General features: G+C 38.2%; 1 protein-coding gene across 2 annotated transcripts; it reads left to right on the forward strand.

Moving 5' to 3' along the window:
- The first annotated feature begins 1,737 nt into the window (after positions 1 to 1,737).
- LOC148860719 (structural maintenance of chromosomes protein 2-1-like) lies at positions 1,738 to 62,186 on the forward strand. 2 transcript variants are annotated; one of them, XM_088941096.1, is made up of 21 exons: positions 1,738 to 2,269; positions 3,718 to 4,398; positions 4,624 to 4,767; positions 4,885 to 5,175; positions 8,120 to 8,305; positions 8,422 to 8,586; positions 8,667 to 8,726; positions 23,704 to 23,766; positions 27,002 to 27,093; positions 35,406 to 35,502; positions 41,107 to 41,223; positions 42,661 to 42,879; positions 58,289 to 58,429; positions 58,498 to 58,665; positions 58,767 to 58,951; positions 59,091 to 59,184; positions 59,389 to 59,477; positions 59,628 to 59,853; positions 60,385 to 60,459; positions 61,235 to 61,388; positions 61,900 to 62,186. In XM_088941096.1, the coding sequence occupies exons 1-20, from the start codon at positions 1,952 to 1,954 to the stop codon at positions 61,352 to 61,354; spliced, it is 3,531 nt and encodes a 1,176-aa protein (XP_088797222.1). In that variant the 5' UTR covers positions 1,738 to 1,951; the 3' UTR covers positions 61,355 to 61,388; positions 61,900 to 62,186. The 2 variants fall into 2 exon arrangements, with proteins under 2 accessions (XP_088797222.1, XP_088797223.1); XM_088941097.1 differs by lacking the exon at positions 60,385 to 60,459 and having other exon boundaries at positions 1,742 to 2,269.
- Positions 62,187 to 123,213: the final 61,027 nt, after the last annotated feature.

Here is a 123,213-nt window from a genome sequence, read left to right on the forward strand (position 1 = left end):
GCAACCCCCTGGTTTCTGGGTTCAAGGTAATGAACAAAAAGTGTGCAGGTTAAAAAAATCATTATATGGCTTGAAACAATCACCAAGAACCTAGTTCAGTAGATTCCATATAGCAATTCAGCAAAGAAGATACAAGCAATGTCAACCTGATCACACACTGTTTGTGAAAACAAGGGAATGAAGGATTGTAGCATTGATAGTATATGTTGATGATATAATTATCGCTGGTGATTTGAATTATGAAATTCAAAAGTTGAAGGGTTTCCTTGCTACCCAGTTTGAAATGAAGGACCTAGGTCCTTTATGGTATTTCCTTGGGATTGAAGTGGCCTGCTCACAAAAGGGAATTTTCATTTCTCAAAGAAAATATGTCCTAGATCTACTCCAGGATACAAGAAAATTGGGAGTGAAGTTTGTTGATTCCCCTATTGATCTTGACCACAAATTAGGAGATCAAGGTGAACCTTGAAGCAATAGAAAGAGTTCTCAAATATCTTAAGAAGTTCTCATGTGCAGGCTTGTTGTTTCAAAAGTATGGACATTTGAAAGTTGAAGTGTATACCAATGCTGATTGGGCAAGATCCTTGAATGACCGGAAGTCAACAAGTGGCTATTGCACCTTTATAAGAAGGAACCTAGTTACCTAGAGAAGCAAAAAGTAGAATGTGGTAGTTATGTCTAGTGCTGGAGTTGAATATCAAGCAATGTCTCATGGAGTGGCATAAATTATGTGGCTAAAGAATTTGTTAAGTGAGTTGGGCTTTTCAGTTGATGGACCTATGACTCTTTACTGTGATAACAAAGCAGCCATAAACATCGTTGCTAATCCTATGCCGCATGATAGAATTAAGCATATTTAAGTTGACAAACATTTCATCAGAGAAAATGTTATTACAAGGGAAGTATGTACTCCTTATATCAGTTCTGAAAACCAACTTCCAGACATCTTCACAAAGGGGTTACATCACTTGCAACATTATGATTTATGTGACAAGTTGGGTATGATTGATATTTCTGTCCCAACTCGAGGGAGAGTATTGATATGCTTATAATTAAAATTGTGTCGCCCTAGTATAAGTAATAAAAATTTGGCGCTACTCTCTCTCTCTTCCTTCTTCTCATCTAGATAACAAATACAATCAAAAGGCTAGATCTGCCCTTTAGACTTTACTCAATTATAATGAGCTTACAAAATGAAATTATAATTAAAATTAAAATTTTCAAGAAACTTTTGGGGTTTAATAATGAGTTTATTAAAAAGGCTAAAATGAGTATTTAAAAAAAAAAACTAATGCATTAGATCAACGTTTTCTAACTTGGACAATGATGGAAGGGATGTAATATAGGACTTTTCAAAACTACAAGAGAAGTTTTTGTTGAAATCAAACTTTAGGAGATTGAGGAAAAGTTTTTATATTTTACCCTTTTTTTTTGTCGAATTAGATTATATCCGGTAACCTGTCGAATCGGGTCCAGATCTGTATATTATAATCCTAACGGATTCGAGTTGAATTCGAATATGGGATAATTGTCCAATCTAATTTGAATGTACCCCATTCAAATTCGATTGGATCCGTTTGTGTGACTAGTATTCACTGCTGTGGTCGTGTTACTAATTAGGCTGTATTTGGTTTGAAACCTTGAATTAAGAGGTGGGGAAAGGACCTTTCCGTAAATTTTCCAAAATTCTGGTTGCGCGCGTTTTCCCGCCTTTTTTTTATTTTCTATCTCCTGTTTTGGCATTTCAATCCTCTCTTCACTTCTTCCCTTCAAAGTTGATCACATCTCTCAGTGATTGATTCCGACGAACAGCCCTTCCCTTTTCAATCCTCTATTCACTTCCTCCCATCAAACTCTGGGGCTTTCGACCTCCGAAACCCGCCCACTTACCTCCTCAGTTTACACTATTCTTTCTCCTTTTCTTCTTCTCCTAGGGTTTCAGATTGAAGCCATGTACATCAAGGAGATCTGCCTGGAGGGCTTCAAGTCCTACGCAACGCGAACAGTAGTTTCCGGATTCGACCCCTACTTCAATGCCATAACGGGGTTGAATGGCTCAGGGAAATCGAACATTCTCGACTCTATCTGTTTCGTGCTGGGTATCACGAATCTGCAGCAAGTCCGAGCTTCGAATCTACAGGAGCTGGTTTACAAGCAGGGACAAGCTGGGATTACCAAGGCGACGGTTTCGATTGTGTTTGATAACTCGGATCGGAGTAGGAGTCCTCTTGGATACGAAGATTGTCGGGAAATCACAGTGACGCGACAGGTAATGTTGGGTGCTTTCTTGTCGTGTGCTCAAGGATTGTTTATTTGTGAGGGCTTGAGGACTTGGTTTCCTTTATTGATACTTGTACATGCTACATGGTAGAATCCTAAAGCTGTGTTTGGTTTGATAAAAAAATAAGAGATAAACAGGAACTTGAGGGGAAGTTCTTAAGGAAACCAAAAGCAACATAAATGTTGTTAGCTTTGGGAGATTTTGTTGTATTTTTGTGGCTTAACTAGTAATCTGAATATTTTGTTTCCTTTAGATTTCTGTTGTCATTAGGAGAATTTGGAAAAGGTTTGGTATGCTAGAATACGATATTCTACATGATAAATGACCAAATGATGTATATATAATGAGCTTCAATTATATTCTTTCACAATTCATGGTCTCATTTTTTTGATCATCATATGACTTATTCGTTTTTTCTTTGGTTATCATTTTCAACCATTTATTGTGTCCATTCCGTGGGAATACATAACACTTTGGTATGATAACCAAATTATTCTACATTATAAATCCTAAATGTTGTAAGTTCTGTGAATTTTATTTGTAATTCTATTTTATAACCTGACAGATTTGGTGCTGTATCTATCCTATGCTTATTTTGACAATCTGGATTCTTTTTAATACAGACGAAAGACAGATTTCCTTGTGCTAGAAGCCCAAGTCCATAAGTAAATTCTATGGTTTTCATGGTATTTTTATAATTCAACTAGTGATGTGTCTCCTTTCTGTCCATATTGTAGGATTCTGCTCTTTACTATGCCAATTTGTGATGATGTTGACTGATATGGAAACCATAAAATTCTAAATTCTAAACCTTAAATATTGTACATTTTGCGAAGTTAGGAATTGTGAATTTTTTGCAGCATATATTTCTGATCCAGTGGGTAATGTGATTTTCTTATTCTTGTGTGGTCTTTGTATACCCTTTTTACTCATTGATGATAATTGTTCTCTGATTGTGCAAGCATAATTCCAAATGTTAATACTATAAAACTTAAATTTTGTAAATACTGAAGTGCTCTTTTATAGTTGGAGAGGTAAAGCAGCTTCCTTGTCCCCAGTCAAAAAACAGTTTCCTTGTCAGTAACCTGATTATGCTTTTTTTTGGTCAATAGTAACCTGATTATGCTCAGCCATGATAATCCAGAAAGTTTTTTTGTATGTAAACAATTAAATACTACATGCTAAAACCCTAAATGATGTTTTATTTTTTTTTTAAATTATAGACTGCATATTTTTATAATCTAAGAGGTGAAGTACTTGTTTTTAGTTGCTTGCCTAATTTTACATTGTACTTTGTTCTATCATGACAACTAGGAAAAGTCTCAGCATATGAACCATAAAATTCTGAATGTTGAAACCCTTAACCTTGTAGTTTTCTGAACTTAGGGATGCTACTCTTTGAAAATGTTGTTGAGAAATGTTTGTTGACTGTGTAGATTGTTGTGGGTGGAAGGAACAAATATCTCATTAATGGACACCTCGCTCAGCCATCTCGAGTCCAAAATCTTTTTCATTCTGTGCAGCTCAATGTTAATAATCCACACTTTCTCATAATGCAAGGGCGTATAACCAAGGTTTTGAACATGAAACCCCCTGAAATCTTATCCATGCTTGAAGAAGCTGCTGGGACAAGAATGTATGAGACGAAGAAGGAGGCTGCATTGAAGACACTTGAGAAGAAGCAGAGCAAGGTTGATGAGATAGACAAACTTCTTGACCATGAAATACTGCCTGCTTTGGAAAAGCTGAGGAAAGAAAGGATGCAGTACATGCAGTGGGCTAACGGTAATGCAGAATTAGATCGTCTTAGAAGATTTTGTATTGCTTTTGAGTTTGTTGAAGCAGAGAAAATAAGAGACTATGCTGTCACGGAAGTTGAGCAGACCAAAGGAAAAATTGCCCAGATTGAGGATAATGTAAAAAACATGCAGTTGGAGATGCAGGAAATGGAGACCAAAATATCAAACTTGGTTGCTGAAAAAGAAGCAACAATGGGTGGGGAGGTAAAAATTTTGTCAGATAAGGTGGATGCCCTTTCTTGTGATCTTGTGCGAGAAACATCCGTACTAAAAAATCAGGAAGAATTACTCAAGGCAGAAAGGAAGAACACTGAGAAGGTAACTGCAGTTTGGGAGCAGGGACCATATAGGGTTTCTTTCCATTAGCTTCAAATTCTTAACATTATGTTAGATAACAAAAATCTGGGGTGTATTTCTTTCTCCACTGATTCTTTTCTTCTCATTTTCTGGTACTTTTTTTCTATTAACTGTGGGAATCCCATATGCCCATTCCTTAGATTTTGCAGATTTCTAGACATTGATGCTGTGCTAATATTTTTCCAGATTGTAAAAAGCATTGCTGATATTAAGAAGTCCATAGAAGAGAAGGACTCTTGTGTCAAAAAGGCTCAAGATGGGGCCGCTGATCTCAGAAAGAAAGTCGAGAATCTATCTAAAAGTTTGGAAGAATTTGAAAAAGAATATCAGGTAAGATTGCTATTCTTTTTGTTGTTGTCTATTGGTTGCCTGAGGGATTTGTTCATCCTTACATTCACATGTATTTCAATTGCAATTTTACAAAGACAGTGTTATAACTGTTGATAGGGTGTACTAGCTGGTAAGAGCAGTGGAAATGAAGAGAAGTGCCTTGAAGATCAATTAGGTGATGCTAAAGCTGCTGTTGGGTCTGCTGAAACAGAATTGAAACAGTTGAAAACCAAAATAAGCCACTGTGTGAAAGAACTGAAAGAGAAAAAGCAGCAGTTGATGTCAAAACGTGAAGAAGCTGTTGCTGTAGAGAATGAACTTAACATCAGAAAAAAAGATGTGGAACATGTTAAGATGGCTCTAGAATCTGTTTGTTATGAAGAGGCTCAGATGGAAGATCTACAAAAGGTTTGGTTGTTTGTTTCCTTGCATGTCATGCATGCCTTTTGTCTCTTAAACAATGTTTTGAAAATTGTATTCGTTCGATTATTTCTATTTTTTAGAAACTTGTCAAAAAAATTAAGTATAGATATATTGAAAGGCTAAATATATATAGAAAAGTGATTTTACCCTATTTTTTAATCTATATCTACCATATTTGTACTTAAAACAAGAAAATTTGCCACTTATACAATAGAAGCCTATGATGATATAATCAAGTTTGACTTGAAAATCAAACAAATCTACATACAATGGCCCTTTAACTTACATATGATACACAGTAAACTCAATTTCTAGTATAGAACAATGTAAATAAATCATTTTCTAGTAAGGGCTTTAAAAAAGTCTCCCACGACAAAACTAAACATACACAAAAACAAAAAACAAAGTAGAGAACTGTTATGGGTCCAGGCATAGGATCTCGTCACGGGTCAGTCCACGGGGAGAACCTCTAGTTTCCCTTTGCCCCTCCCTTTGCGTGCTGGCCCTATCGTGGCGACCTAAGGGGTGATTTATCCAAGAGATCACCCTAACTCTCCTTTACTCTTTTTTTTGACTGAAATTTTGGATGCCTTTATTCAATAATAGTGGTTCCTTAAATAGGAGATTACAAGAGTCTTGCTCTTAGGGAGACTCCTTGCTGAATGGGGAGACCTCCAACTCTATCTTGATAAGATAAGACTGATAAGATAAGATAATTCTCTCTTAATCCTAATCTAATAAGATAAATAAGATAAGTCTCTCTTAATCCTAATCTAATAAGATAAGTCTCTCTTAATCCTAATCTAATAAGATAAGATAATATAATTTACTAACTTAATAAGATAAGAATAACAATATAGTCTAATATAATCTGTTGAATGGATAAGACTGTTGTTGTCGAATTGGATAGGATGAGAACATCAGATCATTGCTGCTGTTGTTCCCAATACGCGTCCACATCATTACTCCCCTCTTGGACTACTAGCTTGTCCTTAAGCTCAAATTCAGGATGGGAGTCGGGAAACATCGTCAAAGGATTCTTGGATAGGTGGAATGACTTTGCCCTCCTGGATCGGGTTCCAATGAAGATGGTTCATCCTCGTCTTCCTCTTGTTTCACCAGGAGGCAGAAAAGTCTTTTACACTTGTGCCCTGTTGAGTAGAGTTCATTGCAATTAAAACATTGTCCCCTCGCCCTACGCTCCACCATCCCAGCCCTGGACAAGTGCTTAATAGGGGGTGCAACGACGCTGCTCCCCATACTAGATGCTGATTTGGAATTGTTGCTCGTCTGTGGCTTTTGTTCTTGGCTGGCTACTGAATATGGAGCCATTCCGAGTGGTTCCGAGGATGCCCATGCTGATGGAGGTTGCCCCATACTGAAGGTTTCATGGCTGAGTTGTAGTTTGCGTTTGAAGGCGTGAGCTATATTCATGGCTGTAACTAGGTTGGGGGGATTCTGCATTTCCACGTCCACCTGCAGGGGTTTTGCTAACCCAGCGGTGAACGTGTCTACCTGTTGGTCCGGTCGCACTAAAGATGCCCTTGCGAGGAGGGTCTGGAACTGGTGCTGGTATTCTGCCACCGTGCTGGTTTGTTTAAGGTTAATCAGCTCGCCTAAGGGGTTGCTTGTTAGTGGGGGCCCAAATCTAAGAAGGCAGTATGACTTGAACTGGGTCCAATTGAGCCCAGGTTCTTCCTATTCTAATCGATAGAACTAGAGTTGCGCTACCTTTGTTAAGTGAAAGGTGGCTAGGCTTACCTTATCCCAGTCGTATGTCCGTTGATTTCGAAAAAATTGCTCGCACCGGTACAGCCAACCCAAGGGATCTCCGTTGCTGTTGTACGACGGGAATTCTAACCTGTTGTACTTGGGGATGACTGCGGCCCCTGGTTGTCGAACCGTTGTTCGCTAGAAGACTCCGACAGATCTGGTTGGCGGCCGCTAGTGGTTGTCACCCCTTCTGTGTTCCTCTCTTTGCTAGAAAGGAATAACTCCATCAGACGCCGTAGCTCCTTGACTTCGTCCTTGATTTCCCGTACTTCCGAGCTGGTCTCCATGAGACGGTGCTCGAGTCCGTGGACCCTGGACAACAGTTGCTCCAGATCACCCATGACGCCTTGCTCTGATACCAAAATGTTATGGGCCCGGGCGTAGGATCTCGTCACGGGTCGGTCCACAGGGAGAACCTCTAGTTTCCCCTTGCCCCTTCCTTTGCGTGTTGACCCTATCGTGGCGACCTAAGGGGTGATTTGTCCAAGAGATCACCCTAACTCTCCTTTACTCTTCTCTTTGACTGAAATTTTGGATGCCTTTATTCAATAATAGTGACTCCTTAAATAGGAGATTACAAGAGTCCTGCTCTTAGGGAGACTCCTTGCTGAATAGGGAGACCTCCAACTCTATCTTGATAAGATAAGACTGATAAGATAAGATAAGTCTCTCTTAATCCTAATCTAATAAGATAAGACAATCTCTCTTAATCCTAATCAAATAAGATAAGTCTCTCTTAATCCTAATCTAATAAGATAAGATAATATAATTTACTAACTTAATAAGATAAGAATAACAAGATAGTCTAATCTAATCTGCTGAATGGATAAGACTGTTGCTGCCGAATTGGATAGGATGAGAACATCGGATCATTGCTGCTGCTGTTCCCAATACACGTCCACATCAAGAACTGATTCTTAATTGAATTTATTTGAATCACAGTGAATTGTAAAAATCGTAAAAATGTAAGATTTATGAATCAAAACGTAGGATTCAAACAAAAATCATAAGATTTTTGCAGAAAAGGATTCAGACATAAGATTCGAATTGAAACCCTTGGGATTCATGATTCAAATTGTGAATCGTATTGTAAATCATAAGATTTTGACAACTTTGCTCTTAAACTTAATGTATATATATTTTAAATCTATGTCAGGATCGTGTATCTGAGTTGGAGCTGGTGCAGAAATTGAAGGATGAGGTTCGGGTACTTTCAGGACAATTGGCAAATGTCCAGTTCACTTACCGTGATCCTGTGAAGAATTTTGACAGGTCAAAAGTGAAGGGTGTGGTTGCAAAGCTCATTAGAGTGAAGGATAGCTCCACAATGACTGCATTGGAGGTTAGCTGGCACTTTGCATGATACCATAGAGCCTGCATGCATATTTATGAGTTCTAATATTCTCATACTAAACTTGAAGTAATAAGATTTCAATATAAAAATAATGGATCGTGCAGGTTGCTGCTGGAGGCAAGCTATATAATGTTGTTGTAGACACTGAAAATACGGGAAAGCAGCTACTCCAAAATGGTGACCTTCGAAGAAGAGTTACAATTATACCTCTGAACAAAATACAATCTCATACTGTTCCCCCTAGGGTTCAAAATGCTGCTGTTAGATTGGTTTGTTTCTGTATTTGGTTTCCACCCTTTATATTCTTTCACTATATCTATTGGTTCATAAATAATGTGCTTGTCTTCAGGTTGGTGATGGAAATGCCCAACTGGCACTTTCTTTGGTTGGATATGATGAGGAAGTAAAGGTTAAGTCCTATTGATCAAGAATTCCCTGTCATTTTTGCATTGTGCATATACCTCGCCTTTTAATTAAGTTATTGTCATGTGTAAGTCCCCTGCTCATATTTATTTGGTTTCTTGTTGTGCCTGATGAATGACCAAAGCCATGTCCTACTCTCCTTTTGTAACAGATGAATTTTATTGGTTGTGAGTGAAAAAAAATAATATATTTACTTCCTGTGCTAAGCACCTCCGTAAATAGGCTAGCCACTGCTACCATATCCCATCCCTCTCTAATTACAATTAGAATTTTTTACATCTGTCCCCAAAATAATTGTTCTCTGTTTACCTATTCTATCAGCCAAGTTGTTTGCTAATCTATTAACCCAAAAGAAGAGACCATTTCACTAGTCAAATGTATTGTCTCCCAGATTACATTATGAAACATTATGTTTAATCTGTTGATTTCCCTCTTCTAACCTGTATTTGTACCTTATTAAACATTATGTATAATTGCTAAGATACCCATAGGAGGGGCAAACAGAAATAAGAAAAGAAGTACAATATTTGGATTAAGATAAATGCTATTATGTAACAGGTCCTATGCTAATATGGGATACCTATCATCTGTAAGTTCTATTCTCTTCATAGCTCTGCTTTTTTTTAATAAGTCTGAGGCTGCATATGGTAAGAGTGTAAATGTAAAATGTACAGTTCATGAAAATGAAAACTTGGTTTGGTTTTGCATTGATAAATTTTGTATTCTTACCAAACATATTTGATTGTGATGGGTACAAACATGAATTCCAATACTAGAACCTATCTTTTTTCTATTGACCAACTTTGAGTGCAAAAGTTTGCTACCACTTTTACATTTTGAATGCAAATATGCCAGAAAAAAGAAGTTTACTATCATTTTCAATACAAAAAGTGTATTCTTATCAAGTGCCTGCAAACCTGAACTAGAGTGCAAATTCACTTCGGTTCAGTGTTTGCACTCTTACCAAACACAGCCTTAGTTTATTTATTCTTTTAATTTTTTTTTTCAGTTTAGAATTATGGCCTTCTTTATTTGTTAATAAATTTTGGATGCAATTTTTATTTAAATATTTATTTTATAGCATTGTGTTTGCAAAAATTGCATTACTGACAGTAGTAGATTTAAAATGCTGTTGTCTTTTATATATGATGATTTGCCATGTGTTGAGAGAAAATGAATATTTTTTTTTGATAATTGAAAATGAGAAAATGAATGTTACTGATAAAGTGCATTTTCAGTTTTTCAATTTATATGCATGCTGATCGGTAGACAAAACTAGTAAATTGACCTAGAATTTAGTTTTTCGGTAAAATTCTATTCGCCAAGCAATGCCTAGATAACTGGGTGCTCAAATGTCACTAAGAATTTCCCATATGCCTTGACAACTATTAATTACACATGTTGACAAAAATGAATTCCATTTGTGTTTTTGTTTTCCATTGGTGGTTATTTCTCTTGCTCTTTATTAGTGGATATGAGTTACAGGTTAGAAGAGTAGGGGTATTTTTGGAAAAAGTATCCTAATTAGTTGAGTAAGATTGGGGCTTTTATCAAAAAGAGTCATTCAGGAATATTTGGGAGATTACCAAATATGAAGAGGCCGGGCAAAGGAAGATTGAGTTGAAGGTTGCAGTGGTCAACAAAGGAAAATGTAACAAGACCCAGTCCAATAACAAAGAATTTGAAGATAGAGAAGGTGAGTACAGTGGTGGCAAATCAGGCACGACAAGAGAAGCATCTTAGCTGTAAGATAGAAATGATTCAGACATAGATAATAGAGTTATTTTAGGCCATTCCTCTCCTTAGAATAGTAAGAGTGCTATAGATGAGGCTGTTGAAGGCTGCACAAAGGAGGTGGACGTGAGAGAAGTGGCAGAGCAGAGATCTGTAGTAGAGGCTTTTGCAGAGGTGGTGGTGACAAGGGGGTAGGGATGGCAAGGGGCGGGTTTTGTAAATTCTAGACCCTACCCGCCTCCCTAAACTTCCCAACCTATACCCACCCCAAAACCCATAGCGAGTTGGATTTTGAGAATACAAACCCTCTCCGCACCTGAAAATGCAAAACCCTCCTTGCATTCAAGGGTAGGGGCGGGTTGGGTTTAGAACCCGCATCCACTTTCCTATTATTTCTTGTCATATGTAAGGAATAAATAGTAAAATAACATGAATAAACAACAAAATTTCCAATTATTTGGTTAAGGCATGTAAAAAACACATAAACTATCAGTTATCCTTTACATAAAATTCAAAATATTATTAAATTCAAGAACTAATACATAGAGTTTATATGCTTTCCAACAATATGTGGGTTGGGTAGGGTCGGGTTTAGCTGAATACCATACTCTACCTGTACCCGTATGGGTTGTAGAATCCCAAAACTTGTCCCCACCCCAACAAAAAAAAAAAACCACCCTGTTAGGGAGGGTAGGGGTGGGTACCCACCAGGTAGGCTAGAAATTGCCATCCCTACAAGAACAAGGGGGTGCTCATAAGAGAGGTATGTTCTCTCTAAAATCTGGTAAACAGGTTGAGGTCATTATACATTAAATAAATAAAATTTGAACTTTATGGATGGTTGCGACAAAGAAGGGTACCTACGATCCGTTATTCTCTTGCTTTGACTTGAGCTCTTCTCTTCTTCCTTTTTTTTTCTATTTTCCTCTTATTCTAATCTTTCTTTTCTTGATTTCTGTGCATAAATCTTTAAATAATCATCAAAATGTTTTCTGATTTGAATTACTTCTTGGTATCATAGTAGTTTCTTTCTTTTCTTCTTCCCTATAGAATCATAATCTACTTGGATCAGAATGGTGTATAGAGTTTCATGTTGTTCATCACCATTGATTGATGCCACTTGGCTTGTAGAGGTATTTGGAGAGGGCTTATTTATGTTTGAAGGCTCAGAAGTTATTCCTGAAGTCTTTGCTCGAAACCAAAATCAATTGGAGAGAGCTTGGATTGGTTCAAGTTGAGCACCCCAGAATCAGTTTGGAGTGGTACTTGCCTCTTCTTTGACTCATTTTGAACGCATTTAGAGAATGAAGTTATTCCTGAAGTCTTTGCTCGAAACCAAAATCAATTGGAGAGAACTTGGATTGGTTCAAGTTGAGCACCCCAGAATCAGTTTGGAGTGATACTTGCCTCTTCTTTAACTCATTTTGAACGCATTTAGAGGTTGGCAGTTGTTGGGCGGCCTTTTGTGAAGACAAGAGGAAGTGGCTGCATCTTCTATTTTTCTCTTAAGTTCTAGGGTCAATAAAACTCTAGTTTTTGGTGTATACTCGATTATGGATCAATTTATTTTTTAGTGTACTGTATTTTTGTTTAGAGTGTTTTTTATTGATTCTGTAAATCAAAAGGAGTCTATTGTAGTTGATTTTAAGCAATGCTTGCTGTTCAGGGTTGTTCCAATGGGGTTTAGAGACAATGTTTTGGACATGTTGACTATTGTTAGATTGGATGGAACAAACTATTTGGAGTGGGGTTAGACGGGGTTGGCAATTTTTTAACCCAACCTACTAACCCATCCATTAATTGACAGATTGAAGGCATATCTGCGACGTGGGTTGGACATGTCAATGCTCCTCTATGCCTTCAATCTGTCAATGCCCAAAAAGTATCATCTAGGGGTTGGGTGTGGATGCCAAACAAGCCATATCTGCGACGTGGATTGAACAAACCTTTCATAATCATCACGAGGAACACTCACCATCTCCTTGCCTGGACCATCTGGAGAGGTAGAAAGCATCTGGTCAGCTGACCGGCTCTTCTGTCTAAAGTTGGAACTGGTGTCACTAGTCATGGCATGGTTGGCCCATGTCGAGGGTGGACCATGTAAGTCATAGCAGTAGTTAATAGTATGTCCATCCAAACCACAATGAGTACACCTCCGGGGACCTGAGCCACGTCTTCTACCACGAGCTCCCTTTGAATCTCTGCCTCCAGTACGACCACCACCACGGATATGTGTAGATCCACCACTACCACTCCGGCCATACATTGGACCACTTTTGCCACCACGGCCAGGCTGGGCTCCTCGAGCCCCACTTCTGCCACCTTGTCCTCTCGACACTGCAAATGCTGATTTATCTGAGATATTAGAGTTTTCCATAGATCCAATGGAAGTCCTCTGAAGACGAGCAAACACCTCCTCTAAAGATGGAAGGGCAGATCCTCCTAGTATCTGGGCTCGTATTGGTTCATACTCAGACTTCAGCCCTACTAGAAATCGAGTCACATCAAACTGCTCTCTCTGTTGCTGTTGAACCTTGACATCAGAAGTGAGAGGGTGATAGACATTTAGCTCACTACGGATATTTCTCATATTGGCATAGTACTCCTCAAGGCTCTGATTTCCTTGTTGCAGATTGAAGTATTCTTGATACAGTTGATGTACCCTGGTTGTATTATCCTGGCCAGAATACAATTTCTTAGCATGATCCCACACCTCTTTGGCTGTGTCAAGAAACATGAAGTTCACACTGATTCTGGGTTTCATACTGTTCCACAACCATGTGATAATCTATGCATCTTCTTGTTCCCAGTCTTCATACTCCTGAGAACTCGTGGGGGGTTTCTCCTCTCTTATGTGCTTTACCTTCTTCTTCGTCTTCAGAAAAACCTCTATAGACTTGGCCCAAGGGACATAATTCTCTCCATTCAGTTTAATGGAGGTCATTTGGACATTCAGGTAGTCAGTAGATATCATTATACTAGGTCTACTATCACTGTTTTTTGCCATTGCTGAATTCCCTTATCACTGAATCTTGAACACTACACACTGCATACTGCACTCAGACACTTCACCGAAATCTGCACATTGATTTCAGCAATGACAAAGGCTGAAAGCTGTACTTGTAACACCACAAACCCTACTCTACTGCTACCGGAAGTTTCACCATTAAGTAAACACTACTTCTCGTTGAATCACACACAAACCAGTATAAACCCTAGCATACTGCAATCTGAAAACCCATCATACCATCTGTACCACACCTCTCATGTGTTCCGTAAAAGAAAATACACAGAAAAAACTCCTTACCTCATCGCCTGAAAGCCAACCACACGAAGGAATGAAACACCACTGCACCATACACACCAGCCCTACATTAATTAGGGGAGGGCTTAGAAACCACAACAACCAATCACCAATGACACCGCCGGAGGCATAGAAACCTCCAAGGGAAGAGGGCGATCATTCCTTTGCAGCTCTTTTCCCAGTCTCCAACCAACGGTTGAGAAATCCAAGAAAAATCCTAGTTCAAATGCGCAGAAAACAGAATTCTAGCAGGTCTGATTTGTTTGATGTTGTTCTAATACCATGTTAAAGTTTGGCCTGCCCTAGAAGTCTGTTTTGCTTGTTAGCTATAAAGTAAACAACAAGAAGGAAGAGAGGAAAGAAGAAGGAAGAAAGAGGAAGGAGAAGAGAAAAGGTCTAGTTTGAAAATAGGAAAAAGTCAACCCTAGTTTCGGCCAAACCTATTATTATATTATTAATGTGACTGGAAAAGACATAAGAGCCCTTATTTAAGTAAGAGGCACTCGAACTAACATAATACTACACATCAGCACTCTCAACAGGTACGAAGACCGAAATACTCCTTCATTAGCACAAACTTTTGAAGGTCATAATTTTTTGCTTGAATGTTCAATTGGGGTGATATTGTTTTGGGTTTTGGGTGCCTTTTCGAGGCCTATGCATTCTAAGGTGCCTTGCCCCACTATTTTTGCCAAAAAAACCTTTTTTGGCTTCAAATTGCAATTTTTGAATTTTTTTACAAACAAAAATTTAAAAATTGAATTAAAAGTTATAAAGTAAATAAAAAAATAATGCATATATTACATGTAGAATGGGCCCTACACCTTTTAGATTTGAAAACATGTGGTTGACTCACCTAGATTTTGTTTTGGGGTTTAAGATTGGTGGAATGAGGAGTTAAGAGGTTTTAGGTGGAAGGGAGTCAGATTTCATAAGAAATTGAAAAGACTTAGAGCCAAAATAAAAGAGTGGAATAGAGTGCATTTTGGGCATTTAGAGGAACAAAAGTTTGCCCTTCTTTCCCATATTGATGTGTTGGACTAGAAGGAATCTCGAAGGTTGCTTAATGGTCAAGATAAAGAGCTAAGGTGGAAACTAAAGGAGTTGGAAGAGGTTCTCTATAGAGAGGAAACCTCTTGGAGATAGAAGTTAAGATATAATTGGACAAAGGAAGGGGATGGGAACAGAAAATTCTTTCATGTAGTGGCTAATTGGAGGATAAGGAAAAAAAAAGGCTAAATTAGCGGTCAATGGGTGGGTAATCTCTTTGTAGAATGTGATAGCTAGGATTTTTATAGATCATTTCTAGTCAATCTTCAGTAGACCTTTGAATGATAGGTTGAGGGTGCAAGGAGTGGACTGGCCATGTTTGCCTTAGGGTAAGTTAAGTTGGATAGAAAGGAATTTTGAGGAAGTGGAAATTAAACATGTAGCCTTCTTAGCTCTAGAGAGTAGAGTCAATGCTACTTTTTTTGCCTTGATTCTTAGAAAGTCAAGAGCTAGTTAACCTAAAGATTTTAGACCAATAAGATTGGTGACTAATATTTGCAAAATCTTGGCTAAGGTTTTCTCTTTCAGATTAGAGCATTTCTTCCCTCTCTCATTAGAAAACTCAAGGTGCCTTTGTGTAGAGTAGACAAATAATTGACCAGATCTTAATAGCCAATGTGTGTGAGGGGGTTTAGCCATTGAAGTTTTGTTTGTAAATTGGACATTGAAAAGGTCATTAGGTAGGATTGGGGTACTAGTGACCCACTCCAGTTTGCTGATGATATTATGATTTTTTGTGAAAGGAGTGACCCAAGGGAATTGGAAAATCTGAAAGAGTTGATAGTTTGCTTTGAAAAAACTTGAACATAAATTTTAAAAAGGGTTGTGTGGCGAGTGTTAGTTTGGATCACCAAGTTGTTGATTCCATTGTAGAGTGTTTAGGTTGTTTCACTTCTTCCTAGCCTTTGACTTACTTAGGTCTACCCTTAGGTGCTAACCCAAATGAGAGCTGGTTTTGGGATCCTTTGGTATAAAGATTTGGAAAAAAGCTAGCATTATGGGAGAAAAAATATTTCTCCTTGGGGGGGTAGGGTCACTTTGATAAAAAGCACTTTAGCTAACCTACCAGTTTACTTCCTTTCAGTCTTTAGGATTCCTTCTAGGGAGGCTAAGAAGTTAGAAAAGTTGATGAAGGATTTTCTTTGGGAACTAGGGGAGGAGAAAAGAACTATTTAGTTAGGTGGGAGTTAGTGTGCTGAAGTAAGGAGGAAGGTGGTTTGGGACTAGGGAATTTAATCCAAAGGAACTTAGCCTTATTGGGGAAGTGACTGTGGGGGTGGCTGTTGGAGAGAGAGGCTTTGGCATTAGGTAGTGGCGAGCATTCATGGTCTATTGGAAAATGGATGGGATATATGTTTCTTGTTAAGTTACTTTGGTAACTTCTTGGAAAGCAATTCACAGAATCCTTCCTCAATTCTTCAATTTTGTTAGGTATGATGTTTGTTTTGGTGTGTTGAGTTGGGCCTAGTTGTTTTTTATTCTTATTTTAAGCTATTTAGTTAGGAAGTTGTTGGGTACTAGGCCCATTAGTTTATGTTTCTAAGTTGTGACTGTTCAACCACATTAGTAGCCGCCCTACTAAGGGCATCCTTGTAATATCTCATCTTTTAAGTTAAGTATAAATATAATGAGGGGTTGGCAGCTAGGGTTAATTTTTCAAGAATCTTGGTTGACTTCCCATTCTTTTCTCCCTCTCTTTTCTTCTCTACTATTGAAATCTTTATCTTCCTCCCCTTTCCTTTCACAAGAAATTCAACTAAATCTACACTTAGTGATTTCTACTTGGTATCAGAGTAGGTCGAAGGTTCCTTGAGTTGTTTCCTCATGCAGCCCTAGATCGGCCGACTGCATGGTGATTTAAGAGGCTGATCGAAGTTCTCAGGTAAGCCCAGTTTTTGGATTTTTTGGTGGATCTGTGTGTCTTGTAGCTGGTCTAGGGTTTCTCATTAAAATCAGGAAAAAAATGGAGAAAGGGGAAGAGTTATGTTTCTATTGGACTCTTTAATTTTGAACTAGGAAGTAGCGCCCTAATTTTTTAAGGTTCCCTGGAGTTTTCTGTAGAGGGCAGTTCAAGTCTTGCCTGATTTGGAGGCTTCTAGAGAGAGCGGCTGCCTCTTCTCTCTCTTCTCTCGTCCCACAGAAAAGGAATCTTTTGTGGGAAGACTGTCTAGGACACCAGAAAGGTGTTGGTTCCAAAAGTGTTTCGTTTGATCTTGTTACATATTTCATTTATTTTCTTTACTTTTTTTGAGATATATAGTGATGACTTGGTTCTACAACCCCATCCCATATTTCCTTAGTTGTATTTGCCCATAAAAAATTTTATTTATATGGGGCAACATGGAATTACACAAGGCAGAATGTTGAGAAATGTTACTAGGGCTTATTAGTTGAGAAATCAGATTATTTCTACAAGGTAGGGAGATAGATCTGTTGCAGCCTATTTTTCAACCCTTAAAACCCTGTGGTAGGAGATTGACCATTTAGAGACATTTGCTTGGGAAACCACTAAGGATGCAACTACCTATCAGAAACATCTAGAGAAGTACATGGTGTTTGAATTTCTTGCTGGCCTTAATCCTGAGTATGATATTGCAAGACATCTTCTTTCCAAGGACAGTGTTACCCTCTCCCAGGCATATGCCTTTGTGTCGGGGGAGGAGAGCAAGAGAGATGCGATGATGAAAAATCCTATTTTTGATCAGTCTGTCATGGTGAGTATTGTGAAACCTAAACAAAGTGGAGATTGGGGTGGCAGTGAAATCAAGAAGGAAGATAAAAGAGATTTGATCTGTGACTATTGTAAGAAGCCTAAACATACAAGAGATACTTGTTGGACGCTTCACCCACATCTTGTGCCGACTAGACTGAAAAATAAGAAGGGAAATGCACACATGGCAGTTATTGGTGACATTCCGGCCCCTCCTACTACAACTGCTGTAGTAAGGGCCGAACTTGAGAGGTATGGACAACTTTTGAACCAACGGGATATAGCCAGTTCTAGTTCAGCAGCAAGCGGACAACAAGGTACAGGTGGCACTGGTGGAGTCCACTCTACTGCCTTTGCTTACATAGGTAGTTCACACATCACTGCAAATTATGTTTCTACTTCAGGTACGGAGGGACCTCCTTGGGTTATAGATTCTGGAGCCTCAGAGCACATGACCCATAGCTCTACTATTTTTTCTTCTTACCCGCTCTGTTCTGGTAGAGATAGGGTCTCCATAGTTGATGGATCCCATGTTCCTATTGCTAGGAAGGGATCTGTCAAGATTAGTGATTCTATTTCTCTACCATCAGTCCTTCATGTTCCTAAATTGAGCACTAATTTGTTATCTGTTAGTAGTTTGATTAAGAACCTGAATTGCTCAGTAATTTTTTCTCCTGGTCATTGTATTTTGCAGGATCTGGATTCAAAGATGACGATTGGGAGTGGTTGTGAAGTGAATGAGATCTATTTCTTGGATATTCTTCCTCCTCATCAGAGTCATCATGTCAGTAGGGATAGTGAGTCAGTGTCTGTGGGTCAATTTATGCTTTGACATAACCTTTTGGGCCATTTACGTTTTTTTTTTCTTTGAGTTTTTTGTTTCCAAAACTTTTTGAGTTAGTTAGTTTGTCAAGCCTGGAGTGTGAAGGTTGTCAAGTTGGAAAACATTGTAGACATTTGTTTAAACCTAATAATAAAATGTGTTCTTCTTTTGATGTTATTCATTCGGATGTGTGGGGACCTTACCATGTTCCTTCTATGGGAGGCTATCGATATTTTCTCTTATGTGTGGATGATTTCTCACGATACTCTTGGATTTATTTGATGAGATCCTGTGATGAAGTACCATCCTTGGTGAGACAATTTCATCAGATGGTGCTAACACAGTTTGGAACAAGAATAAAGGTGTTCAGGTCAGACAATGCCAGAGAATATTTTGAAAACACTTTGCCTCATATCGGTTAGAATATGGTGTTGTTCATCAGAGCAGTTGTCCCTATAGTCCACAACAGAATGGTGTCGCAGAAAGGAAGAATAGACACATTGTTAAGATTGCAAGAAGCATGATGAGCACATCTACAGTTCCAGTTCGGTTTTGGGGTGATGCGGTTCTCACAACAGTATATTTGATTAACAGGGTGCCCTCTCGTATACCTGGATTCAACAACCCATTCAGTCTCTTTTTTCTTGAGGGGGAGATGTTTCATATTCCTCTCAGGGTCTTTGGATGTGTCTACTTTGCACATATCCTTGGTCCTCACCGCTCGAAGCTTGATCCCAAGGCAAAGAAGTGTGTCTTCCTTGGATATGCAGAAAATTAGAAAGGGTACTGTTGCTATGATTCAATCTCTGGAAGCCGGTACGTTATCATGGATGTTACTTTTTTTGAACCCACATACTTTTAAAAGAATCCTTCTCAGGGGGAGTGTTTTGGGGAAGTGAGTCAATAGTCTATTCCTCTCCTAGTTCCAATGCTTGTGACTACTCCTGTGCTTGACCATCCTGTGTCACCTACCTTACCACCTCCTTTGCGTCTTGCTTCTCAGCATTACTTACGACAGAGACTTCACAAGGAGGTTGATTCTACTGTAGCAGAACTCACATCACTTCCTGTTGATTCCTTGGAGACTCTAGATTTGGCTGACATGGATTCAAGTAATCCTCTTGGTCCCGCTACTGTTTCAGTTCCCATTGGTTCTACTAACCCTATTACAGATAACCTTGATCTTCCTATTGCTCTCAGAAAAGGGAGGAGAAAGTGTATTGCTCATTGTATTTCACAGTACTTATCCTACAATGGACTTTTTCCTCCTACCGTGTTTTTCTTTCCTTCCTTGACTCAGTGTCTATACCTAAGGATGTTAGCGAGGCTCTCTCCAAACCTGAGTGGAAGACAACTATGCAGGAAGAGATGGTAGCTTTGATTAAGAATCAGACATTGAACATTGTGGATCTACTAGAAGGCAAGGAGACAGTTGGATCCAAATGGGTTTACACAGTAAAATATAAGGCAGATGGAAGTATAGAAAGGTACAAGGCAAGACTTGTTGCAAAAGGGTACACACAGACCTATGGTATTGATTACTTAGAGACCTTTGCACCAGTTGCAAAGATGACCTTTGTTCGGATACTTCTTTCTCTTGCTACTTCATACTCTTGGCCCTTGTTTCAACTTGATGTGAATAATGCTTTCCTAAATGGGGATCTACAAGAGGAAGTGTATATGAATCTTCCTGTAGGCTTTTACAGTGATACTGAAAAGGGAAAGGTATGCAGGCTTAAGAAGTCATTTTATGGCTTGAAACAATCTCTTAGAGCATGGTTTGACAGATTCAAAAAGGCCTTGATTGCTTTTGGATACACTTAGACTTAATCTGATCATACCTTGTTTGTAAAGCGAAGGGGATTTTTGGTGTCAGTCCTAAATGTTTATGTGGATGATATTGTTGTCCCGGGGAATGACCTAAGTGAGATTGATTGTCTGAAAAGGAATCTACATAAAGAATTTGAAATTAAGAAACTTGGAGAACTGAGATACTTCTTAGGCATTGAAGTTGCAAGATCAAAACATAGAATTTTTATCTTTCAAAGGAAGTATGTTTTGGATCTTCTTCAAGAGACAGTGAAGCTAACGAAGGTAATCAATACTCCTATTGATCAAAACCATAGAATCAATGCATCAGAAGGTGAACCAGTAAAGGACATTGAGATGTATCATAGACTTGTGGGTCAGATGCTATACTTGTGTATGACAAGACCAGACATTTCCTTTGTAGTAAGTGTGGTAAGTCAATACATGCATGCTCCATGAGTCCAGCATTGGGAGGCAGTGGACAAAATTCTTGCTTATCTGAAGGGACACCCGGGTAGAGGCATATTGTTTACTAATTATGGACAGTTGAAACTAGAGGCTTATACAGATGTAGATTGGACAGGATGCCTTGATGACAGGAGATCTACTTTAGGAGTTTGTACCCTTGTTGGGGGTAACCTTGTCTCGTGGAAGAGTAAGAAACAAACAGTGGTGGCAAGATCAAGTGCTGAAGCTGAATACAGGGCCATGGCACATGGAGTTTCAGAACTTCTTTGGATCCGTTCCTTGTTAGAAGAAATTGGTGTACAGGCAGAAGAACCTATGATGTTGTACTGTGATAACCAGGCAACAATTAACATTGCCCATAACCCAGTCCAACATGACTGAACTAAGCACATTGAAGGTGATAGACATTTTATCAGAGAAAGAGTAACTTTTGGAGAAGTTTGTCTTCCATACATTGCTTCTGATCTGCAGCTTGCGGATGTTCTCACAAAAGGTGTTGCAAAGAACAAGCTGGAGCATGATCTAAGCAAGTTGGAAATGTGTGACATTTACTCCCAACTTGAGGGGGAGTGTTGAGTTGGGCCTAGTTGTTTTTTATTCTTATTTTAAGCTATTTAGTTAGAAAGTTGTTGGCTTTAGGCCCATTAGTTTTTGTTTCTTAGTTGTGACTGTTCAGCCACATTAGTAGCCACCTTACTAAGGGCATCTTTGTAATATCTCATCTTTTAAGTTAAGTATAAATACAATGAGGGGTTGGTGGCTAGGGTTAATTTTTCAAGAATCTTGGTTGACTTCCCACTCTTTTCTCCCTCTCTCTTCTTCTCTACTACTGAAATCTTTATCTTCCTCCCCTTTCCTTTCACAAGAAATTCAACTAAATCTACAATCAGTGATTTCTACTTGGTGATTTAGTATTCTTTTGGGAGGACACTTGGGTGGGTGACCAACCTCTTAAGTATCTTTTTTGCTCTCTTTATTCCATTTTTCTCCATAAAATGGGTTGTTTCTACTTTTCTCTTGTCTCCTATTCTCCCTTTGTCCTTGAATTTGGATTCTGGTTTTAGAAGAGGCTTGAGGGATGAGGAGGTTACTATTGTTTTTGATCTTTTATCTTCTCTAGGTAATATTTGTTTAGGTCCTTCAAAACTAGATAGAAGGACTTGGTCACCAGCTTCAAAGGGCTCCTTTTCTTTTGTCTCCTTTTCTGTATCCCTCTATTCTCTTTCTACTCTTGGGTCTTTCCTTGCCAATGAAGTTTGGGTGAGGCTGATCCCCCCCAAAGTTGCTATTTTTTGTTGGGGAGTTTTTCTCGGGAAGATTAACACCTCGGGAAACCTGCAAAAGAGGGACCCTTACTTGTGTTTCTCCCCTAATGAGTGTTTTCTTTGCAAAGCAAATGGTGAGAATTGCTACCACTTATTGATTTCTAGCCTAGTTTCTGTAGCTAATTGGAATTGGATTTTTGCGTTCTTTGGGTGTAGGGGGTACTATAGATGTGCCACAAAGAAAACTATTTAAGTAGTATAAGGTGGCTTATGTGTTAGTTGTTTTAGAGTAAATAAATTGAATCATGTTATGTCACTATTGTTTGCGCCATTTAATTTTTTCTTTTATGAGTGTGTTAACTATTATTTTTAGAATTATTTAAGAGTGCCACTTTGTCCAGTTTACTTTGTGTAAGGTGTTAATTATCAAAGCATTTTAGAAACTCATTGGGTCTATACCATCAAGTATCATATTGATGGATCCATTGAGAGGTTTAAGGCTTGGTCAGTTGCAAAGGGGTATGCAAAGATGTATGGGGTGGACTACTTTGAGAGGTTTGCTCCTTTGCTAACATGACCTTTGTGGGGGTTTGTTATCTTTGGTAGAGAATATTGAATCGCCCTTATATTAGTTTGATGTAAAGAATGCCTTCTTAAATGGGGATTTACATGAGGCATACATATCCCTTCCTCCTCGGATGTATGGTAATTAGATGTAGTGAAAGGTGTGTAAATTGAAAAAATCACTTTATGGCCTTAAGCAATCACCTAAAATGTATCTTGAGTGATTTTCACAGCCCTTGTTAGTTTTGGTGATACCCATAGTCCCACACACAATTATATCACACCCTCTTTGTCAAGAGGAGAGCTACTTCTATCACTTTCTTGATTGTTTATGTGGATGATGTAGTAGCGATTGGTGATGATGTGCAATATGTTGACAATTTCAAGAGATTTCTTTCATGGGAGAATCAAAGTACTTTTTTGGGAATTGAGGTTGCTAGATTCAATGATGGTGTCTTCGTTTCCTAGCACAAGTATGTCCCTAATTTGCTTATTGAGATAGGTAGACTTGGCGTTAAGCCAACTAATACACCCTTTGATTTTAATCATAATCTGTTTGCTTTTGATGGAGAATTGTTGCATGATAGGGGAGTGTTTTAGAGGCTACTTGAGAAGCTGTTGTACCTTTGTTTGCTCCCCAACGTATCCGAGTGTATCCATATGTTTCCACCATATCCTTGTCTATGAAAAGCATATTGCAATGGTTATCCATATCCAGGATTTATTGATATGAGACACAATACTGATGTTTTTGAACTCTGGTGAAAATGCTTATCTGTTTTTGTTGCACAAATTCCTATACCTATCTAGCCTGCTACTTGGTTAAAGTCTTAGTTACCTTCAACTTTTGCTTCTCTTGATTAATGAGGTGAATTAATTGTTTTTAAGAATATGTGGATGCTATGCTTAATGCTTTGATATTTAGGTCCAAAATTGCTGCTACATCCCTGTACGGTTTGACACGTATGTCAATCTATCTTTATTTTTCAATTCATGAATTTACATGGTATTATTTGATAGGTTAGTCTTCTGTCATTATACTATTATTATTATATGCAAGATTTTTGGGTTCAACTATCTTGATACTTCTGCAGTGGAATGCATCTTTGTGGTTTTCATTAAGACATTTTTTTTTTAATTCTTGCTTTTGTTGTTGAAAATCAAAGAACTTTAAATCATTGGTGGACATTTTATCTGCAAATGTTAAATTTCTCTAATAGTTTATAAATATTGCAGAATGCGATGGCATATGTATTTGGTTCAACTTTTGTTTGCAGAAGTACTGATGCTGCAAAGGAGGTAATCTTTGTTTTGGGTTTCGATCCTTTTGGACTTGTACTACTACAGTTGTTAAAATTCCTCAGCAGTTGCTCTAAATCAATTGTAGTTGAGTGATAGTGTTTATTAGATGTGTGCTAGTTGTGGGTCATTGTTACCTTGGTACTCAAGTTTGCTAATATACCAAATGATCAGACGGATTAAGAATTAAAATTATAAGATCATTTTTTTAGGGATTAAGAAATTGAAGATGCTAACTTGACTTGTTTGGGCCACGGTTTTAAATGTCCCCAAGTTCCCTAATATTTCCTTGACATATTTCCATTTTGATTGGTAGTGACACAAAATTCTATTGGAATCGGCATATTCCCTAATGAACACTACTAGCACTATTTGAAGTACATGCGGTAGCTTCAACAACATATTTCCATCTCTATTTCCATGGGTAGTAACATGAAATTTTACTAGAATCGACATATTCCTCATGAACACTACCAACACTATGTGGGATACAAGAAAAAGTATTTTTTTTGATAAACAATCAAAAAGTATTATTGATAAAAAAACAATAAAAAGTATTATAACATAAGTTGATGACAGTATTGTAGATATGTGGAGTAACAATGTTATTGGATGCCTAGTTTACATGTTTACAACTTCGAGTTAGTTCAATATTTATTTTAAACATGAAAGATGAAGTTAAATAATCAGTTTTGTTTGTGTCATTGATTATTTGATTGATTTATTACAATCATTTACATTTTCTATGAGTTCAAATTTTGCTTTAACTCATTCTATCATGAAGCTTTAAATCTTAAGATTTATAGGACAACTTTAGAATGTATTCTTTTGTCTATATACTTAGTTTCAAAGATTTTTTTTAATGAGTCTGAGCAAGATAGTAATTTAAAAAGGTATGCCTAGGGGTGAGCATTATTTGGTTAAAATTGAAAAACTGAACTGAACATTTTGGTTTTGTTTTTTTTTTCGGTTTCAGGTTATTTTAGTTGATTGGGCCGGTTTTTTGGTTTATAAAATTTCAGTTTCGTTTTCAGATTTGGGAATTTTGTTAACCGAAAAACAAAATTAACCAAACTTTATATTCTATATGTATTATATATATATTTTAACATGTAATACAATATATATATATATATTAAAAGGTGTGGGAGGTGTATGCTTGGAGGTGCTCCCAAAATCCCCTGAGGCGTATGCTAGAGGCGTTGACACCACTGAGGCATATGCCTCTTGCGCTTTTTCCATGAGGCGTGCTAGAGGTGTACTCCTCATGCGCCTCATGCACACCTGATATAAAAAGACAGAAAGAAAAAGAAAAAAAAGGAAAGGAAAGGAAAAGAAAGGGAAGGGAGAGAAAAAGAAAGAGAAAAAAAAAGAGAAAAGGAAAGGGAAGGGAAGAAAAGATAAGGGAAAAGAAAGTGGTTTGTCCGCTTTGACAAGACCCCCCCTTTGAACTAATGTTATGCATCTTTATTCTTCTTAATATAAGACTTTTATTAAAAATAAAGAAAAAATGAGATCCCCCCTTCCTCTGAACTACGTCTCACGTCGCACCTCTGCGTTTTAAAACATTGAATATATATATATATATATATATATATATATATGTAGTGTTGAAATTTGGTTTTAATCGAAATAACTGAAAATTGGACTAAAAATTTTGGTTTCACTTATTTTGGTTTTCCATTTGAAATTTCAGTTCATTCGGTTCAGTTTTTAACTGAACAAACAATTTGCTCACCCCTTGGTGTGCCTATTTTTTTATCATTTTATAAAATATCATTCTATATTTTTGCATATTTTACCATGTTTCCACCATGTCTATAATTTTTACAATATTTTCATACAAAAATTTTGACACATTTCCTATATTTGGAGGACCAGCATTCCATTGATGTTGGCATTTTGAACCTTTGTTTGGGATTGCCTCAAGGTGCTTGATTGGGTGTCTATGGGCCAAGCCCTTGGTCCAAGCACTATACTTAAAAGCACCAAAAAGTGCATAAAAATAAAAAAGGAGCAAGTCTGGGTAGTGGTGCAAGGTGCACCTTTTGAAAATGTTGTGCCTTGGTCCTCGTTAAGGTGCATACCTTAAAATTTGCCTTGCTTGGTTCCTAGTTAAGTCTTTTATTCACAACATGATCTTATGAAGGTGGTGGTTTATATAGATGCAAATTGGGTTGATTCATTGGTTGACAGGAGATTGAATTTAGGATGTTGTGCTTGTGTTGGTAGTAATTTGGTATCTTGGAAAAAGTAAAAAGCAATCCATTATTGCTCAATCAAGTGTAGAGGAAGAGTACAAAGCTATAGCCAAATGGAGTGTTAGAAGCCTTGTATTTGAGATCATTTCTTGAAGAATTGGGAATGCATGCAGAAGTGATTATTGTTGCATGGTGTAACCAATTGATAATCAATATTGTTCACAAGCTTGTACAACATGATAGGACAAAACATGAGGTTGATCGACACCTCAGATCGGTGGGTTATGATGGGATAAGTATGCATTTTTTTTCAAGACTGACCAGCTATGATGTGTTCATCAAAGGAGTTCTGAAGTCTTTATGACATTATACTCTTGGTATGTTGGGCATGAGAAACTTCTATGCTCAGTTTGGGGGAGTATTGACTAGGCCTGTAAACAGTATTCAGAAATTCGAATTCTAATTCAAGATTTGACTTAAACGAATTGAATTCGGATTGCATAAATTGTCGAATTTTAATCTGATTTTTGTATCAACTATTTAATTGGATTGAATTCGAATCTATGCCGATTCAATTCGATAAAATTTCAAATTCAATAATATATTGTATTATATATATTGTTCTACAACAGGTGATAGCCATTATACAGATTCATGTATAACTAAAGTTGAGGTTGATGCAGATTCATGTATAACTAAAGTCGAGGTTGATGCCTCTTGCTTTTAGTTTTTCCATATTCCTCTTTTCTATTATTTTTTTTTCTTTTCTCTTCTTTTCTATTCTTTATGATCATGTTTCTATACTAAATATATTAGATGATTAAACTAGTTACTTTTATTATTAATTAAAAATTTGCAAGTTTAATATTTAGTGAAATGGTTTTATGCAAGTTCAGCTTAAATACATGTAATTAAATGCAACAACTCGGAATCTACAATTTCAACATTGTCTATGTGCAGTTTATTTATATACGTTTGTATTAACAGTTTTCTTTTGTTCTAACTTACATTATCTAATTTGTATGTTTGGTTAGGTTGCCTTTAATAGGGAAGTCCACGTTCCAAGTGTAACTCTTGAAGGTGATATATTTCAGCCCAGTGGTCTTCTCACTGGGGGTAGTCGCAAGTAAGTCACTACTCTGTAATGCACTTCACATACAAATAACTTTTTCTATTGGTGTTTCCCATTGTAGTGTACATTTGGAAAATATTTACCTTTTTTCTTTGTGTGGTTTATTTAATGTTCTACAGAATTTATTTGATAAGTTTGTCTAACATAACTGTTAAAGTTTTATTTTCATTCTTGTCATCTTGTTTAAGTGACTGTTTTGTCAGTGGTTGTAAAAGTGGTGTTCGGAGACAAGGAAAAAGATGAAGACACTGTATTCAATCCGTAGAAAAGTAGTAGAGAAGAACACTATGAATAAATTGCTCTTGATAATAAATGGGGTTGTTGGCCCCTCTCCATTTTATTTATATTAAGGCAAATACTTTGAAAAACTCTTGATAATAATTAATAATACAGTAATTCCCATGTCAAATATAATCTACTTTCTCAATTATGGCATATTTGGCAATGCAATCAATTAGTTTGTCAACTAACCCTTCAGTAAACATATCAGCCAACTAATTCTTAGACTTCGAAAGGGTAAAACAACTTCTCCAGCCATTGTCTCTTTCCCAAATGAAGTGTTTTTCCACTACAATATGATTAGTATGATTATGCTGCATTGTGTTATTGGAAATGTTTATTGTTTCTTGGTTATCATAATACAACTTCATAGGGCTGCCTAAACTTGATTTTAGATTTACTGTAGTGATGGTTTGAAGACAATCCGAAAAGTCTTTTATACATTTTTATATTTTTTTGTATGAAAATAGAAGGAAATTTTAAAAATGAAAATTTGAGAGATCTGATTCATGCGCAAGATTGGGGAAGAGTTCTCACATGAATCTTATAGCCCCTTGGTTGCAATACATTTTGGTGTTTGTTGAAGGTGATCTTACAATATTTAAAGATGTTTAGAGTATTTTTTTTTAATTTTTTATTTCCTTGTTTTGCTATCAGATGGGTTTTTTGGGCTTTGTGATGCCTTGATAGAATGGTGATAGTTGTTGGACATTTGTTCTTTGGGTCTAAACTTTTATACCCTTGGGATCTATTGAAGAGAAGGTATTAGGTGCCCTCTTCTCTTCTAAATAATAGGTGCTTAGCTTCAATGTTGATATGCCCACTTCTAGTACATTTGATTCCATGATTAGAAGTTTTGGAGGTATGGCAGGGGTTGTTGATGATTCTAGCCTATCCATTACAATTGTCAGTCTTGATGGTAATGTTTTCTTTTTTTTTTTTTTTTGTGGTCACACTGTGATTCAGTATTTGAGTCAAAGGAAAATTGTGGTATTTCATGGGGGAAGATTCTTTTTGAAAGGTAAATAAGAAATTCATTAAAAAGAAAAAGAGAGTATGAAAGTAAGGCGTTAAATTATCACCCGAGGGAAAGAGAAATATACAAACACACAACTTTGACATATCGACAAAAGACTACAAAACTGTAACAAAAACACAGACCGTACAATACTAGATCTCCCATTGACACTACATTCCTCCACCTGTATTGAGAGCAAGCAGAACCTTGCAAAGCCAAGTTCTTAATCTTCCCCCTCAAACACTCTAGTTTCTTCAAAAACTACTCATAATTCTTTGAATTGTGAAAAAGTATGACCATGTATGTCTCCGAACCTTCTATACATATGTTGCTTGAAAAACACATTGCTTCCATTCTTGGGTTGTAAATATTAAGTCAAAATATGGGCACCAAGTCTTCAATAAAATGTTAAACTGGTGCATTTTGTTTCTACATGTCTATATATCCAATGGACTGAAATCTATAGGGTCATATTAGAAAAAGCCTCCTGCAGATCCAACAAATCCACAGAACGTCTTCTCAATAGACCAGTAGAAGACACCTTTGAATGAACTTCATTCTTTTAGATATAAAGGCCATAAACCATATGATCCTCACCAATCGTTCTATCTGGTGTTTTAAAACTGCAAGGTGCAAAAAAGGCATAGGGGTCAATTTGCGCCTGAGGCTCAAGGTGAGACATGCACTTTTTTGAAGCAGGAAGCAAAAAAAAAATGCAAAATAATTGAAAAAAAATTTAAACACAATATTAATAAAAAAGTAAACTTAAGTTTGAAAATTAATGTTTTAAAAAGCCTATCATCTAAAATTAAAATACATAAGCATAACATGTAAAGTGTATTCAAATGAGAATTTAAAAGTAAAATCAAACATATAAAACATTTTCAAGCATGCAAAACCCACAATCTCTTTTTTTCCTCAATTGCATTAGTTCAAGTAGCTAATGTGATGTAAAACATGTTATAACATGTTATGTACTAGCTTAGGGGTATTTCTGGTATTTCCTCCTTTATTTTGTTAGAAGTTGTTGCCCTAAACTTAGGAGCTGCCTGCCTTCATCTTCTGAATCAAACTTCTTCTTCTTCTTCTTCTTCTTTCTTCCTTCTCTCTTCCTTCTTCTATTCTTTTTATCTTTGCTGGACTACATGGTATCAGAGCACTGATCTGGGCGTAACCTTCTCAAATTTTGTTCTCCATCTGAAACTTTGTTCTTTGATTGGAAGAGGAAGAGAAGACTCCATTGGACTGTCCTAACCTTTCAGTCTTCGTTTTTTTTCTTTTCTCTCTTGGTCGTTGTACCAAGAAGAGGTTTGTGGTGGCAGCTGAATACAGTAAGCGGTAAAACATTGGAAAAAATGGCTACTGAGGATTCAACAGCCTCTGGTATATTACTTCCCATCAAGGAAACCTTAATGGGGGAGTGGACAACATGAATTTCTCTATGTCTATTACCCCCTTTGATGGCTTAAATTATCTGGAATGGTTCAAAGGCATCAAACTTTATATCACAACTAGGGGAAAAGCTAGTTACATAAGTGGAAAGATTAAAGAACCAAAGTCTTGTACAATTGAACATGATAGATGGGATCAAGAAAACATCGTGGTTATGTCATGGCTGTTAGGTTCCATGCTGCTTCATGTAAAGAAAAACTTCATATGGGCTGATACAACTTGTGGGATTTGGGAACAAGCTAGGGCAGCCTACTCTAAACAAAGACATTTTGCCAAGATTTACCAGCTTCAAGCAGAATCATCTACTTGAAGCAAGGAGACCATTGCCTATCTACATACTATTGAGCCCTTACCTCTGTATGGAAGGAGTTGGGCTATTATCGGACTATTGAGTGAAAGAATGATGAGGATGCAAAAGCATACAAAAAGCTTGTCTCCCAACAACGAGTGTTTGCTTTCTTGTTGGGGCTGACTCCTGTTAATGGACCTCTTCGGGTACAAATTTTAGGAAGTAGGGAACTTCCTTCTGTTTAGGAGGTATATGTCTTAGTTCAGTCTGAAGAGAGTAGAAAAAAATCTAATGAATTTTTGTGAGGGCGAGTAACCTGTTACCTTGGCTGCAAGAGGGGCAACATTGGAATGAAAAAGGGAGAATCAAGGAAAAATGATGACAAGGACAAGTTGTGGTGCACTCACTGCCAAAAGCCTAGACACACTTGAGATATTTGTTGGGAGTTAGTGGGGAAGTCCAAATGGGCAACCAAGAATCAAGACACTTCAAAGAAGCCTTCTCAAAAGAAATTTACTTCTGCAAATCTGGTTGCACAAGATTGCCAATCAAATAATCTGACTACTAGAATTTCCCAAGAGTATCCTAGTGGTTTTGATCCCAAGGAAGACATCATCAACTCTTTCAGAGATCATTTGGAACTGTATGGTAGGACTCTTGGATAGATGGATAGGTCGGTTCCTACCCCTTCTACTTCATTTGCTTCTACATCAGGTAAAGGTGCTTCTGCATTTCATGTGTGTACCTTTTCTCCCAAGTCACCTTGGATCATTGACTTAGGGGCATCAAACCATATGATTGGTAAGTCAAATTTATTTCAGGCCTATACTCTTTTCTCTAGGAGGGATAAAGTGAGACTTGTTGATGGGTCTCTATCCACTATTGCTGGTCGAGGATCAATATCCCTTCCTGATGGCCTTGTTTTACCCCATGCCCTTCATGTTCCCAAACTTCCTATTAATTTGTTATTCATAAGTAGTATTACTCAATCCTTAAACTGTTGTGTAACTTTTTTTCCTCGTATTTTTTAGGATTTAGCCTTGGGGAGGATGATTGATAAAGGAGATATGGTTTATGGCCTCTGCATTTTGGAGAATAAAGCTGGTCCTGCGGCATCAACTCCTGTGAGTCTTATGAGTTAGTCTACAAAAAGTCAATTGTGGTTGTGACATAATCGCCTTGGTCATTTGCCCTTTGAGTCTTTAAAAGTTATGTTCCATGTGTTTTTTTGGGTTATCCATCTTACCAGAAGGGCTACAAATGCTTTAATCCTGTCACACATAAGTACTTTGTATTGATGGATGTGTCTTTTTTTGAATTTGAATCCTTCTTCCAAGCCTCTCCTCAGGGGGAGAATAGTGTGGAGGAGGAGAGGCAAGTTCCACAAGCTATTCTGTGTCTTCTTGAGGCGTTGTAAGGGACAATTGAATTCAAAGGTTGTGGAGCAGCTAGAGAATATATATCCACCACCATCTGACTCCTTGAAGGAAAATCCAGGTACTCTTGTTCCCCTTTACATTACTGAACCTATTGCTATTGATGATTCTACCAATGATGTTGATGTCCCAATTGTTGAAAGGAGTTAGATAATGTACTATTAAGCATCCTATTACTCAGTTCTTGCCCTATGAAAACATTGCACCCTCATTTCGTGCTTTTCTGACTGCCATCGATTGCGTTTCCATTCCCAAAATTGTTGCAAAAGCCTTATCTATACTTGAATGGACAGATGCAATGAAGGAAGAAATTTGTGCTCCACACAAAAACAACACCTGAGAGTTGGTGAATCTTCTTGAAGGCAAGGAGATAGTGGGGTTCTAGTGGGTATTTACTGTAAAACACAGAGTAGATGGGTCAGTTGAGAGATATAAGGCCATGTTAGTTGCAAAGGGTATACACAAGCGTATGGGGTCGATTATGCAGAAACATTTGCCTCCGTTGCTAAAATGAACACTATCCGGATTATGCTATCCTTGGCTGTTAACTTTGATTGGGAACTCCACCAATTGACATAAAAAATGCGTTCTTGAATGGGGATTTGGAAGACGAAGTATACATGATATAGCCTCCTGGGTTTGTAGCACAAGGGTGTGAAGGGAAAGTTTGCAAATTAAAAAAATCTTTATATGGTTTGAAACAGTAGAAATCTGCTGAATTCAAAAAATATGAAAAAGAAAAGTAGTTTTTTGAAGGAAGAAGGAAGAGAGAAGGAGAAGAAGAGAAGAAGAGATCTTGAAAAGAAAAGAGAGAAATAAGCTGGCCGCCCCCTTCACTTATTATTTATAATAAAAGTATAAGAGCAGTACAAAGACAACTTTGCCCTTATAGGGTGGCAAAACATAAAACAACATATATAAGACAAAAAAAAAAAAATTTGGACTCACATAACTGTTGTCGTCCCCACCTCCTATCTAACAACTAACATAAAAAATCTACTCATAAAACAACTCAAAATTGATTAATCTTCAACAGAAACAATCCCCAAGGTTTGGTACAGCAGATTTCACTTGGTTCTTCAACAAATTGTCAAAAGAAGTGCCAAACTAACCATACTCTGCTTGTCAAAAGAAACCAAAAGAATGTTGTAGTATTGATTGTCTATGTTGATGACATTGTCATTACAGGGAATTGGGACTCTGAGATTCAGAAAGGTAAAGTATCCCTTGCTGTGCAGTTTGAGGTGAAAGATCTGGGACAACTATGTTTTTTCCTTGGTATTGAGGTTGCTTGCTCTAAAAAGGGCATCTTCATTTCTCAAAGGAAATATGTCCTAGATCTCTTGCAAAACACAGGAAAATTAGGAGCAAAGCCTATAGATTCCCCTATTGATGAAAACCATCGGTTTGGTGATTGTACTGGAGAACTAGTTACAAATGTCAAGAAGTTTCAAAGGTTGGTAGGAAGATTTCTCTACCTATCAATGACTCGACCAAATATAGCTTATGCTGTTGGTGTCCTTAGTCAGTTTATGCATGCATCAACATCCTCCCATTTAGAGGTAGTCGAGAGAGTACTCAGATATTTAAAGAAATATCTAGGAACTAGGTTACTATTCAAGAAATGTAGTCATATGAAGGTGGAAGTCTACATAGATGCAGATTGGGCCCAAGCAGTTGATGATAGAAAATCAACCAGTGATTATTGTACCTTTGTTGGTGGAAATTTGGTCACTTGGAGGAGCGAAAAACAAAGTGTAGTGGCCAGATCTAGTGCGGAGGCCGAGTATAGGGCCATGGTGCATGGAGTTGTTGAAGTGCTATGGGTAAAAGACTTGATTGGAGAGTTGGGCTTCTCTGCTGATGGTCTAATGTCTCTATACTGTGACAACAAGGCAGCCATTAGTATTGCAGTCGACCTAGTTCTTCATGACATGACCAAGCATATTGAAATTGACATGCGTTTCATAAGGGAAAAACTTGAAAAGGGGGAAGTTTGTACTCCTTACTTCAGTTCCAAGGAACAATTAGTTGATGTCCTTACAAAGGGTCTTCACTACTTGCAACATAATGAATTGTGTGACTAGTTGGACACGATTGACATATATGCTCCAACTTGAGGGGGAGTGTTGTAACATGTTATTTACTAGCATAGGGGTATTTTTGGTATTTCCTCCATTATTTTGTTATAAGTTGTTTTCTCTAAGTATAAATACAAACTTTGGAGCTGCCAACCTTCTTCTTCTTCTCTCTTCCTATTCTTTTTATCCTTGTTGAACTACAAAATTTATTACATTCTTGATTCTAGAAGTTGCCTTTATGGCATGCCCCTCGAGGCAAGCCCGGACAAGTCCATGTTAGGGTCTTAAATTCCTAGTTCTCACACAAAAAAAATGATTTTACAATTTTAATTGCTTTTTAAGAATATATTTATTAGGATGAATGAATGAACAACATTAGCAAATAGGGGGTCCGGGGGCGGAGCCCTTGATCTAGCTGCTTGGTTTAAAAAAACCAAAAAGCGTGAAATTTTCAAAAGGGACATGCTTGGAATGAGGCGCAAGGTGCATTAGGCGCACCAGTTGTGCACCTTTTGAAAGGGCTGCACCTATGGCCTAGGCGAGGTGCATACCTTAAAATGCGCTTCACCTCCCAAGTATTTGAAATTTAACCTCTAATAGGTTCATGATTAGGATTAAGGTCAGCAGAGAAAGCAAACACACACTGTTGGCTGAGAAGTTTCTTATTAGCCCTATCATCTTCTTCTAGTCAGTAGATTGATGATCATTTGATTCTCCTCACGTAGATATAAGAATGGAGTAGTATGTAGATAATGTCTTGTCACCTTGCTTTTAAACTATAGATTTGACTTGTAATTGCTATATTCTAATATAATGTCTCTGCTTTGAGTAGGTGACCTTGGTTTGATGCTAAGGCCCCGTTTGGTTCACGGGAATGGGGGTTTGGACCCGGAATCTGAATGGGCTTTTCTGATTCCAACTGTTTGGTTGGGCAGAATCAGAATCCCATTCACATTCCTGCTGGAACGGCATTCCCCCATTTGAGGGAATGGTCATTCCCTGCCTCTCCCTTGGGAATAAAATCCTATTCCTTATTTAAATTTCCATTCCCATTCCTGTCTGAACCAAACGTACTATGGGAATGGACCATTCCAGATTCTGATTCTGATTCCGATTCCAACTGCAAAGTAAATGGACTCTAAGTCTCTTTAGCAGTTTTAGCCCATGTTAAAAGTCAAATCAGATTTACCTTGGTGCAATTGATAAAAAATGAATTCGAGAACTGTTTCTATTGTTGCAGATCTAGTTGCTGATCGTGAATGAGAAACTGTAGAGTAGGGAAGGAGGGGTTGGTTGGCTGTCATTGTTAATTATGTGGGAAGGAGGGAGGGAGTGTGGGTGAGGGAGGTTATCCCTAATATAAGAGAATACAGCTGATTTTGAGGAGGTTATACTACTGCAGATATGATGTTTGATTATGAGGAAAGATTCTGGTCACCAAGAATTAGACAACAAGAAGCGGGAAGATCATCTATACAAGAGAATATGGTTGCAAAGAGAGAGCACTAATTTATCAAAAAAAAAAAAAAAAAGAGAGACCACTACTTTGTTTCAGGGATTTAGATTTAAGATGAGAGAGTTTGTACTGCGGTTTTCCATAATAAGTAAAATTATTGTAAAAAAACATTATGTGTCAAATATAACAAACTTTCTCAACTGTAAAATGTCTTAACAATTGTTTTTAATTTATCATTATAGCACTTTTGAATTGGCGCTTTGCATCTATAATGAACTTGAACTTATGCTTGCAGGGGTAGCGGTGAATTGCTAAGGCAACTTCATGCATTGGTAGAGACTGAATATGAGCTTTCTTTTCATCAAAAGAGGTTATCGGAAATTGAAACCAAGGTGAATCTTTATGGTTCTTATTTTATGGTACTTATTGTGCTTGAGAGGGATATTTTACTGTCCATACATGCATGTGGCAGACACCAATAGATCTTATTTAACATATTCAAATGTTATTGACTAGTAATTCAATCCGTTCCATCAAAGTTCAGTTTGTTGCCTCTGTGCCTGCAGTTTTGGTAGATAGATATCCTTGACTTCTGATATGTTGTTTTTGGTGATGGCTGTCAGAATTCATCCTGAAAATTATTTGTATGTCAACCTTTTCAAATTTATCTTGTCTTAGTAATGGGCTTGCTGACTTGGATTGTCTTGGGTGACTACTCTTTGTCTCTTAGACAAGTATGACACCATTTAGTACGCTCAAATTTTGTTTTGATTAAATTTTACTATATTGGGGTTCTTATGTTTTTGGAACATATATCGGGATTCATAGTTGTCAAGGTGTCGCCTAGGTGACTAGGCACCCTTGGCTGGGTGCCTCGCCCAAATGCCTTGACTTTTAGCAACTAGGCACCTTTCTAGGTGACTAGGCAATTAAGCGCCTGCCTAAGCGACAAAAATGACAAGGCAGGCACCTTTTATAATATCATTTATATTTCTGTATCTTATTAATGTATGTGTTAGTACATTTTATTATATGCTATATATATCAATTATATTTTGTTTTATTGTTTTACTATTGAAATTTAAAAGATTGAAGGGTTTTAAGAAGAGAAAAAGAAAGAAGGAAAAGAAAAGGTAGGGGAAAGTAACAATAGAATAATAAAGTTCTTTTTTTCTATTCTCTCTCTAATTAAATAAAATAGAAACTCAATCCTTGTTTTTTTTCTATTTTACTTTCCATCTTGAATATTTATCATATAAAGTTAATAGCCTTCTTTAGATGCTAATTAATATGAATTTGCTCTATTAAATACTTATTATCATAGTATTAATTTTGAAAATAATGAAATTAATATATGTAAAAGATTTTTATCTTTTAGATGTGATGATTTGCCACATTTTTAGAGGAAATTTAATGTTCATAATAAAGAGAATTGTTATTTTTCAATTAACATATATGCCGAATGATATATAAAACTAGGAAACCAACCAAAAGTCAAATTTTCATATTATAAAATTTTTATCGCCTAGGCGGCTAGTTACCCCAGTGTCACCTAGAATCGCCTAGACGCCTTGAAAACAATGTCGGGATTTGATGTAATATTAGTTATATGCCGCAATGGGCACTGTGTTCTTTTTCCTTCTTTTTTATATTGTATGGTCACCCTAATCTATAAACAATTGCTCTCCCAGCAATGAGTATTTGTTTTTTTTTACCTAGCCTTAACCCCATGTATGAGACCATTTGGGTACTGATTTTGCGCTGCAAGGATCTCCTTTTTGTCCATGAGGTTCATGCATTGGTTCAATCTGAGGAAAGTAGGAGGTCTGGTATGAATCTTTCCAAGGGGAAGACCATGGCTTTAGCTATGATAGGTAACACCAGTTCAACAAGAAAGAGGGAAAATTAGAAAAAAAGGTAGATGATAAAGATAAAATGTGGTGTACTCAATGTAAAAAATCCAAGCACACCCTTGAGACATGTTTGAAATTGCACGGGGAACCGAAGTGGGCACAGGAACTAAGCAAGAAATGAATACAAGAACAAAACAAGAAGCTTCTTCACCTCGGCCAACCATGCATCTCATGAGTTCTCTTCAGGATCCTTTCCCCCTTGGGTTTTGATATCTAGGAAGATATTATCAAATCCATTCGTGGCCATTTGGAGCAATATGGTAGGGCTATTAGACAAATAGATGAAGTGAGGGTATTAATTCCGGTGCCTCCAACCATATGATTGGTAAGTCAACCTTTTTTCAATCCTTCACTTTTCGTTCTACGAAGATAAAGTGAGCTTAGTTGATGGATCCTTCTCTTTCATTGCTGGTCGGGGATTTATACCTTTGCTTTTTGGCATTTCATTATCAAATGTTTTACATGTTCCAAAGTTGTCCATTAACTTGTTGTCTGTTAGCAATACTATACAGATTTTCCTTCACGTAATCATTGTAGGACTTCATTTCCTTCACGTAATAAAAGATCAGATTTTCCTTTTCACACTGTGTATTCTAATGTTTGGGGACCTTTTAATAATGTAACTAAGCATGGTAATAAATACATTTTTTCCTTTATTGATGGCTTTTCTCAGTATACTTGGGTTTACCCTAAGCATTCACAAGAAGAAGTCCCCAAACTCATGAATGGTTTTCAACGGATGGTCTACACCCAATTTCAGATAGAGATTTAAGTTTTTTAATTAGAGAATGCCAAGGAGTACTTTAATGGTGGCCTCACCAATTTCTTTGCTTAGTGTGGCTCTCTTCATTGGAGCTCTTGTGCTAGAATCCCTTTCAATAAAATGGGGCTGTCGAGAGAAAAAATTGCCATCTTCTAGATGTTGCTCATGGATTGTTGTTGTAAATGCATGTTCCAAAAGATTTTGGTTGGATGCTGTTATGATTGCTGCCTATGTTATTAACAGAACATCATCTCAGTTATTGGAATATAGGTCTCCCCATCAGTTTTTCTTTCTTAAGGCCCCAATGTATCACATACCTCTATATGTGTTTGGGTGTCAATGCTTTGTTCATGATCTTTCTCCTACTCATGGCAAGCTTGATCCCAAGGCTATTGTGTGTGTTTTCCCTGGATACCCTCTTTCCTTGAAAGGTTATCGTTGCTTTGATACTATTTCTAAAGAATATTTTCTCTATGAATGTCTTTTTCTTTGTTGATGATTCCTATTTTCCTGTTTCTCCTTATGGGGAGAGTCTAGGTGAGGAGAAATAGAAACAAACACAAGTGTTATTGCCTTCTCCTCCTGAGCCTCCTCCACTTTGTGTCTTTTGGAGACAACGTTACAGAAGCCAAGGCCAATAGAGTTCAATAGCTAGGAGTAATTGGAAACTATGCAACCAATGCCATCGGATTCTCGGAGGTTGGAGTGCTAGCAACACCCAAGTACTATTATTCTAGTTGAAACTCATGAACCCATTGATGTTGACACCTCAAATTATGGTTTGGACCTTTCTATTGCAAAAAGGAATGGGGTTAGATCATATACCATACACCACCCCATGGCCCATTTCTTGTCCAATGAGAGTATTTCACCCTCATTTCGTGCTTCAGTATCTACCATTGACAATGTTCCTCTCCCCAAGAGTGTTGTGGAGGTTTTACTTCTTCCTTAGTCGACAGAGGCTACGGAGGAAGAAATCAATGCCCTATACAAAAATGGCACATGGGAGTTGGGTGTAAATGGGTGTTCTCTGTAAAACATAAGACAAATGGCGGGATTGAGAGATACAAGGCTAGGTAGGTAGCAAAAAGATTTACATAGGTGTATGGGGTTGATTATGTTGAGACTTTTGCTTCAGTGGTAATGAATTCTATTTGTGTTCTCTCTTTAGCAACAAAGCTTGACTGGGAGCTTCATCAACTAGACATTAAAAATGCCCTCTTGAATGGTGATTTGGAGTAGGAAGTATGCATAATTCAACCTCTTGGATTTTGTGCTAAGGGTAGCAAATAGAAAGTTTACAAATTGAAAAAATCCTTATATGGCCTAAAACAGTCACTGAGGGCTTGGTTTAGTAGATCCCACAAGGCAGCACAACAAATGGGGTTTAAGTAGTGCCAATTTGATCATACATTCTTTGTAAAGTAGGAACAAGGGAAAACAACCACCTTGTTTGTTTTTGTGGATGACATTGTTATCATTGGTGACTGGGTCTTAGAGATACAAAGATTAAAGAAGTTCCTGGCTACACAATTTAAAGTGAAGGATCTAGGACCATTGCACTACTTCCTTGGAATTGAAGTTGCTCGCTCCCAACAGGGTATCTTCATTGCTCAAAGGAAGTACACCCTGAATCTCTTGAAAGACATAGGAAAACTTGGAGGCAAACCGGTTGATACTCCTATAGATGTGAATCACAAACTTAGGGATTGTAATGGTGAGTCCTTGAAAGATCCAAAGTAGTGCCAAAAACTTCTAGGTAAACTTCTTTATTTATTTATGAGTAGACTTGTTCATGGGCCGGGCTCGGGTCGGGCTTTGCCTCTTTATTAATAGAAAATGTGTAGGCCTGAGCCTGACCTAACCATCCGACCTAGATCTAGTGCCCAAGCCCAACCCTTATATAAACCTTGAAGCCCAAGCCCGAGCTCGAGCCCAAGCTCGAAGCCCGATCTGTACACAAATTGTCTTATTTTCAACGTACTTTTATAAACTAATATTATATTAATTTAGTAATAATTTAATAAATTAATAAACAAATTTGAATTTCCTAATAGTAAATTAGTATTTATTAATAATTTAAGAAACAAATATATATTATATATAACACAAGTACTTTTTTATTATATGCCTTGGTATTGGGCCGAGCTTGGGCCCTGGCCGGACTTATTTGAGAAAGCTCGAGTTTGGCCCAAAAAATGATCGGGCCTATTATTTAAAGCCCAAGCCCAAGCCTGTAGGCTTGAAATTTTGTCCAAGCCCAAAAAATAACGGGTCGGGCCAGGCCGCGTCGTCGGGCTCAAAGGTCCATGAACAAGTCTATTTATGACTAGGCCTAACATTGTATATGCTGTGGGAGTTCTCAATCAGTTCATGCATGCTCCCATGGCAGCACACCTAGAAGTAGTAGATAGGGTGCTTAGATATTTGAAGAAATTCCCTCGGACAGGTCTTCTTTCAGGAAGCATGGTCACATGAGAGTTGAGGTTTACATTGATGCTGATTGGACCATCTTTGTGGATGATAGGAAGTCCATCAATGTCTATTGTACCTTTGTAGGAGGAAATCTTGTTACTTGTAGAAGTAAGAAATAGAGTTTGGTAGCCAAATCTGTTGCAGACGCAGAATATAGAGCCATGCCACATGGAGTTGCTGAGTTATTGTGGATCAAGAACCTATTGTGATAATAAAGCGGCTATCCAAATTGCAACCAAATCCAGTTGTCCATGATAGAACCAAGAACATTGAAGTTAACAAACATTTTATTAGGGAGAAGCTTGAGAAAGGATTAAACTCATTACAACATTATAATCTGTGTGATATGTTGGGGATGATTGACATCTATGTCCTAACTTGAGTGGGAGTAATGTAAAATTAGTTATGTGCTGCAAGGGGCATTTTGGTCTTTTTCTTTTTTTTTTTTCATATATTGTATGATCACCCTAATCTATAAATACAAAGTCTGGCGCTGCCAATGTAACTTGTTGGCTCTCTCAACTTTTTCTTCCCTTCTTCCTCTTCTCTTGTCCCTCTTCTCTCTTTTCTTCTTCTTCTTCTTTTCTTCTATCTTACTAAAATCAGGATCCATAGTGCACAAGTTTGTGGAATATTCCTTTAGAGCTCTGGATGGAAATGATTCTTTTGTCAAGCAAAAAAATTCTATTGAACAGTATTCTTGACACCATCGTTTTGTTATATTTTATTTTTGCTTTATGTGTGTACTAGGTTTCCACTGCCATAATCTCCTAATTACCTGATTCAATAGTTACTTTTTCTTCCTCTTGAATTGCTATCACAATATTTTTGGCTTTTTTTTGCAGATTGCACAGCTTTCGCCACTGCAGAAAAAGTTCTTGGATCTTAAATCACAATTGGAACTAAAGTTATATGATCTTTCACTATTTCAGAGTAGAGCAGAGCAAAATGAACATCATAAGGTTGTGCTTGTTTTTATGTCTGATGTTTTTTTTTTTTTTTTTTTATTGTTTCAGTTCATTGCTAGCATAATCAGTTTCTTTGACAAGCAATTGAAGTATAATTTCAATCTAAAACATTTTTTGGCAGTATTGCAGTGTTTTGAAAATGCAAGGTGCAAGAAAAGCGCAATGGCCATTTTGTGGCCAAAGCGCAAGGCAAAGTATGTGCCTTTTCCAAAAAATTGAAAAAAATGTAAAAAATTCAAAAACAAATTAAGAAAATGTTAGAAATAGTATTAATTAAAAAATTTAAACTAAATGTTTGAAAAAGCCTAATAACTCAATTTAAAATACATAGAGATACCATACAAAGCATATTCAAAGTGAAAATTCAAAAATAAAATAAAAAATAGCATACGAAATATACTCAAGCATGCCAAACTTCAATTTCTTTATTTGATTTCCAATTTCATTATTTCAAATAGATATTGTGATGTTAAATATTTCATTCCTAATTCTATGAGCCGTCTTTGTACCAAGCCCCTTGAGGCAAAGCCCAAACCAGTGTTTTTAAAGGCATAGGTGGAGTATGCCTCAGGTGCAAGAGGCGTATGCCAGCGGTGTTTACGCATTTTTCATGAGGCATGCTAGAGGCGTAAGCCTCATGTGCCTCATGCACACCTCATGTAAAAAGACAGAAAAAAGAAAAAAAGGAAAGGAAAGTGAAGGGGAAGAAAAAGAAATGAAGAGAAGAAAAAAAGAGAAAAAAGAAAAGAAAAGGGAAGATAAGGGAAAGAAAGTGGACTGGGGGCTAAGCATCTTCATATTTCTTAATATAAAAGTTTTTATTAAAAATAAAGAAAAATGACATTTTTCTTCCTCTTCTTCCTCCTTCCTCCTCATTCCCCTCCTCTTAAGGAGGCTTATGCTTCTTACGTTTTGAACTATGCCTTATGCCTCTAGGTAGTGGAATGCCTCACATCAGCCCTCCGCGTTTTAAAATATTGGCTCACCCCAGTCTGTGTTAAGGTCTTAAATTCTTAACCTCTACAGAAAATGGTTTTATAATTTTAATTGTCTTCCAAAAACATCTTTTATTAGGATAATTGAAAAATCAACATTAGCAATTATGTTGGATAAAAAGAGAACATTTACAATTATGGGGTTCTCAGAGCTTCAAGGGTCTAGAGGTGGAGCCCCTGGCCTGACTACTGGGCATTAAAAATAGAAAAAAAGAGCAAATTTTGAAAAAGCATACACCTGGGCTCAAGTGCAAGGAATACCAGTCTAATGCGCTTTGAAAGTGCTGCGCTGGGGCCTGGGTGAGGTGCATAGCATAAAATGTGCCTTGCCTGAGCACCACCTTTTATATCACTCTAGTATTATCTTTCTATGGTTACCATGACCTGCTTTTGATTTGGATGCTAACCATTTCATCTTTCTTTTACTGTTCCACAGCTAGGTGAATTAGTGAAAAAGATGGAGCTGGAGCTTGAAGAAGCAAAATTAAAAGAAAAAGAGAAACAGCTTCTTTATGATAGCTGTTTATCTACTGTTTCATTGCTTGAAAAATCAATCAGGGAGCATTCTCATAAACGAGATAGCATACTGAAGGATTTAGAGAAAAAGATTAATACAACGAAAGCTCAGATGCAGTCAGCTTCAAGGGACCTCAAGGTACAAGTCTGAAATTACTGTAATTTATTGCTATTTTTTATCACCAAGGCTGTGTTTGTTGCAATGCAAATAAATTTGTATTGATGGAAAACTATGGCAATGCAAATGATTTGAATGTAAATTCTGACCTATTTTTGTTTCAAACTTTAGCTTATTTTGTTTGATTGCAATACAAATGGAGTAAATTAAAAGATAGAGCAAAATAAAGTAGAACCCAAAACAAATTTAATGAGAATTTGCATTCTCATGCATTTGTACTAGTGCAAATAAAATTGCACTGCAACCAAACACAGCCTAGACTGAAAATTTCTTTAATTGCAGAAAAATGTTTATATACGTAGCAGTTACAGGAAGGGCAGCATTGACTTTCCTTGTGGTAAGCTGTATCAAGTCCAAATTCCCCTGGCATACAATACCCCAATATATTCTGTCACCCTCTGTTTTGCCTGTCCATCTGCTAATTTTTTTGCAGACCTTGGTATCCATTTCATGATGACTCCCTGATCTTTGGTCAATTCTTTTGCCTCTCTGATCTCATATCTATGCTTCCATGGACCATCCTCACTGCTTCCCTGCCAGTCTGTTGTGATCTTTGAGTTCCCATCAATAACTAGATTACTGTATCTTATAGTTTAGCCCTTTTCATACCTACCCAAATGATTTGTAGTCACTCTTATACCCGATGGACCCTGGTTACCTCTGCTGCATCCTTCAAAGTTCTATGGTATTTCTTAGATCATTTTCTTTGTCATTGAAGATTTGAACATTCCTTTCTTCCAGTATACACTATAAAATAGCTGCTCTTATGCACTTCCATAAGATTCTCCCTCCTTTTTGGAGAATTGAAGAAGGAAACACTAAACAAATGTTTGATGCCATTAGGAGGTGTCTGCCTGCACCCAAACAACAAGAAAGAGTGCTCCTAAATAGTAGATATGAAGCTGTAAGAGATTAGCAGATGTAAAGAATTTTATTTGTTAGCTTTTCACAGTGGGCAAACATGATGAGATAAGCACCATGAAGGTCTTTTCTGCTTTAAAGTTTGAAATGTGTTCATTTTGTTATGGAAGACCAGTGTTTTAAAAGCTCATGGCGCAAAAAAAAAAAAGCACAAGGTCCTTTTTGGGCCCAAGGTGCAAGGCGAGGTGCACACCTTATTGAAGAGAGGTACAAAATTTTCGAAAGTATCAAAATGCAATCAGAAAACTGAAAAAAAATTAAAATAATATTAATTAGAAATGCATACTTAAGTTTAAAACTAAATGTTTAAAAAAACGTATTACATCGAAATAAAACTCATAAATATAACATATAAAACATATTCAAAGCTAAAATGCAAGAGTTTCCACAAAAAAAAAATAAAGTTTTAAAAAGTTATGCATAGCATATGACACATCTTCAAGCAATTCAAGCACATGAAACTTTCAATCTCTTTATTTCTTTCCTAATTGCATTACTCTAGTTGTACAAGTTGCTTTGCTACGTGTCCCTCGAGGCAAGCCCAAACAAGCCTGTGTCAGTGTCTTAAATTCTTAACCTGTATATAGAAAATGGTTTTTTAATTTGAATTATATTTCCTACCTCTTAAAAACTGTCTTAATATAAAGAAGAATGAATGGACAATATTAGCAACAAATGGGGTTTTACTCCACATGGGTGAGCGAATGATAAGACAATATTAGCAAAAAAATCAGGTCTGATTTGGTATAGGGTAGAACCACTCCGAATTGATAAGACAATATTAGTTGGATGAATACAGAGGACAATGGTTTGTGAAACTTTAACAATGAAAAAAAAAACAGTTCTTATGGCTGGGTAGGGACATTGAGATTCAGTACAGCTGGGTGAAAAGGAGTGCCAACTCATTTGCGGATGGGTTGGCCAAGCAAGGAGTGAATAGGGAGGCTGTTTTTTGGGCTAGTTTTTAATATTTTTCTTTGCATTCCCTGTGTTTTCTGTTTTTGGGGAGCTAAGTTATTTTATCTCCCCCTTTGTATACTTATTCCCTTCTCTTAATTTAATGAAAACGATGTTATTGATGAAAAAAAAAACCCGTCCCTATCCTTGGTCAGATCGCATAGGGTCTGCAATTTTAGACCTAGAACCATAACAACTCTTAATCATATTAATCTGGTCTGGTCTGATACAACTTGATTATGGTTGAGGTAGGTGTTGTGGTGAGCAAATGGGTAGGTTCTACTTGGAATCAAGGTTCAAAAAAATACAATACACCTGATAACTTTTGGTTCCGATACACTTTTTTACAGGTGTTTTGGGACCCCACTCTTTTTAATAAAAAAATACAGGGTTAAATATCCCCAAAAACCAAATTCTAAAAAAAAAAACAAAAAAAAGGTTTTTGTGTGTATCTAAGTACCGATATGCCATTTTTGATGCATAAAGGTGTATCGATATTTTGAACCATGCTTGGAATCAACTGGAACCAAATTTGAACCCAATGTTTTAAAAGCGCAAGGCGAGGCACACACCTTTTTAAAGCAAGGTGCAAATATACAAAAATGATGAAAAATTAAAAAAATGTCAAAAAATAAAAAAATGCCAAAAAATGCTAAAAACATTAAACCTAATATGAATAAAAAATATAAACATAAAATTTAAAATAAATGTTTTAAAAACCTGTTATCTAAAAACAAAATACATAAGCCTAACATGTAAAGCATATTCAAATGAAAATTTAAAAATAAAATCCAACATATGTTAGATATTAGATCTGACCTGATTTCCTTCCTAAAATAAAGGGAAAAATAGAGAGAGAAACAAAGAGAAAGGAGAAGAGGAGAAGAGAAGAGAAGAGAAGAGAGAGGAAGATGAAGAGATGGTTTGGCTGTTCTTAAAAGAGGGAAAAAATTACTCACTCCAGCTGACTCGAATAGTATATCTATAGATTTCTAATCAGGGTAAAATGACCTTTGTGCCTCTCTTTAAGTATGGGACACTATTCAATCTCAAACATAATAAACAAAACAACTTAGAATTAATTGCTCTAAAATGACCCAAATGCCCCTAAATTGTTGACTCTAATACTCCCCTTCAAGCTAGAGAGTATGTATCATATAATCCCAGATTATTACATATATGGTCCACCTTTCCCTGACTCAACCCTTTTGTGAACAAATCAACCCTCTGACTTCCTGTATTCACATGTACTGTATTTATCACTCAACTAGCACTTTTTCTCTTACAAAGTGACAATCAACTTCAATGTGTTTTGTTTTCTCATGGAAGACTTGATTAGATGCAATGTGAACAACAATTTGAATGTTGCAATACAACTTCATAGGATTGTTGAGAGTATATCCATTCTCATGGAGAAGGTTTTTCAACCACACTAACTCATAGGTTGTGTGTGCCATAGCTCTATATTCAGTTTCAACATTGCTTCTTGCTACCATTGTTTGTTTCTTACTTTTCCACATTACTAGATTTTCTTCAAGAAAGGTATAATACCTTGTAGTAGACCTTCTATCAGACAGTGAACAGATTCAATCTGCATCTGTATATCCCTCTACTTCAAGACTTCCTCCTGATTTGTATAATAATCCACGACTGGAGCCCCTTTCAAATACCGTACAATCCCTAGAACTGCATTCCAATGGGGAACCCAAAGCTTTTGCTTAAATTGGCTAATTACACTCACTACAAAGAAAATGTCTGGCCGGACAATAGTCAAACAATTTAACTGACCTACTAACTTCCTATACCTTCCAGGATCATCAAATTCTTCGCTTGCATTAGTGCTTAATTTGGTGTTTGGTTCTATAAGCTTTTCAACTGGTTTAGTACCTACTACCCAACAATCTTGTCTCTTCTGACAAGTCATGCACATATTTCCTCTAACATAAATTTATGCCATGCTTCAACCTTGCGACTTCTTATACTAGTAAGTATTTCAACTTGCCAAAATCTTTTGTCTGAAAGTGATCATACAAAAAAGCTTTCAATTTATCAATACCCAACTTATCACTACCTGTAAAGACAATATCATTGACATATACCACCAGCAAGACCTTTCTAGCTTCAGAATCATAATTGAACACTAAATGATTAACCTAACATTGCTTCATACCAAAATCTTTAATTTCCTCATTGAATATGTAGGTGTTCAAGACTGCTATCAGTCTTGATCACCAAGAAACCTTAGGTTTGATGAGAAGAGAAAGTGAAGAAGTAGAAGAAAGTGTGGTGAGAGAGCAATAGAAGATAGGTTTTGAGGAGAAGAACATAATCTCAATATTCTGCCGCCACCACTTTAATTTAATATTTATATGTTATGCTAGTTACATGAAAGGACATATCCGCCCTTGGTGTTTACATCATAACTGCTAACACATAACAACATAAAACTGAAAATTAAATAACAATTAGGAATAACAAAATAACAAATTGACCACAGCTGTGACTAGATACATTCTACCCTATGGACAGAGTGGGACCACAACTGTGGGGCCCACATCAATGTTCTCTACATTCCCCCTCAAGTTGGGAGTATATATTCATCATTCCCAACTTGGATAGATCTGCTTCTAGCTTCTTTCTTGATACAACTTTAGTGAGGATGTCTGCTAGTTGCATACTAGATGTGATGTAAGGGAGGCATACTTCTTGAGATGAGACCCGCTCTCGTACAAATGGCGGTCAACTTCAATGTGTTTGGTTCTGCCATGCTGTACTGGATTATGTGCTATATTAATGGTGGCTTGATTATCACAATACAACATCAGGGGCTTCTCATACTCAGTACCCAACTCCTCAAGTAGAGATCTTAGCCATACGATTTCAACCACTCCATTGGCCATGGACCTGTATTCTGCTTCAGCACTTGACCGGGAGACAACACTTTGTTTCTTACTTCTCCAGGAGACAAGGTTTCCTCCCACAAGAGCACAATTTCTTGAGGTAGACCTTCTGTCATCAACACTCCCAGTCCAATCAGCATCTGTATAGATCTCCACCTTCATGTGATTGTTGTTCTTGTATAGTATACCCCTACCTGGGCATCTCTTCAAGTAGGCTAAGATTCTTTTTATCGCAAGAAGATGTGTGGTTGTAGGGGAATGCATGTACTGACTAACAACACTAACTACATAAGTAATATCCGACCGAGTGAGGCGGAGATATAGGAGTTTTCCTACCAATAGGGCTGGAACATAACTTTGTCTTCATGAAGCTCCCCACTCTCGACACTAATCCTGTGGTTCTGTTCAATTGGTGTATCTGCAGGCTTGACACCTAACTTTCCAGTTTCTGCCAACAAGTCTAGGACATATTTCCTTTGAGAGATAAATATACCTATTTGGATCTAGCAACCTCAATACCTAAAAAATACCGAAGTACACCAAGGTCTTTCACCTCAAATTCTTGATGAAGAAGCTGTTTAAGGGACTCAATCTCATGGCTATCATTCCTTATGACCACAATGTCATCAACATATACTGCCAGTAGTGTCAAGGACTCCACCCTCTTGATGAATAGGGTATGATCTGATTGGGCCTGTACATAACAAAACTTCACAAGGGCTAGTCTGAATCTATCGAGCCAAGCCCTAGGTGACTGTTTCAAACCATACAAAGCCTTGTTGAGCCGGTAGACCTTCTTACTTATTTCTGCATCATAGAATCCAGGAGGCAAACGCATGTAAACTTCTTCCTGCAGATCTCCATTCAGAAAGACATTTTTCAAGTCCATTTGGTATAAAGGTCAAGTGTGACTCGCTGCAAGGGACAATAGGACTCGAATAGTGGTCATCTTGGCTACCAGTGAAAAGGTCTCCAAGTAATCTATGCCATAAGTCTGTGTAAACCCTCTTGCAACTAACTGAGCTTTATACCTCTGAATAGATCCATTTGCATTATGCTTCACCGTAAATACCCATCTGCATCCAATTAGTTTCTTTCCTTTGGGCAGATCAAATACCTCCCAGGTGTTGTTTTTCAACAGGGCATCCATCTCAACTTGCATTGCATCTTTCCATTCCGAGACGGATAGGACTTCTTGCACTGTTCTTGGAATAGGTACATTGGAAATGGAACTATGGTAGGACCTGTAGGTAGGAGATAGGCGATCATAGGATAAAAAATGGGAAATACAGTGGATTGTAGATGCGGTACAATGTCGTTTCCCTTTACGGACTGCAATTGGAAGGTCAAGATCATCTGTAGGAGGTGAAATGGCAACAATAGGGGAAGTCTTTGTGGGCCCCGGGACTGTAGTACCTGGACCAGGAGCTGCAGATGAGATTGGAGCTGGCCTGGACTGCTGATGATCAGGATCAACCTGCCTGCACCGCCTGTGATAAACCCTCAACTCCTGATCCCTCTGACCACCCTCACCATTGCAGCTCTTCCTCAACTCTTGATTGTAGCTCTCATCACCCAATGGAATAGGTAAAGGAACTGCCCCACTCTCACTGCTCTCCCCCTGAAGACAAGGACTCAAACCCCCACTCTCACTACGCTCCCCTTGAGGGGAAACCTGAGGATAATAGGGTGTCGCCTCAAAGAAAGTGACATCCATGGAGACAAATTTCCTCCTTGAGACAGGATCATAGCAGCAATAACCCTTTTGAGTGTGTGCATAATCAAGGAAGATGCATTTGGAGGCTTTGGGTTTGAACTTGGAGTGATGGGGACCAAGAAGTTGAACAAAGCAAGTACAACCGAATGTCTTAAAGGGAATAGAAAACAAGTCCTCACGTGGGTGTAGAAGGGAAAAAGGAGATCACATATCAAGGTCCCTGGAAGGAACCCGATTAATAAGGTATACAACCGTGAGGATAGCATCACCCCAGAAGCGAATAGGAACATTGGAAGTAAAAATGAGACTTCTAGAAACTTCCAAAATGTGCCTATTCTTCCTTTCGACAACTCCATTCTGTTGAGGTGTATGAGGGCAAGAGCTCTGGTGGATAACCCCATGATGAAGAAGATAAGATGTCAATGATTTAGCAAAGTATTCCTTTGCGTTATCAGATCTGAGAACTTTGATCTTGGCATCAAATTGGGTTAGGATCATTTGATGAAGATTTTGGGTCAGGGAAGGTACCTCATCTTGTGAATGCATGAGATAAACCCAAGAGAAACGGGTATGGTCATCAACAAATAACGAAAAATATCTGTACCCCCCCATGGACGGGATATGATAAGGCCCCCAAACGTCAGTATGCACAATATCAAAAGAATTATCACTCCTTTTATTACTTGATAAATAAGGCTTTCTACAATGCTTAGCAAACTCACAACTTTCACACTGTAACTGAGACAACTCAATAGACTCAAATAAAGCAGGAAACAGACTCTATAACGATCGAAAAGACAAATGACCTAATCGGTTATGCCAAAATATAACTGTACTCACACTCTGAGAAACAAAAGAAATCTTCTCAACTGACTCTCCTTGATAGAACCACTCCCCGAGTAGATAGATCCCATTCGTCTCACGACCAGTCCCAATCACCTTCTTCGTCTCCAAGTCTTAAAAAACATATCGGTCAGGGAAGAAGGTTACTGGGTAGTTCATATGCTTGGTAATACTACTGACTGAAAGAAGGTTAGTATTAAGCTTAGGAACATGTAAGACAGATGACATGGAGATAGTATATGATAACTTGATGTCACCCTTCCCAAAAATAGGAATCAGGGAGCCATCAACAATAGATACCTTATCCCTTCCAGAAGACAAATGGTAAGTAGTAAACAGTGAAGACAAGCTAGTCATGTGATCAGATGCACCTGAGTCGATTACCCAACAAGGTTCAGTAGTACCTGGAGCTGAGGCATGATAGGCTGAAGCTCGAGTACCTGAATGTGCGAAGGCAGATGTAGTAGGGGTTGATGAAGATTGCGGTGGCTGAGTTGAATTTCCAACTTCCTTTTCTAGTTGTATTAGGGCTGCCCGAATTGTAGCTAAGTTCTCTAAAGATGTTCCTTTTGTGCCAGATGAGGATGCTGAATCAGTGTTCACTGCTACATGAGCAGTGCCCTTCTTGTTTCTCAACTTCGTAGGAACCAGGTGAGGGTGCAGTTTCCAACATGTTTCTTTTGTATGTTTGGGCTTCTTACAATGTTCACGTACCACATCCTTCTTGTCTTCCTTCCTCATGTCCTTCTCTGAATCACCCCCTGATTTGGGTGTGACCGCCACAAAGGCTGGTGTGGGGGGGGCTGAGGTTGCATCATAACCTTCCTTCTGGTCTCTTCACTGTGTACACATGAGTATGCCTGAGAGAGAGTCACACTGTCTCTAGTCAAAATCTGTTGCCGGACAATGTCATACTCTAAATTTAAGCCTGCCAGAAACTCAAATACCTGGTTTGTCTCAACCTGCTTTCTATATATCTGTGCATCTCTGGGACTCTCCCACTCAAGAGTCTCTAAGTGATCAATATCACGCCACAAGGACTGCAAGGTAGAGAAATATACTGAAACCGGTTTCTCTCCTTGTTTAAGATTTTTCACTTCACATTTCAATTCATATGCTCTGACAACATTAAGGGGTTGGGAATAAGTTTCTTTCATAACATCCCATATCTCCTTACCTGTCTTTGCCCACAAATAATTCCGGCTATAATGAGGCTGCATAGAATTACACAACCATGTCATAACCAAGTAGTTTTCTTGAATCCACTTGGTATATGTCGGGTCTTCGTTGGGAGGTTCTTTCATATCTCCCAAGAGGTACCCTAATTTACCTCTTTCACCAATAGCCATCATGGCTGATTGGGCCCATTCCAAATAGTTGGTTCCATCAAACTTTACGGTCGTAACCTGACCACCCATCTCAGAAACACTACCATAACTGATGTTCCCAATGTTGTCTTCTGCCTGATTTTTAAACTCCATTTCTGTCAAGTCTCAAAACAGCACTTGAATTACCAATCACAATAAAAAACAGTATGGGCCTGATCTGTATTCAAAGTGTATGTGCACAAAATTGGGATAATTCTGATCTGAAACCAACTAGCCAACACAACAGTAGTTGTCCGTAGAGCTCTAACCCCTTAGGACTCTGAAAACAGCTTAAAAAAATCTGATATGCTTGGGAAAGTTGGGGTTTTATTCAGTCCTTAAAGTGAACAATTCAGTAGCACAATCCAAACAGTACTGTATAGTAGGTTTAATAAGAAACCCTAGAATCTGATCGAACCTACCGGTAAACTTAAGGGCCGCTCTAGGTAGATCACAAGACTCAGTCAAACCTTAGGGCTTGCTGCAAGATCACTTTCAAACCCTAGAGTAGAGAGAAACACAGTTGAGACAGTTCAGCCTAGGGTTTGTTGTAAAGCCCTAGTGAATCGAAGAGAGAAAACCCTAGAATGGTTCGGCCTTCCCCTCTAGATAGGTTGAACCTATCTTCTCTGATAGAACTTCTCTTAGAAAGTAAACAACTTACACGGAAAAATGGTTCGCTGCCTTTTAGGGTTACCCGAACCCTAGTCTTCTCTGATCCTTCCATACCACCAACACTCTGCAACCCTAGCAAGTCTCCAATGGCTGCTAGCACTTCTGGCGATCTCCAAGAATCAGTCTGCGAACTCCTTTTCAGCTTCCAGTCCTAGGAGATTCTCATGTGGTCGGCTGGTATTAGGCTCACATGAGAAACCCTAACTTGGCTCTGATACCATGTAGGTGTTCAAGACTGCTATCAGTCTTGATCACCAAGAAACTTTAGGTTCAATGAGAAGAGAAAATGAAGAAGTAAAAGCAAGAGTGGTGAGAGAGCAGTAGAACACAGGTTTTGAGGAGAAGAACAAAATCTCAATATTCTGCCGCCGCCACTTTAATTTAATATTTTAATGTTATGCTAGTTACATGAAAGGATATATCTACCCTTGGTGTTTACATCATAACTGCTAACACATAACAACATAAAATTGAAAATTAAATAACAACTAGGAATAACAAAATAACAAATTGACCACAGCTGTGACTAGATACATTCTACCCTACGGACAGAGTGGGACCACAGCTGTGGGGCCCACATCAATGTTCTCTACAAAATATACCAAACTAGGCACACCGAGATTGTTTCAGCCCATAAATTGCCTTGTTAAGTCTACACACTTTACTATTCTCCCCTTGAGCAACAAACCCTGATGGTTGCTCCATATACACCTCATTACTAAGATTACCATGTAGAAAGCTATTTTTAGTGTTAAGGTAATATAGAGGCCAGTCAAACATAGCTGCTAAGGATATCAACACACGAACTGAGCCAAACTTGGCAACAAGAGAGAATGTTTTGTATAGTCTACACCATATAACGTAGAGTACCCTTTGGCCACCAACCTAGCCTTTAGGTGCTCAATGCTCCCATCTGGTAGATATTTGACTATATAAATCTACTTACAAACTACGACATGTTTACCAGGCATAAGATTTGTGCGCTCCCATGTGTGATTATGGTCAAGTGCTTAGAGTTCCTCTTCCTTTGCTTTGCACTACTCTGGGGAGGTAATAGCTTCTTGGAGACTTGGACATTCTTGGGAATAGAAATAGTAGACAAAAGGAAAGCAAGTTGACGATAGGAAGCAAAAAGATTTGAAAGAAAAACATTGTTAGAAATATGACGCAAAGTATAGCTACGTTTACCTTTATGTAAGGCAATGGGAAGATCAATGTCAACTAAGAAGGCATCAAAGGGTTAGGAACAACTGTCGGATTTGTTGACGAAGAAGAAACTGGAGGAGTTGGTACCTGTTGATGCGTATATACGTGCCTGATGTGTGGTCGCTAATTAGGAACATGCAATGGAGGAGACGAAGATGTAGGAGCAACATGATGAAGAGGAATGGGGTCAGCAATAGGAGCTAGAAGAGGAACCATAGGGGATGAAGGAGGATTATCACTACTTGTAAGGAATGGAATAGACTCAAAGAAGGTGAGACACACAAAGGAACATTGGGAGGATGGATGATAACACTTATAGCCATTTTGTGTCCAAGAGTAGCCCAGAAAGATACACTTTGTAGAGCATGCATCTAATTTGTCCATCCCTGGGCACAAATTATGCACCTTAGGGATGGCTTTTAAATCATTTCTTGAACCAACCCCCAAACATGTTGCTGCTAATTTTGTGTCCAAGAGTAGCCTAGAAAGATACACTTTGTAGAGCATGCATCTAATTTGTCCATCCCTGGGCACAAATTATGCACCTTAGGGATGGCTTTTAAATCATTTCTTGAACCAACCCCCCAACATGTTACTGGGTAGGGTTTGTTTCCAAATTCTTGGAGTACACCCCACACAGGCGGGCCTAGGGTCTAGGGGTTTAACCTACTTGAGCCGGCCTAGGGGACCAACCTTGGTTGGTGTTGGTGGGACTAGATACTTTAAATGTGTATAATAAGTAATGTATAAGGTAACGTTTACAAAATTTAAGTTATTATGACAAGTTGTGAACTAGATATTAATATATTATTATAATTTGCAAATTAAATTACTCAATTATATCAATAAAGGTAATATTAATATTTGAACTTTCATTATTGAAAATCAAGTTTTAATATAGTTGTCAAGGTGACGCCTAGGTGACAAGGCGCCCTTGGAGGCTTGCGTCGCCTAATCGCCAAGCAATTTTGTATGTTTTGTTATAAAATATTTTTGTACTCAACTTTTTGAGATTATAGTTATAAAATAAACATTATTAAAATAAATTATTCATTTTGTATGTTTATGTACTAATTTCTCTTTATTATTTTCTTATTTTTTGAATTTTTTTTTCTTTCTTCTTTTTCTTTTCTTGATAATGTTGATTTTCTATACTTTATTATGGAGTTCATACTTATGGAAATAGTGGAGAACTATAAAGGAAATATGGTTATGGAACCTTGGAAACTACCCTAGGCAGGTGCCTAGGTGACAAGGCGCCCCCTATTGCCTAACCCCACCCTGGTGCCTTGAAAACTATGGTTTAAACATTTTATAATTGTGATATTTTTTATTTTTTTATAAAGAACTAGTTCCATGGGTAAAACCTTGGAACTGGTCTTGACAATGTAGGTTCTTGTTCCAAAAACCTTTAACTGACCCCTATAAGGTAGGTTACAGGTTCTGCCTTGGAACTGAACTGGACCAACCCATGCTCATCCCTAGTAGGCGTTTAAAAGTTTAATCACAACTGAATAGAGAAACTTGAATTTTGAAGACTCAAATTTTTTCCTTTCTAAATAATTTTATTATTATTTGATTGGGAGCAAGCATTTAAGAGCTTAATTTGATTGAATAGTCGTTCATGAAAACTGATGAAATGCAGATAGCTATTCTTGTTCTTAGATGGCTGGTGTGGCTACCTGACCTAGAGGGGGGACAGAATGGAGTATGGTGTGGAGTCGCCACCTAAATTTTTGGGAATTTAGGGAACCCAGGATTTTTGCAAGAAAAACATTTTGTTTTCTTGGTGACTCGTTATCCAATGGGGATGAGATTCTTAGGGTCCGGGGATGAAGGTACGTTGTGGGAAGGTGTTAGGCACCCCACACACGCTTTAAACTAGCCTCAACTTTACCAATGTTCCAAGGAAGAATTTATTATTTTGGGGCTTAAGAAGAAATGCACAAAAGAAAATTTATGAAGTAGCAGTCTTTACTATCCATTAAGCAAAATAAACTAACATGTAAGAAGAAAATAATATAACTAAATGATTATAAAACCATCTAAACTGCTTAACATGAGAGAGAATTGCTAAAATAATACCAAATCAAAGAATTGAAAGTTTTATGACAATGGAATCACGGATTCAAAATTGCAATACTTGTGAAAGGAAAACATAAAATAACAAGAGAGATTCTAGTTAATGATTTGGTGAAAAAGAAAGTAACAACCTAATGTTTTGTTTGCAATGTAATGACTGTACAATTGCTCTATATGCTGAAAATTACAAAAAGAAAAGTACTCAATGAACAAGCTAGGACAGGCTAACTATGCAATTCAATTGATTTAAACTGATGGGTGTTTTAGGGTGAAACACTAATGATTGCATACTTATTAATTGAAACAATTAAATTTTATACTCAATAAGAAGAAGAAAACAACGAGCCATGAGATAGAGCCTAGTGTGGAATATTTGGGAACCAAATCTATGATGAACTTATAATGATTCAAATGAGTTGGATGCATGCATGCATATGTAGTAAGAAAAACAATTAAAAAAAGCTATTTTACTAACACATGCTGAACTAAATGATACTAAAAATACTTGAATGAGCACTGAACTAATAATTGACTAAGAAGTTTAGAAAACTAGATAATACAAACTGATTCTACTTAACTACTTAACAAGAAAAGAAGATTAAAAACTGATCCTACCTAACTACTTAGCAAGAGAAAAAAATGATAAACAAAATTTGATAAGTGGAAGCAAAAAAAAATGTACGGATGACAAAGAAATTTTAATGTAGAAAATAGAATGGCTAAAATTGACCAAACAAAAAAAGAAAAAGATTTAAACTTTAAAGTGAATAATGCGATATGTCTAGAGTGCCCTTGAAGGAAACTTCCCTCCATTTTGCATGTTGAACTGATTGAATATTGACGAGAGTTGTTGCATTTCCTTCCGTAGATTTAACAAATGGAGGTCTCAACTTTGATCATCAAAAATCCATCATGTAGATAAAGCCATGGAGACTGTCCTTGTGTCTCTTATCAGTTCACTACCGGTGGAAGGGTGTCTAGGGTAGAGGAATGCCTGAATGTACCCCAACTAAGGAAACACCACTGGAGGTTCGATATGTTGCAGCACTATGTGATCTTCAAAATTTAAATGGATTCAAAGGGCGTGTGTATAATTTTTCTCTAAGAGGGTCTGCTAGTAAATGGTTGAGGAATTCGGTTGACTTTGGTCATGGGGAAAGATAGAGAGAGTGGGTAATGGGTGTTGAGCTACTTGGGTCGTGAAGGGGGGTATTTTCTAGGCTAATGGAGGGTAGAGCTCTCTCCCTAAGCTTGAATTGTGTGTCTAGAATGTGAGAAGGGGGTGGTATTTATAGATTTTTCGGGAGGATTCTAAAAGGTAATGAAGGGCTGAGATTGGGAGAAATGGGGGATCAAAGGCTGAGGTTTAAAAGGGTTTTTGGAGGGAGATTAATTGAGAGTGGGCTGTCAAGACAGCTTTGGGAGAGATCCTCTTAATCAATCAAGACAATGAGTGGAAGATATTACTAGTTCACCTAAATTGGACATTCCAAGTTTAGGTGATTGGCTTAATTGATTGGAGTCTCCTAGCTAGGGGTGTAAACATATTGAATTTGAATCGGATAAGGCAATATTCGAATTCAAATTCGATTAAAAAATTCGATATTCGAATTCGATTTGATATCCGATGGATATCGAAAATTAATATTCGAATTTGAATTCGATTAAATATTCGAGTATTCGATTCGATTTGAATTTGACTAATTAATTATTCTAGGTAATTAATAAATGTATAAAATAAATATTTTATTTATATAAAGTATATAAACATATACATTATTTATATAAATTAATCATTATATATATATATTAAATAAACCATTTAAAAATTTTATATATTATATATAAGAATTAAATAATCGGTCAAATTCGGATATTTATTGAATCAAATAAGGTCATATCCGAATTTGATCGGTTAGATATTCGAATTATCCGAATTCGATTCGATTATGTCGAATATCGAATTCGAAATCGGATTTTCGAATACCATTGACACCCTTGCTCCTTGTTGGTCAAATCATGGATTTTAAGATAGTTCTAGAGGTTGGGGGAAAGGTTTGGTCATGGGATGCCCTAGGCTCGAAGTTGTAGTAAAGAGGCTTCCAAACAGAAGGGCCGGATTGAGTCTAGCATCGGGTCTCAAGATAGAGGGGTTAATGGTGTTGGAATTGGACGGTCTTGGTAACGTTGGACTCGGAATTTTGAGTTCCATCCACCTAAAAGGTTGGATTTCATATTTCATGAGGCACAGGGTTCAGGATTAAAGATGATCCCGATCAGATTATTGGAATTGGCCCTATTAATACAAGCCAAAATTACAAATTGTAATTGGACAGATTTATGAGAAAACTGATTTCTCTCTCTATGCATGCTTTCCATATTTTTGTGTCTGAATCAAGTTTACTTTGAACTGTGGCCCTAACATTGGGTGCATTGCCCATTTCATTAGTTCGAGCCTGCTTTTTCTTATTTTCCTGTAAACTTTGAGCCCCAAACTGGGCTATTTATTAAGAGTGCCTGTATTTGGATAATCGTACACCATCAGGCCTATAAATTTGTGGTGAACCTCTGGGCTCATAATATGCTATCTGGGTTAGTCCCATCTGTCCAGGACAGCCTAGTCTGTTACTTTCTTAGCTGGTGGTGTTTGGAAAACCAGTGACTTATTTATGTTGTTGTAACTTGGTCTTGCATGTTAATAGGGTCACGAAAATGAAAGAGAGAGGCTGATTATGGAAAAAGAAGCAGTTATAGAGGAGCATGCATCCTTAGAGAATCAATTGGCTTGCTTTGAGACCCAAATTGACAGTCTTGCAACGGATGTTGATAAACATAAAAACAAGGTATAAATTGTGATTTTTTAGAAATTATTGAAAAGGTTAAAGATTTAATGCTTTCACCTTCCTTGCAGGTTATTTTGATAAAAAATGATCTTGATCATGCTCAATCGGAGCTCAATTTGATTCGTTCAAGGTTGAAAGAATGTGATTCCCAAATTAGGTGCATTGCCAAAGAGCAACAGAAGCTCCAGCATAAACTTACTGAAGCAAATCTAGAGAGGAAGAAGATGGAAAATGAGGTTCTACTGTTGTTTTCTTTCTTGTCTTTTTTATTACTTGATGTATGAAATTATGTATTTTTCAATAATCTCTGAAAGCCTTTTCTTGTTAATACTTTTAGGTGAAACGGATGGAACTGGAACAGAATGATTGTTCTCTGAAGGTGGAAAAGCTTCTTGAGAAGCATAGCTGGATTGCATCCGAGAAACAACTTTTTGGAAGAAGTGGGACTGATTACGATTTCTCTTCACATGACCCTCATAGAGCGAGGGAGGATTTGGAAAAGCTCCAGGCTGAGCAGTTGGGGTATGTAATTTGAATGATTTTGCTAACTTAATTTGTTTCTAGCACTGCAGTTGATTTCATATGGTTCAAGTACAAGACTTATCTCTATGAATGCCGAAACATAATATTCATGACTCCTAATTATGTCTTTCTCCTATAGCCTTGAGAAGAGGGTTAACAAGAAAGTTATGGCAATGTTTGAGAAAGCAGAAGATGAGTATAACGATTTGATATCAAAGAAAAACATCATTGAGGTTGGTTACTGGCTCTTCACTGATAACGACATTTTTGGTACATACTTCAATATAATAGTTTTATTCTTGAGCTATAGTACATTCATCAATGTGGTGTTTTGTGCGAATATGAAGGAGCTATGTGGTGTTTTGTTTTGTCCTGTGATTATATGGCTCTATTATGGATGCTGCATTTTCTAATCTTTATGAATTTCATGTGGATAGAATGACAAGTTGAAAATCAGGAAAGTGATTGAAGAGCTTGATGAGAAGAAGAAGGAAACACTAAAGGTTACTTGGGTCAAGGTTAACAAGTGAGTGCAGAAGTCTGACTTGGCCCGATTTCCTCCTTATGCATATAAAATTTTTCTGCATTTGTTTCTCTTCTGTTAAGCTTGAGCACACTTCATTACCAAAAAAATCATAGAGTTTACTTACTACTGGTATTGGATCCCTTTCTTCAGGGATTTTGGATCTATCTTTTCTACTTTATTGCCAGGAACAATGGCAAAATTGGAGCCTCCTGAAGGATGTAATTTCTTAGATGGTCTTGAGGTCCGTGTTGCATTTGGAAGTGTGTGGAAGCAATCACTGTCAGAACTTAGCGGAGGGCAACGGTCACTTCTTGCACTTTCACTGATTTTGGGATTGCTTCTCTTCAAGCCTGCTCCACTTTATATACTAGATGAGGTAATTGAAATTATTTGTAAATGAATCTGATCTCTCTCTCTCTCTCTATATATATATATATATATCTATTTATATAAATATATTATGGATTTGTTCTGTGGATTCTGTGGTAATGTTTTTATAGTTAAATGTATTCAACTCTTGTAGGTTTCATAAGGTAGATTGTTGAGATGTAGTTTACTCCCTTTTTTATTTTGTTGCTGTTTAATTTTTCTCATCATGAACTTTAGCTAGGGGTATTTCCATCATTCTTTATGTAACTTTAGTCAGTAGAAAAAAGGCCCATCACCTAGGCAACACGGTATGTCCCTGTTGCTTAGCCTTGTCTTGGCACCTTGAAACTATAGTGATCAATGATAAAGACAAGTTCATAACAGAATTTTTTTTTATATATTTTTTCCCCTGGAAAATGCAAATTTTGTATTAATCATTTGCTTGCATCTGGTTGGATTTATGGCTTGTCTGTAATGTGGGGGGTGCATTTAAATTGCTTGATGATATACAAGTTATATGTCTCCTGATGGTTGGTAGGTAGATGCAGCTCTTGATCTGAGCCACACACAGAACATTGGAAGGATGATAAAAGCTCATTTTCCACATTCTCAGGTCTGAAATTTTGTGTTGTGGTTGGTAAACAGTTACTTTAAACGATTTCTTGCTTATCTTCTTGATGATCTGTGTTTTAATTTCCCACAATGAACTATGAAACCTTCCAATGTTCTTCCCATGGTGCTTGAACTATTATTCTTGATGGATTTTCAGTTATTTATAAGTTGATAAGCATATAAAAGTGGCATGCAATCTTATTATCTTATCATAAATGAGTTCTAATCTGGCTTGTGGTACCTGTATGAGTTGATGGAGCTTGCCTAAGATAGAAAAAACATGGTTTTCTGGTTTTCTGCTCGATCAGTTCTTGATGGTCTTGATCTTATCAGTCTGACAGTAAAAGAATAGACTTTTATTATGGAATTGCTTGCTTCTTTTGGGGTGTGGTGGTTGGGGATAGGCTATTACTATTTGACCTGACCAGAGTAGTCTCTGAATTGCCTTGAGTGCTTTGGATAGTATCTAGTCATTGGTCTTTGATTGAAAGCTATCTGCTCTCTATCTGGTTTAGGTTTGGATGCAATTCAAATCCACTCTTAACTTTGGAAAGAACATAGATCTTGCCTTAAAAATGAAATCAACAAACTATGTGTTTTTCCGTTTCCTTTCCCATGTCTCTAACACAATTCAACCTGCTTCTGGCATTCTCTAACAGAGAAATAAGTTGACATTTTATATTCTTTTGGGACCATGCTTCTGCCATTCTTGTCACCTTTTCCCTAATTCATGTTTTAATTTACTTATTTCTTATTGTGGATTTGTGGAGTTGCAGTTTATTGTGGTTTCTCTGAAAGAAGGCATGTTCAATAATGCCAATGTTCTATTTCGGACTAAATTTGTTGATGGCGTCTCCACTGTCCAGAGAACTATGGCATCTAAACAGAACAAGTGATTCCCTACATGTACCTAAGATTCATCACAAGCAGGTATATTCCTTGTAATTGAATAAAGGCTTTTTTGTTCATGGTAGATTCTAGAGATTATTTTTTTGTTGTCCTTGTTATCTGTAGACATAAAAACTGATATTTGGATATGTTGTTCCATGTTAAATGGTATACAGTAGCTTCAAGGTTTTGTCGTTATTGTTCTTGTTCTTGCATATTTGGGAATATACAGTTTTTGGTGACAGCGAGAAAAATAATGTCTAGATAAAATTGAAACCATTTATATGGACAAACTTCTTATAGATGGAGACATATTCCACATACTGTTGCCTACAGTTTATCTTTGAAAAATTGTAAATTTTCTCTAGGCTCAGTTTCAGAAGAATGCAAATACAAATATGTATAGACATTACAGTGCAAAACCTTGTATATGAAATTTCTAAACCTTGTATTTGTACTGTTCCAAACTGTGTTGAATATTATGTATTTCTTCTTGGTTGCTTTCAAATAGGTGGCGGTATAATCTTTTAATTCTAGAGGAATTTTTTGTCAGGTTGGGTTAATATTCTTGATAGGTCTGTTAAGTGGTCCAGATCCTTATAGCTGGTTGTTCGAAAGAATGCTTTGACAAGACCACAGGACTATGATCATGTTTGATCTCTGATCTTTTGTCCTTGTAATAATGTTGTAAATATTTTGTAAGGCAACCAGGTACCTTGGGCACTGATTACTTCAATCGGTGGATGGCATGCATTGTTTAGAAATTTGAGATACTTTCAAAGTGAGATTGAAAAATTCACATGCACATAAGAAACAAATACTTTGATGGTTTGATTTGTATTGGTATTGGGTATTGTATTGGATAACTTGAATACGGATGCGGATATGATGTGATTTAAAAACACATGTATGAACAAAAAATATAGAAATGTATGGATACACTAGGAAATAGTTATAAATTCCATAAATACATTAGTAACACTAAATTTGAAGACAAAATATAAATTTTTAATATAGTGGGATGCATGGATATCATACATTTTTTTTAATAATGCATCCATCAAGAGTTCAAGAAACATATATAAATTTTTACAAATTAATACATAAGTAAAACATATGTACCTATTAAATTTTAATGGCGGGGGAAAATTTGGGTTTTTGAAATTTAAAGTAAAAAATGGACTTTGATGGAAAAGTAACAAAAGGGTAGCATGTGTCATATTTTTGAAAGTTCAAGGGTATTTTAAATCAAAGTTAAAAGTATCGATACAGGCCAATACATATTGGTCCTTTTTTCTCTTTTTTTTTTTTGTTTTTTTGTTTTTTTTTTCAAATTTGGTTCAGAGGTATTGGTTTAAGGCCTGTTTACCCCTTGAACCATTGTATGACCTGAAACACCCCCTGTAGGGTTATGTCGGGAAGGCCTTGATATGATGCATATTGGTTCGTAGGTCCGATGCGTCCTGAATTTTTGAACCTTGTTTTAAATAGGTTCGAAAACTTTAGGGTGTCTAAGTAATTGTAAGATAGTTCAGGTGTACTTTTAAGTAATTAGCCATTTTTTATTTTTATAAATAATAAATATGTTCTTATTTAATGCAAATTTGAATAACAATTAATTAATTTATAAAAATATATGAAAATTTTAAGATATTTATTCTATTATTAATGGTTTTTGTATAACTTTCCTGTTATTAAAACTTATTTTCTGATATAAATCTGGAATTAATATATTATTTATTCCATTAGCTTATAAAATAACAATTTTGAATGTTTTTTTTTTTAATTGGAGTTGTTTAATATAAACATGTTATTTATTTGGGTTGCATGTGAACACAAAAGTTAATAAAAGTTTGGGTAAATTGCTAAAACCTACCCTATAGTTTTTAATTATTGTTGAAACCTTCCTTGAAGTTTGGTAATTGCAATCACCTCTATTAAACTTTATTACATAGATGAAATTAGATGCCCAATGTTAGAAATCTCTAACAAGTTGAATGAAAATGTCCTAGATACCCATTAAGTTGCTATTGGGGCTGGTTTCTACAAATTTTATAGAGAACATAAAAAGAACAGATTTTAAAGTTGTAACTTTACCCGAGTGATTGATATGAATGGAAAATTTGGAAAACTAATCAATTTTAGAAAGGAGATTTGATGGATTTGGGCTAGCGACTCGTGAAAGAGAATTTAGAAAATAAACATTTTGTTCAAAAGTAACTTTATAGGTATTTTAGATTTTCCCTTTCCTCTTTAGAGGATTCTAACAAAGGGGATCTACTTGCTACTGTTAGAAAGTTCAAGGGAGATGATTGTGGTTACCAAGCTTCAGTGGGGGGGGATTGCAGCAACCAGAAACTTCAAAAGAGGTTTCAGCAATTTACCCAAAACGTATGTTTTATTTTCAAGGCACATTTAAGATGTATGTGTAAAAATGGTTTGGGTTTGAATCATGTCAGGAGTGTTTTTTAATAAAAAGATGGCAGATGGACATGGTATTAATTTTTATCAGTGCATAGCAACACAATACAATTTGATATGTGTTCAAACGGGCCGTAGCAGCTCGATAGATATACATGATACAAGGGATATGCCTTTTCTCATGGTATATCTATATCCATATGCATTGATACCAATATGATATGCTCCGTATTGGAAGGTATTATATCCATATTTTAATTATACATGCATTTTTTCTTGTAAAATCAATACTATTTTTTAATATTTATAAATATAAATTAATGATACCAGAAAGTTTGGCTGAATTCGATTCCATTTTGATTATCATAACTTTAGATCTGATTGTTAAATTCAATATGTCGCAGTCAGGTTGGATTTGGATTTAATAGATTACCACAAACTATAAGGCTACTCCTTTATTGTTAAGCTGGTAGGTTCTTTAATAGTTCACACGCAAGCTAGTTAAGCTGGTAGGTTCAGTGGTCGAGTCGGTTTGAGTTATTGGAGAGCTCTTTGGTTTGTTTCAACAGACATCATGGCATGGGCTTTTGAGATCAAGGTGGTAGTTTGGCTTAGGGATGGCAGTTCCCTTGTAAAACCAGGGCCCGCCTCACCCCACCCCGTACAGGGTGGGATTTTCCTGACTCTAAACGGGGATGGGGAAAATATTTTTCCCTGAATTGGGGATAGGGTGGGGATGGGTTTTGTATATAATTCCTTGAATTTGCCTTGAGTTCGAATGTAAATTAGTAAAATATTTTTATGTTTAATATTGATATTTAAAATATCTTTAAGTTTTTCCTAGATTCTTAAATTCCTAAGGCTCTATAATTCTATTTTTGAATTACCCTTAAAGTATTACAATTCTATTCTTAAAATACCTCAAAATTCCTATATCCTGTGTAAATTGTCCACAAAATAAATAACTTTTAAATAGTTGATTTGAAGTGGGGAAAATTCAGGAATTTTTTATTCCCAATGGGGAGTGAACAAGCTTCAAAGTATAGACACGTATCGGTTCGTATTGATTGATATGTTTTGTTCTGGAACTTGTCCGATATGCCCCCACAATGGGTGTATTGAAGGTTTGACCGATTCAGGGGGTAGAGGAGACTTAAATCACCCCCGTTGAACCGGTTGCAAAAAAAATAAAAAAAAAAACTCCAAAATGTGTATTGATTTACTTGATACGCCCCTATTGGCGTATTGGGCGTATTGATATTTTGAACCTTGACTATGAGACGGGGCAAAGTATCTTGACTATGAGACGGGAAGGGGGTGCCCTGCCCTGTTGCCATTCCTAGTTTGGCTGCTTAGGTAGTGAGAGGACGACTCAATTAAAGAAAGTAATACAACCAAGTTGAAGAGTTAAGACCAAGTTGTGTTGTCGTTATGTGAAAACACAACTCTCCACTTATGGTGCTTGAGCCATGTGCACTCTTTGGGGGTCGTGTCTCTTCAGCTTGTACAGTTGGCATGGTTGGAGTTTATGTGTTGCTTCAACTTCTAAGTCGTCTTTCAGAGTGAACCCTTTGTAGTGTGGGTGTGAAGTGGATACTAGATTACGGTAAGGTTCCAAATATTGATACGTCTGATACGTTGATAGGGGCGTATTGGGTGAATCGATAAACATTTTGGAGCTGTTTTTTTTTTTAATTTTTTTTCGCAACTGGTTCAGGGGGAACGGTTTAGGTCTCCTCTACCCCCTAAATCGGTCAGACCTCCAATACACCCACTGTAGGGGTGTATTGGAGGGGTCCCAAAATGATACGTATCGGTCGATATGGGCCAATACATGTGATACTTTGAACCTTGGATTAGGGTAAGATTTGGATTGTTGTTGGTTGGCCAATCTAATTCTTGATGGTCCTATATTGGGGGGAGATTTGAGCAATCAAGACTTCGTCACTTGCTTTTCAAGAGCTTGGGAGAGTAGAGCAGAGTTAGGTTGGTAGTTAGGTTTGCCTTAGTTTCTTGGTGACTTTTAGACCTAGCAATTGTTTGGTGTCTTCTATGACCTAGCAATTAGGTATACCTTGGTTGTTTGGTGTCAAGACGCACGGGGGTTGATTTCAGGTTGGGTTGGAAAATGCTAGACCTTAGCCCTAAATGTTCGGTTAAGGTCGATCCATAGGTTAGTTCAAATCATCCCTAAAAATAACTGTAGTTTAAAAAGATACAATAAAAATGCAAAAATTAAAGAAATTAACCTTAAAATTTCAAACATAAAATAAACAACTTGAACATTCAACAATTTAAAGAGTAAAGGATAAAGAGTACAGAATAAACAGTAAACATTAAAGAGTGGAAACTTCTAACCAGTGTTTTTGAACCCATTGACTCAGGTGTTCAGACCATTCATCTTGGAAATTGTCCAGGCAACCGGTTCCGTTTCACTTGTATGTATATGCAACTATGTATCCATATATGTGTATATCTATATTTATATATTTTTCATTGTAGTTATTTATGTATGTACATACACATTTATATATCCATACATGTATGATGTATATTGTATTGCTAAAAATTTTAAGTTTAAAGGCATTTTTTTTAAACATGATAATCTTGTTCTTACAACTCTCGTTGTAACCTGAACTGAACCTAAGCCCAACCTGAACTAAATCTGATCCTAACCCTACCCTAAATTGGGGGTTCAACAACTCTGGTTGGGTTAGGGTTTACCTCAACCCAACCTAACCCAGTGTGGCTTGCACCCCTAATCTGATTGTCAATTGATGCAAGTTCTAATATCCAAATTTGGTACAATTGTATTCGATGTTGAATTGGGTATTAAACATTTAAACTTTTGGAGTTCCCTAACGAAATTAGTAATAGGGAAGTGCGATATGCTCCTAACAGAAATTGTCCCAAGACTCCCAACACACTTCCAACATGATCTTTATTATCTACACATTTCACTTTGAGACTAGGATCCACCATGCATAAGATGTATAGACACATCTTGTTGGAATGGTTTTTTTTTGTTGGCAGCAAATCCGGTCTCTATGGTAGGATACTCTTGATATGTGACTTGCATATCTAGGGTTTAAAGCTGTTGAAAGTTCAAACTCTTAGGATGTATTTGGCATGTAGACATGTTCATAGGCCAGGTAGCCTGATGGGTGGGCTCCACCCGTTCTAAGCCTGGCCTGGACATGCATATTAGGCCTATAGGTTCGGACTTGGGTGCAAAACACTAAGCCTGACCTTTCAGGCTTTCTCAAAAAAGCCCAGTTCAAGCTCGTTCCTTAGTTGATAATATATTATATGATAATTTTTTTTTATATAATAGAAAATGTATGTATAATATGCTTTTTCTTTGTTCTTCTTCTCTTTTTCCAAGTAATAGTGAGGATTTTCATTATTTTTGGGTTTTGAGATTTTTTAATATAACTCAAAACAGCTTTTTTATTGAATGGAAAAAAAAACTATTTTTTTTTTTACTTTTTGGTTGGGCTCGGGCCCAGGCCCAGGCTTCTGGCTTTTTTATTGAATAGGCCTAGGCTTCAGGCTCAAGACCTAGGCCTGAAGGTTGGGATGGGCTCAGGCTCAGGCTTGAATATATTTTGTTAATATAGAGTCTGGCCTGAACCAGGCCTATTGGCAAGTCTTTTCTTGTGATCTTTTGGGCTTTCCAAAGTTTGGAAGGCCAAAATTTGGTCTTTCTGTATTTTGTATTTGGCAGTGAAAGACCGAAAACCAAAAATATGTATGCCCTAAAAAGCACGTAGAAATCCAAAGTGGCCAAAAATCTGGAAGCTTCAAAAACGTTTTGTATTTTCTATATATAAAATCATTCATTTAACAACTATGTAGATCAATAATAGACTAAGATACTTACCGGGTAAAGACCTTAAAATCTTTTTACATCTTTTGATCACCTAAATTGTGGAAAAATCTTTTTAAAAAGACACGATACCTTAACTGTAACATTTTATTTTGACTGTTTAACGATGCATGGTATAACAATGTTTAGAACATTTTAAAAAACTAAACTCTTTACAATGCACAAATCGGTGATGAAAGTTGTAGCACACTTACACGTGGCTGAAGGTGGCGTACATCATGAATCCAATAAGGGTGTTGCGCAGAGTAGAGGTTGGCGTGCGACACGGGACCAATGGCGCGACCACACGCGGCGACCTCGGATGGCTGAGTCCTCAAGGCTGGACTACATCCTAGCCATCCACACCCACCTACCTCTAGGAGGTCTCAAGTATAAATAGAGGGTGACCCCTCATAGGTGAGGGGCCTAGGCTCTCCATTCTCAAGTATTCACTTATCTTCATCGTGACCTAACTGGAGTTGTCCCAGCCCAGGCCTCATCAACCCTTCATCACACCCTAACTAACTTGACTGTTGGAGTCTCTGCCCCTGGGATAACACCCGGGGCCTCTGATGTTTCCCCCTCCACAGGTCGGACTTATAGGTCCGTAGGCCACATCAGACCTCGGACTCATCGATCAGCTAGCTCGGCTTGGAAGCGAATTCACCTTGTTGCCCTCGGTCCATCCAAGGTAACAACAATTGGTGCCGCTTGTAGGAACACAACTAAGACTTCCTTCACTTAAACTTACGTTCTAAGAAACTTAAAGAATAAACTCCTAAGCTTTAGCCGACATGGCAAGAAACATCAGGAGTACTCAGGACTTGGTTACGATGGACCAGTTTCAAGTGGTCCTTGACCAGCTCGACAACCTTGTGTAGAGGCTGGACAAGGTGGGGCACCTTGTAGGAGGCCGCCTTCAAGGCAACCGCCTTGCTAGAAGCTTGGGGCACTGTGGTGAATGCGTGTCTTTGGATCCCTTACCCATTGGTCCAGTCGGATCTAATAGGGCTGACCCCTTAGAGTCCGACAGTAGCTGGTGTGCTAGTCAGTCGTCGAGGACCTCACAACCCCCTAGTCGAAGAGGGGAAGAATCTGCATAGTCTCGCGACCACCGCCGAGACCAAGAACATCATCACCACTGCCGATGAAAGAACTCTCAAGACGAAGGTGGGCGATCAGGCCATCATAGCCCCATTTCAAGGGCCAAGGGCCGATGTTGCGACTCTCCCTTGCGCGTGTCAGACCTCCAAGACCTCTTGAATGACCGCATTAGAGTACTTGGGAACCAGGTTGACCCATACTGTGTTTGGGAAGGCCAAGACTAAGCCCGAGCCCCCATTGACCAGAAGATTGTCGACCTGCAGGTGCAGCTTGCCACAGTCAAGGATGAACTTCGACAAGTTAAGGAGAGCCAAGGTAACGCCTTGGCAAGCTAGAATCCCTCATTTAGCAGGATGGACGCCTTCATCGACGTCATCACCTTGGAGGCCCTTCCACCTCACTTCAAAGCTTCTACATTGGAGATGTATGACAACACCACTGATCAAGACGATCACCTAGAAAGCTTCTGGCACTCATGCTCATTTATGGATATTTCGACGCCCAGATGTCCTAAGCTTTCCAGGCAACCTTCAAGGGGGTAGCCCGTCGGTGCTAGAAGAGTGTCATCTCACTCTGCGGTCCTACATCAACCGTTTCAAGAAAGAAGAGCTCGAAATCTGAGACCTCGACCCCATGGCCTCCATGCACGCAACAATCCATGGCCTCCTACCCGGGTTGGCCCTCAAGTGTTCCATTGCCAACACACCTTCCAAAACCCATGCATAATTTTTTAAAAAGGTTTAGAAGTACATTGCCGCCAAGGAGGCCTCGACCAAAGAGGGCCAGGGAGAGGCCAACCACGACCATGGGGGCTCTGAAAAGAAGAGGAAGAATGGAGACGGCCGTGGCAACGACAACAAGGATACTGACAAGAAGTCGTCGGTCCATTCATATGACAAATACACACCACTCAACTCCACCCGAGCGCATTCTTCATGTAGGTAGGGAAGGAGGAGTACGTGAAGTGGCTTGGTAAGAAGAAAAGGAACCCTAAGAAGGGTAACCCAAGCAAATACTGCAAATACCACTACGACGTCGACCACAACACCGAGGGCTATTATGAGCTCCAAGATGAGTTCAAGTCCCTAATCTGCTATGGGTATCTGAAGTAATACATTAAAAATGATGTCATCTCCTCGCCCCTGTAGTAGCCATAGCGGGTAGGAGTAGTAGACGTCATCACCAAGGGTTTGGCCCCGGATGTAGTCTTAGCTACGGCCTAGAAGGAATGAGAAGCACTCGGCTCTCCAGCATTACCCTCACCTATGCCTTGCATCAGGAACCCCAATGACCTTGCAATGTACGATCGACAATGAAAGCAAGTTTAGTAGAATTTTTGTAATGAAGCAAGTTTCTCCCACCTTGGCTCAAGTCCTTAGTTATACGTTCTTGTCTCAACCGAGTGGCCAGTTGTAGCATACAACCTTAACTAAGGTTACACGTTTGGATTGGGCGTCGGTCTAAGGCACACGACCCTAGGAGGCCATACACCTAGTCGCTAGGTCCTCCTTGGCTAAATGACCAGTCGTAGCCCACAACCTCTATCTAGGTTATGCACCTGGATTGAACGTCGACCCAAGGCATACGACCTGTAGGTCACACACCTATTCACCTTTTTTAGCAAAGGCCCTAAGGGACCTTGGCCATAGTTAACATTGCAGCCTTTGATATTGGCTTCGGCCTCGGAGGACCCTCTTGGTGAGCGAGTTCTTATCTAGGCTGAAGAGTCGACATTGGCCCTTCGCTTAACACAAGTCGCGGTAGAACAAATACGCTAAAGAAAACGTTTCCACCTCGCCAAGACAAGAGCACTCCTCAATGCTAGTTGGGCAATTAGGCCTCGGCTATGCACAAGCCTATGCACTACGTCCTTGAGGAAAGTTTAGCTATAAGAGGCTCCACGTTCTAGGTAGCGAAGCTTGGCCTCGGCCTAACTACCTTGGCAAGGATGAGGAATAAACCAGGAGAGCTAAGGCATTTGCCTCCCTTTCCTTCTCGCTAAGGAAAGGGGCTTCGTGTCATCGGTGGCAAAGCTCAGCCTCGGCCTGGTTCACTTGAGTTCTTGAACGAGTGGCTCAATGAGCGACGGATTATTACAACTTGCGACCTCTCGGAAGGGGGGATCGCCCCCTATGCGCATAAAAACAAAAAAGAATGTGTAAAGAGACTGGGTCGAATGGGTCCTAGTATATTCTCTTGTAATATCTTTTTTTTTTCTTGTTAGATAATGGGCTTCTCTTAATGGGCCTGCTATTTCTTTTTGTTTGATCTCTTTATGTTATTGCCTAGCTGGCCGCCCACTTAAGGGCATATTTGTAATTACTTTAACATTAATTCTTAATAAAAGGGTTTAGAGAAGAAAGGGAAGATAATTCAAACATTTCTTCTTCTTCCTACTCTTTTTGCCATCTTCTTCTCTTGTACTATTGCTCTTACTTTTTTTCTTCATTTTCTCTCTAATATTCAAATTTACACCTAATTTTGAGGACTGATTTACATCTTGGTATCAGAGCAAGTCTCTTTCTTCCTATTTTTTTTCTTCCTCTTTCCCATACACCCTTAGATTAAGAGAGTGTGTGGAGAGATAGGTTTTCTATAGTTCAGAGGATCTCTGGCTTAGTTGGTAGAGGGTTTGGAGAGTTTAAATCTGGTCGGATATTGCCAAGAAGTGGTGCTGGTCTTCTGTTGCCCAAAACCCTAGCCGACTAGAGATTTTTGAAGGAACAGGTAAAGGTGAAGCTTTGGGTGTGGTGCTCTGTACTTGGGAGGTGTCTTTTGACTCCTAAAGGAGGGTGATTCAGGTTTGGAAGAGATTGGGAAGCTCTGGTAGGAGTGGCTGCATCTTCTCTCTTCCTCCCCAACAGTTGGACAAAGTAAAACCCTAGTTTTCAAGCATCTGGGTTCTAGTTTGACTTCAACTAAGTTTATATAGACAAAATTTCTAGTTCTTTGATTTTCGTTTGATTAATGGAGCCATATGAAAGTGAGTTAAAGCAGGTGCTGATTTTTGGCCTTGGCTCGGTAGATTCCGCTTTGACTGGTGTGACAACAATCAATGGAGACAGTTGTATGGGAGAGTAAGAATGATGCTGAAATGTATAGGGAATTGGTGGAGAGAAATAGGGTGTTTGAATTTCTCACTGGACTCAACCTTGAGTTTGACATCATTAGGCAAAATATCCTGGCCAAAGATAAGGTTACTCTTTCCTAGGCATACGCTATGATAAGCAGTGAGGAGAGTAGGTGGTAGGTTTAGTTGTAGAGTCCATTTACAGAATACTTTGCACATACTGGAATAAAGCTAAAGGGTCCTACTGAGAAAAATGAGCAGATATGTGAATATTGCAAGAAACCGAGGCATACAAAGGACACTTGCTGGAAGCTTCATCTTGAGCTTCTTCCTGATAGGTTTAAGAATAACAACAACTCTAAGAAGGACAGTTAGGTAGGAAAGCCTAAGACAACTAACGTTGCTACAGTACCTGAAGGAGGAAATAAGGAGAGTGAAGAAAAATCAACCATTGAGCAGTTGACAGCAATGAAGGTGGATTTGAAAAGTATGAGAGGCTACTAAATCACTTGGAAGCTACTGTTTCTTCATCTCACTCTTCCATCAACATATCATCTTCATCTTTATTTGCTCACTCAGGTATTTGTGCTTCTGCAAATCATGCTTCAGTTTCAAGTAATCATAAAATCCCTTGGATTATTGATTCTGGTGCATCAGACCATATGATTAGCTTGTCTAATCTCTTCTGCTGATACCATATTCTCTCTGGCAAAGAGAAAATATCCTTGCTGATGGGTCTCTTACTCCCATCTTTGGTAAAGGGGATATAAGACCCCTGACACCCTTTATTTATCCTCTGTCCTTCATGTCCCTAAACTTAATACAAAGTTTTTATTTGTTAGCAGCTTAACTAAATCCGTGAATTGTAGCATAACCTTTTTCCCCCACTCATTGTGTTTTTTAGGACCTACAATTTCAGAGGATGATTGGGAGTGGCCAGGAGGCGAATGGAATATACTTGCAGTTTACACACCGGATAGAGCTTTTGGACCACCTCATGGAGTTGCCTTAGAGTTAGTTTTGTCAGAGTCTGTTAACAAAGTCTAGTTATGTCACTTTCGGTCTGGTCATTTGTCATTTTCTGTTTCGAGTCATTTGTTTCCAAATATGTTTAAGGGAGTGTCTTTATCGAGTCTTCATTGTGAGTCATGTGAACTGGTAAAGCATTATAGACATTCTTATTCAGTAAACAATAAAAGATATCTTTCTCCTTTTCATATTGTTCATTTTGACGTGTGGGGGCCTTATTATTTGCCAACTATCGGGGGTTACAGGTATTTTATCATTTTTATTGATGACTACTCTCGTTACAGTTGGATTTATCTCATGAAATCCAGGGATGAAGTACCAGCTATTGTACAAAAATTTCATGAACTCATTCTCACCCAATTTAACACTCGGATCAAAATATTCCGTTCTGATAATGCTAAGGAGTATTTTGAGAAAACCCTCTCCTTCTATCTTGAAACTTTTGGGGTTATTCATTAAAGTTCTTGTTCCTACGCTCAACAACAGAATGGAGTGGCAGAAAGGAAGAACAGATATGTGGTTGAAGTTGCTAGATCCCTCCTGTTTGCATCCCATGTTCCTATAAAATTTTGGGGAGATGCTGTTTTTACTACTACCTTTTCGATCAACTGTATGCCCTCCCGGGTTCTTAACTTCAAAACTCCCTTTAGCCTTCTTTTCCCGAATGAGGATATTTTTTCTCTTCCTCTCCGTGTTTTTAGGTGCATGGTGGGTGTCGAATCCAACCAAAGATAAATGTCCTGTTCGAGTTAAATATTTTTGTAGATAGTGATGAGCAAGGTCATCTCCATAGCAGAAAGCAAGGATCAAATTGATGGGAGATAGCTTCCGGTTGAAGGGACAAGTTCAACTTTGATTCTTATCATTAATCCTTAATGCAAGGATAAATTGATATGTTTACAAACAAATTGGTTATAGCCATTAACAAGCTCTAACAGCCAGCCTCTACTCGTATTATTCAACAACCAAAACAAGCTCTTTGATTGCTTCTCTTATTAATAGACAGTCCTAAACAAGTTCTTAAGATTTAATCTATTAATAGCATTAAGAGGGGAGAGACCCAATTCTGGTCAGCGATCTCACAAGCTCGGACCGTTTAAACCAGATCATACATTTTCCTAACATAAATCAAAAACTTTTTTGCAATCAATTTTTGTTAATTGCCACCATGATCAAACTTACCAATCATATACGAAATTAGAGGTTCAATCTGCCACAGATTATTCTCATTGAATGAGCAAGGACACCTTTTTGCTTAATCAATAAAAATAATTTTCACAGTTAATCGCAGAAAACATATGAATACCCATAAACAATGAACTGAAATAAAAATCAATTAGATCTCACAATGTTTATAGAATCAAATCTTCCCTAACCCTTCAACTAGAAATTAAAACCTTACAGACACTTCATGATGAAATCACAACTTCCAGATGAGGGGGTGAACCCTACTTCTTCCTCCTTGGTTGATGATTGCTCTTCTTGAAGGTTGGAGTTCCTTTGGAGGATTTGATGATGCCCTTGGGTGCTAGTCCGCCCCCTTTATATAGACTTAGGAGGGAGCTGTCTCCTGCTCCTCTAAGGAGTTCTTTCTCCATTGGGAGTTCAGTTTTCTAGTAGATAATACCTAGATTAGATCTAATCTACTCCTATCTCCTAATTGGTAATCTTAATCTCTTTTATCATTCTAGAAATACAATAGAAAATTGAATCTGATAGGACTCTTCGATTTTGACCTTGATGCAGTCAGTATCAATTAAACCGCAAAACATGAAAGTTGTAGAGTTTTTCCTTATGTTTCCAATGCATTTTTAATCATCTCAATCAGAGTCCGGATGAGAGAGTTATTCCTAGATTACTGCACAACACCAAAACTATGCAAAATTACCTAAATGGGTCCTAGTATCTTCTCTTGTAATATCTTTTCTTTTTCTTGTTAGCCAATGGGCCTGCTTTTTCTTTTTATTTCATCTCTTTATGTTATTGCCTATCTGGCCGCTCACTTAAGGGCATACTTGTAATTACTTTAACATTAATTCTTAATAAAAGGGTTTAGAGAAGAAAGGGAAGATAATTCGAACCTTTCTTCTTCCTACTCTTTTTGCCATATTCTTCTCTTGTACTGCTGCTCTTACTTTTCCTCTTCCTTTTTCTCTCTAATTTTCAAATTTACACCCAATTTTGAGGACTGATTTATATCTGAATGCAAGAACAAAAATGCACAAGATACACAAAAATTATACTTCAGGTTGGCCTCCGGATCTTGGCGTCCCCTTCGGCTGGCACAGTCTGCCCCCTGACAGGGTGACCCTTTGGCAGATGTACCTCCTTGGCTTGGAACCTCATCACCTTAGATGCTTGAATTTCACCAATGCTTACCATGCCTCAAGGGCCTCATCGGTGCCTCTTACCAGCCTCGTGCCCCTCCTCGAAGTGGAGCCTCATTGCCTTGGAAGTCTGCAACCTTTCGTCTGCCGCCTTTAGTGTGTCCTTCAAACTCCTTAATAGCTCCTTCCCGGTCGTGGCCTCAACCTCAAGAGCATTCCTTAGCTCCCATTCCTTGCGCATGACCAAAACGATCGAACCCTGACCGTTCTCTGCTTTGATCAGTGTAGCGAAAGAAAAACAAAAATCTCAATGTAACAAAGCTACTCACCCTGGCCATCCTTACGGATAGTATGGCCAAGGAGCATGTTTCCCAGACTGGCCCTCATTCGGCGCTCGTCCCCAAACTGTTCCTCACCTGGCGTCCTCTTCAGCAACGTAGGGTCGATGTGCCCTTTCGCTTGGAGTCTCCTTCAACGACTTATGGCTGAGGTGCCCTCTTGGCCAAAGCACCCTCTCGGTCGAAGTGCCCTCTCACTTGGTGCCTCCCCTCCTTAGAGCTTGTTTCCTGGTCTAGTACTCACCTGACATCTCCCCTCCTTGGAGCCCGTTTCCCAGTCTGGTCCTCGCCCGACACCCTCCTTAGTGACTTGGCCTCCTTAAAGTAGTTAGCCCTCAGCGTTCAACGACACCCTTGTGAAAGTGTGACAAGCAAGTTGGTGCTAACGAACAAGAAAATAAGCTGACACACTAAGTTGATAATAGGATCCTCCTACCGAGGCGAGCGAAGTCGAGGCCAGCTCACACTAAAGCTTCCTCCTCCACTAGGAGCTCAGCTTGGACCTTCCCTAGTCCGACCTAAACGACCAGCTCCCGGTACAAGACGCGAAGAAATACTCATCCATCTCACGCACAGACAATACCCAACACTGAAACTTGTCTCGTGCATGGCCATGGCATGACCACCCGTCGTGCATACTTTGCACGATGGTGACCGGCTAGGGCCGACGCTTGGTCATTGCACTGACTTGTCAACTTGTTCGTTAAGCACGCGATTGGAGTCACATGTGCCTCGTACTTGCACAAAACTTGGTACCGAGATCTCTAAAGTCGAAGCTAACGCATTTGTGCTTTTCGGCCCTCCACGGTTCTCTCAAGAGGTGGAGTCAACAAAGTAGTGACCACAAAGACAATGGAAGCCCCATGAAACTGAGGACGACACCCACACACTCACGAACCAGGCTACCCCCAATGAAGCCTAAGCCAGAACCGATGACTCTACGCTCCCAAGTTGGGCTATCCCCAGCATCTCCAAAATCGAGACCGACGCCTCCACACCTAAAGACCGCTCTCACCAGCCAAGCCGAAGCCGAGGTCCTCGCCAAAGAAAGCCACTCAGCGCCTCCCAGCAAGGATGGCACACTCTCTTCGACCGAAGTCGAGGTCCTCAGCTAAGACCTCCACCACGGCCTCGAGAGTGGGGGGCAAATGATTTAGGTGCTTATGGAAGGCCAGTAGCATGCCCACATGTGGCTGAGGGCAGCTTACAACGTGGATCCAATAAGAATGTTGTGCAGAGTAGAGGTCGGCATACGATGCAAGACCAATGGCACGACCAAACGTGGCAACCTTGGATGGCTGTGCCCTCAAGGCTAGACTACATCCTTGTCGTCCATGCCCACTTACCTCTAGGTGGTCTCAAGTATAAATAGGGGGTGACCCCCTACAGGTGAGGGGCCTAGACTCTCCATTCTCAAGTATTCACTTATCTTCATCGTGACCTTGCATGAGCTGTCCCAGCCCAGACCTCGTCCACTCCTCATCACACCCTCACTAACTTGACCGTCAGAGTCTCCTCATCACACCCATCGGCCATAGCGGACCTCGGGCTCATCAATCAACCAGCTCGACTCGGAAACAAATTCACCTTGTTGCCCTCGGCCATTCCAAGGTAGCAACAGAATCTAATATAAATATCCCAACACTCATTAAATATTTCTTCGGTAACCCTGATAATTGATACTATCATTTCATATGATGTGGTATGGTATGTATCGATTCTTTGAATCCTGATTAGGATATGCATAGGATTGAAGTATGGGCAAAAATTTTGTATCATCCATGCAATTCAAAAAGGATGATAATTATGTATAAAAATTATTCAAAGTGTCGATCTTTGAACCTGTCCATCTTTGGGAATAGTGTTTAGCATTATACATGTCAACGTGTTTTATAAAAATTATTCAAACTGGTATATAATTATGTATCATATGATGTATATTGATACTTTTAGCCATGGATGCATTAGAAAATTTAAGTTATGCATGGATACATTAACTAAATTGATATAAATCTCAAAAGTATATTTGTAGTTCCAAATCCAAATCTCAAACAGATGTACATGAGAAAATTTTGATTTGATAGCTTGTAAGCATGAAATACCTGGAAATTGATGGACGAACAAAGTCTATTGAGTTTGTTCGGAACTGCCCATATATCTCTCAAAATGGTTGGGATTAGCTTCCACTTGGAAGACATATTTGTCCCTAAGACATTTTCTCAACCAATGACTAATCTATAATGGGCCAAGTCTTAAAAATATATAGGTCAAAATGGATTTTATTTTATAAGAAAATAATAAACAATAATAATAATTGTAAAAAGGGTGTCGATTGTGTGTGAATGTTGCTCCACAGAACAAATACTCCATTGATCGTGTGGTTATTCCCATTGGCCTATGGATGGTCTTACATGTTGAGGATGATATCAAGGGCCGTAGGCTACTTGGTCTAACAGAAACCACAAGATCGTCAATGTGTATACGATTGTGGTACGAAATGAAAGAAATAGTGACTCGTCTATTTTGCAATGTTCTTTTAATTAGGGCTGCCTGGTTTGCTTCTCTGCTGGGTTGGTGATCATCAGATACTAGCTATAAGTCTATCTATCTCTTGGGTTAACTTTGGCTATTGGGGCCCAACAACATAGGCTCTTGAGACAGCTTTTGGGCTGGGCACGTTTTGGGCAGTTTACCTATTGACACCCATGCTTTGGTTTTTAGTCAAAATAAATTAAGACGTAATTATTAATTTACCCATTCTCATTGTAACATGGCATTTCTAGAAATTCTCTCAACAGCATAGGTTGTTGGCCCCCAACAATTAAAGTTTCTCTCTCTCTCTCTCTCTCTCTCTCTTAACTATTTCTAACAACCACAAAGAAAGAGGGATTTGCTTTTATAATGTTTAGCCAAGTGGCACCACTTTCCCCCACTTCCTCATTGTCTCTAATTCCTATTTATCTCCTAAATTATCTCTAACTCCTATTTATCTCTTAATTTATCTCTAATTTAGTAGAGAGATTCTCTCCTAAACTATCTTTAATTCCTATTTATCCTCTCCCCCACTTTTTACCTATATCTATCTAAAAAAAGTTTAACTTAAAAAAATTCAGAACTATTTAAATGTTATAACAAAATTATATACTAAATTTAAAATATTTATTTAAAAGGCAAAAAAATAATAGATTTAATAATATTCATATTATTATTAATTCAATATTTTTAGTTGTTTTACAAAATTCATCATGAAATTATGTAGTAACAATATAAATTTTAATTTTATGAATTATTCAATTTAAATGTTATTCAAATAATAAAAATTTAACATTAAAAATAAAACATTATTTAAATATTTCAATAACTAATAATCTTAAATAAAAAACACTAAAAATAGCTAAATAATATAACAAAATATTTAATATTACATAATAACATTAAAATAAATAAAATTCAAATAATGAAAATTTTTAAATATTTTACATATTATTTAAAAATTTAAATAACAAAATATTTAACATGAAAAAATATTAAATAGTTAAAATAACGAAATTATGTAATAAATTTAAAAAAATTCTTAAAACTAGAAAAATAATTATAATATAATTCATGATATTCATATTAATAATAATTTAATATTTTACAAAATTAATAACGAATTATGTAATAATAGTACATTTATAATTGTATGGATTATTAAATTCAATAAATAATTAATATTTTAAGATTTATATAACAATATTATTTCAATAACTAAATAATATTGTAAATAACTAATTTCACTTATATCAATTAATAATTATAGAAGATAACTATCCACATTATATTTATTAGTAATAATTTTACAGTAATAGTGTATATTCATTATATATTTATATATACTATAATTAATATTTATTTTATTTTCAGTAATTATTTATTGTTTTTTTATAAATGTTCTTTCAATAATTATTTATTTATCTATTTTTATTTTGTTATTTAATATAAAACTATCAATACTTATTGGAGATTAAACAACTATTATTTAATTTTTGAAATTTACTTTATCATATTTAGTATATTAAATTTATTTTTATTAATTATATATTTTTTATAATTTATAGATTAATACTTATTAGAGATTAAACTATTATTTGAGATTACACTACTTATTGACTAATTTAGTATATTTTCAGTATTTATTATATTTTTGTAATTATTGCATTTTTATTATATATCTATTATATTTTCATTATTAACTTATTTTCAATGATTATGTACATTTCCTATAAATTCTCATTAATTATTGGAGATTAAACTATTGCTATTTATTAGAGATTAGACTATAAATTTAGTTGAAATTAGGAGTGTTCAATGATTGGTTTAGCCTAGTTGGGGGCTGTTTCACCAACCAAATCGATCTGGTCAAGTCCACAGTTTGTCACTTGAAATTGATTAACCATTAGTGAAAACCCACCAACTCGAGTTGTATTGATTTGGGTTTATTTTTGACGATATTATTAAAAAATAAATTTCATAAATTACAATGATATTATTAAAAGATTTAAACCTAAAAGTTAACTTTAAATTTCATAAATTACAATGATATTATTAAAAAATAAATTACAAAAATTAAATCTATGATATAAAATATTTTAGACTAAGAGATATGGGAATTTTCCTACTTTCCCTTGTTAAAGACAATTTAGTGTAATTTTAGAAATTTACCATGTGGTTTATACTCAATATATCATTTTGATCATTTCTATCATCAAATTGAATATTGGGTTAAAGGGGGACACTGTGTTCAAAATCAAATCATATGGTTAGACCGAAAAAATTGGGAACTAGACACCATTTCACCTCAAAACCACTTTTTGACAAAAAAGACCTCTTATTTAGCTAGCGAACCGCTGACCTAGGCAGTTGAGTAGTCAACCTAGACAACAATTTTTGGCCTTTTTTGTTTTTTGAATTTTTTATTTTTTGTTAGAGTGGGTCATCCATTCGGACCAAATAGTCGGATTGTTCAACCCTAGAATGATTCCCTATCTGGTCCTAAAAATCTTGGATGGGGAGTGGGTGCCTTGCCTTGAGCTTGGCTTGGTGTGTGGCATGGCCTGGCCCATGGACTAGCCTGACCCACGGCACGGCACAGGCCCATGTAGGCTCGGGTTGTGGGCTATGCCAAACTGACCCCAAGACGACACACATCGCACTTTGTGCGGACCACATGCAAATCGTGTTGTGCCGACCCAACACGACCCAATTTACACTTCTACTTGAACCCGCCCAATACAAGGACGGGGTAGGGAAATTCGAGGGTTCTCCATCCTTGATGAGGAGTGGGGTGCCTTGCCCCTGAACTTGCCCGACATTGAGGAGTGGTTACCTTTCCCTAAACCCGCGTGACATTGGGGACGGGGCGGGGATGGGGTAAAGTGTCTTGACTATGGGGCAGGGAAAGGGATGGGGTGCCTTGCCTTGAACCTACCCTGTTGTCATTCCTATACAAGTATTAATTACTAGTGAAATTAATAAAAATGTTAGCTTTTATAATTATCTTTATTTGTTTAAAGTTAATCAAATTTTTATTTAAAAATAATAAAAAGAATAAAAATTATTAAAATTACTACAAATTATTACTAAAACTAAATTTATTAAAAAAATATTTGTTTATATTCAATTAACAATAATTATTTTTTATAAACCAACATTAAATGAAAAATAAAATTATTAAATCTTTTATATTTTCCCGTGCATCACACGGGTCCCTGCTAGTATATATATCCCCCACTTTTCATCTATATATATCTAAAGAAAGTTACAATTAAAAATTTAACAATTATTTGAATATTATAAAGAGATTATGTAATAACTTTAAAATATTTATTAAAAACACAAAAATAAATAGATTTAATAATATTCATATTATTAATAATTTTATATTTTTATTAAACCCATAATGAAATTATGTAATAACAATATAAATTGTAATTTTATGGAATGTTCAACTTAATAACTATATAATATTTTGAAAAAAAATATTTAAATAACAAAATATTAAAAATAGATAAATGATTATGTAACAAAATATTTAAAATTACATAACAACTTTAAAGAAATAAAATTTAAACAACAAAGAAGATTAAATATTTTACATTTTATTTAAATATTTAAATAGAAATATTTAACAAAACTAAATTTTAAAAAGTTAAAATAATGAAATTATGTAATAAATTTAAAAAAAATCTTAAGAGTAGAATAATAATTATAATAGATTTCATAATTTTTTTATTAATAATAGTTTTATATTTACAAAATTAAAAAAATGTAATAATAGTTTAAATTTTAATTTCATCGATTATTAAATTTAATAAATAATTACTATTTTAAAATTTTAAATAACGATATTATTTAGATAATTAAATAATAATATAAACAACTAACTTTTATATACTTTAAATATCAAGATATTAATAAATAAATCATATCTTATATATTATTTCAAAAAAATAGATTAGATAACAAAATTATGTTATAACTTTAAAAAAAAATTATCAAATGCACATAAGTAATTATAACTAGAAGGGTCCCATTTGATGCATGGGATGTGGCACCCCTCACTGTCCCTCACTTCCATAGTCATGACACTCTACCCCATTCCCACCTAGTCCCTAGTGGCGGGGTGAGTTAGAGGTGAGGCACCCATTCCTCATGAAAGATGGGGGAATCCCCAAATTTTCCTCACCCCGAAGCAACCACATAAAAATAATCTAATTTGTAGATATTTTACAAATAGGATTATGGGAATTTGTGGTATTTTTGGAATTGGATTATGAGAATTTGGGGGTATTTTATAAATGAATTTGTGGGATCCTAGGGTTATAAAAATATGAAGAAAAACTTAGTGGTATTTTAAAAATCATTATTAAATTTACTGATAGTTTACTAATTAACCGATGGGTTTAGGGAATTATATGCAAACCCCATCCCTTCCCTATCCATGATTTGGAGAAAAAATATTTTACCCATCCCCACCTTGTCTCTTCCCCATCCCTATTTAGGATTCGAGAAAACTTGCCTTGTTCGAGATGGGTCAAGGTATTATTTATGTTTAATATACTATTTTTAAATAAATTTAAAATGTTTTTAATATAAAAAATTGAATATTAAATTATATTTTAAGTATTATTTAAAAACAAAAAATATATTAAATAACAAAATTATATAGTAATCTTAATAAAAATATAAAATATAAATAAATGAAAAATAAATGTTATTGAAATAGTAGAAGTAGATTAAATAATTTAAAGGTACTAAAGCTTTTTGTTAGTTATTTATTGCATTTTCTTTATAAATATTTTTTCAGTAATTGTGTATGTTTGCTATAAGTTTTCACTATTATTGGAGATTAAATTACTTTTATTTGTTAGAGATTAGACTATTAATTTATTTGAAATTAGGAATGTTCCCTAGGCAATTTAGTTTAGTTGGAGATTGTTTGCCTAACCAAATTGATTTGGTCGGGTTAGGGAGTTGGTTACTCAAAACTGACCAACCATTAGTGAAAACTAACCATTGGTTAATTAATAAATGTTTAAATTTTTAATGTTTACCATAATTTACATTAGTCATTGTAATTTAATAAATTTTCATTAAATTTTTACAACAATTATTTATTCATAAAAGATATTACTAATTTGAGTAATTTTCTAATTTCTATAAAATCAATAATTATATTAACAATTATCAAATAATTCAGGAAAACTCTTTAATTAATAATCCATAATTTTTAAATAAATAATAATTAAAAAATTAGGAAATTAATCTATAAATTCTCCAAAACTACTTAAATAATAGTCCATTATTATTATTTAACTAAATAGTTATTAAACATTTTAGGAAAATTAAATTAGAAAATTAATCTATTAGAAATTGTTTCATATTTATTTAAATAACAATCCATTATTATTATTATCTTAATAAATAATTATGAAATAATTTAGAAAAATTATTAAATCTATCCCCACCGGTCTAGGCTACTTGGTTGACTTCAACCATACTTGGTATTACATTAATTAACAACAAATGATTTACTTTTAATTAAAATTCACGTGATTTTCCATAATTACATTAATTTACTATAATTGCATCACTTTGATTACTAGTAAATAATTTAGTCTTAAAAAGTAAATAATTTACATTAATTCACATTAATTTATTGGTATTGTAAATAACTAATTTACTATACGTTTTTGCTAATCAACAACAATTTTAATAATTTTTTTGGAAATTATCATATAATATTGTAATTTAATTTACTGTTAGTTAATTAGTTATAGAAAATTGTTAGAATTGCAGGGGTGGCAATTTTCCCTATAAAACTAGGGCCCTACCCTACCCCACCTGAACATGGCAAGTTTTCTTGAATTTTAAAAAGGGATGAGGAAGAGGCAAGGTGGGGACGAGAAAAATATTTCTGCTTTGACGGGGTTTGCATATAATTCCAAAAACAAGATGGTAAATAAGTAAAATATCAGTAGATTTAATATTGATTTTTAAAATATCTGTAAGTTTTTCATATATTCTTATAATCCTAGGATCCCAAAATTCCATTTATAAAATACCCCCAAATTGTCATAATCGAATTCTTAAAATACCCCCAAATTCCCATAGTCCTATTTGTAAAATATCCATAAATTATATTATATTTAGGTAATTGCCTCGGGGTGGGGAAATTTGGGGATTCCCCATCCCGATAGGAAATGGGTGCCTCGCCTCAAACTTGCCCCACCACCGGGGATGGGATATAGTGTCTTGACTATAGGGACGAGGGATAGGGAGGATTGCCCCATCTAGTGCATCACATGGGGCCCTGCTAGCATATACTAAAGTAAAACATGCCAGATCATGACCTAATCTTTCTCCCTTAACCTAATCCAGAACTCTTAGCCTTGCTCCCTCATTAAGCCATATCACCACTCCCTTCTCCCTCTCTCATTTTGACATCTCAACATGCCTGGCCCATCCATCTTTCCTCCATGTTTATTCCTTTGGATATCCCTTCCTAAAATCTAATCTAATCTATCCAAGTAGCATCACTCTCCCCAACTTTCTCCTAAATTATCTATAATTCTTATTTATCTCCTAAATCATCTCTAATTTAGTAGAGAGTTTTTCTCCTAAATTATCTCTAATTCCTATTTATCCTATCCCCCACTTTTAATCTATATCTATCAAAAGAAAGATTGAATTAAAAAATTTAAGAATTATTTAAATATTATAATAAAATTATGTAATAAATTTAAAATATTTATTTCAAACACAAAAAATAATAGATTTAACAATATAAATTATGAAATTATGAAATTCATGATGAAATTGTTTACTAACAATATAAATTATAATTTTATGAATTATTCAAATAATAAAATTAAAATATAAAAATATTATTTAAAATTTTCAATAACTAAATATTATAAATAACAAAATATTAAAAAATAGATAAATATAATATAAAAAATATTTAATATTATGTAATAACTTTAAAATAAATAAAATTTCAACATTGAAAATTTTTAAATATTTTACATTTTATTTAAATATTTACATAACTAAATATTTCAAATAATGAAATATTTAATATAACTAAATTTTAATAGCTAAAATAATGAAATTATGTAGTAAACTTGAAAATTTTATTAAAAGTAGAAAATCGTTATAGTAGATTTCATAATATTTGGATTTATAATAGTTTTATATTTTACAAAATTAATAACAAAATGATGTAATAATAGTGTAGCTTATAACTTTATGGATTATTTAATTCAATATGTAAGTAATATTGAAATAACTAATTTTAAATATTTTAAATATTAAAAAATTAATAACTAAAGGATATTTTAAATATTATGTAAAAGAAAATAAAATAGATTAAATAATTACGTAATAACCTTAAAATTTTTATCAAAACACAAATTGAAATTGAAATTGAAATTACATAATAACTTTACAAATGGCCAAATTGAAATTGACCCGACCTGGTTAGGTTGGGAAATTGTTGAACCAAAACCCACCAAAAATACTAGAAACCAACCAACTCGAGTCGAGTTGGGTTGTGTTGGTCGCTTTCACCGGTTTGATGAACAACCTAACTGAAATTAATTATTGTTATTTTTTGTATTGTAAAAAATTATTGAAAGTAGTATATAAAATATAATTAATTATTAATTATTTAAAATGTCAAAATATAAAACAATTGTCTGCTCCTATGTGCTTTTATTGTTTAGCTTATGATTAGCAAAGCCCGTGCATCGCATGGGTCCCTACTAGGTGCAACTTGAGTGAGTTGGGTCGGGTTGATGGTCAATCCAATCCAATCCTAAGTCTCAAACTTCAAGCTTAAGCTTGATCCAATTCAAGGTTAAGCTTAAGTTTACAAACATAAGTCCAACTCAACCTTAACTTAGCATCTCAAGATTGGGGATGGCAATTTCTACCCTACCTGGTGGGTATCCACCCCTACCCACCTTGACGAGGTGGGTATTTTTGTTTGAAGGATGGGTTTTGGGGAAAGTTGGGTTTTGGGATTCTACAACCCATATGTTACGGTTAGGGTACGGTATTAGGCTAAACCCAACCCCCTCAACCTGCACATTATTGGAAAGCACATAAACTTTACGTGCTAGAGTTGAATTTGATAATATTTTGAATTAGACGTAAAGACAATTGATAGTTTGTGTTCTTTTACATCTTAATCAAATAATTGGAAATTTTGTTATTTATTTATGTTATTTTACTTATTTATTGATTTTATATAACAAAAAATAATAGGAAATTAGATGTGGGTTTTAAACTCAACCCACCCCTACCCTTGAATAAGAGGAGGGTTTTGCATTTTCATATGTGGGGAAGGGTTTGATTCTCAAAATCCAACCCACTTGTTGAGTAGAGCCTAGAATTTACAAAACCCTCACCGAATCCACTCTGTTGCCATCATTGCTCAAGCTAGGCTTGGACTCGGGCATATTGAATTTTGTAGCTCAATTTCAAATATATATATATATAAATATATATATATATATATATATCATAAAATGTTGGGCAAACTTAAATTGCATTGGATTAGTACTTGAGGCATCAACCTAAGCCCAATTTGAGTTTAGTTTATGATTGAGTTTTTTGGCTCAAGCTCATCTTAAAGTTAAAAAACTCAAACCCAACCTGTGCAAAAGCTTTGATTGAATCGGGTCGAGCTTGAATTGGGTACACCCAACTTGCACCCCTACCTTTATTGCCTAAAATTGATTTAACAAAGCTTGTGCATCGCACGGGTCTCTACTAGTAACAAATAAAACTATGGAGGCCTGGCTTTGAGAATCAGTCTGTTAAGGTTACAAGCCAAAGTTGGGTAGGATGTGTGGTAATTGATCAATAAAGGAGTTTCTAGGGTGATTGTCAATCCAAATTCTAGATCTATTGTGATGGATAGTTTTCAAGCAAAGGGAGTTAGGTAGGATGTGTGGTGCTTGAACAATAAAGGGGTTTCTGGGGTGCATTAATTTGTGCCTGTTTGACTCAAGATTTGGAAGCAACAGAGATGCATGCAGTCTTGGAGTCAGGCTCTTCAATTTATTAATTCTCCCTCTTACAGATCGAATGCCCACTAGGAAATATGATGGTCAGGAAGCAACGCCATATATAGTTGTGCAAATATTGACACTCTTGAAGTTATTAGCGATTGTTAGAAACAATCACTATAAGATTGATGATCTAGTGGTGGTTTGCAAAGAATGTCACTAATACCTTTATTGCCGATCACATTAACAACCCTTTTAAGACTGTAATTAAACTGTCATTGCAGGCATTTAGTGGTGGTTTTATAAGACTAGTAAATGTGTACGTGTATTGCACGCGAGAATATTAAATTATAATAACAATTATTATTATTATTATTATTATTATTATTATTATTATTATTATTATTGTTGTTGTTGTTGTTGTTGTTGTTGTTGTTGTTGTTATTATTAGAGTTTGTATTTCATTTCTGTCATTAATAAAAATATTTATTTTTTATTAGAGTTTGTATTTCATTTCTGTCATTAATAAAAATATTTATTTTAACAATTATTTTTATTTAATATGATGAAAATATAATATTATAAATGTTCTCAAATGTTTTAGACAAAATTCTATACTTTTTCATTTTTTGTGTTTTATTGTTATTAAATATTTATTATTCAATTATGACTGAGTTATTCAAAAAGTTATCTCATTGACCCACCATTAGGGGTGCAAGTTGGGCGGGCTGGGTCGGGTTTTAGCTCAACCCAGGCCCAACCCTAAGAATTGGACCTAAAGACCAAGCCCAGCCTGAGCCCGAGGTCAAGCCCAAATTATTCAACCCAAGCCCAGCCCGTACTAAAATTTTAGGCACTCGGGTTGGGCCTGGGCCCGGGCCAAACTTGAATTGGTTAATCAGCCCAAAAGCCAAAGCCCCAGATTAAAATTTAATCAGCCTAATGAGTTTTTACTCGTTTTAGGTTTCCTTAATTAATGTTGCCAACTTGCCATAATAAGTTTTCACTCGCTTTGGACTTTTGGGCTTTTGGCGGTTTGGCCTTTGGGTTTCCTTAATTAATACTACCAACTTGCCATAATGGCATTAGAATTAAAAGAATTTGAAAGTTAAAAGAATTTGAAACGTCAAATCTCGTAGACACACAAAGAGTGAAAGAGGGTGTTTAGAAAAAGAAACTTAAGAAACTAATTAATGACTTTAATTAATGGCATTGACAATTGACACATGGCACCTAATATTAAATTAGTAATTTACTAATTAAACAACTACCATTAAGCCAACATAATAACATAGTAACATATGATTCATTGATTCAACTATATACTACATGTAGAATACATCGGGCTGGGCTCGGGTTACCCAAGACCTCAACCCAAGCCCAATCCAAAAATAAATAAAAAACCTGCCTTTTCAAGCCCAGGCCCAACCCAAGGCCCAGAAAATCTAAGCCGACCCGTAAAAAAAATTGGGTTGGGTTGGGCCGGGCTCAGGTTAAGCCCGTCCAAGTTGCACCCCTACCCACCATCAAGATAGTAAAATAGGTTTTCTTTCATATCAATTTTAAATTAAATATTCAATCTACATTATATGAATAATTTGTTGCTTATCACACTTAATTTTTGTTTGATATAATTAATATATAATATTAGAGATGTGTCCAATTTTTATAATATTTTATGTTCTTTTGATTCTTTATACTTTTTTAAAATGTATTATCTAATTATCACATCATCGGTTAATCCATTTGACCCAAATCTCTTACCTAGTACCCAAAAAAGAAAATGATTTGATTTCTAGGTTGACTTCAAATTTTGTATTATATTTCCATCATTGATAAAATTAGTTCTTATGTATCATGAACGTATAATATTAGAAATGTACCAAATATTTTATTTTTTATAAATATGTAACATCAAATAAGTGCCCATGTTTTTCTTTAAATTTTTTAATCTTTGTATTTTCTATTTTTAAAATATTATTATTTGATTATGATATCATTTAATTTCTAGGTTGATTTTAGATTTGGCATTCAATTTCAATCATCAACAAAATTGCTTCTTACATATAATACTTATTTTTGTTTATTATGATGAATATATAATATTAAAGATATGCCAAATCTTTTTGTTTCTCTGTATTTTTATATTTTATTTATTTTATATTTTTATTAATTAATTATGGAATTATTGGTTAACCTATTTAACAAAAAATGGTTGAATTGCTTATTTACCACCAAGAGGGAAGAAAATTGTTTTGTTTTCAAATTAGTTTTCAAGATATTTATTTTTATGTGATAAAACTCAAACTAGATGTTCATATAAGTTTAGATCAAAAGAAAGAGAAGGAGAAGAGAGAGAGAGAAGGAGAAGAAGGGGAAAAAGAAGAAGGAGAAAATGTCACACCAATCTAGAGAGAAAAATTCAAATCCCTCTAGTTTGCCCTTCTTTTATTTATACTCTTCTAAGGTACACAAGAATTACCATTGTGCCCTCACTTAAGTGAGAGCCACATCAACTGAACAATACATATATAACTAAACATAAAAGGATTATACTACTATTGTACAGTCGGCTCTAACACTCTGGTGTGGCTCATTGTGACACTAGCAAGTGCACTAGCCGTTCAAGTAGTAAAGTAGTGAATGGAGTATCATTCCCACGAGGATTTAGGAAACAACTATCAATACTAAATTGGTCAATTCTTATCTGATTAACAACACAATATAAATTTCTTCAAAAACTAAAATTCTAAGCTAAAATCTACCTAAAACATTGGTTCAAATGCCTTCAATTCAAATTAGAAGAGTAAGCAATAAAACCCAATTTCAAGATTCAACAATCAATCAACTTGAGTCATTCGAATAGGCCATGATTAAGCCTTAGTTTGGTATAACTCCAAGGTCATGAACAGCCTCTCTCAAGCGCATGTTCATCCTATGCATGAGTGACGATTCTTCTATTTCTAACGAATCTAATCATTCATGCATGCATTTATTCAAACACATCTAAGGCATCAATTCAAAATTGAATTGATCACCAACTGAATTGTGCAAGTTATCTCTAACCTTGCATGCAATTCAGTTCTTGAATAGTAGATCTGAATTCCTAGAGTCTTTCTCAAGCACTTTAAGAATTCCAAGTTTTAGATCAATCTGAACTGAATTCTTTTTCAAGCAATTCAGATCTTGCAAATCTCAGATCTGAGAATTCATATCTATGTTTTGAAAGATTAATTGGCTCTGATCTACAATTAGCCTCTATTCAAGAAACTTCAAGAACAAATTACATCCATTCGAATGAACAAAAAGAAATTGATTGCTTGATCTAAAATTTTATAAACTTAATTACATCAAAAAATAATGGAAGAGGGAGAGAAAGAAATTTACATCAAAGGGAGTTGAATTCGAATCAAAGAAAAATTGGAACTAAAAAGGAATTAATTACATTAGATCTCTGAATCAAAATCCCCAATTTCGAACTCACATTCTCTTCTTGCTAGCTTGAACTCCTTCAACCCTTCTCCTTCTCCTCTTCTCTTCAAATTGTTCGAACCCCAAGGGATGGGAGAGCCTTGAACTCAAGCAAATGAGCATCTCTCTCCCCTCTAGAGGCCTCCTTATATAGATTTTCAAGGGGGCTCTTGCCCCTTCTTGAAGCCTCTAGAATGGGGTGTATTGGATTTTCTAGAGTGCTCTCTTAAGAGCCTTCTAAGGGTTGCTGCCCCTAGTTCTTTTGGGCTGCTATTTGGACTGCAATTAAGCTCCTTCTTAGCACATGTTAGCTACACTCTAGACTGCTCTTTTGGGCTGAGAATGGGCCTCCTCTTACTGGACTGAAATTTACTCCTTGCTAGGCTTCTTTTATTGGGTTTTCCCAAGTATTTTACTTGTACTTTTTGGGCCGAAGTGCTCTCTTGCTTCCTTAACTGGGTTGGGCTGAATTTGGTCCTTTTTTTTCATTCTTTTCTTACATTTTCCTTCTTTTTCTTCGATTGATTACCCCTAAAATCTTTTCTTATCATTAAACTAATTAGGGAAAAATTAAATAAAATCAACATAAGAATCCAGGCAAAAAGACCTCATAAATTATAGATAAATTGTGTGTTGGGGTGAATGAGGTGCATGGTTTCAGCCCCCACACCCTAATCTCAGGTTCACTCCCCCACACTTAAGATAAACATTATCCTCAATGGTCCTAGTGTTAGGGAATCACAATAAAACCAACAAGAGCAATATCAAGTAAAGAGAAGGGTGAATAGAGGACTCCTTGGATAATAAAATGGATACTTTGGTGGGAAGCCTCTTCTTGCTAGAAATGAATTCAAACTTGACAGATCAGGAGCTTTGTTCTAAATAATCAGAGCCAAGCAATAAAAAGAGTAATATACACAATCCATAAGAATGTAAATAAATTAACCAATCAGTAATCCTAATCTATCAGCAATTTACAAGTTAAAGAGAAATTTACAAAGCTAAGAAGTCTAAATTCTATCCACAAGAAAATTTTCAAGAATAAGTATCAAAAGCCAAGCAATAAAAAGATTGTTGATGTATAGAATAGCACACAACCAAAGTTATTTGCTTTTTTTTGTTTTTTTTATTATATATATATATATTGAAATTTGCAAACTAGAAAAACATAACTCCATTACTGAAACTTAGACCAGCCTTCAAGTGTGATGTAGATCATCAATGGAAAAGAGAGCAAGCTAAATTAGCAATGGAGTTTATTACACACTGTTTTAAACTTAAATGAACATAAGTAAACATATCTAAGATCTACTGTAAAGAGATTTGAAATCATTGCTGAATTTAGGATCTTTAGGCTGCTCTTTAGGCTCTAACCTTATAGAATCAGACCTGAAATCTTAACTTTCGAGAACAGTTACTTACAAAAAAAACCTAATATCAATAAGTGGGTCTGAAATCTGATGCAATTAGGTCTTTAATAAGTCTAAATTCAAGAGCTTAAGACATCTCTTTCAAGTCCCAATTTATATGTCTTGTATGCCTCAATTGATTGCAGAGGCCTGAAATCAGATCTGCAAACTCACATACTGAGAACAATCACCTTTGGATCCGAGTTCAGATATGAAATTACAATAGCCACTGATACTAAAATTAGTGGGTATTGTGAGTTTTTATAGCAGCTGAAACCAAATACAAAGCTAATTATTCAATCAAATATAACAGCTACTTGATGCCAGGTCTGTGGATCTGCAATATGCTGCACTCAAGGATACATCAATTAGGGCTGGAATCAGATCTGAATTGAATTAGGGTTGGGGTCTAGATCAAAGTTCCAATATTCACATCTTATCTACATCTGAATTCAGATTCAATTCAGCTGGGTTCAAACCTGCAACTTTTTTTTTTATATTGTTGGTCCATAGAAAATTAACAAATAATAATTGAGGTCTGAGTTGTATATACACTTATTAGAATGTAATATACATGGCTGCATACACCTATGCAAGTGTATGGCTCATAATCTTAAAGAACTTCTAAGACCTGAAATCAGGTCTACAATGCATACAACCTATATGTGCTGCTGCAATTTGGATTAATGGCAGCAGTTCAGCCCGCAGTTAATTCAGCCCATGTCAGATTTCTTACAAGTTCATACAAGTGCATATCAGTCCACATCAACCATATCAACCCATAGCTTTCTAGTTTATGTATATCAAGCTGTTCGGCCCACACAACTTTTGCAGAAACATAAAATCAGGTCTGCATTATTGGCATTGCTACTGCTGCAAATTAGCACGTTGCAGAGCAGATCTGGGTCTAAATTCATATCAGACCTCATGTTCATTCTTAATAGAAATCAAAGCTGGTCATCATAGAAAAAAATTTGTTGAAATTTTGCAAGGAACACCCAAGAGTGTGCGGGTGTTTGAAAGCACAAACCTGTCCTAAAATCAGGTCTGCTAACTGTTGTACTGTAGCAGCTCTACTACAGATATGAATGCTAATAGAAATACTTGGAAAGTGCTGCATTTTATTAAATATCTGAGGCACCCCAATTATAAAATTCAAACACACACATCCTTAGCCGATTTAGCTCGGTTACAAGTGGATAAAGCAAAGGATCAATTCACCCAAAATCCAAAATGTGCTCTGTATCAGTTCAGTCCTCAACTGCAGTTCAGATCTGTACCAGTTCAGATCTAAATTTCCTCATTCCTTAGTATCCAATTACCTTTGGGGTATTTCAGATGTATCATAGGGTGAGTTGGGGTAGTGATGACACCCAATTCACCTTAAACTTGTATCAGTTCAGGTCTGAGTTCAGAGGAACTCAAATCTGAACTGAGCAGTTCTGCAACAACAGAATTCAGGTCTGAACTTAGGTCTGAGTTCAGATCTGAATTCTCAATTGCCCTACTTTCATTCATTCAATTCTTTTTTTTTTCTTTTCATTTTCTATTTTTTTCTTTTTGTAATGGAAGAATAAAAGGCTGAAACAACAAAATAACTAAGTCTTTTCGGCTGAGTATCTCATCTCCTCTAGTAGATGCTTCAACCACACTAGTTCGCATGTTGTGTGTGCCATAGCCCTATATTCAGCCTCTGCACTACTTCTTGCTACCACTGTCTGCTTGTTACTCTTCCATGTCACTAAGTTCCCATCAAGAAAAGTGCAATATCCAGTAGTGGACCTTCTATCAGATATGGACTCAGCCCAATCAGCATCCGTTTATCACTCTATCTCAAGACTTCTTCCACTCTTATACAACAAACCACGACCTAGAGCACCCTTCAAATAACTTACAATCCTAAGGACTACCTCCTAATGTGGGATTCGAGGGTTCTACATAAAATGACTCATTACACTGACCGCAAATGAGATATCAGGTCGAGTGGTGGTTAGGTAATTAAGCTTACCCACCAACCTTTTGTACCTTCCCGAATCTTCAAACTCCTCACTTGTATCACTACCCAATTTAGCATTCAATTCCATAGATGTTTTAGTTGGTTTGTCACCCAATAACCCTGTTTCTTCTAACAAATTAAGAACATATTTCCTTTGGCACAGATTAATACCATTCTTGGACCTTGCAACCTCTATCCCTAGGAAGTATCTTAATTTGCCAAGATCCTTTGTCTCGAAGTGATCATGCAAATAAGTCTTCAACCTATCAATTCCTGGTCTGCCATTTGCCTGTGATAACAATGTCATCTACATATACCACCAAGAGAATCTTCCCAGCATTTGATTCAAAGCTGAATACGGAATGGTCAACTTGACACTGATTCATTCTAAACTTCTTCACCACTTCACTAAATCTCCCAAACCATGCACGGGGAGATTGTTTAAGTCCATAAATAACCTTCTTAAGTATACATACTAATAGAGGGTGATTTGACCCCACCTGTGAAATGGTGACACATGGACATTGACTTAGCACGAGCGACAGCTCAACGTTGTAGCTTGGTACGACCAAGTGACGGGCCTATAAAGCAGCTCGGGACATTGTAGCTCACGAAAGGAGTTCATTGCGATGCGAACCCCGAGCTCCCCGAGCTACTTTTGAAGAGATACTCCGAGGCAATTTTAGCTCGCAAGCTAAAGTCATTAGCTCGTCCGAGCTCCCAAGCAGACAAGCCACCCCTGGAGTGTTCCAAGTTTGCTACAGAATAGTTCACGAATGAACCGCACGAGCACTCCCCAGGAAGCTTTCGACTAACAGACCGTATCGGTCAGATTGTGCCATATCCCTTACCGATGGCACAGTTCCAGTCCTTTCGGCAGTCTGTATCCACATCTCACAGCAGGCAAAGGCGTGCCTTTCACTCCGAAGACGTGTCATTCACCCGGGTGAGACGTACGCCACAACGGCCACCTGCGCAGCCCTAGCAGGTAACAGTTGTGGTAGGAGCCCAGTGGCAGTTATGCCCGACCTGACATAAATGTCCCTATAAAAGCCTTCAAGGCAAAAGAGAAATGGTTCTTCTTGAGACCTCTTATCACTCAAGTATAGTGAGAACGCACTATCTACACTCTTAGCCTTTGTCTCCTTCTTGCTTCTCCTACATAGTACTAACTTAAGCATCTGTCCGTAGCCATCACCAGCGGCCTGAGCTGCTTCCTGTACACACCATTCCTGACAGTACAGAAGTGAGCAGCACGAATGCCGAGCCCGCCAAGAAGTAGAGACGTCACCACCGAGCTTGTCGGTCTGCCACCCACGACCTACCCAAGTTTGGAGGCAAAGAAGAGGTAAGCTCGGGCGAAGTTAAGGCACCCATCCTTTCAGTTCAATCCCCCTATCTCCCGAGCTACTGACAGTCCCAATGCCTAAAGATTTCAAGCTCCCTTCTCTTGATAAGTATGACGGGTCGTTCGACCCAAATGATCACGTAGATGCCTTCCAATCGCAAATGTACCTAGCAAGAGCAAGCGAGTCGTGCATGTCCACTTTCAGAGGAGGTAGGCTTTCACGTCTCACTTCGTTACCAGTAAGCAGTGCCCACGAACTGAAGAGAGTCTCCTCAGCATAGTGGAAAGAGAGGGAGAGTCCATCCGGGACTACATCAAGCGGTTCAACAACACTTGTATGCAGATACCGCGCCTGGACCCCACCGTGCGCCTTGCAACAGCCAAGAAAGGCGTGACGCATAAGGAATTCAAGTGGCACATGGTCGTCAACCAACCAACGACCATAACTGAATTCCATAAGCTCACAGACAAGTTCATAGCCATCGAAGAGGAGATCAACTAGAAAGGCGAGAGCGCGCTCGAAAATAGGAAGAAGGAAGGAGAGCCTTCCAACCAAGGGATAGCCGAAAGAAGAAGGATGCAGCTCGGGGGCAAAGCCAGGTCAGTCGTTCCGAGCTCCTGCAGCGGACCGAACCAATTACACCCCACTGAACACGAAGCGGGCCGAAATCCTGATGGCGATCAAGGACGCTCCGTATTTGAAGTGGCCACCCCGTTTGAGGGGAAATCCCAATGAGAGAAATAAGAATCTATATTGTAGCTTTCACAAAGACCACGGTCATAGTACCAAAAATTGTAAAAATCTCCACGACGAGATTGAAGAACTCATCCGTCACAGATATTTAAGGAACTTTGTACAAAACAACAATAATAATAACAAAGCAGATCGGAAAGGGGAGTACGGTAAGGATGCTCCCGAGTCCAGCAGCAGGCCTGCCGAGCAGTCACAGAGGCAACCCTCGAAAGAGAGGCCGGTCTGGGGCACCATCCACGTTATAGTGGGAGGTTCGATCGTAGCAGGTTGCACTTCAACAGCAGCTCGGACGTCAGTTCGTGAAGCCGCCCAAGAAGAATGGAATCCTCCGAAATGGCCAAGGATAGGAGAGCCAATTTTCTTCACATAAGATGACGTGCGAGGGGTCCACTACTCCACGATGGCACACTTGTGATAAAGCTGAGGATCAATAAATTCGAGGTCAGGTGCGTACTCGTTGACTCGGGCAACTCGACAGATATCCTCTTCAAAGCTACGTTCGACCAGCTTCAGTTGCAGAAAAGTGGCTTGAAACCTACGGACACTCTTTTGGTGGGCTTCAGCGGAGAAGAAGTCTGGCCCCTTGGGAAAATAACAGTACCTGTGGAAGTTGGCACATGGCTCTGCGTAGTCAGACTCAACCACGACTTCCTGGTGGTCGCGACCCCCTCCCCATACAATGCCATAATAGGTCGGCCGATCACCCATATCCTACGGGCGGTGGTCTCCACTTACCATTTGGCAATGAAGTTCCCTACAGACTTCGGTGTGGGGGTAGCATGGGGCGACCAGGTCGAGTCCCGTAAGTGCTATGTTGTCGCCCTGAAGGGAAAGACCAAGGTAGCCGATGACCTTGAACTAGAGCGGCCTACGGAGAAAGGTGAAGAACGAGGTGCACCCATGAAAGAAACAGTCGCAGTCCCGACCTCGGCAGCAGACCCAGCTCGGACGCTGCAGATCGGCGCTTCTGTCCAGGAGCCTCTGCGATCCAAACTGGTAAGCTTCTTACTCCAAATTTTGGATGTTTTTGCATGGTCTGCAGCAGAGATGCCCGGTATAGACCTCGACCTTATAACTCACAAGTTGAATACTGATCCTGTAGTTAGGCCCGTTAGACAGAAGAAATGCAACCTAGCCCCGGAGCGGTGGAAAGCAGTCGACGAGGAGGTCGAGAAGCTCCTCGTAGCTGACTTCATAAGAGAAGTCCATTACCCGAGCTGGGTAGCAACTCCGTCCTGGTGAAAAAGGCCAACGGCAAGTGGCGCATGGGCATTGACTACACCGACCTAAACCGGGCCTGCCCAAAAGACTGCTTCCCGCTCCCCAGAACTGACCGCTTGGTGGATGCGACATCAGGGCACGAGTTGCTAAGTTTCTTGGATGCCTATTCGGGCTATAACCAAATCAAGATGGACCCGATGGATGAAGAAAAGACTGCCTTCATCACGGAGTTCGGTCTATACTGTTACAAGGTTATGCCCTTCGGGTTGAAAAATGCTGGGGCAACCTTTCAAAGGATTGTAAATAAATTGTTTGCGCCACTAATTGGCATAAAAGTAGAATGCTATGTAGACGACATGGTCGTGAAAACTCAATTTTCACATGAATTAATACAAGACTTGCATTCTGTTTTTGAAATTTTGCGTAAGTTTAATATGAGAATGAACCCAAATAAGTGTGTATTCGGTGTGACCTCGGGCAAGTTCCTACTATACATCATTAACCAGCGCGACATTGAGGCCAACCCGGACAAAATTAAGGCCATCTTAGATATGAGACCACCCCAGAAGTTGAAGGAGGTTCAGAGGTTGAATGGCCACATAGCCGCTCTGAGCCGCTTCATGTCCAAATCGGTGGACCGCTGTCTATCGTTCTTTAAGGCAATCAAAAGAAAAGGGTTCGAATGGACACAAGTCTGTCAGCTCGCATTTGACGAGCTCAAGAAATACCTCGCTAGTGTAATGATCTTAACCCAGACCGAGGAGGGTGATATTTTAGAACTGTTCCTCTCGGCAAGCAACGAAGTGGTCAGTTCGGTACTAATAAAAGAAGTAGGTCGAGTTCAACGACCCATCTATTATGTTAGTAAGTATTACAGGGAGCAGAGACAAGATACCCATAGATAGAAAAGCTAGCTTACGCACTGGTAATTACAGCCTGGAAGCTCCACCCATACTTGCAGGCTCACACTGTTATCGTTCTCATCGACAAGCCTTCGAGGCAAGTCTTACTTAAGCCCGAGGTCTCTAGTCAGTTGACGAAGTGGGCCGTTGAGCTCAGCAAGTACGACCTCCAGTACTAGCTGCGAATTGCCATCAAGGCCCAAGCCTTAGTAGATTTCATAGTAGAATGCACATTCAGCTCCAAAGTCCCCAAGCCGGTTAAGCACAAGGCTCCGAGCTCGAGTGAGCCCGAAGCTCTCAGGCCGGTCGAATCCAAACCCCGTGAGGTAGCAGCCAATGTGGCATCTCTCCTAGTTCGGCCAACCGCTAGCTGGAATGAGGATCCTTGGATCCTTCACGTAGATGGCTCCTTGAACCAACAGGGCAGCAGAGCCAGAATAGTTCTCCACGGCCCAAGTGGCATGAAACTGGAGTACGCGCTATACTTCGAGTTTGCGGCGTCTAACAACGAAGCGGAGTACGAGGCATTGATAGCTGGACTGGCCCTAGCCAGAGAAGTAAAAGCAAAGCACATCATTATCTGCAGCGATTCCCAGCTCGTGGTTAACTAGATCACCGGTGAGTACGAAGCTCGCGAGCCAACCATGATAGATTACTTAGACAAAGTCAGAGAGGCCCTGCTCAACTTCTAGCCACACTTTGACAGGTAAATCCCAAGGTTGGAGAACAATGAGGTTGATGCCCTGTCCAGATTAGCCAGCGCCAGCGCCAGCACCATAAGAACCGTGTACATAGAGGACTTGCCTCAGCCTAGCATTATCAGGGGGTAGAGGAGGTCGCTCCTATCGTTCAAGAAGAGTCGAGCTGGATTGACCCGCTCGCGAGCTTCTTGCTACACGGGACCCTCCCTGCAGATCACAATGTGGCCATAAGGGTGCAGCACCAGGTAGCCAAATATGTCATGATAGACAAACGGCTATACCGGAGATCTTACATGCTCCCCTATTTGCGTTGCTTGCGACCTACCGAAGCCAAGCTCGTACTCCGTGACACTCATGAGGGATTGTGCGGTGGACACTTGGGGGGCAGGGCCCTCGCCCAGAAGGCACTTCGACAGGGGTATTATTGGCCAACAATGAAGGCAGACGCTATTAAGCTTGTTAAAAAATGCGACAAATGCTAGAAGCACACCAATATTCACCACCAACCTGCCGCCAATCTCAAGTATCTCACAAGCCTGTGGCCCTTCGCACAATGGGACATTGATCTACTCAGGTCATTCCTGTCGGCAATGGGTGGGAGGAAGTTCTTAGTAGTAGCAGTGGACTACTTCACCAAGTGGGTAGAAATTGAACCCCTTGTAACGATCACAGCCCAGAATGTCCAAAACTTCTTTTGGAAGAACATCGTGTTTCGCTTTGGGTTACCTCAGTATTGATTTCTGACAACGGCAAGCAGTTCGAGGACATCAAATTCCAAGACTGGTGCCAAGACATGGGAATCTGACAGAATTTTACTTTAGTTGCGCACCCACAAGCAAACAGTTAGGCAGAAGTCATGAACAGAGTCATCCTTTGTAGACTGAAAGCACCGCTGGACCGGGCTAAAGGGTTGTGGGAAAATGAGTTACTTAGCGTCCTATGGGCTTACCGGACCACGGAGAAGACCGCCACGGGAGAAACACCCTTCAATCTCACCTACAACACCAAAGCAGTGATCCCTACAAAGATCGAGATACCTACGCTGCGACTAGAAGCATACAGTGATCAGACGAATGAAGACGAGCTATGTACCAACCTCGGTCTACTCGACAAAGTAAGGGACCTCGCGTATATCAGGACTGCAACCTACCAGCAGAGAGTAGCTCGGTACTATAACGCTAGGGTCAAGAAGCAAAACCTCTGGGTCGGCAACTTGGTTCTTCGAAAGGTTATGGTACCTGATCCCGGCACTGGCAAGCTTGGGTCTAACTGGGAAGGACCTTACAGAGTGAAACGAGTACTCAGGAAGGAACGTATGAGCTAGAGACCCTCAAAGGGAAACAAGTACCTCAGGCATTGAATATTGTCAACTTAAGACAATACTATCTGTAACAACTAAGTAGGCATGAGCCTCTCCCAAAGCCTAAGGGCCAAAATTTCGAGCTAACACGATCTTGGCGCAATAAGACCCGATCGCCTTTGAGGCATGGACGAACTTCAAAAGTGAACTATAAATCACTCCCAAAGCCTAAGGGCCAAAATGCCGAGCTAACACGATCTCAGCGCAATCAGATCCAGTTGCCTTCGTGACATGGGCGAACTTCAAGTGAGGAGTGTAAGCAGCTCAAGCTTAGACCCCACCAAGCATAGCTTGTTCTAGTACGATGATCGAGCTAGACAATAAACAACGAGCAAATAGTTCGGGCACATGTGGTAATCACTTTGTCATGCACCATAAAGATGCCTTAAATAGTTTAAGGAACAATTCGAGGTAACAACTATCGAGGAGTTCTACTTTGGGTACGTAGGTCTAATAGCTTGGGTGTTGAGATCTCCTTAGCAAAGATAAAGACAGCACATCATACTTGGAAGAAAAAAGGGAGAACTTTCATTGTCATTTAAAAAAAAAAAAAAAGAAGAAAGAAAAATTACAATGTGATAACCAAGCTAAACAGCTCGGGAAAGTCTGACTATCATAGGGCACAACCGCCCAACCAAAGACCTTTGAAAGACCAGGTTTATGGCACCCAGAAGCCACCAGAAGTCCAGAGAAACGCCGCCTCAAGGATCCGCCTCCTCATCCTCTGGGGAGTCAAGCTCCTCTTCTCCGCTTGGTCCGCTGTCTCAGGAGACAGACCCTTCATAGTGATGCCGTCGAGGTTGAGTCCGGAGAACTTCTTCTGGACCAGCCACTGGCAAAGCTTAAACCAAGAGCGGTACAAACTCGAACCATATTCCGCCTGGAGGATGTGGTATTCCTGGGAGTTTAAAATCCCAGACCGCTTTTTCTCGTTCAGCCTCCACCATCTGATCAAAGTTTCGAGTCTGATTTAGAAGAGTGGACTCCAAGTCCCGCACATGCTGCCTGAGGAGCTCCCTCTCCGCTGCCATCCTCGATGATTCCTCCCTGTAATGTACGCTCTCTTCAAAAAGCCGATCAATTTGAGCCTCCTAGTCGTGGACGAGCAGCTCTTGAGACTCGCTCCCCTTGCGAGTGTGATGGAGCTCACCCCGGATCTGGTCGAGCTCGCCCTAGAGCTTTTTGTTAGCAGCCCACTGGTCGAGGGCATCGACACAATGGACACATGTCTAGAGAGCCATGGCATGGATGGTGGAATTCACTTGCCGACAGAAGAAAAGATCAGAGGACAACGGAGAGGAGCAAAACGAGATAAGAAAAAGGAGAGGAGTCACTTACCACCATGCAGTGGACAGAGGCGAACACGGCAAGGTCCTCGGGCTCCATATTCCCCCACTGAGCGACCTCATCGTTAGTAATCACCTTCCAGCTCCTCCGATGAGCCATGAGGTAGTCGTTCACCCCTTCCCATTTCCCCACTGGGAACCATGGGTAAGGGCGTGGCTGGAGGGGGTTACAGGGAGCCTCCCCCTGCTGAGGGAGCTCGTCCCCTCCGAAGTCAACCCCACTAATTCCCTCGGGTGGGGGTGCCAGAATCTCAGGCGAAGGGGAGGATAAAACCGGCTTGGCAGACCTGAACTCAGTACCTCCTGAGGGGGGAGTCCGGTCGGGGCGCGTCCTCTTCGCATGGTGCCTATGGCTGCTCGAGAGAAAGCGACGAGAATCGGCACTGGACATGATGGCTGCCAAGAAGAGCATCAGTGTTAGTCCAACAAGAATGAAATATATGCATGCGAATGTGAGTACGACATCGTTACAGAAACCACGCGACCTAAAAAGACAACCTACCCGGGCTCAAGCTAGCCTACACGAGCTTCTCCTCGGCCAAGTAGTCCGAGCAAAGGAAGCCTATCGATGCCTAGGACAACACCGTTTTCCGAACTACGGGGTCCAGCTCAGCCCCGGGGTCTTGGATGGCACTCCTCCAAACAGTTGGGAAGGGCCACCCCTTGGGGTTACGGACCACAAAGTAATACCACTTCCAGGTGGGAATCTTTTTCGGCAGCTCGTACAAGAGCTTATAGCCGTGGCGGGGAGAGAGGTAGTAAAAGCGCCTCTCCGGAGGAACCCCAGGAGCAGCATTTTTTATATAGAGGATAGAGGAAAAAATATCAAGGTCCAGAGGAAGACAGTACTCATAACACAAAGATATAGTCCCAACCATATTTCGAATGGCGTTGGGATGAAGCTGGTCAATGGTGACGTTAAAGTGATTTAAGACCTCCACTATCAAGGGGTGTAACACAAGCCAGCCTCGAGTTATTCCTGGAAGATTACTATGTCATTGGGACCATGCTCCCAAGGGAAGTTGCCAATAGGGAGGCTGTAAACCAGGTTCCCAGGGAGGTGAACGTAGTGGATTAGATATCTAAGTCTCTCCGCTGTCATCAAGGAAGGGCCAAAGGTGTCAGGCTCCCTCCCCCTAGAAGTAGATGTTATGTCGTCAGAGGCCTCCCGAGCCTCCAGGATTTGCTCCCAGGCTCCCCCCGAGCTCGAGGGAGCATCATAGTCCTGGCTATCGCCCCTATTGTAGGTGTGGTACGAGTACCCAGACATGGCTAACAGCGATTGGGACTCACCAGAAGAGACGGAGCGAATCAAACTGAGGAATTCGGGTAGACTAGATGAAGTGTGCGACCTCAGAACCCGAAGACAACATGATGGTGTGGGAGAAAGCGAGGCCCAAGGGGACCCCCTATTTATAGTCTCCACCCTTCCAAGTTGATGGTCCGGATCAAGGAAAATCCAACGGCCTGCGGGCACCCTGACCGCACGCCTTTTGAAAACCGAAGGTGGTTGGCGGCACATCTTCCATAATTAAGGTAATCACAGTAGCACGACGTTCGGAGTTAAAAGCCACCTCAACATGTTTTCGGAATCCAAAAAGTCGGGAAAGTCAGAAAATCTCTTGATTCCCGCAAATGCATTTAATGTGGGTAGTCAATCAAGTTTGAATTTTGGCCAAATCAGTCCATCGCGCTTCATAAACTCCCCACACTAAAGCAGTGCTCTTAGCCCAAGGAGTGGGGGGCAATTGATGGAGGGTGATTTGACCCCACCTATGAAACGGTGACACATGGACACTGACTCAACACGAGCGACATCTCAGCGTTGTAGCCTGGTATGACCAAGTGACAGGCCTACAAAACAGCTCAGGACATTGTAGCTTGTGAAAGGAGTTCGTCGCGACGTGAACCCCGGGCTCCTCGAGCTACCTTTGAAGAGATACTCCGAGGAAATTTTAGCTCGCAAGCTAAAGTCATTAGCTCGTCCGAGCTCCTAAGCAGACAAGCCACCCAGGGCCAATTCTACTAAGGGTAACCTTGGAGTGTTCCACGTTTGCTATAGAATAGCTCGCAAATGAACCACACGAGCACTCCCCAAGAAGCTTCCGACTAACAGACCGTACCGGTCAGATTGTGCCATATCCCTTACTAATGGCGCATTCCCAGTCATTTCGGTAGTCTGCGTCCATGTCTCACATCAAGCAAGGGCGTGCCTGTCACTCCGGAGACATGTCATTTACCCGGGCGAGACGTACGCCACAACAGCCACCTGCGCAGCCCTAGTAGGTAACGGCTGTGGCAGGAGCCCAATGGCAGTTATGCCCGACCTGACATAAATGTCCCTATAAAAGCCCTCAAGGCAGAAGAGAAATGGTTCTTCTTGAGGCCTCTAATCGCTCAAGTATAGTGAGAACACGCTATCTGCACTCTTAACCTTCGTCTCCTTCTTGCTTCTCCTACATACTACTAACTTAAGCATCATAGTAACCCCACCGGGTAAACTCCCTAGGGATTCTTCTTCTTCCTCATCTCAGGTACCTTCCAGGAACCACGTGAGTGCCAACTAGGAGTGACCAGATCGCGCTACATCACATACCTTCTCACACTCCCCCTGAGCAACAAACCCTGGTGGTTGCTCCATGTACACCTCCTCAAGAAGATCACCATGTAAAAAAGCATTCTTGATGTCAAGATGAAACAAGGGCCAATCAAACATAGTAGCAAGAGAAATCATAACACGAAGTGACCCAATTTTGGCAACATGAGAGAAGGTGTCTATGTAATCAATACCATATTGCTATGAATAACCTTTGGCAACTAACCGATCTTTCAATCGTTCAACACTCCCATCAGGTAAGTATTTAACCGTGTACACCCACTTACATCCGACAACATGCTTACCAAGCGGAAGAGTGGTGAGGTCCCACGTATGAGTACGAGTTAGGGCCAAGAGCTCTTCTTCCATTGTTTGGCGCCACCCTATAGAAGTGTGGGCTTCTTGGACATACTTGGGAATAGAGACTGAGGATAACATAGAAACAAACTGTCGGTGAGAAGCCGAAAGGTGAGATACAAAAGTATAATTGGAAATGGGGTGGAGAGTGCAATTGTGTTTACCTTTCCGTAAAGTAATAGGAAGATCAATGTCAGAACTTGGGGTTGGGGCTGGGTTGGGATCAACTGCCGGATTTGTTGACGGTGAAAAAGCTAGGGGAGGAGCTGGTGCCTGACGATGAGTATACACTTGTCGGATAGGTGGTCCTCTCTCAAGTAGTTGCACTGGAGGCAAAGACTGGGTCACAACTAGAACAAAAGGAACGGGATCCTCAACAGGAACTAGAAGATGGGGTGATGGCAACGAAGGAGAAGAAGTATCCGACCTGGAGAAGAAAGGAACAAACTCAAAAAATGTAACATCAGAACATACAAAAGAATTCCGAGAACGAGAATTGTAACACTTATGCCCTTTTTGAGTCCTAAAATAGCCAAGAAAGACATACTTAGTGGATCTAGCATCTAACTTCTAACTTGTCCATTCCAGACCCAAGATTATGAACGAAACACATGCATCCAAAAACTTTAAGAGTAAGAGGAAAATGAGACAACATGGGAAACATAATAGAGAAAGGAGACTAACCTTCAAGGATAGACATGGGCATGCGGTTAATAAGAAAGCAGGATGTAAGTACATAATCACTCCAAAAGGGTTTGGGACATTTATTTGATGTAAGAGGGATCAAACAATTTCCAAAAGGTGACGGTTCTTTCTTTCAACCACCCCATTTTGTTGAGGGTTGTAGGTACATGAGGTTTGATGGATAGTGTGATGTTGTTCCAAATATTCTTAAAAGGGTGTGGAAAAATACTCACGGCCATTATCAGAATGAAGAATTTTAATATATACACCAAATTGATTACGAATTTCAGCATAAAATTTTTGGAAGACACTACTCTGTTTGGACCATTATAAAGTACTTACAACCATTATAAGACACTACTCTGTTTGGACCCCAGATGTCCGAATGGACTAAAAAAAAAGGACTCGATGTATGACTATGAACTCTAGGACTAAAGGAGATACGATGATGTTTCCCAAACTGACGATTCAACGATGGAACAAGTAACTGAAGAGCTCTAAGAGACGAATGACCAAGTATGCAGTGTCGCTGATGAGGGGAGAGAGATAATTGAAGAGTTGTTGCTGAACCACTTCCATCAAGATAATACAATCCACCAGATTCATGCCCTCCACCAATCTTCATCCTCATCTTGAGATCCTGAAACACACAAGAGGAAGGGTAAAAAGTTATTGAGCAATTAAGAGACTTAGTTAATTTACTAACAGACATCTTGTTAAAGGGAAACTTGGGAACATATAAAACTAAAGAGAGGGATAATGAGTCTATGTCAACATTACCAACACCACGTATGGCTAATGTAAAGCCATTGGCAAGAGTAAAAGATTGGGAAGTGGAGGACGAAGAAATGGATGAAAACACACCTGGAGTTTCAGTCATATGATTAGAAGCTCCAGAATCTATAATCCAACGGGAAGGTGTGGATGCCAGACAAGCTGTACCTATGTGTGCAAGGGTAGTCATGTTCTGTTGAGATGTACCCTAAATGAACCACTCATACTTATCCCGTTAAACACTCACCATCTCCTTTCTGAAAATATCTATAGATGTAGTGGGGATCTGATCAGTAACTTGAGATTCTTGTCTTGAGCTACCACCATTTACAGCTGCATCATTTTCCCAGGTTGAAGGTGGGCCATGTAGATCATAGCAAAAGTTGATAGTATGTCCCTCCATACCACAATGAGTACACTTTCTTTAAGTATTACCACGTCCCCTACCACGGACTCCTCCTAAGTTTTGTCCTCCAATACGACCACCACCACGAGTATACATGGGTCCACCACCACTACCACGACCATGCTGACCTCCTCTACCACCACGACTTCCCCCTCTCATAACTACAAATGCAAACCTATCTGACATAGTGGAAGTCTATGTGGGTCCAATTGAAATCCTCCGAAGACGAACAAACACTTCCTCAAGAGAGGGAAGAGCAGATCCACCTAGTATCTGTGCCCTTATGGATTCATACTCAGATTTCAACCCCACTAAAAATCTAGTCACATCCAAGTGCTCTCTCTGTTGTTGCTGAATTTTGACATCAGGTGTAAGAGGATGATAAGCATTCAACTCATTCCATAAATTTCTCATACTAGCATAATGGTCCTCAAGACTCTAATTCCCTTGTTGCAAATTGAATTACTCTTGGTACAGTTGGTAAACCCTAGTAGTGTTATCTTGTCTAGATTATAGTTTCCTTGCATGATCCAAACTTCCTTGGTTGTATCCAAAAACATGAAGTTCACACTAATTTTGAATCTAGGTTGTTCCATGGCCAAGTCATAATTTGAGCATCTTCTTTCTCCCATTCATCATATCCTAGAGAAGTAATTGGGGGTTTATCTTCCCTCACATGTTTCACTTTCTTTTTGGCTTTCAGGAAAACTTCAATAGACTTAGCCCAAGGGACATAATTCTCATCATTCAGTTTTATAGATGTGATCTGCACATTTAGATAATTAGAAGGCACCATCCCACTTGATTTGTATTCATTGTTGTCTCCCATGACTACACAAGAAAACAATGAGAAGCTGTACCACTAAATTGTTACTCTACTGCCCTAATAAATCACTACACTCCACACGAATGATATTGAGTGGGATTTCTTCTATCCCCTTGATCCAGAATGTTACAAACTATTTTTCTATCAAATTGAGTAGTGACAATTATCTAGTAGAGGGGAAGAAGAAAGCTCCTCCGAAAGAGATTCAAAATCCAAATGGGACAGGCACCATTCCTAATCCTGAATATGTGAAATGGATGGATATTGACCAGCTGGTTAATCTCCTCTCTCATCAAAGGCATCATGGGGCAAGTCATTGGCTTATCCAGTTTCGTAGAAGTTTGAGGATGCTTGCGCAAAGCTACTCTACTCATTCTCAACCTAGAGTACTTCAACTTTAGAGACAGCTTCAAAGTCTCAAGAAGGAACCATTGACCATCTCAGCTTATGTCCAACAAGCAAAAGCCATTGTCCATAACATGTTCATCGTATCTAAACGGGTATCTAAATCTGATCTTGTTTTATTTATTTTTGTTGGTCTTGGTAGTGATTGTGAATATGTTATTACTGTTATTACCAATCGATCGGATGTTGATAGCCTCAACATTGAAGATATTCTTGGTTCGCTACTTAGTCATGATAGTTGGTTTAAAGAGCAATCTCGCTATTCAAATGATAATTCTATAAATGCTAATTTTGCTAGTGCCAAAAGCAAAAACTATTAACAGCAAGGGAAAAGCGCTCAACAATTTGTTCCAAATTTCAGTGGTGGTCGTGGCAAGGGTCGTGGTTAAGAACCCTTTCCCTTCAATCATCAACAATGTCGACAAAATAATTTCTCTAATCAACAACAACCTTTCCTTAATGGTGGTCATGGAAATAAAAATCTGGGTGTTGTTTGTTAAATTTGCAACTAAAATGGACATAGTGCTCTATAGTGTCACAAGGCAAGGTATGTGTTTGGTTTTCAGAATGATAATTCTACTGATCCTTCTGCCTTCCATGGTGGCGTGAGCACAACCCGATATCAACCTCAGTATCATCCGCAATATTTCAATTCACATAATGGGAACCAAATGTTTGATGCAACATGGTACCCAGACTTTGTGCCACACATCACATGACTTCGGACATTGACTACTTGCAGAACCGGTCAGAGTATATGGGATCTAATCAAGTTAAAGTTGGAAATGAGCAAGGTTTGTGAATTTCTAATACTGGGTCCCGTCCTTATTGTTCAATCAAACATGCTTTCACTCTGAATGATATCTACCATGTTCCTGACATCTACAAGAATTTGCTTTTTTTTAGTCGTTTTACCAAGGATAATGACTTATATTTCAAATTCCATCATGATTGTTGTTTTGTAAAGGATTATACAGGGAGAATTCTTCTTTAAGGGATCAGTAGAGATGGCATGTACTGCTTCCCATCTTCATCTATTATTTCGGATAATTCTTATCAAGCACTGGTTGGTGAATGAACCTTAGTTCAAGGATGGCACTTACACTTGGGACATGTAGCCTTGTGCATCGTGAGACAAGTTATCTTGCAATATGGTCTTCCTTCCAATTCAGTTGAGTTAGAAAATTTTGTTTATGAATTGTGTCAAATGGGTAAGAATCATAGGTTGTCATTAAAAAGTTCTTCTTTATAGTCCAAGTATCCCATAGATTTAATTTTTATGATGTTTGGGGACCTTCTCCTATAAAGTCAAATAGTGGACATGCTTATGATTAACTCTAAAATTTCTTGGCTCTATCCCATGGCTTGAAAATCTGATGCCCTTGTTATTTTCTTAAAATTCAAGATACATGTTGAAGTTTTATTTGAGAAAATTTCCTATCTTTCAAATCTAACTAGGGGGTGAATATAGAAAATTGTCAAATTATTTGGACTCAAAGGGTATCACCCACTGAGTAACCTGTCCTCACACTCATGAGCAAAACAGATTAGTGGAGCATAAGCACAAAAACATTATAGAGTTGACCCTCTCTCTACTAGCCTCCTTCAATCTGCCCTTCCCCTTCTGGGCTGATGCGGTCGAAACCGCAATTTATTTAATAAGTCGACTTCCATCATATACTCTCAATGTACGATCTCCCTATAAGATATATTTCATTGATCAACAAATTATTATATTTTGAAATGCTTTGGGTGCGCTTGCTATCTGTTTCTCTAGCCATACAACAATCACAAGATAATGTTTCGATCCCTTCAGTGCATCTTTCTCGGCTACAGTAATGCTCATAAAGGGTATTAATGTTATCATGCACCAAGTAGGAAGTTATTCGTCGCTAGGCATGTCATATTCGATGAAGGCTTGTTTCCAGGAATTCCCACGTCTTCTTTGCCAATAGATCCACATTTTGAGGGAAATTTTATCTCCATGCCTATTCAACCTACTATTATGTCGCCAAGTATGCCTACTCTGTATGAGTCAGATCCGCCACCTTCAAGAGTAGAAGCTCACTCCCCGTCGACTTGCCTGTGCCTTCTTCTCAGTCCAGCACCTCTGCACATGCATTGGTATGCTATTGAACTATTCAAGATCTTGATACCACTCTCCATGCACCCCCCCTTCTGTCTACAACTATTTCTCTACTTGCTTCCACTAAGACTAAGCCCTGCTCCAATACTAAGGCTGCCAAATCTCCTCACTGGTGTGACGCCATGCAAAGAAAATATAATTCTTTAATAACAAAACCTTAAAGCTTATGCCTTATGAGTCTTGAATGAATGTGGTTGGTACTAAGTGGGTTTACAAAATTGAAAGGAATTTTGATGGTTCTCTTAACTTTTATAAAGCCCAATTAGTGGCACAAGGATTTGACCAAATACCAGGTCTCACTTTCTTTGGGACTTTCAATCCGATTGTTAAACCGGTGATTGTTCGCACTATTCGTGCACTTGTCATTTCTCATAACTTGTCCATTCGGCAACCAGATATTAACAATGCTTTATACATGTTTTATTGATGAACATATTTATGTTCATCAGCCATGGGGCTTTGAGAATCCTTCTCGGCCTGATTATGTTTGCAAACTTCGGAAAGCCCTTTATGGCCTCTGGAAATCTCCTCGAGCTTGGTATTCTCATGTTAGTTCCACTCTCACTCATACGGATTTTCAAAACTCCAAGGTTGATCCTTCTTTACTTGTTTATGATCCTGATGGTATTAAAATTTTTTATGCTTATTTATGTTGATTGTGAGCAATGAGAAATGGCTCACTTAGGTTGAAATTGGAGTCGCCACCCATCAGTTATGGAAATGGAGGTGATGGCACCTCCAGGACTTACATCAGAAAGCATTTTTGGTTCATTAATGACTCCAAAGCTCGAGGCACTAGCTAACCAATCCGAGTAAGACTCGGATGGGAGAGGGAAGGAGTTAGGCACTCCTATCCCGGGTCCAATAGGTGGGGCCAACATGACATCCCAAACAACAACAAACACAAATAAATAGATCAACAATAAGGAAAAAAAAATCACAAGAATAGACAACATAAAGAAAATCCTCCCTATTTTATTTATCTATCTTTTTCTTTGCTCCCTTTTGATCTTATTTATTATTTTTATTTATTGTTTTCCAATTTTTAATTTTTAATTTTTTATTGTTACACTTTTTTATTTTATTATTTCCTCTTGTATTTTTATTAATTATTTAATTATTTTTTTGTTATTTTTTTCTCTAACTCTCCCCATCTTGCTAGCATTTCCAAACTTCTAAGCTAGCCACCCATTATCACAGATTTTTTTATTGTTATATTTATGTATATGCATATTTTTTTACATAAACATTTATTCTTTATTATCAGTGTTTACTTGTCTTTATTATTATTATTATTATTATTATTATTATTATTATTATTATTATTATTATTATTATTATTATTATTATTATTATTATTTCTAGAATTTCTTTGCTATCTATAATTGCCATTCCTTCTCACTCCTCTAATCCATGAGATGCCAAATCACCCCGAATCTCCTCCCCTTTCCTTCCTAATTTGGTCTAAAGACAGATAAACCTTCCCTTGATCAACTGTCTTCCCTATCTCATATCTTCGCTTTCCTCTTTTCTTATTTTTCTCTTTTATATTTTATTTGGGCAACCAATGAATAGCATATTGATATATGATGGATCAAGAGCATACATGAGATAGAAAGAACATGCTAGGACTTAAAACCTATCAATTTTTCATTCAGACTGAATTTAACTTTCAACAAACAAGGAATAAGCATATGAAATCCTGAGTAGGAATATTATCAACAACATCATTAAAGAGGAGCAAGACAATAACTGAATTTCAAAAAAAAAACATCGGTTTCTTCTGAAAAGATTAATCGGACAACTTCCTTCTTAGACGAGAAAAAGAAAATAAAAAACCAAAAAAAAGCAAGATAATCTCTTTGTAAAAGCCTAAATACAAAAATCTTGATCAGGTTTCGAAGATTTCAGAGGGACAGGCTCCTTAGCATTCAACATCCTCGGTACTAACTTCGATAACCAAACTTAGACCCCATTATTCTGATGAAAAAAGCTAGAGATAAAAATGAAAGAAAAAAGCTGGTATCCAACTCTTCTTTGAGAAGAGAATAGTTCCTCTTTCGTTCTCTCTGAGTTATGATGCCAGTTGACAAGCTCAAGGAAAACAAGAAACCCTAGGTAACAAACCTATATATAGTGGTCTGAGCCATTACAACCGATTAAAGAATATTCTGGATCACTAATAATGACAAATGATAGTGAGGGTGGTGGTTAGTCCTTAATGTGACGTTCCCATGCATGTCTCAAGTGAGTGTAGATCCATGGGTCAGTGGATGGATTGGGCTGAGTCGTGGGGTCTCGGGTTAACTCTGGCACTAGTACCATCCCTCCCCTTTGGGTTGGGCCTTGTCCTCAAGGCTATGGCATGCGAACTTCTTCTAGATGTTAGTCCACCTTTCCCAGGTTGCATCCCAGTCTAGAGTTCCAGCCTACTGCACTAACACTTTTGTAACTAGCATGTGGGCTCATTTCGCCATTCTTCTAGCGAGGATGGCTTCGGGTATTGGCTCTAAGGAGCCCCCTTTAGTTAATGGTGGCAAGGATGGGCTATGTGTAGAGTGATCATCTATCTTATTTTTTAACCAGGATACATGAAAGGCTGGATATAATTAGCACCCATCGAGTAGGTTGAGTTTGTAAGCAACTGGGCCAATCTTCTGTATTACTTGAAATGGGCCAAAGAACCGAGCTGCTAATTTTTGTGACTTATGAACTGCTATGTTGCTTTGGCGATACGGCTGTAGACGAAGATACACCATGCCACCCACCACAAACTCTCTCTCTCTCTATCTCTCTGTGTGTGTTTCCAATCAGCAATTTTCTTCATTCGGTTTTTGGCCATGTTCAAGTTATGTTTTAGTTGGGTTAGCACTCTTTCTTTATCTTTCATTACTTTTTCTACTGATTGCACCTTAGTGGCCCCAGGAATGTAGGAAAGCAAATTTTGTGGAGGGTATCCATACAAAAGTTGGAAGGGGTACTCCGGGCGGCTGAGTGATGTGTGGTATTATTGCACCATTCGCTTATGTCAACCATTTACTCCAATCTTTGGGCCTTGAGCTTGTGAAGTATTGGAGATAGGCTTCTAAAGTTATGTTCAATACCTCCGTTTGACCATCTGATTGTGGAGGTAAGAGGAACTCATACACATTTTAGTTCCTTGCAATTTGAATAGTTCTCTCCAGAAATGGCTAGTGAAGGTTGGGTCCCTATCACTAACAATGGTTGAGGGCATCCCATGTGACTTAAGAACTCCTTCCAAGAAACATGGGCCACATCCTGGGCAGAATAAGGGTGGCTCATGGGAAGGAAGTGTCCATACTTGGTGAGTCTATCTACCACTACTAAGATCACTGAGTACTTGGAGGAGATAGGAAGTCCCTCTATGAAATCCATAGAGATGTCAGCCCAAATGGTTTCAGGTGTGGGAAGCAGCTATAAGAGGTCAATGAAGCAACGTTCTCTATCTTATTCTGTTGGCAGATCTCACAGTCCTTAACCCAAGTCTTTATCTCCTTCTGGTACCCTTTCCATGAGCAGATTCTATTTAATCCGTGTATGGTATTCAAGACTCCCGAATGGCCCCCAGAAGGTGATGAATAGGCTTCTTCGAAGAGTCTCTCCTGAACTTGGATGTGGGGCTCAGCACAATACGGTCTTTGTGCCAGATTAATCGATTTCTCAGCTCATATTTGGGCCTATTACTAAGCCCACTAGACTGGGTTTGTAATAGTTGCTGAAGGAATGGATCTTTAGCTACTTCATGCTTCAACTCTTCAATCCAGCTTGGAATGGGGGAGGAGATAGCAAGTAATTCTGCTACTAGTCACTGTGAAAGGGCATCTGCCACTGGGTTCTCCTTTCCCCTCCTGTAACACACTTCAAAGTCAAAGCATGTGAGTTTGATAACCATTCTTTGTTGGGTGGGTGTGTGGGCTTTTTGCTGAATCAAGTATTTTAAACTTTGGTGATTTGTTACCACCTGAAACTTGTTTCCGAGAAAATACGGGCACCACCTTTGAATTTCTAGTACCACCACTAACAATTCCTTCTCATAAGTGGGCAGGTCCTTGTTCCTCCCTTGCAGCCCTTTGCTAAAAAAAGGCAAGAGGCTTCCCTCCTTGCGTCAATACTTCTCCTACCCCATTATCACATGCATCTGTTTCAATAGAGAACAGTCTTGAAAAATCTGGCAGAGAGAGAACAGGCGTAGTTACCATACATTGCTTAAGTCTGTTGAATGCTTCCTCAGCTTGGATGTTCCAACACCAACTTCCCTTCTTGAGCAATTGGGTCAATGGTTGAGCGATGGCACCATAGTTTCTGATAGGTTTCTTGTAATAGCAAGTCAGGCCTAAGAACCCACAACGGCTTTTTAATGAATCGGGTATGGCCCACAGCTACTGCATTTCTAATAAGTTTCTTGGTCCACAGATACTCCTTCAGCAAAACTGCATTTACTTCTCTTAACATATAGTTGATGGCTTCTCATAATATCAAGTACAACCCGGAGGTGGGTCCAATGTTCTTCACGAGAGCTGTTGTATACCAATATGTCACCAAAGAAAACCAAGATGAAGTTGCGCAAGTGACTTTTGAAGATTTTGTTCATCTAGGCCTGAAATGATGAAGGAGCATTAGTAAGGCCTATCAATCCACCGTCTCAGTTGATCCCCAACAAAGCAACGAAGATACATCTCAATCGTCTGATTCACCACCCCAGTTTGACCATCTAATAGAGGATGATAAGCAGAAGAAAAGGCTAAGGTGGTACCACTTAACCGAAACAATTCCCTCCAAAAGGTACTAGTAAAAAACGGGTCCCTATTGCTGACAATAGATTCTAGTAACCCGTGTAAATGAAAAAGACATGGGCGATAGAAGTAGCGTTATACGGATGAGAAAGAGGGATGAAATGGGCGTACTTAGAGAAGTGATCCAGCACTACATAAAGAATTGATTTTCCCCCAACCTTGGGCAGTCCCTCTATGAAATCCATGAAAATATCAGCCCATATCTGCATTGGGATCGAAAGGGGCTGAAGAAGACCAGCTGGATGCAGATTTTCCCATTTGTGTTCTTGACAAATAGAGCAGTTTTGTATAAAGTCCCTAATAGAGGCATTCATACCTTGCTAATGGAAATCAGCTTGGGCGTGATACAGTGTTTTCTGAATGCCTTCATGGGTGGAGTTATGAATACTAGAGATGATGAAGGGAATCAAAGAGGAATCATCCGGGAGATATATCCGACCCTTGTAAATCACAAGCCCATCTGTAAGGGCCCAATTGGAGTTTGCAGTTCCAGACTGGATTTTCTGAACAAGAGTCGTCCACTCTGTTGATTGTGGCATCTCTTTCTTGATGTCATCCAATAAGGTGACTCGAGGACGTGAAATCCCACAAAGGAGCATAGTGTCCTCTTTGCGCCTAGACAATGCATCTGCGGCACGATTTAAAGATCCCGCCTCGCAATCCACCCGGAAATCAAGCCCAAGCAGCTTGCTAACCCAATGTTGTTGGGGAGAAGTAACAAGTCGTTGCTCCAACAAGTACTTGAGGTTATAGTAATCAGTTTTGATAACAAATGATCTTCCCCACAAGTATGGTCTCCAGTGTTGGACTGCTCTATCTAACCCAATCAATTCGCGTTCATAGGCTGGCAATTTCAAATGACAAACAGCTAGTTTATGGCTGAAGAAAGCAATCGAGTGCCCTTGTTGCTGTAATACGGTGTCAATCCCTATTCCGGATGCATCACACTCAACTGTAAACTCAATATCAAAGTTCGGTAATTGCAAAACTGGAGTGGTGGAGAGGGCATTCTTTAAATTTGCAAAAGTCGTGTCAGCTGCATTGTCCCAATGAAAGGCATTCTTCCTCAGCAGGTTGGTTAATGGGGCAGCCATCACACCATAATTTTGCACAAATTTGCAGTAATATCCTGTCAAACCGAGGAACCTGCGTAAAGCCTTGGCGGATTTGGGCTTGGGCCATTCTTTGATCGCTTGAATTTTGGAATTGTCCACTGTTACACCCTTGTCGTTAATGACATGACCCAAGTAAAGGACATGGCGCTCTCCAAAGGAGCATTTGGATCATTTAAGGAAGAGCTTGTGTTGGCACAATAACTCAAAAACAATCCTTAGATGATGCACGTGTTCTATCCATGTTTTACTATAAACCAAAATATTGTCAAAGAATACTAAAACAAATTTGTGAAGGTGGGACTAAAATACCTCATTCATTAAGGACTAAAATATGGATGGGAAGATTGTGAGACTGAACGACATAACTAAAAACTCAAAGTGGCCATGATGAGTTCGGAAGGCAGTCTTCTCAACGTCTTCAGAAGCCATTTGAACCTGAAAGTACCCCGATCTTAGATCTAGTTTTGTGAAATACTGGGCACCATGAAGTTCATCCAACAACTCGTCCACAATGGGAATAGGAAATTTATCCTTGACAGTCCAGTTATTAATCTCCTTGTGGTCAACACAAAATCTCCAAGTACCATCCCGCTTTGCCACCAACAGGTCTGGGGAAGAAAAAGGGAATGGCTAAGGCGGATGATCCCCTGCTCCAGCATTTCATCACATTGCCTTTCTATCTCATCTTTCTGTAGGTGTGGGTAGGGATATGACCTTATTACTACTAGTTCTGAACCCATCACCATAGTGATCCGGTGATCACAAGTTCGGGAAAGAGGAAGTCCTTTGGGTTCTTAGAATACTTTTGAAAAATCAGCGAGGAGCCTTTCCATGGTTGTTGCGTGTGTCATTTCATCTTGGAGCACATGAACCTGTGGGTATTTGGCCTTCACCACTTTACCCTACCAAATGACTTGCTCTCTATTCAAGTGGAAGGTCATTGTTAGGGCATTGAAATCCCAAAGGATTGGGCCTAGAGTAATCAACCATTTCACCCCAATAACTACATCAAATCCATCCAAGGATAGAACAAACAAATCAGCAAAGAACGGTTCAGAATTGACATGTATTTGGACTCCCTTACAGATGCTAGGGTTGTGTACTCTTTCACCGTTTGCTACAGCTACCTGCAGTCTCAGTTTGATTTCCCTTGGCAGTTCCAACCGGAGGGCAGCTTGTTCACTTACAAAATTGTGTGTGCTTCCTGAATCAATAAGGATCAATATTGGTTTCCCTGCTACCCGCGCTTGAAACTGCATAGTTTGAGAGGTTTTTATTCCAGTAATTGCGTGGAGAGAAATCTCGGGTTCCAATGAAGAGGGTTCATCCTCATCTTCCTCTTGTTCATCCACCAGGAGGCAAAAAAAGTCCCTTGCACTTGTGCCCTGCTGAGTAAAGTTCATCACAATTAAAACATTGTCCCCTCGCCCTGCATTCCGCCATCTTAGCCCTAGACAAGCGCTTAATAGGGGGTGCAACAATGCTGCTGCCCACATTGGATGCCAACTGGAATTGTTGCTCGTCTGTGGTTTATGTTCTCGGCTGGCTGTTGAAGATGGAGCCATTCTGAGTGGCTTCGGGGCTGACCATGTTGTTTGAGGACGCCCTATACTGATACTTCCGCAGTTTAGTTGTAATTTTCGTTCAAAAGCTTGAGCCAAATTCATAGCAGTAACCAGATTGGGGGGATTTTGCATCTCCACATCCACCCTCAAAGTTTTCACTAATCCCGCGGTGAACATGTCAACCTGTTGATCTGGTCGTACCGAAGATGCTCTTGCAAGGAGGGTCTAAAATTGATGCTGATACTCAGCCACAGTTCCAATCTGTTTGAGGTTGATTAGTTCGCCTAATGGATTGCTTGTTAATGGGGGCCCAAATGTGAGAAGGCAGCAGGATTTGAATTAGATCCAGCTAAGCCCAAGTTCCTCCTACTCCAATTTATAAAACCAGAGTTGTGCCTCCTCTATCATGTGGAATGCGGCTAATCCGACCTTGTCCCTATCCTCTGTCTCGTTGGTTGCAGAAAAATTGCTCACATCTGTACAGCCATCCAAAGGATCTCCAGCTCCATTGTTGAAAGGAAATTATAGCCTGCTATATTTGGGGAATGATCACAGTTCCCTAGGCAATGACCTATTGCTCGCCAGACGGTTCTACTATGTCTGGTCAGTGGTCGTCTGTGGTTGCAGCTCCTTCTGAACTCTTTTCCTTGCTGAAAAAGTATAACTCCATCAAGTGCTTCAATTCTCAGATGTCGTCCTTTATCTCGTGCACCTCCTTGTTGTTTTCCATGAGTTTGTGCTCCAGATCATGACCCTAGTCTTAAATTGCTCAAAGTCACCCATGACGCCTTGCTCTGATACCAATTTGTTAAGGGCCCACGAATAAGATCTCGTCACAGGTCGGTTAATGAGGAAAACTTCATGTTTTCCCTTGTTTCTCCCTTTTCTCAAGGAACCTATCTTTAGCGCCTTAATGGTGATTTGTTAAAGAGATCACCAACTCTCCTATGCTCTTTCTTGACTGAAAATATCGATAATTTTATTGAATATCATCTGCTCCTTTAAATAGGAAATTACAAGAGTCCTTATTTAGGAAAACTTCCTAACAAATATTTATCTCTAAATAGGAGATTATAATGCTATTAAATAGGAACACTAAATCTAGCTAAGAGATAAGATGGGAACACTGAATCTAGCTAAGAGATAAGATTGGAACACTGAAGTTAGATAAGAGATAAGATAGGAACACTGAAGTTAGCTAAGAGATAAGATAGGAACACTGAATTTAACGCCCGTTACTATTGTTGTCTGTGGCTGTATTTCTTTCCAATAAAAGCATCCGCAATAGATAATGATATTCACTAATAACAATATCGAAAGAGAAGGCAGGGAAAAAAGAATTAATCAAAATATAAACCAGCACCTTTTGTTAGTATTGTAAATGTAGGGGCGTACAAATGGGTTGTGTAAGTTCTGATTTACTTTTGCTTCAGGTTTGAGTTGTCTTGTTTGTTTATAAAAAGTAAAATGATGTGGTGCCTGCTTCATTTGAGAGAGAACAGAGGCAAGAGAATTTTATTTTATTGGGAGGAATAAGGTAGGAAGCAAATGATCAAGGAGAAAATCAAGATAGGAGGAGGTGGTACTATGATCAACTTTATCTTTGTAGATGCTTTATCATTTCTTTCTTGAAGTTCCTCTCTTGATTGTTTATTTCCTTTTTGCATTTCACTCATTTTTTGCACTTAAAGAGTCTGCCTCCAATTGTAGATTATTGATCTTTGCTTTTAAGTCCTCTACTTTATTTTATTTGTTTTCTGGAAAAATAGAAATTAATACACATTGCCACGTTATTATATTGCTCAATACATAATTTGTGGTTGACATTCAATCCTTGTACTTCTAATTTATTTAAACATTAGGCTTGGAATGAAATAGGTAAGTTTATATTGCATAGTTAATAATTAGATTTTCATAAAAGATTTTGTATCTTTAAAAATATGATTTCTAACTTATTTTCTATTATTTTCTAATAGGTTAAACATGCTAAAGGAGATACTTCACATGTGCGGCTGAACACCAATTTGATCAAATTTTACACGTCAAGGTTTTTTTTTTTTTTTTTTTTGGGGTGGGGGGGGGGGATTGAGTTTCATGTATTAAAGAACCTTGAATTTGTGTATTAAAATACCTTGAGATGCAATTCATTATAAAATCTTTTATTGGAATTTTGAATTCAAGTTTCATCTTTTTATTATGAATGGTATATGTTGTGTTTGTATTTGATATAGGAAAAAATTCCATCAAACATGTATCAACAAGTTTAGCTACATATAGTTAAAAATCATAGCTATGATTCATGCTTTCGTTTTTTTTAGCTTCAGACTGCTTATGCCATAGCTATTTAGCCACATACAACCTAATTCTTAATTTTAGCTACAGTCAAAGTAAATTGTAGCTTAGATTCATATTTTTAGCTACAATCATGTCAAAACCATAGATATAGATCTAAATGTTATAGCTTCGGACACTTAGAAAACTTATAGAGCAACATTTAGCTACGATTGTAAAACAAACCTTAGCTATACAATCAAATTTGTAGCCACGATTAACTAAAAAACCGTAGCTAAAACTTCACATATAATTATTGAATCAGGCATTAACCACAAACATAAACCGTAGCTATAGGTTAGTTTTAGCTACGAATGATAGCATCCGTAGCTATTACCTATAGCCACAGCAACTATAACTATTGTTTTCTGTTCGTAGCTATAAACCTATAGCTACGGTTTTGTTCGTAGCTATAGGTCTATTTTCTTGTAGTGTCTTCTTCTCCCCTGCGTTCTCCCCTAAGTTGCTTGATGACAAGAAGCTTAAGGGACTCAATTATGCCGACTGATACAGAAACCTTATGTTGGTCATAGCTTTAGAAAAACTGGATAAGGTGGCTAAAAATCTTGTTCTGGATCGTCCGGGGAATAGGGCTTCTGAGGCCCGAATGAGAGAATACCAAGAATGGGAGGATAAAAACTCCCTAGTCCGCTGCTACATCATAGCCTCTTTGGACAATCCGATACAGAGGCAGTTCGATCAGATCGAACTCGCTAAAGACATATTGGATAGTCTAAAAACTATGTACGAAGAGTAGAATATTTCTACTCGACAGAAGGTCCTGAAATAGTTCATGACCGTGTAGATGACTAAGGGGCAACAAGTGCATGGCCATTGTCTTCGGATGATGGGCTACATAAACGAGCTGGAGGCCCTTGGTTCCAGGCTAGATCTGGTCACACAGATCGATGCTATTCTCAACTCTCTGCCTCCATCCTTCAACCCGTTCATTATGAATTATAATATGAACAAGCTGAATGTCAGCGTCCAAGAGCTCAGCAATATGTTGCAAAGAGCTAAGGAATTGATAATCAATGATGAGCCGATAGCCATGCTTGTTGAAACTGTCAAATCAAGAAAGAAGAGGAAGGCAAAGAGAAAGCCCCAGAAGAAGGCCACCAAATCTAAGAAACAAAAGAAAGACAATGCATCTGATGCCTGTCACTTCTGTAATCAGGTCGACCACTGGAAGAGGAATTGTCCTGCCTACCTGGAATCTAAGAAAGGTACTTCCGAAACTTGTGTCATGGAAACTAATTTATTAGTGACATTTGTGTCTTGGTGTGTTGACTCTAGGGCTTCAACTCATGCGTGTAACTCACTGCATGGGTTCAAAGTAAGCAGAACACTGAGTGAATGAGAGGTGACACTTTACTTGGGGACTTATACAAGTGTTGCAGCTACAACGATAGAAACTGTAGAATTAAGTTTTAGAGAAGGGATTCTTGTACTGAAATACTGTCTTTATGTACAAAATCTAAGAAGAAATTTGATTTCTGTTTCTAAACTGTGTGTGGATGGATATACTGTCTCTTTTAGTAATGTGATTACTGTCAAAAGGAACAACAAATTCATCATATGTGGGGAACTAGAGAACGGTCTCTATGTTCTACATCCTTCTCTAGAAACTAACTTAACCGAAATTATGTTGGTCGAACTCCCCAAGAAAAGGACTCGTGACATAGTCACAAGATTGGCCATATCGATATTGACCGAATCACAAGATTGGTAAAGGATAGTCCTTTGGGTTTTCTAACCATAGAAAACATTCCCACTTGTGAACCTTGCCTTAGAGGCAAGCTGACAAAGCGGCCATTTAACGGTAAGCCTAAAAGATGTACAGGCACACTTGACCTTATACATAGTGATGTATGTGGTCCCCTGAGTGTTACGACTCGATACCGACACGTGTATTTCATCACCTTTACCAATGATTTCTCACGATATGGTTACGTGTACCTAAAGAGACATAAATCTGAATCCTTTGAAAATTTAAAGAGTTCAGACAAGAGGTTGAGAAACAGTTAGGGAGAGAAATTAAGGCTCTTTGATCAGATCGAGGTGGCGAGTATCTCTCTGACGAATTTAGGGACTACTTGAAGGCCAATGGGATTATCTCACAGTTAGCTCCTCTTGCAACACCCTAGCTTAATGGTGTTTTAGAGATGAGGAATAGGACATTGTTAGACATGGTCTGGTCACTTCTCACAGACTCGGAATTGCTCGTATCCTTTTGGGGATATGCGTTAGAGACCACAATTTATGTGCTGAATCGGGTTTCAACCAAATTGATTCCGAAAACTCCATACGAACTATGGACCAGAAAGAAACCAAGTGTCAGACACTTGAAAATTTGGGGTTGTCCTGTACACGTTAAAAGAATGAGTACGGACAAGTTGGAATCCAAAACCAGTCGTTGCCTATTTGTAGGCTACACAAAGGATTCAGTGGGTTATCTTTTCTATGACCCAAGTGAGCAGAAAGTGTTCTGCAGTCGAAATGCCCTGTTCGTAGAGACAGACTATATCTTGGACACTCATTGTCAGGAAATAGTTCTTGATGAGGAGAGCTCAGGACCAGTGGAAGATGTCCTGCAGGTTCCAGGTAGTGACCAACCTAGAAGATCCACCCGGGTATCCAGGCCACCAATCCGTTATGGTTAAGACCAGGATATTTACCTGGTGAAAACCTTGACTAGTGAGGAGGATCCCGTGACTTACGCGGAAGCTATGTTAGACATAGATTCCCAAGAGTGGGTGGAGGCCATTAGAGCTGAGATGGACTCGATGGAGGCCAATGGAGTCTGGACTCTAATAGATCCGCCCTCCGGGGTAAAAGCAATTGGTTGCAAATGAATCTATAAGAGAAAGAAGGGCCCTGATGGAAAGATTAAGACCTACAAAGCTCATTTGGTGGCGAAAGGGTATACTCAGAAAGAAAGCATCGACTATGAGGAAACATTTTTGCCTGTGACCATGCTTAAATCCATTAAGATCCTGCTAGTTGTAGCAGCATACCATGATTACGAGATTTAGCAAATGGATGTTAAAACCGCGTTCCTGAATGGAGATCTTAATGAAAATATCTACATGCAGCAGTCGCAAGGCTTCATTGTTACTGGTCAGGAACACATGGTATGTAAACTTAATAGATTCTTATATGGACTTAAGCAAGCTTTTAGGAGTTGGAACATCCGTTTTGACTCTGCCATTAAATCGTTTGACTTTGAGCAGAATCCGGATGAGCCCTGTGTTTACAAGAAGCCCAGTGTGGATAAGGTCACCTTTTTGGTGTTGTATGTGGACATACCCTACTCATTGGGAATGACGTAGGAATGTTGATTTCGGTCAAGGTATGGCTTTCACAACAATTCTCCATGAAAGATATTAGAGATGCTTCCTATATACTGAGTCTTCGACTCTATAGAGATAGGTCAAAGTGGATAACTGGATTATCTTAGGCTGCTTACATTGACAAAATTGTCAAAATGTACAGCATGGAGAACTCCAAGAAAGGAAATGTTCCTTTCAGGCACGAAGTCACTCTCACCAAGAAGATGTCTCCCAAGACTTCTGAGGAGATTAAGGGCATGAAAGACATTCCATATGCCTCAGCCGTAGGGAGC

The sequence above is a fragment of the Nelumbo lutea genome, chromosome 4, assembly GCF_056320005.1.
Source record: "Nelumbo lutea isolate HS-2025 chromosome 4, American lotus-T2T, whole genome shotgun sequence".
NCBI lineage: Eukaryota > Viridiplantae > Streptophyta > Magnoliopsida > Proteales > Nelumbonaceae > Nelumbo > Nelumbo lutea.

Bases quoted from the DNA above. Each gene is read 5' to 3' on its own strand.
- LOC148860719 (XM_088941096.1), top strand. From the start codon at position 1,952: ATGTACATCAAGGAGATCTGCCTGGAGGGCTTCAAGTCCTACGCAACG. The intron at 2,270-3,717 runs GTAATGTTGGGT...TTGACTGTGTAG, and splicing joins AAATCACAGTGACGCGACAG to ATTGTTGTGGGTGGAAGGAA. The intron at 42,880-58,288 runs GTACAAGTCTGA...GCATGTTAATAG, and splicing joins CAGCTTCAAGGGACCTCAAG to GGTCACGAAAATGAAAGAGA.